Source organism: Mustelus asterias, chromosome 2 (assembly GCF_964213995.1).
Source record: "Mustelus asterias chromosome 2, sMusAst1.hap1.1, whole genome shotgun sequence".
Taxonomy (NCBI): Eukaryota; Metazoa; Chordata; class Chondrichthyes; order Carcharhiniformes; family Triakidae; genus Mustelus; species Mustelus asterias.
This window is the reverse complement of record NC_135802.1, coordinates 57,344,514-57,488,692: the sequence shown is the minus strand read 5'-3', so window position 1 is coordinate 57,488,692 and position 144,179 is coordinate 57,344,514. Positions and strand designations below refer to the sequence as shown.

Genomic DNA, 144,179 nt, shown 5'->3' with positions numbered 1-144,179 from the left:
ATCTCAACATTAAATATTCCATTTAAAGAAAACAAATCAAAATTTAAAAATAGATTTTTGTCACAGAGTTTTAAATGTTGAAGCATTTAATATAATTTAGGCACTTATGAATTATGCAGTATGCTCCAAATAGAGAATAAATTAATTTTCACTAATTTTTTTTTCTCTTTTTTGATCATCTCTTATCCCTTTCTCAAGACAGTAATTTACCACAGGTTGCACAAGTTCTAGCAGTCACTTGGGAGGCAGTGGCACAGTGGTATTGTCACTGGACCAGAGACCCAGGGTAATGCTTTGGGGACCTTGGTTTGAATCCCACCAGATGGTGAAATCTGAATTTAATAAAAATCGGAACTAAAAGTCTAATGAAACCATTGTCCAAAAAATCCATCTGGTTCACTAATGTCCTTTAGGGAAGGAAATGTATCGTCCTTACCTGGTCTGGCCTACATGTGACTCCAGATCCACAGCAATGTGCTTGACTTTTAAATGACCCTCGAGTTGAGCAATAATTACTGGCCTAGCTAGCGATGCCCACATCCCATGAACAAATAGGAAAAAGTCCTCCAGTACCTCACTCAAGCCAATCTTCACTTTAACACTATGGCCTCAATGTTAATCTCCCACACCATCACCCAAACACACCCACAATAGACGGATCAAGATCCCTAGGGATTAAAATATCAGGATCAAGTAACACAACCCCATTCACCTGACTTGTAAGTTTTAATATACTCAAGCCACTCAGGAGGATTCTGCAAAACATTGGCAGTGGTGGGGAAGGTGTACACATGATGACATTATTGGCCTCAGAACTTAAATTTAACTGGAACTGAAAGGGAGCCTGGCAGCTGATCTGAAGTGGGAACTGCCAACTCCTTAAGGTACTAAATGTCTAGTCTTTATTCAGCCATTATGGGTCAGAAATAACAGGTGTGCTTAAAACAGGCAAGCTTCACAAGGAAGCCTTTGGCCTCTCCCAATCCAAGTCACTGCCAGGAGCCTGACTTCGCCATCCCCAGAATCCCTGTGCCTGGATTATTCCCGAAAGCCTCTTTTCACACCCTTTCCTCATCCCAATCAGCTCAATGACTTGGATGAAAGGGCTGAAGGTATAGCTGCTAAATTTGCTATTGATACAAAGATAGGCAAGAATGTATGTTGTGAAGTGAACATAGGAGGCTACAAGGGAATATAGATAGGTTAAGTGACTGAAGTGTAGGAAAATGTGAATTTGTCCATTTTGGCAGGAAGAATAGAAAAGCAACATATCTAAATGGTGCGAGACTGCAGAGCTCTGAGATGCAGAGGGATCTCAAAAGGTATGCAAGTACAACAAGTTATTAGAAAAGCAAATAGAATTATGATTTATTGAGAAGGGAATTGAATTCAGAAGAAGGGAGGCTATACAAGACATTGGTGAGATTACATCTGGAGAACTATGTACAGTATTGTTCTCCTTATGTAAGGAAGGATATAAATGCATTGGAAGCAGATCAGAGAACGTTAACTAGACTAAAACCAGGAATGGGTGGGTTGTCTTATGAGGAAAGTTTGGACAGGTCAGGTTTGTACTTGCTGGAGTTTAAAGGAGTAAGAAGTGACTTGATTGAATAATATAAGATCCTGAGGGGCTTGACAGGATGGATATGGAAAGGATGCTTCCTCTTATGGGAGAATCTAGAATCAGAGGTCACATGAACATTTGAATTAGGACCAGGAATGGGCCACTCGACTCCTCAAGCTTGTGCTGCCATTCAGTAAGATCATGGCTGATCTGGTTGTAACCTCAATGCCACATTTCTGACTACCAATAATCATTCACCCCCTTGTTAATCAAGAATCTATCTAGCTCTGCCTTAAAAATATTCAAAGACTCTGCTACCACTGCCTTTTGACAGTAAGTAGTCTCACAACAGCAGGTTAAAATCGAACAGGTTTATTTGGTGGCACGAGCTTTCGGAGCGTTGCCCCTTCATCAGGTGAGTGAAGAGTTCAGTTCACAAATAGAGCATATATAGACACAAACTCAATTGACAAGATAATGGTTGGAATGCGAGTATTAACAGGTAATCAAGTCTTTACAGATGCAGACAATATGAGTGGAGAGAAGGTTAAGCACAGGTTAAAGAGGTGTGAATTGTCTCCAGTCAGGACAGTTAGTGAGATTTAGTAAACCCAGGCAAGTCGTGGGGGTTACAGATAGTGTGACATAAATCCAAGATCCCGGTTGAGGCCGTCCTCATGTGTGCGGAACTTGGCTATCAGTTTCTGCTCAGCGATTCTGCGTTGTCATGTGTCGTGAAGGCCGCCTTGGAGAACGCTCACCCGAAGATCAGATTCTGAATGCCCTTGACTGCTGAAGTGTTCCCCGACAGGAAGGGAACACCCCTGCCTGGTGATCGTTGAGCGGTGTTCATTCATCCGTTGTCGTAGCGTTTGCATGGTCTCGCCAATGTACCATGCCTCGGGACATCCTTTCCTGAGCATATCAGGTAGATAATGTTGGCCGAGTCGCAAGAGTATGTACTGTGTACCTGGTGGATGGTGTTCTCACGTGAGATGATGGCATCCGTGTCGATGATCCGGCACATCTTGCAGAGGTTGCTGTGGCAGGGTTGTGTGGTGAGGTGATCACTGTTCTTCTGAAGGCTGGGTAGTTTGCTGCGTACAATGGTCTGTTTGAGGTTGCGCAGTTGTTTGAAGGCAAGTAGTGGAGGTGTGGAGATAGCCTAGGCGAGATGTTCGTCTTCATCGATGACATGTTGAAGGCTCCGGAGAAGATGTTGTAGCTTCTCTGCTCCGGGGAAGTACTGGACGACGAAGGGTACTCTGTCCGCCGTGCCCCATGTTTGTCTTCTGAGGAGTATATATATATGCCCTGTTTGTGAACTTCACTCACCTGATGAAGGGGCCACACTCCGAAAGCTCGTGATACTAAATAAACCTGTTGGACTTTAACCTGGTGTTGTGAGACTACTTACTGTGCCTACCCCAGTCCAACGCCGGCAACTCCACATCATGACTGCCTTTTGAGGAAGAGAGTCCCAAAGACTCACGACCCACTGAAAGAAAACGTTTCTCCTCATCTCTGTCTTAAATGAGTGAGCCCTAGTTCTAGATTCTCTGACATGAGGAAACATCCCCTCCACATCCACCCTGGCAGTACCCCTCAGGATCTTAAATGTTTTGATCACTGTTGAAAGAAAAACGTCACCAATTTAAGGCAGAGATGAGAATTTTTTTATCTGAGGGTGTTGAATATTTGAGACTTTTTTCCTCAAAAGGTGAAGGAAATGGAGTCTTTGAACATTTTTAAGGCAGAACTAGATAGATTATTGATTTTAGAAAAGCGGTGAAAATTTATCAGAGATAGATAGGAATGTAGCATTGAGATTACAGTTGGATATGCCATTATCAAATTGACTGGCAGAACAGGCTCGGGGGTGTGAGTAGTCTACCCCTACTCCTAATCTGTAAATCTCTGTTTCTTCCAATCCCCTGCTCCCAATTATGGTCTTGAGCTGACACTGTCTTCTGGATGCTAGCAATTGTCCCCACTGGTCTACAGCTGTGGCCTACTTCCATTGACTTCCCTTCCATCTTGTTGGGAAGATTGTCAATTTGTCTGCAGACAAGTGGAAAGCAGCACAACAATATTAAAATAAAGTCTTCAAGGTCTCGGTTTTGCCAAACTCTTCATCTGATTATGGACTTCCTCTGCACCTTCTCTAGTTTCAGGTTAATACTGTATGTGGGCTATCTTATCAGGAGGGCATTAGTGTCAAATTTGATCTGCAACCAGACACAGCATTTGTCACACATTTCTCAGGATGATTAATGCCCAGCAATAAGCTGTAGAAATGCTGGCTGATTTTATCTTCTCCCTATCGCAGAGAAAGTTAAGTAATTTGTCACATTTTTCCACTGAGCCAGATGCGATCAGTCCACTTAACAAAGAATTGGATTGCATCTGCTGAACCTTTACTGCTCAGTATCACACTATACAGAGTATTTTACCCCAGAGTGTCAGCTAGGGAGTTGGACACAGACCAGGTCTTACAGCAAGACTTACATAAAACAATGTATTTCACAGCAAACAAAGTTTATTTATTCAGCAAACAGAGTCTATTTAAAGAGCACACTACAGCAAACAATCTACAGAATCTATTTAAGAGTCTCTACCAACAATAGCAATAAGAACTCATGCCCAAAACGACAACAATTTTTCCAGACAAACGAACAATGAATGGAGGATAGTCTCATACAAATTATGTGGGAAAAATCCACCCTAGTCACTGACGGCAGTGTGGCCTCCAGGCATGATTGCCAAGGAACTTTCTTCAGATGCACCACTTCTGAAATGGAGGAACTTATGTCATTTCTTCTCTTTTAGGGATTAATTTATTACATCCAGGAAGCAACAATATGAGCACTGTTATGTTGTCAGAAGCTCCTGCTTGTTTAGCAATTTCAACTAATCGTTTGCTGATTGTATTTGCTAGAGTTTCATATTGAATTTCTTGTCGTTCATCGGGTGTTTCCTGACTTGAAACTTCACTGGCTTCGTCCTGATTCATAAGATAAGCTTCTTCATCTAATTTTTCAATGGCAAACTTTTCTGAAGGAGTTGGTTCAATTTGCTCAGGATGCCAGATCACCGATTTCTGCTTCTTTAATTTTTTGGATATATCCTCTTGGCTTAGGTGACCATTTATTCTCTCGGTGTGTGAAGACAACTCAGCCTCAGGAATCACAGATAGTTTGTTATCATTATATTTCTCTTTTGTTAAATGCTCCTTGTGTTCTATGAAAGTCCCGTTGTCCTTACCTTCATTTTCTGGTAGAGACTTCTCAAGAAAATTGTCTGCTTTTGTCTTGTCTTCACTGTTCTTCTCATTTAAAGTATCTTTGGGCACACTTTTCACGAATATACCACTGTCATGTTCCAGCTCTTTTGACACAACTTCTATAATCTTTTCAATTGGTGACTTGGATTTTTCCTGTCTTGGAATGTTCTGAAGTAAATTACGCATGGCTTGCCAAAGAGAATCACGATCTTTCATTAATTTTAAACGCTTGGCTAGAGGTTTCATGGTCTTCCAGCCATGTTTCTTACTTATTAATACCTCCTCAAACAAACGTTTAAGGGACATCAAAGCATCTCTATGTCCCTGCTGTGAAAACTCCTCAAGCAACTGTGCTACAGTGGAACTTTTATCAACAGTGTGTACATCTGGTTCCATAACGTGTAAAGAATGAACTACTGAGCGGATTTCTCTAGATTGTGTGTGAAAAGATCTTAAATAAAAAGAAAGCATTTCCAATGAGATTGAAACTACTTCATGTCTACTTAGCACTTTCCAAAATCCACTTGAAGCTAGAACAAGAAACTGGCATGAGGAATCAATAGGGACAGAGGCAGTATGTGGTATTGGTACAATAGATGTTTTAAGCTTGGGGTCTCCATGGAATCCAAGTCCTCGTGTTGATTGAATGAATCCCTCTACAAGCCCATGTTGTTCATTTTTACTGATTGTTCCACCAGCCAGAAGAATACGTTTACATTCTTTACGGTTTGAGGTGCTGTGGTTTTCAGTTAAACGGTAACCTTTTCCATTTCTACACAAGACAGCATGTACATCACCTGCAGAAAGACATGCTTATAGTTTAAATGATACTAATTTATTGATTATGTACTGAAGGTGGAAATAGTTAGTGACTTTGTAATGCTTACTTATTGTGCGCAGACAACAGCTATGTGTTGGTTTTTTACAGAGACTTTAAAAAGTGCTCAAGATTGTAAACAAATGACAATAATTAATCACATTTCAAGTTCAATTCTGATCATTTTTTAATAAAATCACAATGCCTGTGAACATCGAACAGGAACACCTAGTGGAGATCAGAAACATTTCAATTCAATGTTGATTAAAATTGTGCACTTCATAAAATGAAAATGTGGATTAATTATCGTTAATGGGAAGATCATAAAAATTCCAAGTCATTTCCTCTGAGATAAAGATCACACTGGTAACAATCCCAACTGGGGAGGAACAGACTGGCACACTTGATGCCAGATTCAATGCCCATTTAACAGTTGAAGCTGAGTTTGAATCCAGTCTGTCAGATCACTAATTTCAGCAGTTAAGAATGTGGATACTCCTCAGTCTGTTAAGGAAAGGATTATAATCTTTTGGAAAATGTACCTCTTACTCCTGCAGGAATCATCTCAGACAAGTTAGACAGAATAGTCTCCATGTTGCTCTTGAAACCTTGAGGCCAGATGGAGTTCAACCTCTCCATGTACACATTGTGCACAAACTCTCTGACAGGTTGAAAAGTGCACCTAACATTCCCTGGCAAATGACGATCAGTTCTCTCAAATTCTGTAGCTGAGTCCTCTGTGACAGAACTGGTATGTGACCATGCCCTTCAGGGGTTGGGCTTCAGAAATTAGATTAAAGACCTCAGCTATATGGTGAGGGTAGGGATTGTTCCCCTTAAAGTAGAAAAGTTAGGGAGATGTTTGATAGAGGCGTTCAAAATCATGCTGGGTTTGATAGAGTAAATAGGGAGAAACTATTTCAAGAAGAGTCAGTAACAAGGACACAGATTTAATTGTCAAATGAACAGGAGATGACACGAGGAAAATACATTACACTGTGAGCGGTTATGATTTGCAGTTCATTGCCTGAAATGATGGTGGAAGCAGATTCAGTGATTACTTTCGAAAATAAACTCGATAAATACTTGAGGGGGAAATATTTGCGATGGGATAATAGCAGGGGCATGGAACAATTGGAATGAAAGACTTGCATTTATACAGTGCCTTTTGTCACAAAGTGATTTACAGCCAATTAATTACTTCTAAAGTTTAGTCACAATAGTAATGTAGACCTCTGTAACTCCTGCCAAAGGAGGATGGTCTCCGAGTCTGACAGCATATCTACGCATGCACACTCATCAGCAAATGCACAGAGATTCACCTTTATAAATGCTGATAACTTCTCACTTCATTGTCCAAAATGGCAACAAATGACTTGTGTTTGTGAGGTCCCAGGGCTTTACTTCAACATCTGAGAGTGTAAGATTTTCACTTCAGCCTGTCTCAGTTTATAAGGCTATGATTTGTAGCTAAGTTTGTGGAGACCTGTGTTCACAATTGAAGCTAAGATGCAATTGTAAGGACCATTCTAGATTTGCAAAGAAAATGATGCTTGAAGGTGGGGTGAGCTGTGGGTGGAGGGCATTGTTAAATGTATTAACTTGATGCTGCTGACATTGTAATATTTCCAATTCTAGGATCAGTGATGAGTGTGCCTACACCCTGCTGCACATTGCCCACCCCCAATAAAAATGGCAGCCACATATACAACTGTACATTCACGGCACTGGCAGCAAACGCAGCCAATGTAGAAATCACAGCAGCCAAATTGTTTGCGGCAAGGAAATGGATCTTTCAAAGTGCAGGAAAAGTCATAAAAGGCTGAATGATATCTTTCTGTGCTGCGCATGTTTTGCTTTAAATTATGCAAGAGCTAGAACAAAGGGATAGTAAGCCCAACCCCTGAAGGGCATGGTCACATACCAGTTCTGTCACAGAGGACTCAGCTACAGAATTTGAGAGAACTGATCGTCATTTGCCAGGGAATGTTAGGTGCACTTTTCAACCTGTCAGAGAGTTTGTGCACAATGTGTACATGGAGGGGTTGAACTCCAGATGGCCTCAAGGTTTCAAGAGCAACATGGAGACTATTCTGTCTAACTTGAACCGAGTGATCAAAGCCACCAACACCACATGAAACCCACCATGATGGACTTTGTTACTGTAGCTCTGACAAAGTTCAGATGACTACTATGACAGGTAGCACAGACTGCTGTTCTGGAAGTTCATAAGGCTACAAAAGCAGCTTTCACTGCTGGCGGGGAAGCTCAAACAACTGCTACCTTTGCGTTAGGGAAACATGGTTGCAAGTAGCTTGCAGGGACACTGGTTCCCCTCGTGTTCTTTCTCACAGTGCATGCCTGCTCTGTCACTAGCCACTCTGTCAGTACAGTTAATTTTGCCATACAGCCAGCAGGTCCAAACTAATGCATGCACAACAAGATGTGAAATCTGTAGCCGAGCTCTCTTGGCGAAGCGCTGTTGACAGTCATCCTCCAGTACCATCTGAAGTGTTCTCAATGGAAGTTTAACAGCTTTTAATTATAAGGCTGTAGCCTCAAGGGAAACAATTCATAGAAGCATAAGAATAGCAAAAGAAGCATACACAACAGACATTAAGTGCTTGCCTGGAAAGAAGCCTGGGAGAAGCATGATCAGAATATTTGTTTGATAAATGTAACTTTTGTGCTGGATTTGGTGTTTATGTTTAGCTTTGTAGTGAGTTAAGGCAAGACCCATAAATCTGAACTGAAGGAAAGTGATAAGAATTATGACACTATTGGTGACTGGGGAACAGGAGAAATGATCTAGGTGAAATACTCTTCAATGAGCTGGTCTCTGAGAGCTCCGGCAGCTAGGGGCACTCTTGGTCACACTCCTCTTCCTCTTTGTTCTCCTGCACTTGTTACTACCTACATGGTTGTAAAGGTTGAGTCATCATGACAGTGAAGCAGGAACATAGAAACATAGGAATTAGGAGCAGAAGTAAACAATTCAGCCCATTGACCCTGCTCCACCATTCAATCAGATCTTGACTGACTTCTCCCTGGTCTCAAATCCACCTCCCTACCTGTTCCCCATATCCCTTTAACTCACTTTTTATCAGAAATATATCTATCTCCTTCTTGAAACCATTCAACGATTCAGACTTCACCGCGCTATGGGACAGTGAGTTCCACAAATTCACCACTCTCTGCAAGAAGTAGTTCCTCCTCATCTCAGTTTAAAATCTACCACAACTTATACCTGTGACCTCTTGTTCTAGAAGCCGGCAACATCAAACCCAGATACATGCTCATGAGTGTATTGCAAACCTTGGAAACAATCCGAGCAACAGAAGCTATGCTTGAGTACTCAGACCGGTTGCTCAATAATTTTCCTTGTGGCATTGTGGCATTTGTTGTGGGCATGCTCCACAACTGTGGTGGGTTCCTGACAGAAGCCATGAGACAAGACTGGAGGCATAGCTTTCGTTACCCAGTAGCTGGCCTGTAACGCAGCAGCTTATTTTCAATAAAGGGAACACAGCATACTAATAGAAGATGAGTTAGACATGACTGCAACGGACATAGAACTTGCAAGATATGTACACAGGGAATGGAAAACCTTTTTATTGATGACGTTGTCAGGCTGGAGATGAGGAACAAACATAGCAATGAATGTGCAGTTTATGGCACCCAATTGAGAAGCCTGGCATATAAAGCCAGAACCTAGTGCTCTCTGGAACTGCTTTGCTCTTTCCTTGGGAAATGGATGCTGGTTTAGTGCTGGTTACCTCCCTGATACATCAAATATACAAAATGTTAAAAAATATATTTACAGCACAAAAACAAGAGATTCAACTAAAGCTGTCCAAGCCCATGTTCATGCTGCACTTGAGCTTCCTCCTATCCTTCTGCATCTCACCCCATCAACATTTTCCTCTATCATTACTCCCACATGTGCTTATGAACTTAGCTTCCTCTTAATGCATCTGTGCTGTTCTTTTCAATTATCTATGGCCCTTGTTTTGGCCTCACCCCAAGTAGAAAGATCTCCTTTACACCTACCCTATTAAACACTTTCATAATTTTAATAGCCTTGATCAGATAATCCTTCAGTCTTCTGTTTCTAGAGAAAAAAAAAGCCCAGCCTGATTATCTCTCCTGAAATGTATAACCTCTCAGTTCTGGTTCCATTCTAGTAAATCTTCTTTGTACCTTCTCCAGTGCCTCTTTATCCTTTTAGAATATGGAGCTAAGAATTGTCTATAGTCTGATCAAGATCCAGTACAAGTTTAAAGTAATTTCTTTGTTTTTCAATTCTATCCATATGGAGATGAATTACAAGGCTTTGTTTGCTTTTTTATGGCCTTGTTAACCTCCATTGCTACTTTTAGTGACCTGTAATCTGTATTATAAATTGGGAGTTGTGGCTGATATCACTTGTTGCGTCCTGAAAGGAGCCTACGACATTAAAGCACTTCTGACCAGAAGCTGACCACAAGACTTACATTGGGCTGCAGCTGGTGGTATAGCTTGGTGATAAACTGTTTGATGAAGGAAAGGCACTTCATTAAATGCTCCTCAGTAGAGTAAATTTTGAATTCACCAAGGCCGCTACCATTCAGAAGGACAAGGGCAACAGTGGCATGGAAACGCCACCACCTGGAAGTTTCCCTCCAAGATACACGCCATCCTGACTTGGAACCATATTGTCGTTCCTTCACTGTCACTGGATCAAAATCCTGGAATTCCCTCCCTCACTACGCTGTGGGTGTACCTACACTACATGGACTACAGCGGTTCAAGGAGGCAACTTATCATCACCTTCTCAAGGGCAATTAGGGATGGGTAATAAATGCTGGTCTAGCCAGCGGCACCCACATCCCATGAATGAATTTAAAAAGTGTGTGGATTTGGTTTGCTACACGGTGTCTTCCTCTGTCTCTTCCTCTCTCTGATAGTTACTCTTTCTCTATGATCTCTTCCTTTCTGCTCTGCCTTTGTAATGTGTTAGCATGGATTGAGGATTGGTGAATTGTCAGAAAACAGAGAATAGGAATAAACAACATTTCAGATTGGCAGGCTGTAACTGGCAGAGTACCACAAGGATCAGTACCTCAGCCATTTACAATCTATATTAATGACTTTGATGAGGAGACTAAGAGTAATATATCCTAGTTTGCAGATCATATGAAATCAGGTGGGAAAGTAAGTAGTGAGGAGGAAGCAAATAGACTACAGAGGGACATAGGTAGTAGCTTAGTTGAGTGGTTAGGAACATGGTAGATGGGAGATAATGTGGCAAAACAGGAAAAATAAAAAAAACAATATGTTTTAAATGGTAAAAGACTGGGAAATGTTTGCACTCAGAGAGAGCTGGATGCCCTTCACATGAGTCACAGGAACCAACATGCAGGTACAGTGAGTAATTATGAAAACAAATGGTACTTTATTTTTTGTTACAAAGTTTGGAGACATAGAAGTAAAGGAGACAACTATTTACACAAGGCATTGGTGAAACCACACTTGGAGTAGTGTGCAGTTTTGGTCACCTCATCTAAAGAAGGACAGACATTACCTAGAGGGAGGGCAGCAAAGGATCTCGAGACTGGTTCCTGGGATGAGGGGATTGTTCGCGAAGGAGTAATTGAATAGATTAAGTCTATATTCCCATGAGTTCAGAAGAATTGAAAGCTATAAAATGTTAAGAAGCTCGACAGAGTAGATGCTAAAAAAAAATGTTTCTTCCAGCGAGGGAATCAAGAGAACAAGGTCACAGTTACAGAATAAGGGGTCAGCCATTTGGGACTGAGAGAATTTTCCTCACTCAAAGGCTTTTGAACTTTTGGAGTTCCATACTCCTGAGGGCTGTGGGTGCTCAACCATCAAGCATAATCAAGACAGAGTTCAATGGATCTTCTTTTGGATTTTGGTAAATAAAGATATTATTTTATTCAAGGTTTCATTGTGAATCAAAATTGGACAAAGTCTGGACAATAAAGTGTTTTGCGATGGCAGGTCTTCTTACTCCCCTCTTCAAAAATAAAACTTCATTTGGCTGTCTAGGGATGTTCCGTGGGCATTGTTCCCTGTGCTCCAGCTCTGAGCCAGCAAAATGTAGACAGGGTGTTTGATATTGGATGGGTGAGGGGGCAAGGATTGAGGGTCAGTCTGTGTCTGCTGTGACCACCACCTCTCAGTAGAAACAGGTGAGGAAAGTGGGCTCCAGCTCAGTCAATAGATTTTTGGATACTAAGGCAATTAATGGATATGGGTATAGTGCTGAGTGATTGAGTTGAGGTAGAAGGTCAGCCATGATCATGTTGACTGACAAGTAGGTTCCAAGAACCAGGTGGCCCATCTCCATCTCCTATTCCTTATGTCGTAGGAGTGATAGTGCAAGGTCACTGTTGTTGGAGTGAACTGTTAGTTGGTGGTTTAGACCTCCGTGGTCCAAGTTTGTTGTGCTGGTATTGCATCAGTCGACTGAGCTCTTTGGCATCAGGGTAGGGTATAGTGTAGTGTATAGTGTACAGGGTAGATATAATGTACTGTACAGTGTACAGGGTATAGTGGAGTGTATAGGGTAGAGTGTAGGGTATATTGTAGTGTACAGGGTATGGTATAGTTTAGTATATTGTGTACAGAGTAGGGTATAGTGTGTATAGGGTAGGGTGTAGTGTATAGTATGTAGAGTAGAGTATACTGTATAGTGGACAGAGTAGGCTATAGTGTAGTGCTTAGTGTTCAGAGTAGGGTATAGTATACTGTATAATGTACAGGGTAGGGTATAGTGTAGTGTATAGTGTACAGAGTATGGTATAGTGTACAGAGTAAGGTTTGATATGCTGTATTGTGTACCGGGTATGGTGTAGTGTATAGTGTACAGGGTAAGGTATAGTGTACAGATTAGGGTACAGTGTGGTGTATAGTGTAAAGAGTAGGGTATAGTGTAGTGTAAAGTGTACAGGGTAGGGTACAGTGCTCCTTCAAATGGGATGGGGAGGAGACAGTCACACAGAGGTGTCCTTCTCCAGACCATGCTAGAAGAGGCTCCAATAACAGTGACCTTGCACTATCACTCCTACGACATAAGAAATAGGAGATGGAGATGGGCCACCTGGTTCTTGGAACCTACTTGTCAGTCAACATGATCATGCTGACCTTCTAACTTGGCACCATCTCCATATCCATTAATTGCCGTAGTATCCAAAAATCTATTGACTGAGCTGGAGCCCACTTTCCTCACCTGTTTCTACCGAGAGGTGGTGGCCACAGCAGACAGGGCAGCAAAATCACACTAAACTCCTCATCCTTGGTATTTTGAACATTTAAAAAAAAAATCTTTGGATTAGATTGCCAGCATGGGTATTTGATCTGTTGCAATAGCAATGCTTGGCCGAGATGTCTCCCAAACAGCCTCATCAACTAAAAATGTCTCTCAACACCAGATTAAAGTCATCAGGTGAAGGAGCAGCACTCAGAAAGCTCGTGATTCCAAATAAACCTCATAGAAGCCCTATAGTGCAGAAGGAGACCATTCGGCCCATTGAGTCTGCACCCACCCCAGGCCCCATCCCACAACCCCATACATTTAACCCACTAATCCCTCTAACCTACACATCCCAGGACACTATGGCAATTTAGCATGGCCAGCCAACCTAACCGGCACATCTTTGGATGGTGGGAGGGAACTGGAGCACCCAGAAGAAACTCACGCAGACACGGGGAGAATGTGCAGACTCTGCACAGACAGTGACCCAAGCTGGGAATTGAACCCAGGTTCCTATGAAGTAGCAGTGCTAACTACTGTGCCGTCCTGTTAAGACTTTAATTTGGTGTTGTGAGACTTCTTACTGTGCCCACCCCAGTCCAACGCCGGCAACTCCACATCATAACTAACTAAAGATGTAAAAGGGAGCAGAGCCCGGACTATTTATGTTTTATTTTCAGTGACCAACATTACCTGCGTTAGCAATGTGCAGCGTTCCGATTTCACACACACTCTCCTCTGAGAGGCTCTCAGTGTCGCTGGCACTCCGGGAGCGGGCCACTGCCGGCTCCAGCAGGCAGGCGGCGACTGTACAGCCGCTCCAGCGGACCCTGGAGCGCTCCCTGCGGCCCAGCAGCAAGATCCGGTCCATCTTCCAAAAGGCTTTGGCGAAAGCCACGTGGATGGAGGAGTAAAGGTGCTGCTTGCTGCCCTTCCTCTCGGGTTGGTCGGGGGTGAGGTGGGACGCCTCCGGGCTGCCCCGGGGAAAGAGGGGGTTGTAGCTGCGGAGGTGCGCCCGGTTGTTGCTGGACAAGGTGTAGGGGTGGCCAGCTGTGGCCAGCTGCTCCAGCATCAGGACGGGCAGGTCTCCGGAGGCGAACTGCGCCGCGGACGCGCCGTGGCAGCCGTCAAAGACCCCGATGAACCAGGCGTCGCTGCGACCACCGTAGCAATCCATGAAAACATAAGTGCCTTCCATCTGGGATTTCCGGGCGGTGTTCCGGTCCTGCCAGATGCCCAGAGATTTCACGCAGGAGGTGTCCGGCAGCCTCAGGGGCAGCGGCATTTCCTCTCTGCACATTATGGGACTCTCCAGGAGGAAGGGCCACGTTAGCAAGCGGCTGGACTTGACCATCTCGTAGGCGAAGTCGATCTTCTGCAGCTCCAGCGGGCTGAACTTCTTGGAGCGCATCCTCTTGGCAATGATGCTGCGGCGGCGGAGCCGGAGGGACAGGAGGCTGACCGGCTTGCTGCCCGCCGGGTACTGCAGCAGCTCCAGCATGCGGTGCAGGGTCCGGTGGTGGCGGGCATTCAACGCGTACACCTTCTTGTTGCAGCTCATGCATGGCACTGTCAGCACGTCGCACTGAGACACATCCAGAACTTGTGCGTTCCCCCGGGTCAGAAGCAGGTTCTGGGCTGATTTCGAAGGCATAATGGCATCTCCTGCATGGAAGTATAAGCAGAGATTGGAGAGTCACTGCTAAAGGAAAGTAAGGTGCTGCAAAGGAATCATTGCTACTGTCACATACCGTATACTGGTGCAAACTTGAATGAAATACAAAACGGTGTTGCGGAAGGCGTTAAACGAAACAGTAGTTTATATTTCAGTTAGTTTAAAAACAAGCGCCATCAGCACAATTGGCTTTATGGTTTATTTATTCGTCTCACAAGTAGGCTTACATTAACACTGCAATGAAGTTAATGTGAAAATCCCCTAGTCGCCACACTCAGGCACCTGTTTGGGCACACTGAGGGAGAATTTAGCCAATGCACCTAATCAGCATGTCTTTCAGACTGTGGGAGGAAACCCACACAGACACGGGGAGAACTGCGCACAGACAGTGACTCAAGCCAGGAATTGAACCTGGGTATCTGACGCTGTGAGGCAGCCGTGCTAACCACTGTGTACCATGCAGAGGGTTCAGGAAACCCACCAGTAAACCACTAAGCATTAATCAGATGACAGAATTTTTCAAAAGGGAAGTAACCTGAGTGCCAATTTGGATATTTTTAGAAATATATTTAATCTGACCAAACCAGCACCTTAAAAAAAACATACATTTGCCCATATTTTGAAAAACAAATTATATTTGATTGTTTTTAAGTAGAAGAAATAGAAGCTGGATTAGATCATCCAGCCCAGGAGCCTGCTCTGCCATTTTGTAATATCATGGCTGATCATCGACCTCAGTTCCACTTTCCCATCCAATTCCCATGCCCTTCATTCCTATCTTGTCTCAGCCTTGGATATACACAATATATATTGGTGTTCAAAATGATGAACAATTTTGACAGGGTAAAGAAGAATATTGTGTTTCCACTAGTTGGTATGTCAGTGACTCGGGATCACAATTTCAGGATGATCAGCAAAAGAGCTTGGAGTGGGATGAGGAGAAATTTCTTTACTCAGAGAGTTGTTGGGATTTGGAATACGGTGCCAGGGAGAGTGGTGGAGGCAGATTAGATAGGTTTCAAAAGAGAGCTGAATGCATATTTGAAAGTGATTAATTTAGAGAGTTACGGAGGTAGGGCTGGAGAATGGGACTAGCTGAGAGCTGGTGCAGACACAATGGGCCAAGTGACCTCTTCCTGTGCTGTAAAATCAATGATCCCACAAGGACTAAGCATTCACAGCCCGTTGGAATACATAGTTCCAAAAATTCACAATCTTTAGAAATTTCTCCTTATCTCAGTCCAAAATAACCAACTCCTTATTCTAACTATGACCTCTAGTTCTAGACTCTCCAGCCAGGGGGAAGAACCTCAGTATCTACCCCATTAAGCCCGCAAGGAAATGTGTATAAGAACATAAGAACTAGGAGTAGGAGTAGGCCATCTGGCCCCTCGAGCCTGATCCGCCATTCAATAAGATCATGGCTGATTTTTTTTGTGGACTCAGCTCCACTTACCCTTAATTCCTTTACTGTTCAAAAAGTTATCAATCATTGTTCCACAGGAGCAGGCTGAGGGTAAGGGAGCTTGTTTGTGCACTAATTTATTTAATTATTTTTCAGTTAAATTAGTGAAAAAAATCGGAGGTTTTTTTTCTAAACAGGAAATAGGCCCAGCAGCAGCCTGGGAAGATTTTGGAGGGTTTAAAAGTGCTTAACTTGGAGGTTTCAGCCTCATTGTTCCACAGGAGCAGGCTGAGGGAAATAGGCCCAGCAGCAGCCTGGGAAGATTTTGGAGGGTTTAAAAGTAGGCTGCACCTTTGAGCGGGCAGCGTCGTTAGCGGGCAGTGGAGTGAGCAGGGGACAGAGTGAGAGCTAAAAGGGCTTTGGCTCACAGGGCTTCGGCGAAGGCGAGGAAGGTTGTTTGTTTGTTTTTCTTTGGTTACACCCCCTTTTTGTTTTATCCCCAAAACTAAAAAGGACATGGCTGGTATGAGTGGGAGGCCAGTATACTGCATTCGGTGTGGGATGTGGGAGTTCCTGGAGACAACTTGCCTCCCGGAAGTCCATATCTGTGCCAGATGTGTGGAACTGCATCTCCTGAAGGATCGTGTAAGGGAGCTGGAGCTGAGGCTCGATGAACTCAGTTTAGTTAGGGAAAATGAGAGAGTCATAGATAAAAGTTATAGTCAGGTAGTGACACCAGGGTCTCGGAAGGAAGACACGTGGGTCACGGTTAGGAGGGGTAATAGTCAGAAGGGTGATGTGCCAGAAAGCACCCCAGTGGCAGTCTCCCATAAGAGAAAGGGATGGGCAACAGATGGGAGAAGGGAAGGGAGTGAGCAGTCTGTGGAGGGATCCCCTGTGGTTGTCCCCCTCCACAATAGGTATATTGTTTTGGATTCTGTGGAGGGGGATGACCCTCCAGGGGTAAGCCACGAGGACCAGATCGCCTCCACGGAGACAGGCTCAGGGGTCCGGAAGGGAAAGAAGGGGTTTAGGAGAGCGATAGTTGTGGGGGACGCAATAGTTAGAGGCACGGACAGGCGCTTCTGTGGGACTGAACGAGAATCCAGGATGGTAGTCTGCCTCCCTGGTGCCGGGGTACTGGATGTCTCCGAGAGGGTAGGAAGCATATTTAAAAAGGAAGGTAGTCAAACGGATGTGATTGTACACATTGGGGGAAATGATGTAGGTAGGAAGAGCAGGGGGGTCATACGAGAGAAATTCAGGGAGTTGGGTGCTAGGCTAAAAAGTAAGACCTCCAGTGTAGCAATCTCTGGACTGCTCCCGGTGCCTAGCGCAAGTGAGGCTCGGAACAGGGAGATTCTACAGTTGAACGCGTGGCTAAAGGACTGGTGCAAGAGGGAGGGTTTTAAATTCATAGATAACTGGGAAATCTTCAAGTCAGGATGGCAACTGTACAGAAAGGATGGGTTACACCTTAACTGGAAGGGAGCAAATATCCTGGCTGGGAGTTTTGCTCGAGTGTTTCGGCAGGATTTAAACTAGTGTGGCAGGGGGATGGGGAACAAAACAGGAGGTCAGTAAATACTGAGGCTGGGGGCCAGGGCAAGGCTAGCTAAGAAGAGGAGCACTCTGGAGGAGGAGGACCTGACTGGGCCTGGAGGTCTGGAGTGCATCTGCTTCAATGCGAGGAGTGTAACGGGTAAAACAGACGAACTTAGGGCCTTAATGCTTGTGCGGAATTTGGATGTGGTTGCGGTGACGGAAACTTGGTTAAAAGAAGGACAGGACTGGCAGCTGAATATTCCGGGGTATCAGTGTTTTAGGCGAGACAGAGGAGGGGCTAAAAAAGGTGGGGGAGTAGCGATATTAGTTAAGGAGCATATTACCGCGGTGCAGAGGGTAGACAACTTAGAGGGGTCATGTACTGAGTCGCTGTGGGTGGAACTCAGAAACAGGAAGGGTGCAGTCACTATGCTGGGGGTGTACTACAGACCACCCAACAGCCCACGGGAAGTGGAGGAAAGGATATGTCAGGAGATTCTGGATAGGTGCAGAAAAAATAGGGTTGTTGTAGTGGGGGACTTTAATTTCCCTGGCACAGACTGGAAAGTGCTTAGAGCTGGGGGACCGGACGGGGAGGAATTTGTAAAATGCGTACTGGAAGGTTCTTTGGAACAGTATGTAGATAGCCCGACTAGAGAGGGGGCTATACTGGACCTAGTTCTGGGAAATGAGCCCGGTCAGGTCGTCAAAGTTTCGGTAGGGGAACATGTGGCAAATAGTGACCACAACTCTGTTAACTTTAGGATAGTAATGGACAAGGATGAGTGCTGTCCTACGGGCAGGGTGCTAAATTGGGGGAAGGCTGACTATAGCCGGATTAGGCAGGAATTGGTGGATGTTGATTGGGAGAGGATGTTCGAGGGTAAGTCCGCGTCTGGCATGTGGGAGTCTTTTAAGGAACTATTGATAAGGCTGCAGGATAGGCATGTGCCTGTAAAAAGGAAAGATAGGAAAGGTAGGATTCGAGAGCCGTGGATAACCAGGGAAATTGAGGATCTGATTAAAATGAAAAGGGAGGCGTACGTTAAGTCCAGGCAACTGAAAACAGATGGAGCTCTGGAGGAATACAGAGAGAGTAGGAAAGATCTCAAACGGGGAGTTAGAAGGGCAAAAAGAGGGCACGAGATGTTCTTGGCAGGCAGGATTAAGGAGAATCCTAAGGCATTCTATTCATACGTTAGGAACAAAAGAGTTGTCAGGGAGAAAATCGGACCTCTCAGGGACAAAGGAGGGGAATTATGCTTAGAACCCAAGGGAATAGGGGAGATCCTAAATGAATACTTTGCATCGGTATTCACGAAGGAGAGGGGCGTGTTAACCGGGAGTGTCTCGGAGGGAGGTGTTGACCCGTTAGAGAAAATCTCCATTACGAGAGAGGAAGTGTTAGGTTTTTTAGGGAACATTAAAACTGACAAAGCCCCAGGGCCTGATGGCATCTATCCTCGACTGCTCAGGGAGACGAGAGAGGAAATTGCTGGGCCTCTGACGGAAATCTTTGTCGCTTCTTTGGACACGGGTGAGGTCCCTGAGGATTGGAGGATAGCGAATGTGGTCCCGTTGTTTAAGAAGGGTAGCAGGGATAACCCAGGAAATTATAGGCCGGTGAGCTTGACGTCCGTGGTAGGGAAGTTGTTGGAGAGGATTCTTAGAGACAGGATGTATGTGCATTTAGAACGGAACAATCTCATTAGTGACAGACAGCATGGTTTTGTAAGAGGGAGGTCGTGCCTTACAAATTTGGTGGAGTTTTTTGAGGAAGTGACAAAAACGGTTGATGAAGGAAGGGCCATGGATGTCGTCTATATGGATTTCAGTAAGGCATTTGACAAAGTCCCACATGGCAGGTTGGTTAAGAAGGTTAAGGCTCATGGGATACAAGGAGAAGTGGCTCGATGGGTGGAGAACTGGCTTGGCCATAGGAGACAGAGGGTAGTGGTCGAAGGGTCTTTTTCCGGCTGGAGGTCTGTGACCAGTGGTGTTCCGCAGGGCTCTGTACTGGGACCTCTGCTATTTGTGATATATATAAATGATTTGGAAGAAGGTGTAACTGGTGTAATCAGCAAGTTTGCGGATGACACAAAGATGGCTGGAATTGCGGATAGCGAAGAGCATTGTCGGGCAATACAGCAGGATATAGATAGGCTGGAAAATTGGGCGGAGAGGTGGCAGATGGAATTTAATCCGGATAAATGCGAAGTGATGCATTTTGGAAGAAATAATGTAGGGAGGAGTTATGCAATAAATGGCAGAGTCATCAGGAGTATAGAAACACAGAGGGACCTAGGTGTGCAAGTCCACAAATCCTTGAAGGTGGCAACACAGGTGGAGAAGGTGGTGAAGAAGGCATATGGTATGCTTGCCTTTATAGGACGGGGTATAGAGTATAAAAGCTGGAGTCTGATGATGCAGCTGTATAGAACGCTGGTTAGGCCGCATTTGGAGTACTGCGTCCAGTTCTGGTCGCCGCACTACCAGAAGGACGTGGAGGCATTGGAGAGAGTGCAGAGAAGGTTTACCAGGATGTTGCCTGGTATGGAGGGTCTTAGCTATGAGGAGAGATTGGGTAGACTGGGGTTGTTCTCCTTGGAAAGACGGAGAATGAGGGGAGATCTAATAGAGGTAGACAAGATTATGAAGGGTATAGATAGGGTGAACAGTGGGAAGCTTTTTCCCAGGTCGGAGGTGACGATCACGAGGGGTCACGGGCTCAAGCTGAGAGGGGCGAAGTATAACTCAGACATCAGAGGGACGTTTTTTACACAGAGGGTGGTGGGGGCCTGGAATGCGCTGCCAAGTAGGGTGGTGGAGGCAGGCACGCTGACATCGTTTAAGACTTACCTGGATAGTCACATGAGCAGCCTGGGAATGGAGGGATACAAACGATTGGTCTAGTTGGACCAAGGAGCGGCACAGGCTTGGAGGGCCGAAGGGCCTGTTTCCTGTGCTGTACTGTTCTTTGTTCTTTTGTTCTTGCCTTAAAAACATTCAATGAGGTAGCCTCAACTGCTTCACTGGGCAGGGAATTCCACACATCACAACCCTTTGTTTGAAGAAGTTTCTCCTCAACTCAGTCCTAAATCTGCTTCCCCTTATTTTGAGGCTATGCCCCCAGTTCTAGTTTCACCTGCCAGTGGAAATGACTTCCCTGCTTCTATCTTATCTATTCCCTTCATAATCTTATATGTTTCTATAAGATCTCCCCTTATTCTTCTGAATTCCAATGAGTATAGCCCCAGTCTACTCAGTCTCTCCTCATAAGCCAACCCTCTCAACTCCGGAATCAACCTGGTGAATCTCCTCCGCACCCCCTCCAGTGTCAGTATATCCTTTCTCAAGTAAAGAGACCAAAGCTGTACAGAGTACTCCAGGTGTGGCCTCACCAGCACCTTATACAGCTGCAACATAACCTCGCTGTTTTTAAACTCCATCCCTCTCGCAATGAAGGACAAAATTCCATTTGCCTTCTTAATTACCTGCTGCACCTGCAAACCAACTCCTTGAGATTCCTGCACAACGACACCCAGGTCCCTCTGCACAGCAGCATGCTGCAATTTTTTGCCATTTAAATAATAGTTCATTTTGCTGTTATTCCTACCAAAATGGATGACCTCACATTTACCAAAATTGTACTCCATCTGCCAGACCCTCACCCACTCACTTAGACTATCTATATCCCTTTGCAGACTTTCAGCGTCCTCTGCACACTTTGCTCTTCCACCCATCTTAGTATCATCTGCGAATTTTGACACACTACACTTGGTTCCCAACTCCAAATCATCTATGTGAATTGTAAACAATTGCGGTCCCAACACTGATCCCTGAGGCACACCACTAGTCACTGATCGCCAACCAGAAAAACACCCAACTTACCCCCACTCTTTGCTTTCTGTTAGTTAACCAATCCTCTATCCATGCCAATACATTACCCGTAACACCATGCATCTTTATCTTTTTATGCTTCAATGAAATCATCTCTCACTTTCCAAAGTTTCTCCAACTCAAGGAAATTCTGTTCAAAGTTGTTGGGGTTTTTTTATTGGCTGAAGGTACTGCAGGGCATCAGAAATTGACAGTAAAACAGTCACTTCTCTTCTGCTATTAGACTAATTAACCCTATGCCATCGCACAATATAAAATCTAAAATAGGCTTATTCTTGGTTAGTTCCACATTGTTCGAGGAAACTGTCTCCAATGCATTCTATATCTTCCAAATTACATGGGGGGGAGGTGGGGGGGCGTGAGGGAGACCTGATGATATGTAAAATCATGCTCTCTGTGTCCTCACAGCTTGATGTCCGTTTTGGCTTTGTATCATCAGAAAACTTGGATGCATTACCCTCAGTACCTCCATTCAATCCATTTTGGATTGTAAATAGTTGAAGGCCCAGCTATGATCCTTGTGGCAGCCCACTAGTCACAGATCACCAATTTGAAAATGTCACTTTTTCTCTATTGTTGTTCGACATTTAATTCTACTGAGGTGGGAAGCCATGAAAGGAAGATCACTGGAAGAAATAAGACCAGTTCTGGGAATAATTGACTAATGTTCAATGGTACATTCAAGGTCTGGGGGGAGGTGGAGGAAGGATCAGAGAGTTAGCATTCAGCCTCTTCAAGTTAGAGTTCATCAGACAACACCCTCCTTGTCAGCACATTCGATAACAATGTCAGGGTGCCACTTGAGAGAACAGAGTGCAGCAAGTTCAGGGGAGAGAGGTTAGAGTGAATGAGGGGAGCAGAGAAATTGAGAAGGCTGATGATCATGCTATCAGTTGCCAATGAAAAGATAAGAGTGTAAGAGGCCAGAGGGAGGGCTCCGGGTGCAGTGAGAACACTGGGGATGGGTGAATGGGTCCATTGAGCAGGGCTGGAGGGGGACCCCAGGCCACATAAATGGGAATGGAGGTGAAGGTAACAAGAGAAGCTCAACATCGTACCAAGCTCGAAGCTCACAGAGGTGTGAGTGTAAGGGGATAAAACAAAATCCTTTACTGAGGTGGTTCACCGTCAATGAGGTGATGGTCAGCGGGTATCATAAATACATGGCAAGGGGTCAGGTTAGAAGAGGTGGGGTCAAAGGGGTGTTAAGAGGAAGAGATCTGAAGGGGGCTTTTGTACCACTGGGTTGTTAGAGCTTGTGATCCTTGACTCCTGAGAGAAAGAAGAAATGTTTTTGTTAAAGTATCAGTTGAGTCAGTCAATGAATGAAATTAAACCATAGAGAAGGACAATTTTGAGATTGGTGAGTGGGTGCTGCTAAAGATAGAGGTCAAGATTGTTCATGTGGCGCATGACATTGAGTATGGGGGGATCTGATGGTGTGGGAAAAACAGCTATCTGAGGACTCATTGGTTATCTAGAAAATAGTCCTCATCCTGGGTGGATGCAAACATATGAAGGTGGTGGGGGGAGGGTGGAATTCACTGGAATCTATGCAAAATAAGTTGAAATTGGAGACAGTTGCTGAGGAAGGAAACGTGGTTGTGGATTGTTTTAAAGATTTCTCATCAAACACCATAAGGGAAGTAGCGATGAAGGTGAACAAGGTAAAAGAAACGAAACAGAAACTCCGTCAGAGGACAGCGGAGTTCCTTCAAGGAGGGCATTCCAGAAAGTAGAAGTGGTAATGATTTAGACACTCAAAAGTCAGAATATTGCCAGACGTTGGAAATCTGAAACAAATAAAACCTTGCGAGATACTCAGCAGGACAGACAGAAAAACTGAGTTAGCGTTCAAAGTCCATGACATTTCCCCGGAACTGGGAAAAGTTAAAAATGTTATAGGTTTTGGACAAGGAGTGGGTGGGAAAAGGACAAGAGGAGTAACAAAGTCTTTACAGCCCGTCATTTTGTTCAGTTACCTGGCGATGGGCAACGCTCCGACTTCACACACTCTGAGATACTCTAGCTATCTCCAGACCTTCCTAACACACCTTATCTCAGCGGCAGTAATCTATTATTTTACAAAAGGCTTTATCTCGGATCGATCCATAAAGATGGTCTCGAGTGCCTGTTTGTTCTCTCACATGGGGAGGGATGTGTGTGAGTGCCCGGGGCTTGTGCGGAGAACAGATGGAAGGCGAGGAGATGCTCGGACTTTGCCGGACAATGGGAAGGAATGTCTCCATTATCCGCCCCCTAGAATCAGAACCTGATCGGGCTTCGGCAGCGATACACCCACAGCGAGACCCTCAGGCAGCCCTGGCTCGGGTAGCAGTAAGAAGTTTAACAACACCAGGTTAAAGTCCAACAGGTTTATTTGGTAGCAAAAGCCACCGGGTAGCAGCCCAGACAGAAGCAAAAATAGTCAGGTCTTTTTATTTCTCCCAAAAGAGGCATTTGTGTTTGTGACAAGATGCGGGAGGGTGGGAGTTTCTGCAGGTATTCGCAGACACGGTGCAAAACAGAAAATGCTGGAAAAAGTGGGCAGCTTTCTTTACAGAAAATAAAATGCTGGAAAATGTCAGCAGTTTTCTTTACATAGAAAATAAAATGCTGGAAAATCTCAGCAGCTTTCTTTACAGAAAACAAAATGCTGGAAAATCTCAGCAGCTTTCTTTACAGAAAATAAAATGCTGGAAAATCTCAGCAGTTTTTTTTACACAAAATGGAAAATGCTGGAAAATCTCAGCAATTTCTTCTTACACAATGACAGAAAATGCTGGAAATTTTCAGCAGTTTTTTCTACACAGATAAAGAAAATGCTGGAAAATCTCAGCAACTTTTTTGACACAAAAACAGAAAATGCTGGGAAATCTCAACAACTTTTTTTTTACAGAAACAGAAAATGCTGGAAAATCTCAGCACGCCCTTTTATACGGAAACAGAAAATGCTGGAAAATTTCAGCAACTTTTTTGACACAAACAGAAAATGCTGGGAAATCTCAACAACTCTTTTTTACAGAAACAGAAAATGTTGGAAAATCTCAGGAATTTCTTTTTACACAATAACAGAAAATGCTGGATTTGGTATTATGCAATGTGAAGGGGCTAATTAATAACCTTGCTGCATGGGGTCCTTTAGGGAACAGTGACCATAACATGATAGAATTCTTCATTAGGATGGAAAGTGAAGAAGTCCAATCTGAAACTAGGGTCCTAAATTTAAACAAGCATGAGGCATGAGTTGAGTAGGATAGATTGGGTTACGATCTCAGAATAGAGGATAGGTCATTTAGAACTGAGATGAGGAGAAACATCTTGACTTAAAGGGTATTGAACCAATGGAATTCTCTACTACAGAAGGCTGTGGAGGCCAAGTCGCTGAATATAGGGTTAAGAATTTGTAAAGAAATGAAAAAGTAAAGAATTGGATAAAAAAAGAAACTGATAGTGATTTAGCTGCACTGCGGACTTGTGAAGTGCAGATAAGCCTAGTAGCAGGGTGAAACAGATACTTTGTGGATACTCACAATCTAGAGACCTAGATCATGCCACACCCAGTAGCAAAGCAGCTCTCTCACTGTTGTGGGAAAAATCCACTAGTAGTCAGACTTCGAGATTCAGAAAATACGATTTATTAAACGGAGCTCCGTGGAGACAAGGCACATGTCTGTAGCAAACCTTCTCTCACTAGTATGTCGGGAGCGGTTCATTTTTATACCCTTTACACAATAGGTAAACCGGTGATTCGAACATTATCACATCGTTTAAGTGAGTACAAGCAGGTATAGACATTTAACATTTTATGAATGGGTACATCCCTTCATGTTTAAGCGAGTACAAGCAGGTATAGACATTTAACATAATATGAATGGGTACATTTCCTCATGTCTGTATCTGTCAATGGTCAGTTTCATCTCATTCAGGTGCTAATTGGTTTCCTCGCATTCATATTTTCCCGCGTTTCCCTAACGTTAATCTAAGCTCTTTGTTTCGGGTTTTCCTTATCTTAAAAGATGTTTTGACCCTTGGCTTGGCTTCCTGAGGTGTTTGTTTGCTATGAGTCACTGTCTGTGATTTGGAAATGGCTTGTCTGTTAGGTTTTGATTTAAAGTGATTTCTGAACAGCAGGAGCCTGTGTCTGCTTTTTTAGCTTCTTTCCCAGTTAACCCTTTATGTGCCAGGCAGCCATTTTAAAGTGTGCTCCCTTGTATGTTTCCCTTTACAGTCCCTCTTTTTGGTCGGATTATAGCTTGAACAATCCCCAGACCAACAATCATACATTCACATATACAGGTCTTCGTTCTTCTCTCCTTCTTTGCTTCTTTTGATGTCTTCATTTCTTCCAGTATCTTCATTTCTTCTGACGTCTTCGGGGATCTTCATTAGGCGCTCTTCTTCGATGTACACACTGGCTCCTGGCACAATTCTTGTCAACATTATTTTAAAACAGACTTTAAGGCATCCCACAGTCAGACAACAGACAATTATAATGACCAATCCATGTAACAGGTACGATTCCCAGGATTCTCCCACCAGCCATGCCAGCCAACTACTTCCTCACTTGGGTCCCTGTCTAAAGTTATCAAGTTGCGTCCTGATGTCATTGATGACCTGTGTAATATTGTAAGACTCATCTGTGACATGGGTTATGCATTTGTCGCCTATGATGGCACATACTCCCCCTTGTGCTAACTGGTAGTCCACTGCGTATCGTGTCTGCTGCGCATACAATCTCAGTTCAGACATTTCTTGGTTAACAGCCTCCAATGCTTTTGAAGTGCTGTTTCCCAGGATTGTTAGTCCACAAACAATATGGTTTCTATTCTTTGCTCCAATTACCCCGGCTGACCCCCCTAGAGATAAAGCTCCGAGGAACCCATACCCCAGTGAGGATCCCAGTGTACCCAGGGCTTCCCAGTCAGCACAGAATTCCCTGCTAATAGCCCGGGTTACTATTCTCCTCCGAATGTACCCCTTCTGAGGGCATGGAACAGTCAGTGGCCCGATTGTTCCTACTGCAAAACGGTTTGGGAGGTTTGGTGTTTCTGTCATGTAGGTACCATTGAAGAGGAATACATACCCCTTCTTAGCCCAGTAACATTTAGTGTCCCGATTGTGAGTTTGCTCATACTGCCAATTGTTCAGTTTATTTGGCTTCCCGTTTGATCCCACCACCTGGTAAGTATCAAAGGGGTATGTCCATTTGGCTGAGCTTACGTGAGTTCCATTACATTGCCCGCAAATAAGCTGTCTTCCCGCGGTTATATTTAAACATTTTCGTTCGTCACAAATACAAATAATCTGTCCCTTGTTGATCCGACAATGTTGACGGACACACTGTGTCTGTACACAAGAATCATTCTTAGGGACTAAGGCATAGGCACATCCCCATCCCTGCCCCGTGAAACAAAGCGGATATTTTGCAGTATCTGGGCAAGCTTTTCCTCCCTCCTTTTGGGACCCCCCGCATGTAGGATCTGTGGGGTTTACAAGTCCCACACATCTCCCCTGCAAACCTCTTTTACATTTGCCAATTTGTCCCTTACAGGGTGTCTCTGATGTATCTTCAGTATATAAGTCATGAGGGGTAGACCCAGGGGTGGCTACAAATAGGGCTTCTACAGATTGTGTTAATGGGTAATATACAGTTCGATTCCCATGTAAATGTATGTGAGCTTTGTAAAACAAGTTATCTTCCAGCCCAGTCAGATTTACAGTTGCCACAACGCAAAATAATACAATTACATACGCGATTACATACATATTCGCAACAGTCATAAAACTTAACACTATAATTCAATTTTTTACAAGTTATTTCATTTATTAACCCGCGCACGCCGGCTCTTGCTTGCAGTCTTTGCCTGTGTTGAGGAAAGCAGTTCTGTTAGTTCATCAATTTAGCTACTTATCTCCTTAGTGTAATTTCAGCTGCGTCCAGTGCTCCCAGACACCTTTCCCTCTTATGTCTATACAGGCACAGGTGTCCCCACTAATTATAATTTCATATGGCCCATTCCACTTTGGTGCAAACCCTGGTTTGTCGGGTAGTGTTTTCACTAGGACGCGACTTCCCACTGTTGGGACGTCAGGGAGCATTTCCAGCTCTCTCTCTGCGTCTTTTATTTCCTGATTGTCTTTTACCAATTTGCGCAACCCTTTTAGCTGGGTGCTCAGGTCCAGAACGTATCTCTTGATTTTATCTTTTAGTGGACCGACATCAGTCCCACCTGTTATGATGCCTTCTGGTAATTGCATCGCCCGTCCTGTCATTAGCTCATAAGGGGTTAATTCGGTTGTCCGGTTTGTGGTCGCTCTTAATTTCTTTAAACTAGTGGGCAATACCTCTGTCCACCTTCTCCCTGATGTTCGTATGGCTTTAGCTAGTGCATTATACATTTTAACTATATATCCCCCTTCCATAGAAAGCTTAGTGTGAATTAAATAACACTTTGTACTGGCCTTTTTTGGCTACAATTGGAGATCCATTCATTTGTATGTAATCTTATCAAAAGACATCGCTTTCCCCATTAAAATCACATGCCATACAGTTCCGATCTTTATATGAGTACTCTTACATTATCTCTAATTTGATCATTTGTTTGCGTGCAAGCGCCGCACCACAGTACTTCACAAAATAATTATGTTTTTATCAATACACAATATAGTATATAAATATATCATACAAAGTTGATTAAGGCTTTTCAGGATTTGATGTTATTCTTGTGTCTATATGGCAGTGCTATACTGTATAATATCAATAATCAAGCGGCAGTTGTATCATACCACTTTACACATCGTAACCGTGATATCCAAACCCTTTTAATTCAAGCCGTTTCCATTTTTAAACTGCGCTCCAGATCAAAACCCCCGCACTCTAGGAAAAATAACAGGCGCCGAATCAAAATCAAAGCAGGTACAATACATACCAGTTATTTGATTAGGAACATTTTGGTTTCTTAACTGACTAGATTTTAAACTTTGCAGTGTTTTTATATTTGGCAAACCTTGAACAATAAATGGCACATGAAATTCCAACGGCAGTACATAATTTTAACTAGTTCAGAATATTAAACTATCTGACGTTCGTAAATCGCGATATTCTGCGATTAATACTGTATTTCACTGACTTGATATACTTTAAACTGACTCATAGACAATATATTTACCTCAGTCTTTTGTTCCTGCTTTTCTACCTTTCCACAAAATAACTTATTTTCTTCTCTTAACTCCTCAACTAACTCTTATAATTTCTACTTCAAGACAAAGGAAAGAGCACATGGTTCCTTCCAAGGTTTAAATCCTTTCTTAACATTAAAACATTAAAGCAAACAACAACAAAACATCCACGCAACCACTTTGTTTAAACACACACAGACACACATGGAAGCTTCCAAAAGTCATTCCACAGCACATCCTTTTTCATTCAAATTCATCATTTCAAACTGGGATGAGAGTAAAGCATTCAAAGAGAATACAGAACATTGATTAAGACAGTCGCTTTTATTCTTTCTTCCAAACTGTAATTGACTCAATTGACTGAGTAAAATAAGGGCCCATGGTATTCGAGGCAAGGTACTAACATGGATTGACGATTGGCTGTCAGACAGAAGGCAGAGAGTTGGGATAAAAGGTTCTTTCTCAGAATGGCAACCGGTGACAAGTGGTGTCCCGCAGGGTTCAGTGTTGGGGCCACAGCTGTTCTCTTTATATATTAACGATCTAGATGACGGGACTGGGGGCATTCTGGCCAAGTTTGCCGATGATACAAAGATAGGTGGAGGGGCAGGTAGTATTGAGGAGGTGGGGAGGCTGCAGAAAGATTTAGACAGTTTAGGAGAGTGGTCCAAGAAGTGGCTGATGAAATTCAACGTGGGCAAGTGCGAGGTCATACACTTTGGAAAAAAGAATAGAGGCATGGACTATTTTCTAAACGGTGACAAAATTCATAATGCTAAAGTGCAAAGGGACTTGGGAGTCCTAGTCCAGGATTCTCTAAAGGTAAACTTGCAGGTTGAGTCCGTAATTAAGAAAGCAAATGTAATGTTGTCATTTATCTCAAGAGGCTTGGAATACAAAAGCAGGGATGTACTTCTGAGGCTTTATAAAGCACTGGTTAGGCCCCATTTGGAGTACTGTGAGCAATTTTGGGCCCCACACCTCAGGAAGGACATACTGGCACTGGAGCGGGTCCAGCGGAGATTCACACGGATGATCCCAGGAATGGTAGGCCTGACATACGATGAACGTCTGAGGATCGTGGGATTATATTCATTGGAGTTTAGGAGGTTGAGGGGAGATCTGATAGAAACTTACAAGATAATGAACGGCTTAGATAGGATGGACGTAGGGAAGTTGTTTCCATTAACAGGGGAGACTAGGACGCGGGGGCACAGCCTTAGAATAAAAGGGAGTCACTTTAGAACAGAGATGAGGAGAAATTTCTTCAGCCAGAGAGTGGTAGGTCTGTGGAATTCATTGCCACAGAGGGCTGTGGAGGCCGAGACGTTGAGCGTCTTCAAGACAGAAATTGATAAATTCTTGATTTCTCGAGGAATTAAGGGCTATGGGGAGAGAGCGGGTAAATGGAGTTGAAATCAACCATGATTGAATGGTGGAGTGGACTCGATGGGCCGAATGGCCTTACTTCTTATGTACTTCCGCTCCTATGTCTTATGGTCTTAAAACAGAAGTAAATTCACTTTAATCTTTAACAGTTTTAACACTCCCCCAGCCCCCCTGAGGCTAAACCAAGGTGCAATGCACTGCACCCACTGCCTGCAGCAAACATTCCACAGGAACAAACAGGCTTCTGCAGCTCCCGGCTCTCAATCTAATACAACAACAACCACCTACATTCGACAAGCTACCAGATCTCACAAACACACTGAAATACAAAAACTAAGATCTCCCCTATCCATCTCCAGGTATGCCACTAGCCCATTCTACTAATTCATCGTAATCTTGGGACATAATCACTCCCATTTTTAGGATGACCTGGTGATAACTAGAGAGTCCATCCTTAAAAGCCTGGATGAACACTCGATCTCCTCGCCCTGGATTCCCTTGTCCTGAGCACTCTTGTTCCCCGTACTCAGAGGCTCCTTCTCCTTTTAGCTGCCTTGTGGTGGTAATTCTGCTCCAGTTAGTAGGAGCAATCCCTAAGACCCTCTGAATTTCTTCTTTAAACTGTAAGAAGGGTGCCTGTTGGGCATCTATCTCTGCTGTTAGGGGAATTACATGTGTCCACCGTCCCCCATTATAGTCCTGTGCTATAGGGGCAATGGGTCCCCCTGCTACCTGCCTCCACTTATCCGCTGGACAGGCTGCCCTGACCCAGCCGGTGTACGTCTCTTAGGTGTAATTGATGTCCTACCCAGATTGTGTCTAATTCTTCCCAGAATGTAGTGTTCGTGCTTCTAGTTTGTAATTTGCCCAGGGAAGCCATTATCTGCTGTCTCTCCCCTGGGGTAAAGAGTTTATAATTTGCCTTTGGTCGCGCTGCTGTCCCCCCTCTAGTTATGGGCGCTAAGTTGTGTTCCAGCTGTTCCCATTCTTCTGATGGAGCGGTTGGTCCTTGCTGGGTAGACTCATAAGAAGGTAGAGGATCAGTTTCTCCTCCCCCTTGCCTTTCTAAAACCTGATTTTGTTTTTCCAATTCCCTCACTCGGGATTCTAATTCTCTAATTCTTTCTTTATCCTCCCTCCATTTCCTTGTAGAGGCAACTACCTGTTCTATTAGACCTGCTAACTGATGTGTTAACATTATTCCTATTTTCTTCGTTCTGTTTCTTTTTACTTTATCTATCCACTTTCTCTGCTGCTCTAAGGTTTGAGAAGTATCCCAGCCATTCTTTTGCATTCTCTTTATTAACTCCTTCCTGTCTGTCATGTAGATTTCAATCAGGGAACCTGCAGATCCCCTTTTAACTTCACTATCTGCCATTTCGCAGATTTCACTAACCCCGGCCACGATTATTCTTTAGTAAAGTGTGCTATCTACCGTAGGGACTTCACTCCCCCCGGCCACTATTACTACTATTAGCAAAGTGTGCTCTCTACTGTAGGGACTTCACTACCCCCAGCCACTATTGCTATTCTCACACCGTGTTTCACTGCCGTTACAGGGTTTCAAGTTATACTCACGGCTTCCACGATTACCACTTCGGCAATGTGCTTCTCCACCGGAGTCCGGTTTAGGTCAGAGTTGATCAAACTCCTGTTCCACCTCGCTTTTCACAACATTGACAGTACAGTTCCCAACTTTTCAATACTTTCATGCAATCAGATGGCAACTCTGCGTCCGTTCGCCACTACAGAGTTTGATGTTAAACCGACTTCTGCCCTTTTGTGCTTCACAATCCCTTAGTGCCCTTGGTGTCTCTCACTCACTTCAATTCCTGACCTTCACGTGGCAGATTTCTGCTCTTAATAGCCAGTCTAAGGCAGAGGTTTTGAGACAGGCACTACCTTGTCCTTTTGTCGATCAGCACAAATCACAGTTACTTATTACTATCACCAGTTAGTACTTATTACTATAACAAAATACTATCACAAATACACAGTACAAATATTTCCCCCTTATAAACCGTATTTTCCGATCCAGTCCGACTGTCACAGATTCCGCAATTTCTACCCCGGCTGTGACCGTGGCCAATCGGTCTCACCAGTAATAGGATCCTGCCGACTACGCCATTTGTTGTGGGAAAAATCCACTAGTCGTCAGACTTCGAGATTCAGAAAATACGATTTATTAAACGGAGCTCCGTGGAGACGAGGCACATGTCTGTAGCAAACCTTCTCTCACTAGTATGTTGGGAGCGGTTCATTTTTATACCCTTTACACAATAGGTAAACCGGTGATTCGAACATTATCACATCGTTTAAGTGAGTACAAGCAGGTATAGACATTTAACATTTTATGAATGGGTACATCCCTTCATGTTTAAGCGAGTACAAGCAGGTATAGACATTTAACATAATATGAATGGGTACATTTCCTCATGTCTGTATCTGTCAATGGTCAGTTTCGTCTCACTCAGGTGCTAATTGGTTTCCTCGCATTCATATTTTCCCGCGTTTCCCTAATGTTAATCTAAGCTCTTTGTTTCGGGCTTTCCTTATCTTAAAAGATGTTTTGACCCTTGGCTTGGCTTCCTGAGGTGTTTGTTTGCTATGAGTCACTGTCTGTGATTTGGAAATGGCTTGTCTGTTAGGTTTTGATTTAAAGTGATTTCTGAACAGCAGGAGCCTGTGTCTGCTTTTTTGGCTTCTTTCCCAGTTAACCCTTTATGTGCCAGGCAGCCATTTTAAAGTGTGCTCCCTTGTATTTTTCCCCTTACACTCACAAATCAAACTATTGTGAAGAAAAGAAAGTAGCAGAAGTCTGTATGTGTGACATCCCATGAGTTCTATTCTAAACAAGAAGAAGGGTTCCCAAAAGAAAACTACAGGTCCTGTATGTTAATTATTTGCTGGATTTGGCTCATAGTGTTAAAACCTTTGGGATGTTGTTTTGGGGAAGTTAAATTCTTGGAGTTTAGAAAAGCAGATTGATTTAGATTGGGGGAGGGTGTAATTTAAGCAGCCTGTCTGGATAACCATTATTATAGTTAATTGTAAATGCTGTATTTTACTGTTGCCTTTCTTGTTCTATGTTTTAAAGTTTAATAAATGTTTTGTTACTTAAATAATCTACAGCAAGGCTGTTTCCTCTCCTCACTGGATATCATCTATTTTCTCACATATTTCCCAAATCGCGAAAAGAAATAGTTAAGAACTGGCATTCCAAATTTCCCTTTTGGGATTTTGGATGCCCGTGCACTGAACATCAGCGACGTTCTCAACAGAAAGAAATAGATAGATTTCTAGACTCTAAAATGTTAAAGGGTATGGGGAGAGGGTAGGTGTATGGCATTGAGATAGAGGATCAGCCATGATCATATTGAATAATAGAGCAGGCTCAAAGGGCCAAATGGTCTACTCCTGCTCCTATTTTCTATGTTTCATTGTTAAAGTTGTTAAATCACCTGGACCAGATGAGATATATCGGAAGATACTGATGGAAGTAAGGGTGGAAATTGTGGAGTAACTAGCTGTAATCTTCCAATCCTCCTGAGACACAGGGATAGTGCCAGAGGACCAGAGAATTGCAAATGTTACACCTTGATCAAAAATTGGTGTAAAGATAAGCCCAGCAACTGCAGACCAGTTGGTTAACCTCAGTGGTGGGAAAGCTTTTGAAAATAATAATTCAGGACAAAATTAACAGTCACTTGAATAATTGTGGATTAGTTAAGGAAAGTTAGCATGGACATGTCAAGAGCTAATTATATTTAACTAATTTGCTTGACTATTTTTTTGTTGAGACAACAGAGATGGTTGACGAGAGCAATATTTTCATGTGGTGTACATGGGTTTCCAAAAGGCATTTGATAAAAGTGCCACATCAGAGGTTTGTGAACAGAGCCGAAGCCTTTAGAGTAAAAGGGACGGTGGCAGCATGAGTATAAAATTGGCTGAATGATAGGAATCAGAGAGTGGTGGTGAACAGTTGTTTTTCGACATGGAAGAATATATATACTGTGGTTCCCCAGAGATTGACATTAAGGCCACAGCCTTTCTTGGTCTCCATTAGTTTCAAAATTTGCAGACAATGAAGATAAGTTGAAAGTATAATGAAATACAGTATAAGTAGGATAATCATACATTTCAAAAGGACTTAGATAGGATGGAGGAATGGACAGACAAGTGGCAGATGGCATTTAATGCAGAGAAATGTGAAGTGATTCATTTTGTGGGAAGTGTGATAACTGTCATGAGGTCCATAGCGAATCACAGATTGGTCTCCCTGTAGGGCTCATTGGAATATGAGTTCCCCTGGTAGCAGGCAGTGGCCTGCCCAGTTGGAACTCACTACATAAGCCTTTTATAGGCAGGCCCAGGATTGGACCTACTGAACTGCATTCCCAGGCAGGGACGAGTGTGTGTACACCACAGTAGCGGCTTTATTTTGCATTCTGTAATAAACTAGTTCCTTTCCAGTCGGGATTACAGGATGAATGAGGTGACGCAATGTAAAATATAGCTATATTCAGCTTTAAGTAGCCCAAATAACGTAAAGGCAAAATACTGCGGATGCTAGAATCTGAAACAAAAACAGAAAATGCTGGAACATCTCAGGAGGTCTGACAGCATGTGTGAAGAGAGAATAGAGCCAACGTTTTGAGCGGATGGCTCTTCGTCAGAGCGGGACACACCCCCAATAATATTGTTTAATTATAATGTTGTTGAAAACTTACTACCCATTGTCATGTTCAGGCAGTATGAGGTTATGAACCATAAATATGGACTTATTAAGTTTAAATCCGAAATGTTATGTTCCACCAAATTGAGTTGAGAGGCCTGGTGACCTTACTCTTGCCAACACATGGAACAGAGCTAATTTTCAAGCCTGGACAAGTCTTGGTGAAGAGATTAGAATTCAAATAACTCTCCCTGTGATAATGGCTGCATTTCTGCAACTAAAAACTAAAGAACAGGCTTCATGATACAGTTGCAGCCTCTGCGCCTCCAAACTTGAAATCCTGTAACAATGGGAGTAACAAGCTCTATCAAGATGAGTGACATCTGGACTCCCATTGTCTGACAATGGTCTAACTATCAGAAACTATTCATGAGGTCAATGGAAAGAGAGGCTCTGGTTAAGTGGCAGAGACAAAGTTTCTGAAAAAGTTTTAATAAAGCATACTGATAAAGCATGTTTCTGCTATTAACAGCAGAAACATCTATGTCAACAAAGGGAAAAGACCCAGCCTGAGAACACCTGCTCTTAAGCCACTCGCAGGTGGCCTTGAACTCTACCTGAGGAACCGTACCAGAGCTCTGCTATTGCGTCTTGACTGGAGTATGATAAGAGAAATCTGCTACTGCGAACATAAAAAGTACAGCGAGTCCCTCTCTAAACTACCAGAGCTTTCACTTGATAGACAAAACAGGCCCGCATCATTTCAGGACAAGTGTAACAAAGAGCTCTTGAAATTATAAAATATAAATACATGCTATTTTTGTAATTGTAATAATTTCCTCAGTGTGCATGCATCTGTGTGGCTCTAGCTGTGTATGCTCAGGCATTGAACATGTACCACTCAGAAAATCCATGAGCAATGAAAGATTACAGCAAGGCACATCTTCCTGTGATTTGGAAGTCAGATAAGAAGCTTGGGTGACAATATGTGTGTTTTCGGAGCAGGCTCAGAAAATAATTGCTTATAAAGTTTTGCTACTTCTGAAAACCTGAACAACCTCCCCAAAGAAGTCTGTGTAGAATACAGTACCTCCCTAAAAACACCACCCATCCTTAATCCAACTCACATTCAAGGCTTACTATCTACATGGGACTTTCACACAACTTGTCAAGGAGACCAATAGGAAACGTGAGTTCTAACATGGCTACAACACATTTAGGCCATTAAGATATTGCAAATGCTGGGAGGAGGTAAAGTCGTTCAGAATTTCCACAACCACAATGAGCCAATTGAATCCATTTGTCAAGCCATTGTGGCTTTACGGCAAAGAAAGTAGGAGTTTTTGAAGTGGACAAGACAACATTGAGAAAGTGCTGGAGTCCCACGATGAAGCGCTGACCAGTAAGGAACTGATGCAACTTGAGCAGGAGTGATCCCTCTCAGACGAAGAAGATGAAGGAACATCACAAAGCAAACAACTAACATTGCAACACATATTGGGGTGTTCAAGCTAATTGAGGGAACATTGAAAATCTTCAAAAATAATGATCCGTCTTTGGGAAGAAGTTTAAAAGTTAGTAACAAGATTAAAAGAACCACCAATAGGGAGTTGCACCAAGAAAAACAAAGGCACAAAGTTCAAAAATCTGTTTGCACATTCTTCAATCCAAAAATTGAGACAAAAAAAAACCCTTTGCTTTTGAGCCCCCCGTAACTCCTTCCCACCTCATTGTTCGTGCATGCTAATTTTGTGAATGGTGCATTATGTGTTTTGAGTTTTGTTTATTATCTGAAGTTGAATTCGATGTTGAGTCCGGAAGGCTGTAAAGTGACTATCTACCAATATCCATTGCAAGCCCACTGACTCCCACAGCTATCTGGACTACAGCTCTTCGCACCCTACATCCTGTAAGGACTCCATCCCTTTCTCTCAGCTCCTTCGCCTCCGTCGCATTTGTTCCGATGATGCCACTTTCCAAAGTGGTGCTTCTAATATGTGCTCCTTGTTCCTCAACTGTGGATTCCCACCTACAGTTGTCGACAGGGCCCTCAACAGCGTGCTGTCCATCTCCCGCGCTATGACCCTCACCCCCTCCCCTCCCTCCCAGACAAGGATAGAGTCCCCCTTGTTCTCACATTTCACTCCATCAGCCTCTGCATGCAAAGCATAATCCTCCGCCATTTCTGCCAACTCCAGCGTGATGCCACCACCAAACACATCTTCCCTTCACTCCTTCTGTCAGCATTCTGCAGAGACCGTTCCCTCCGGGATAACCTAGTCCACTCCTCCACTATACCCAACACCTCTCCCGTCACTTATGGCACCTTCCCATGCAATCGCAGAAGGTGTAACACCTGCCCCTTTACCTCTTCCACGCTTATCATCCAAGGCCCAAAACACTCATTCCAGATTAAGCAGCGTTTCACTTGCATCTCTTTCAATTTGGTCTATTGCATTCGCTGCTCCCAATGTGGTCTCCTCTATATCGGAGAGGCCAAGCGTAGACTGGGTGATCGCTTTGCTGAGCATCTTTGGTCTGTGTGCAATCAGGACCCTGACCTTCCCCTTGCTTGTCATTTTAACACACGATCCTGCTCCCATGCCCACATGTCTGTCCTTGGCCTGCTGCAATGTTCCAGTGAAGCTCAACGCAAACTGGAGGAATAGCATCTCATCTGGCTAGGTACTTTACAGCCTTCCCGTCTCAACATCAAATTCAACAACTTCAGATGATTTGCTCTACCCCACCTCGGCCCCCTTTGCTTTCATTCTATTTTATTTAATTTTTTACTGTTCTCTACCTTTCATTTCTTTATTATCTTTCTTCATTTTTCTTCCCCCTCCCACTCTTTCCCCCACTTCATCCCCTTTCCCTTACCTTTTCTCCCCCCGCTTCCCCTTTTCTAGACTCTACCTCTGTCACAATCCCCCCCCCCAACATCTTTATCTGTCACAGCTTACAGCTTCTCTGCCATTTGGCCATTCACACCCTTTATTCTCTCTGTGGACAGCCATTAGCAGTCTTTTCCCCTGGTTTCTATGGCTATGACTCATCTTTCATTCCCTCCCCCTGCAGTATAAATATCTCCCACTTTCTATGCCTTTTAGCTTTGTCAAAGGGTCATCTGGATTCGAAACATCAGCTTGTTTCTCTCCTTACAGATGCTGCCAGACCTGCTGAGATTTTCCAGCGTTTTCTCTTTTGGTTACTGCTGCCAATGTCTCTTTGTCTCTTCCTATAGAGATCCTGCTAATCATGATAAGAGTTTTAACAACACCAGGTTAAAGTCCAACAGGTTTATTTGGTAGCAAATACCAATAGCATACCATGCTACCAAATAAACCTGTTGGACTTTAACCTGGTGTTGTTAAAACTCTTACTGTGTTCACCCCAGTCCAACGCCGGCATCTCCACATCATGACTAATCATGATTCCAGTCACATACAGTCGTGCCTCTGTCAAAGGTCGCAATTTTGTTAGGAACACAACATACAGGAGTTTGTCTCCAATCACTGTTTGTTCAAGGCATAGCGAGAGCCATTGTCCAATCAATTCCCATGTTTGTTCCATAGCTGCACATCCTGTTCTTTGCTCCTCCCACAGTCGTTAGCTTGATACAGAGTTAGCCCTTCTAACCATCAGGCTTTTCTGGTGTCTTTATGAATACCCATCACATTACAAGAAGATTACGAGTAGATTTGATAGAGGTTTGCAAAAGCATGAATGATCAGAATAGGGTAGATAGGGGTTAACTGTTCCCATTGGAGGAAGGGTCAAGAAGACATTATTAGCAAAAGAAGTATAACTGACATGAGGAAAAATATTGTCATTCATTGCTTGGTTAGGATCTGGCATGATCTGCCTGAAAGCTTGTCAGAGGCAAATTCAGTCGAACCTGCAGAAGAAAATTGGATAATTACCTGAAGCAAAAATATTTGAGGGGCTATCGGGAAAAGGCAGAGGAATGGGACTATGGCTCTTCCAGAGGGCCGCTTTGGAATAACAGGCTCCTTCTATGCCGTAACCATTCTATAATCCAAAAATCAATCACCCAGATACAGACAAATGTCTAGCGTGGGAAATATTTCCAACCTTCTGAAGTGACATGAGACACAATGGAATGCTATATTCTATCCAATGACAATTTACAGTAAAATTATTTACCTATGTTCCATTCCATTTCTTGCTCTTTATTAGAGACTTTTAAAATCAATTTTTACCTACTTCCACTGATAACTTTCCACTGCAGGTGGTGAAATGATAGAATTCATTGCTCTTGAACTTGACTTAAAGAAAAATGATGTTTTTGTACTCTTAACAAAAATCAGGTCTGGAGGTGTTACAGCCAAAATGCCAGGACAGACACTGAGGGGCCTTGATAAAGATGTCTGAAAAACGTGCTGGTTAGGTGCGTTGATCCGAACAGGTGCCAGGATGTGGCAACTAGGGAAATTCCACAGTAACTTCATTGCAATGTTAATGTAAGCCTTACTTGTGACTAATAAATAAACTTTAACTTAAAATCTATTGTTCCATTAATATCAAAATGAATACATTGCATACAATTTCGGCAAAATACTGTTCATTGTACATATTGCAAAATTAAATTTTAGCATCAGCTGTTCCATATTTCAGTCAGTCTCAAAATATTCATGCTTGATGACATTAGGATGAAATACTGCTTTACGTATTGATTTTAACTATCAACATTTTAAAGCTAGCAGTCTATTTACAAATACCTTAAGTGCATTTTTCTACTAAAATAGCTTGACTATTTTTTGTGATCTTAAAATTTACATTACTTTTCGAATTGTAATTGAGGCCATAAAAATTGTGTTTCGGAATGGTGTAATTAATGAATGTTGAACAGCCTTGATAATGACAATAGCTATGCTATTACCAAGAATGGATGCACTGCATTTAGCATAATTGTACCTTGTTAATTGAGGTTTTTTCAAACACTGCTACAAGCTTCCTACCCTCTTTAAAGCAATTCCCCTACCTTCTTCTCTCAAGATGTGCAGCTCACAGCTTCTTTTTCCGTCCCCAGGCAGTTTCTGAAGATCATTTTCTCTCTCTCTTACCCTCCTTAACAAGTGTTACTTCTGTTTTCTCCCCCAAGTGCCTCTCTCTATTTTATTTTCCCACATGTTATTCCTCTCTCCTTTATCCTCAAGTGACCCTCTGGAGCTCCAACCTTACGGTAATTCCAGTGTGATTGGCAGCACTGTGGCTAGGAATATTTGATGTTGTTGGAATATCTGCTCTCAGTTCTAAGCAATTATAGTAGGAGCATGAGCAAACTCATGCGCATAAACACAAGTCCAGATAAATCTTCCGCTGCCAATAATAGAAAATAACCTTTTGGCACAAGCACAATTTCATGATCCATGCTTGTAGCAGGCCAGATTCCTCTCCAAAGGTGGGGACATGGAAGATGTCCTCCATTAAACTATAAATATAACTGGACTGTATCTTTTAGACTGTATCAGATTTGCCTATCATTTCTGAGGAGAAAGAAGAAAATGGTAAAAGGTGGGGCCTAAAATTTCTGGAGGTAAACTCTACCAACATAGAGTTGTGGAATGGAACCCCTGCCTGTCCTAACCTAAGCATACAGGATTATGCAAGAGAAATTCTGAGACCGCAGCAGTAGGAAGGTGGAGGACAAGTACAGGTAATGTTGAATTTTGGGGGCACAAAATATCTGAGAAAGAGAATTGTAAAATACTGCTAGATAACAGTAGTCCCCAATATTCCGAAACACTTCTTAGTTGTGCTACATCTCATGGTCTCCCTCCTAAAGTTCCCTTCCCTCTACTCCCAAACCCTGCGATCTCTCAGTGCTCAGGTCACAATCCCAACTCCTCATGAGCATGTCTGAGACATTGGGAGCTCCCTGCCTAATGTCCACCGATCATGATCTGTCTCTCTGAGGTCCCAGACCAAAGGACAACTAGAACTACATATTACGGTTTTGAGCCTGCAGCTGCACTGACAGAGGTGGCTCTCAAATGCACATAGAGGACTGCAAGGTCACCTCAAAATGGAGGAACCCTCTAAAAAATGTGAAAATGTTTAAAAATAAGTGTGGGCTGTAGCTTGTACGCCATCATTGTGCAGGGTAAGCCTCTCCATGGAATGGCATATAGCCTTGCCTGTGGACACGATCCCCCTGACACTGGGAGAAGGCGATATTTAAAGGAAGCCACCAGTGATCAACAGTCAGGCTTCAGCTTCAACAGAAGGTCTGTGCATCATTTAAAAAATTGCAGATGTGAGGAAATAGACATTAGCTGGATTAATAATGGGCTTAATGTCTGTCTGCATCCTGGCAGGTAGCCATCTGCCCTGAGATTCCTGTGTGAAATTGTCAACATACTTCACTCCTACTCGCCTTAAACAATGACTAGGCGAAGTACAGGGAGGAGATAGAGAATCTGGTGAATTGGTGCAATGACAACAATCTCTCCCTCCACGTCAATAAAATGAAGGAAATAGTCATCGACTTCGGGAAGCGTAGTGGAGGACATGCCTACATCAACGGTGATGAAGTGGAAATGGCCGAGAGCTTCAAGTTCCTCAGTGTTCAGATCACCAGCAACTTGTCCTGGTCCCTTCACGCCAACGCTATAGTTAAGAAAGCCCACCAAGGTCTCTACTTTCTCAGGAGGCTAAGGAAATTTGGTATGTCCGCTACGACTCTCACCAATTTTTACAGAAGCACCATAGAAAGCATCCTTTACAGATGTATCACTGCTTGGCATGGCTTCTTCTCTAACCAAGACGGCAAGAAACTACAAAGTGTTGTGAGTGTAGTCCAGTCCATCACACAAATCAGCCTCCAATTCATTGACTCCATCTACACTTCCCGCTGCCTCGGGAAAGCAACCAGCATAATCAAGGACTTCACGCACCCCAGACATACTCTCTGTCACCTTCTTCCATCAGGAAAAAGATACAAAAGTCTGAGGACAGGTACCAACCGACTCAAGAACAGCTTCTTCCCTGCTGCCATCAGACTTTTGAATGGTCCTTTCACATATTAAGCTGATCTTTCTCTTCACCCTATCGGTAACTGCAACACTATATTCTGCACCCTATCCTTTCCTTCTCCCCTATGTACTCTATGAATGGTATGTTTTGTTTGTATAGCTCGCAAGAAACAACACTTTTCATTGTATCCCAATACATGTGACAATGATAAATCAATTCAATTCAGTACACCTCCATGGAATTAGCCAACCCACCCACTAAGAGGGAAGCCTTATCTTGTACTTTACACGGATCTTCAAACCCATTATGTGCAACTGATTTTTAATTGTTTAGACTTATAGAATTCCTACAGTGCATAAGGAGACCATTTCGTCTGTCACATCTGCACCAACCCTTCGACAGAGCATCCCATTCAGGCCCTATCCCTGTAATCCCACATATTTACCCTGCTAATTCCCCTAACCTACACATCTTGGGGCACTAAGGGGCAATTTAGCATCCACCTAACCTGCACATCTTTGGACTGCGGGAGGAAACTGGAGCACTCAGAGGAAATCCACGCAGACATGGTGAGAATGTGCAAAGTCCACACAGTCACCCATGGCCAGAATTGAACCCAGGTGCTGTGAGACAGCAGTGCTAACCACTGTGCACTTCACTTAGTAATAAAAAAATACTGTCACTGAGTTTGGACTCTAAATGTAGATTCATCGGTGTCGCCTATAGAACAACTTTAAAAAATAAGTTATATTGCTGCTCCGTATTATTTGTCCATAAATACATACATTTGGAAGTATACTCAGTGATGTCTAAATATTGATTAACATTTGCTGATAGGCATTTGGTGCTGTCCCAACAAGAAGTTAAAAAGTATAATATTCAGTTCAATTTTGGGATATGTTTAAAATTTCTTTTTGCACTGATTGGGTGGAACCTTCTCGGGATTTCATGGGTCTCACTTGCTGGCTGGAAAGCCAGTGAGAGAGCTTCCTTGCCTCTTTTCAAGAAGGCCTGACGAGCCTGAAAGCCTGACAAGCTAAACAGACAGTGACGAGGTCAGCGGCAGGCCTTCCCCTAGAATCAAGACCCCAGGGTGGAAGTCTCGCCTACCAAGAGGCCCTGACCTTTCAGAGACTGGACCTTGTGTGTACAGCTGCCCCTTTGGGGAGGCCATGGCAGCTGCTGGATGGACAGGCACTGGACTCTCAAGATCAGCAGTGACCCAGGCCATGGGTCAGTTATATGGAGGGACGGGGGGTTCATGGATGGGGCTGCAGGGAGAGGGTGGGGTGGGTGGCTCTCAGTGGCTTCCCCCGTTCTGATGTCCAATCCCTTGATCAGGCACAAAGTGCTTTACTTGGGGTAACCCCCACCCAGGTGATGAGCTGGCCAGCATAGTTTCAGTTGTTATGCATATTGCATTGTGATAGGCCTGCCTCAGATGGTGGGGATGAGATCCTTAAGTGGTTATTAATTTGACTACTTAAGGGTCTCAATTGGAGGAGTGGCGGGGCGGTTAAATTTAATTCTGCCCTTCCTGCCTGCAAGTTCACCACCAGAGAGAGCGAGAGCAGAACAGTCAACCCTGTGTTTGTGTCGATATTACTTCCTTACGCTCACAACGCTTGCTCAAGTTTGATCATTCCTGAGGCCTCAGACCAGATTTTTTTAGAGATAGCATAGATGCCAAGTGAAGCCATTAGCTGAACATGTGTTGTATAAACAGACTGAAGAAGTCTTAGCTAATATAGGAGAACAGCAAAAAAAGCCATCAATGAGATTAAGATTGTGATTTCAGATGCAGCAGAAACATGGGGCAAGATTGTGCAGTGGGTGGTGCAGTGGTTCGCACTGCTGCCTCACAGCAAGAAGTCTCACAACACCAGGTTAAAGTTAACTTTAAAGTTACTTTAACCTGGTGTTGTGAGACTTCTTACGGTGTTTACCCCAGTCCAACGCCGGCATCTCCAAATCATGACAACCATCGGCCTCACAACGCCAGGGACCTAGGTTCGATTCCCGGCTTGGGTGACTGCAGAGTCTGCACGTTCTCCCCGTGTTTATTGAACTACAAGAACTATAGGTTAAAAATGGTGAAATCTGAGTTTTGCGGAAAGGCGTAACCCAGAAAGGCGTAACGCAGCAAGGTTCAACCTCGGAAGGCGCAGCCCAGGAAGGTGTAACCCTGGAAGGCGCAGCCCCAGAAGACGCAACCCCGGAAAGCGCAACACCGGAAGGTGGTTCGATTCCCGGCTTGGGTGACTGCAGAGTCTGCACGTTCTCCTCGTGTTAATTGAACTATAAGAACTATAGGTTAAAAACGGTGAAATCTGAGTTTTGTGGAAAGATGTAACGCAGCAAGGTTCAACCTTGGAAGGCGCAGCCCAGGAAAGCGTAACCCCGGAAGGTGCAGCTCAGAAAGGTGTAACCCTGGAAGACGCAGCCCCAGAAGGTGGTAATCCCGGAAGGCGCAGCCCCGGAAGGTGCAACTCAGAAAGGTGTAACCCCGGAAGGTCTAGCCCTGAGGAATGGAACCTTGGAAGTCACTGGATGAACTGTTTGTAACCCTGAGAGATGAAACCCTGAAGGTGATAACCCCAAAAGGCGAAGCCCTGGAAGATTACAGATAACTTATAATGGACTCCATTCTTTTTGCCACGGAGTTGTTGTTATTGTGTTACTAAGTGTTGGTATTGTGTTTATATTAGGTTGATGTTTAATTTCCTTCTGGGTTACCTCCCACAGTCCCAAAGATGTGCTGATTGGGTGCATTGGCTACGCTAAATTATCCTCAGTGTACCTGAGCAGGCGCCGGAGTGTGGCGACTAGGGGATTTTCACAATAACTTCACTGCAGTGTTAACGTAAGCCTTCTTGTGACACTAATAAACTAAAACAGTGAATGGTTCATTCCTCAAGACTGGTTAATTGCTGCGTGAAGAGAGTGATTAGTTTCTTGTTGATAATTTTTGCCTTTCATTGTGTTTCCATTATGTGGCCATAAATGAATTTGGACAAGGTTGCTTTGTTTTTTTTTCCTTCTCTCTGATTGGAGTGGGAAGAGAAAATGAATGGGGGAAGGAGCTGGTGTGTGTGAGTGCTCCGTACCGCCCCTGGCGGGGTGCTGCTCGATGCTGAGGACTACATACAGGAGACAGACAGGCCAGTCAGTGAGCTGCCTGCCACCAGCCCCGCTCTGGTCACCATTCCAGCCCGGATCACTTCCTTAAAAAAAAGCAACAACACAGCTCCGCACGTACAGAGCAGCTGGGAGCCATGGCGGAGTGCGGCGGAGGAGCGGGAGGAGCGGGCGGGCAGCAGCAGGGATCCCCGCCACCGCCTCCAGCGCCGCCGCTGCCGGCGGCGTGTGTGGGCTCCTCGGAGTCGGTGCCCCCGGTGCCGGTTGTCAGCTCCGCTGCGGAGGGCGGCCGCTCGGCAGCCGCGGGCAGTCAGCAGCAGCAGCGGGAAAGGATCGCGCTGAGGAAGGCGCAGCTCCGCGGCTACCCCCGGACAAAGAAGCTGGAAAAGCTCGGCGTCTATTCCGCTTGCAAGGTAAACCCGAGTGGCGGCTGCTGCCCCCGCCAAGGGGCAATATATATATACACCCCCCCCCTCTCCCCTCCCCCCGGCCCGGGGAGGGGGCACTCACAACAAACAAACTCCACTCACAGCTTCTCCAATGAAGTGACATGTCAGAATTAATTCTGTTTTGACTGTCTTCGTGTCAGGTCGGCTTGTTTTGCAATAGGGGGCGGGTTTGTTTCTGTCTCTGGCGCTTGTGTGTGTTGTAAACAATGTTAGGATCGCTACATGCTGTGTCCTTTTCTAAAAACTCGATGGCAAAGCAAGGCTTTACGGTTGTAACGTTTGGTGTATTTTTCTGGTGTGGCAGACTGGGTTGTAAATAATGCCAGTGAGAAAGTTTTCTTTTTTCAGGTTGACTTTTGGAACTGCCAAAGGAATACATTCCTCAGTTGTAGCAATAATGTTACTTTCCCTTTTGAAAAAAAAGTGGAACTGATCTCTGAGCTGACAAATAAGATGCCATCTCTCTGGCACAGACATTGCAATGCATGATTACCCCGCGCCTGTTTGGAGTAATGCAAACTTTGTGCTCCCCTGCTCATCTCAATGATTGCAGCGTGTAGCCCAGTATTACTGAGTAGCTACTGTACAGCAGGAGGTCCAGGTACCTGCCAAGCCAGAACAAGTTATAGCTGGCCTACATTTTTTTAAAGCCAGCTTGTACCTCATTTAAGTTTTGGGGGTGGGATGTATTGTGGTACAGCTGTACCTGTTTCAGAGTCCCAAAGTAGGAGGCAGGCCAGAGAGTGGGCTTCCAGATTGCGTCAGACAGACAGTATTGTAAGGAGTCTCACAATACCAGGTTAAAATCCAACAGGCTTATTTGAAATTACGAGCTTTCGGAGTGCTGCGCATTCATCAGGTGAGTGAGTGATGAAGGAGCAGTGCTCTGAAAGCTCGTGATTTTGGAATCACCTGTTGGACTTAAACCTGGTGTTGTGAGACTTCTTACTGTGCCCACCCCAGTCCAACGCCGGCATCTCTGCATCATGATCCAGTACTGGCAGCCTTATTCTCAGAATTGGAAAGGAGAAGAGATATAATTTTTCCCCCAGGGGATCAAGAAGCCCAGTAAACATAAAGTGCAAAGGAAATAGGAGAATGGAGTCTTGCCCCGAGGGTCTATCTGTAGTGTCACAAAGAGTTCAATGACCACACATGAATGGTCAAGTTCAGTGAATGCAATTTCAAATGCCATCTCTCATCCACTACCACCAACCTGACATACCGCTCAGTCCACCACACCTTTAATACTCAGCCATCAGCTCTCTGGCAATCAAAGGTCATGCCTGGCATTCATATACTCCACTTCATCCTCGCTCGCACTCTTATCACATCTCGTAACTTCCACATACATCCAACTATTCAGCAATGATGTGCAAATCAGCCATTGCAACACATTCACTGACACTCTTCCTTCTCTCTTGCAGGACAAGGTCACATATGATAGGAGGGAGCAACAGAGAACCAGTGGGGGACAGGCACAGCTTTATCTCCTGAGCCCCTTGGAGGAGAGGGTGCTGCAAATTATTGCAACCAGCGTTGCTGAGAATATTCAGATTGACAGTATGTTCCTATCTTATGCACCTTCCCAAATCCCATTTCTGCTTTTAGACAATCAAGAACTGGGGCCTGGTCTTAGAATGGAGAGTATTAAAGAAGAGCCGATGTCTGATGAGGAAATACTGTCACTTGATCTGACACTTGCAGCTACCAACTCAGATATTGGCACTAAATGTACTTTAGAAAGTAAAAACAGAAGTGAGATTGAGTCACAGGGTAAAAGTGGGTTGCAGCCAGGACAGAGGGAAAGGGTAGTATGTGTCCCAATTTCCCAGAGGGAGTGGTTGCAGACAAATACTGCTGCAGAATACTCAGATGAGGACATTAATAGGATGGTATGCAGGAAAAAAGCTGATGGGCATGTACACAAAGATGCTAGGTGCATTGGTAGGCTTGCGACAAACTATTAGCAATGCCAGGGAGCATGGAGGAGTCAGTCTCCAACTTTGCACAGTGCTTCATGCAGAATATGGAGCCGATCCTTTCCAGTGTGGCCAACTCCATGACAGTATTTATGGGCCAAGCATACAAATTAGGAATAGGCCACTTGGCCCTTCGAGCCTCCTCTGTAATTCAATAAAACCATGGCTGATCTGGTTGTACCCTCAACCCCACATTCCTGCATCCACTTGTTAATCAAGAATCTATCTAGCTCTGCCTTAAGATATTCAAAGACTCTGCTTCCACTGTCTTTTGAGGAAGAGAGTTCCAAAGATTCACAACCCTCGAGGGAAAGGAATTCTCCTCATCTCTATCTTAAATGAGTGACCCCCTACTTTTAAACAGGGACCCCTCTAGTTCTAGATTCTCTGGCGAGGAAACATCTGCTTCACATCCGCCCTGTCAAGATCCCTCAGGATCACGTCACCCCTCACTCTTCTAAACTCTAGTTTTTCTTTTACCCATTCTTGGGATGTGGGTGTCGCTGGCTGGCCAGCATTTATTACCCGTCCCTAGTTTCCTGAGGGCAGTTGAGAGTCAACCACATTGCTGTGGCTCTGGAGTCACATGTAGGTCAGACCAGGTAAGGATGGCAGATTTCCTTCTCTAATGAACATTGGTGAACCAGATGAGTGTTTTGAGAATCGACAATGGTTTCATGGTCATCAGTAGATTCTTAATTCCAGATTTTTTAAATTAAATTCAAATTCCACCATGGCAGGATTTGAACCCGGGTCCCCCAGAATATTAGCTGAGTTTCTGGATTAATAATCTAGCGATAATACCACTAGGCCATCGCCTCCCCTGTGAATACAAACCTAATCTCTCCAACTTTTCCTCATAAGGCAACCAGCCATGACGCACCCTGATGCAGCGTCTGGAAACGGATACCTAAGGTTCCTTTGCAGTATGGATGGAAGCCACCCTGTAATGCTGCAGTGGAAGCTCGGGCTGATGGCACGAGATCCATGCTTGTTGCCATGCAAGCCCAGACCGCACAGTCTCAGTAATCCAGTAAGCTGTACTGAGGCACACTGAGGCAGCGACTCCATGGTGTGAGAGCCTTCTGTGCACTCTCTTTTTCTCAGGAGGACAGCATTTGGACTCCCACTATTGCTCCTTCGCCAGTACTCTTGACTGTTCCCCATAGTCAGCCCAGACTTCTGCCATCCACGCTGAGCTGATGCAGTCTTTAAGGCCCAGAGTTGTTCAAGGTCAGCCTGCAAAGTCATCTGCAGTCTTCCCCTGTGAAAGTCAGCAGTCTTCCACCAGCCATGGAAGACTGCAGGAGCAAGTCTAAGAGAACCAGGCAACGTAAAGGCACCAAAAGAAAGGTATGGTCCACAAAAGAGGGATGAAAAAGTGGGAAATTATAGAGCAATGGTGATGTGCTCAAGGGAACTGCTGTCTGATGAAACACTCGCAGACAGCCTACTTGGAGCATGTAAGGAAGATGCCTCCTTCCTTCTCCTCCTTCCTCCTGAGGTTCTCACAGAAAGCCTGATGGTAAGCACTGTGCCCTTATGATCAGCAGATTGGCTGAATGCAACAGACCAACACAAATTTCAAAATAAACTCCAGTGAAAATTGGAGAACTCCCCTTCCCCCAACTAATGGTCTAGGAAGCACAGCTATTGTTGAGAGTTGTCCTGGTTGCAACATGGCTCTTATTGTGCCAGCAATGTCCATGTGTGGTTGAGTGGCAGGTGACAGTGGGGAGTCATGAACCGTGTGTCCCTGCCTCAAGCAGCCACCCTCTTATTTGAAGATGGCTTAAATGACTGACTGATGCAGGATGGAAGCATTGTGGCTGCCCCCAGGTTTAGCAGCCTTCATCAACATGATACTGTGTGCATGGTTGTGCACCAATTGCATGTTAAAGGAGTGGAACACTTTGTGATTTTCGTACAACTCCTGTTTGGGATGTGGCACCTGCTGAACAACAGGTGTTGCAGTCAATGACCTCACTTGGGTGAGGCTCGTAAAATCTCGCCCAAGGCCAACAAAGAATTCCGTTCTATCGCCTCGCCTGCCCTGATTCCGGGGTGGGCGAGGTGATAAAATTCGGTATAATGTCTTCCTGCACCATTGAGAATCCCTTTATTGAATATCCTGCTTGCTCTTCCTGCTTCTCTCTTCTTAGCCGTTCTCACTGACCTGCCTGATGCAGCGATGCCTGTATTCCCCGTTCAGCAGCCAATGTTGGCTCCAAAGAAGCATTCAGAGACATAGAAATCGAGGGTGATGATGACCTTGCCAGCCTTTGGCAGCATAGTCCTGGCCCTGTTCTGTGGTGACAGGTACAGTTGGAGGAGGTGACATTATTCAGTGACCTCTTCCTTGGTGAATTGTAGCCACTGCAGTCACTGCTTCTCGCTTAACTGGAGATAGGAAAAGTTATTGTTGAATATATAGAGGGTATGACCTACTGTTCAGAGCGTTTCCTGTTCTCCCTCTGTGCAGTTTCTGTGCTATCTGTGCCCCTTCTCCCTTTCATGCAACCCAACAAGGACTGCAATTACAGACCCCATGAGTGGGAGCAAGATTTCTGTTCTGAGCTCTTCAAGCTCCACTCAACTCCATTGCAAAGGTCCAGCATCGCTGCCCCCTTCTGACCTCAACAACTTGCGAAGAGTTCCTCGAACAACCCAGAACACAGTACTTCCACCAACATTGCAGAAGCAACAAAAAAGTCAAAAGCAGCACACGTGAAGGTACCATGCTGACCTTTTTAAAAATGCCAGTGGATCTGGGGTAGGTCCCTCATCGTTCAGAGGTGTATGTTTAAGAGGAAGATGTTAATAGGATCTGCAAGGTCCAAAATAGTAGATCAGACATCAAATCATTATTTAACACTGACTGATGTCATGCTCTGTCCACACTACACACTTGCAATACATGCATGGCACACTCATGTTTTTATCCCTCCAAAGATGGCAATCATCAGAAGCTGCGCTGGAGGTGGCAGGGACTGGATCCACTGCCATTTCTAACGCCTCCAGGCTCCCATGGCACTGAAACCAGCAGTGCTACAGAGTGCCCCGAGCCCAAGTTTGCAGCCAGAGTATCAATTTTGAATAATTAGAGATGGCCCAGAATTTCCAAGCATTGGCACTCATCGCTGGATTGCCACTCCGCTACTTTTTACCTATCCAAGCTGCAGATATCATTTCCAGACTCCCAGCCCAGGCCTAGTGAGAAACATGCAACGCAGCAGTTCCGGAGCAGGGCAGCGCAATAGGGAACCTTTTTTATAACACAGGCTGCCATAAAGCAGTAGGATTAAAGATTCCGGTGTTTAAATGTCACTTTGAAAAGCCAGGGAAAAGGTAAGTGTGTGTAAGGTAGTGTTGGTGGTAGGGGAGAGGGTGTGGTTGGAGGATGTAAGATGGGTTTGGAGGGTGAGGCAGTCAGATGATCAGTCAGAGAGTGGGGCTGCTGGTCAGGCAGTGGGGGACAGAGGGTGGTTTTTTGGGGGTGGGTGGTGGATAGCCAGGTGCTTGGGGTGCAGTAGTCAGGCATTGGTCAGATCATGGGACAGGTGTGTGTGGAGTCAGATGGTGGGTGGGTAGCCGGATAGTCAGGTGATGATTGGGCATGGTGGGGATAGTCAGGGATGCAGTGGAGGGTGGGGGGAACTAATCCTGTGGTGGTCAAGAGCTTGGGGAGATGGCTGTCGGGGTGGGGGGGGGGTGGGGTTGCTAGTTGGCAAGTTAGTTGGGGGTAAGAATAGTCAAGGGTCACAGGTTGATGGGGTGTAGTTGGCAGGTCAGGAGAGTAGTCAGGTGGTCCAGTGGGGGGTCAGGTTATTGGCACAGTACTATAGTTATCCAGGAATTAGGAGTGGTTTTAATCATAACTTTTCCTGGGTAACGTTTCTGCTAAGAGAGTTGGAATTCTCCAAAGTCTCTGTTTAAGTCAGAGTATGGGTGATCCTTAGTGCAGCATTATTGCCCATTGGAAGTTTAAACTTCCCTGGAAATTCATGCACTCGTTGCGTGGGGACTTCCTGGGATACCTGTGTGGTAAGGCCCTTTGAGATCAGAGGTGTGGGCCATGGTCAGTTGAATTAATTTATATATACTCTGCTAGCAATCTTTGGTTTGCTAATTGTTCGAGTTAATCAACTTACAGCAAAGTATTAAGGAAAAACTTGAAGTTGATTCGGAAGGAAGTTGAGCCTGGATGAGTGCTCTGGAGAAGCATTCTGGAGAGAATTTATTTTGTCAAGTGTCTGCATTTAAACAGAATTGAAATCAGGTAGTGTATTACAAAGTCTGAGGTAACAGGATAGTGGTTGGAAAGGGTAATATTATGGAGAAGATGCTTCAATTCTCATCTCTTTCCTTTTATCAGAGAAAAAAATAAGATTCCAAATGCACATATGGAATTTCACCAAACCCTGCCTTTTGGAAGAATGTGTTGATTGCACTGTAAGCGGAATATAGAATTGGGAAGACAGTAACATTTTGTGACCGCCTCTTTGACTGCATGTAGTTATCTAGTTTGTTTAAGTGAAATTATAGAAAGATATGTGCACTTGAGGCTATTGCGTTTTGTAAAACGTACTCTGAATTTTCACCCCCACCAGGAAAGACAATTACTTTTGAAGTACTTGCTCATAATTTGTTTTTTAGTCAGATCTTTTAATCAATGAATTGTAATAATTATTTAAATATAGAAATGATACACTATAGAAGATTTGATATGTATGACATGTGACTGCCATGTTCTCCTAATCCCTTTAGGCTGAAGAATCCTGCAAGTGCAATGGCTGGAAGAATCCAAATCCCCCTCCAACCCCCCCAAGAATAAGCCTCCAGCAGACAGCCATCACTCTTACAGAACCGTGTCGGAGCTGTGGTCATACACTAGGTAAGCAGAGAGTTTTCTCCCATCACTTTCTGGCTAAAGCTGAACAATGCAGTCTAATCTCTTAATTTAAAGTTGTTTAATTCAAATAATGAGAAATTCACTTTATCACTTCTTCGGTTTATCAGTACTAGTAGAAAGCTCTTTGCTACTTGAGCCACTCTTTTTCAGTGGGAAGTCTGTAACACGAGTAGAATAATTTTATTCTGAAAGCAAAGTTGTGCATTATTATTACTTAATGCACTTAATTACCAGTTGCTTAATTACTAATTATTATTACTTAATATGTATTAGTACTTTCTATGCTTGCAAAATTCTTAGATTCAGGTTTCCAAGTATTTATTTGAATATCTATATATTATATATACATATATTTTTAAAGTTAACTCTTTAACACCAAAGTTGCCATATCTAACTTATAGCTGTAAGACCATTGTCCACAGATTTTTTCTGTTTACAATTGTCGCACAAGGCAGAGTGTCAATTGAAATGTGATGTTTCATAATTCTCTGGGCAATACCAACCATCTTATGATTTTATTTGGCATAATAAGGTATAAACTATGAATCAATTATACAAACCAATATTCAGTTGGCTGCAAAAGAGGCAACGTCAAGGGAACAAAGGACTTTAATCTAGTCAGTGGTAGTATTCAGGAAAACCCCAGTTCTGAACAACCTGAAGGTGCCCCGGTTTGAAGATACAAAATGCATACCTACAAAGGGCTCGTAAACCCAACTGTGACCTATGACTGCTCATGAGAAAAATCATAGAGTGAATCATAGAAACACAGTTTAGAAGGAAGCCATTCGGCCCATCGAGCCTGCACCGACAACAATTCCACCCAGGCCCTATCCCTCACATATTTACCCTGCTAATCCCCCTGATAATAAGGGGTAATTTAGCATGGCCAATCAACCTAATCTTTGGACTGTGGGAGGAAACCGGAGCGCCCGGAGGAAACCCATGCAGACATGGGGAGAATGTGCAAACTCCACGCAGACAGTCATCAAAGGCCAGAATTGAACCCGGGTCCCTGGTGCTGTGAGGCAGCAGTGCTAACTACTGTGCCACCCAAAAGGAAAAGGAAAAAATCTATTAATATCCTCAAAAAAGTTTACAATATAAAATTCACATTTTTTGATCCTGAAAATGTAAGAGGTTTATTCATGCACATTACATTTCCACAGTGGCCATCCTTGCTAGGGGGAAAAAAAACAAATTACTGCGGATGCTGGAATCTGAAACCAAAAGAGAAAACGCTGGAAAATCTCAGCAGGTCTGGCAGCACCTGTAAGGAGAGAAAAGAGCTGACGTTTCAAGTCCAGACGATCCTTTGTCAAAGCTAAAAGGCATAAAAAGTGGGAGATATTTATACTGCAGGGGGAGGGAATGAAAGATGAGTCATAGCCATAGAAACCAGGGGGAAAAGACTGCTACTGGCAGTCTATAGAATAAACAGTGTGAATGGCCAAACGGCAGAGAAGCTGTAAGCTGTGACAGATAGGACAAAGTGTAATATGGTCCTCAAGATTTCATCTACATCTATATATTGGAACTATTTTTTTCAAAAGTTCTGTGGATGCCCCTGGAAATTGTAGCTTGTGAGAAGATTATAAATAAGGGCAAAAAATACGAACTGAAATTGGGTGTATATTTGCTGATGGTCTCCTCTTAACTGTGCTCAGCGAATCACTCAGCATAGCAAACTGTTTGAAAGAAGGACCCCATGCTGGCTTCAGTCACTCGGTTCAATTCCACTTGAACCTCATCATTCTGCCACAGCAGGTTCCATCAGAAAAGGAACACAACACTTGTGTCGCTTTGCTTTGTCTTCTTGCAGTAGTTGCTCTAAATGTTTTGAATGCCAAATGACACCCAACATCTGAATTCCGGGAACAACAACCAGAAAGAAGGCGCGAGTAGTATTAACACTATCAAAGCAATAAAATATGTTTTCACTAGTTTAAGATTAATTTGAGGAAACCCAGACAAACACATTGGATAACACATCAGTGATGCATAAGGTTGGAAAGCGGTTTAATGATAAAATGGTTGGTGAGGGAAGGAAAAAGGAAGAATTGGTGTTATTTTTCAATTGAAATTTCAAATGCCTTTAACTTTTCTATCCAATCCTGCTTTTATCATATTTCTGTAAATCTTCCACTTGTTAATATTTTATTTTTCCTTTATCTGTCAACCTTTTTATTTCATTTTATTTTACAATATCAAAACTCATTTGCTTTTATTTTGCAGTGTTACTTGAATAGGGAAAATCTACATCACTACTCAACTGTCTTTGTATCTGTGGACATGTTGCCATGTGGGCAGTTTGCCATTGTACTGTCAATCCCACCCAAAAGCTTGAGATCTAGGTTGAAATTGCTGCTTCCTCTAACATTTCGACACTGAATGAAACTTGATTTTTTTTTATATTTGTTTTTGCACGCCATGTAGTCCTCATGCTAAGATAATGCTTTATCTAGTATGGGAGAAGAAAGGTAGATAAAATTATGAGTAAAATCTACTTCTTTGAGATCCTCCAGAATCTAATAAGCACGCAATCTTCTTGTCTAACCTTGTTTGCATAGCATTCTAAGTACATACTCAGCTCCTTCTACAAAGCCAGGCAACAACATTCGAGCGCAAGTCAAATTTAATGCAAAGAACGAAACAGAGTTTTAGAATCAGGGGTGTGTTAAAATAGATCTCCGCCTAACAGTAACCTTTGCCAATATGTGGGGTTGAGGGATGACAGGTAAGGACATAGACGGGAAATAAACAGGGGCTGCCATGAATATCTTGATGACTGATTGTGGAGCCCAGATGACTGCTGGAATTAAGTTGATGCAACGTCAGATGCTTGCGATGATTTTCCTCTATCACTCACCTGCACCATCTCATAAGTTAGCACAACAGCATACCTGCAAGAATGTTCATTAAATTTACAATTCACGCTGACTACTGACGTATTTGGGCATCTGTAAATTCTGTGCTGCATGATAGCCGTTGGTATCCTCGCAACAAATGCTAGATCTTGGCCTCTTTCCCTTTGCTGATCTTTCGTTGAAAAGGCCCATTCCAGTTAGGCTTGCCAAAACCCACAGAAATGATTAGTGGCATTTGGTAGGTGTGGCCAAACAGACAATTCTGGATCCTACTCGGCCTGGAATGCAGTTGTGATTAGGAGGCTTCTGTAGAGTTTTCAAGCACGAGATTTAGACAGGTATTTGCATCTCAAGGTGTGCCATTAACAAGTCTGCTGCCCCGGCTCACATTGCAAAGAGGAGAGAAACTAGCTGGCAACCTGGCCTGCCAGACGTCCTTTCACATTTCCTCTTTTCCTCCAAACACTTCAATAGATTTGCAATGGCAAGCACTATTGCCAATAAAGATAGCAAGAATAAATGGATAAATAATTGCCTGCGAGTAAGTCTGATGAAAGCCTAACTGCCAGCTGGGAACAAAAAAAAAGGAGGGCCATTAAAAGACCGAATGTGCCTATGTTGAAAATGAGTAGGCCTTTGAAATGTCCCCCCGCCTGCATACCTACCTGAGACCTTATCTTCCATTAGTTTTCCTTGGTGTGCTGGAGACTTGGCATCCAGAGCTTTCGGAAGTTCTCTTTAGTACAATAGTGAAGCTCCCACCTGCTTCCAGTAGGAAATTCAGATATTTATCACAAGTTTGATGCATATTCAGCTTGTGATAACTAGGTGGGAATCTAGTGATACTCAGTCCTGCCAGATTTTTGTTCCTTTTCCATCTTGCTACCAGCCTAAATCAGGGCAGCAAGGAGATGGCAAACATTCGATATCAGTTTCGTAACAAAATTTAATCTGCGTTTTAATTGAATCACTTTCCACCTCTTCCTCTTTTTCAACTTTTGTTGGTAGAACTGTCTAATATTGCTGAATTTTCAGATTTGTCTGGACCTGTCCATTTACATTCGTAAGTCTGCTTGATTGAATGTAATGGAATCATTTAGCAGGAAAATTGAGAGCCCCAGTGTGTTTGCAAAATGTGCTTCCAAATTGTGTAGCCAGGAAACAGTCACCCTGTTCACAGATCTGGTTGGTGCTCTTGTGATTTTTTTTTAATGGGGTTGTGTGGGATTTGTAAAACCAATACTATAATTTCTTTGCTTACCCAGAGGGAAGTGAAATCCTGTTAAAGTTGAAATGCAGAACCAAAAACCAACATTGCACTGTTGTGTTTTTCAGCTGATCACGTTTCCCATTTGGAAAATGTATCGGAAGAAGAAATGAATAGGTTACTTGGAATAGTACTAGATGTGGAGTACTTATTTACCTGTGTCCATAGAGAAGAAGATGCGGACACAAAGCAAGTTTATTTTTATCTGTTCAAAGTAAGTATAAAGATTCGTACTTTTCCATTTTGTCTGTTCATTTGAAGTTTTTGACAATTAAGAAGGCACCTAATTCTATGAAATGTTTGCTCAAATAACAGCAATTGATTTTTTTAATGGTTCTGTAGTAACTATTAAGTACCCACCAATAAATGCAATTCACAGGGCTATTTGGCGCCTAGCAACATCCTTAAGCAACAGTACATATTTGGTGCTATTTTTGTAAGATTTACTGGGGTTGCCACTTTGGCTGCAATCAGTAATCTGGATATGAATTGCATTCAAAATTACACCAGCTTTCTAATTGAATTTCCCTCAAATTAATTTGTATATCAAGAATGTAAAACCTTCCATGGGAACCAGTGCAATCAAGGAGCATTTCAGAGCAAAATGTTGTATTAAAAATTTGCAGGAGAAGATATTTCTTCATATGTTGGGCTGAAGGGGATCAGTGGCAGAAGAAATTGGGCCTGTCACCACTGAACACAAATTTGAGGTGGTTGCAAAGGCTGCTGAGTACCGTGGTGGGTTATTTAAAAGGAAAATTCAGTTCTCTGGTACTTCACCCAAATATTTTATATGATATAAATATCTAAATATGTATTATAGCATTTGCTGCAGTAAAAAATACTCCCATCCATGAAAGCCCATTCAAAACATTTTTAAAAAACTTTCAGCTATTTAATCCCAGACGAAAACAAAGAAACTTGTATTCATAATGCTACATCAAAGACAGCTATTCCTTTAATAACCTCTTTGACCCGTCAATCAAACTGTGATCTGAGGACTCCCCTGCTGGGATAATTGTAGGGTATGGAAAGCAGGCATACATTAATAATGATATTAAAAACAAAAAAACTACAGATGTTGGGGATCTGAAATAAAAACAAAGTGTTGGAAAACATCAGCACATCTGGCAGCAACTGTGCAGACAGAAACAGGGTTAACTCGAGTGCCGAAGAAGTCATTTTGAGCTTGAAACGTTAACTCTGTTTTTCTCTCTACGGATGCTGCCAGAGCTGCTGAGGATTTCCAGCATTTCCTGGTTTATTATTATTAATGATAGCCCTTCGGGTAATGTCAATAGACAGCTATTCTAACTGCTGGACAAACTTTTTTCAACTCTCACTGACAAAGGCAGTGTTTTTTATTTTTAAAGGGCTGGGGATTTAAATAACTTCACAGCTTGACAGTTCTAGAGACTTTCTCGACCCTACACGAGTCTTTACATCACCTCATAAATCCATAACTTCCATATTGCAGGATAAGACTGTTGCTAAAGTGAAAAGGGGACCTATTTGAAATTAGCACTTGAGTTCAAATGGCCCTGCTGAGTTTGTATTTCCCTCATTCTGTGAATTATGCCGTGTCCCTTTTCTCCTGCTGGTGAAAATGCAATCTGTCAGAAGTGGGGGCAAAACTTCCAGATCCAGGTCCCATTCATCATTTTTAAAGATCCATGGAGTTTTCATTGCTCTGCGAACATCCAACCCATTAAGACTGGTAACCTGTTGCAGTTTTATTAATTATACAGCTGAAAAAGATTTTGACACAAAAAATATGTTGTTTCAATCAGAGTCCACCACCAGTGAACAATCCAATTTTAAATAACTTAAAATCATTAAAAGAAACTATACAGGATCATTATTATGTTTGTTGGTGTACAATAGTCAATTCCTTAGCATTTCTACTATATATTTCTAAATGCTTTTAAAAGCGTTCTCATACCTATCTTAGGACCAACTCATAGGCCCACAGATGAATGTAGTTAGTGAAAAGCCACCATAATGATTAATTCACTCTGGGATTGTGGCCAGTTTTCTGGGTGGGACTGGTGTTTGGTGCAAATGGTGATGAAAGCTGTTGGGTAACTGTTAGAAGCTACCAAATAAACCTGTTGGACTTTAACCTGGTGTTGTTAAACTTCTTACTGTGTTTACCCCAGTCCAACGCCGGCATCTCCACATCAGGGTAACTGTTAACCAGTGAAAAAGATTGTGGAAACATAATTTGCATTGGGTGTAATTTACATTTGAAATTCCTGATCCTTTGCTCGAGTTTGGTCAATTAAGGATGACTTATAGGCAGTAAACCAGACAATCTAGCAACAATTCTAGGCCCATGTGTTTAGAGTGCATGTGTTGTGTTTTTATAAATGAGTGTATGCCTATGTATGCCTGACCATGAAGTGTCTTTTACACTTGAATACACAGACTTGTGCATGAGTGCTGTTCTACAGGTTATGTACTCCTGTAAGCTGTTAATTGTATATATTTCCCGGCTTCTTGGCTTCTCGGCCTTTTGGCTAAGATCAAGTGTAGTTATATGGATGCTGCACTTGGTTGAGGTCATTCGGTTACATTGAAGCTTCATATGTTTCATATGAAGCAATTTTTAAAAGCGGCATCTCGGCCTTTTGGCTAAGATGCAAATGAGATCAAGTCTTGGAAGAGGAATTGCTTTCCCTCCTCCAATCAGCTTGGCTCATGTAGATCAGGCCCAGGACTGGGTAAATGGTCACTTGCCCTGTCTTGTCAGCCTGGATCGGAAATGTCTCAACTTGTAGAGACTCTGAATTGGACTTGATTTGATTGAATTGGAAAAGTATAAAAAATAAATATATTTCCTGGCTTCTCGGCCTTTTGGCTAAGATCAAGTGTAGTATGGATAGGATGCTGCGCTTGGTTGAGGTCATTAGGTTTCATTTAAGCTTCATATTCATATGAAGCAATTTTTAAAAGCGGCATCTCGGCCTTTTGGCTCAGATGCAAATGAGATCCAGCCTTGGAGGAGGAACCCTGCCCCTCCTCCAATCAGCTAGGCTCATGTAGATCAGGCCCAAGACAGGTGTGAAGGCCCTGTCTTGTCAGCCTGGATCGGAAATGTCTCAAATTGTTGAGACTCTGAATTGGACTTGATTTGATTGAATTGGAAAAGTATAAAAAATATATATATTTCACCAATGAAAATCAGCAGACTTTAGGAACATTTGGGCAATTGGACTATAGCAAAATTTTGCTCTGTCCACTTCAGTATCTCTGTACACGTACATATCTGCACCAGAGATATATTGATGGTGATCAAATGTGGGAGTCTTCACTGGGGGTAGAAGGTGTTTTTATTTAATTTATCTGCATGTGTTTGTTGACAGAAGCAAGCAGTTCAGTTTGGAAACTGACAGCCAGTGGCAGATATGGTCTAGTGTAGGCTGCAATTTACTGAGTGTGGAGAATCAAAGGATATGAATGCTATCATGCATTTAAGCAGGAGAAAATACTGACTTTATCATTCACCGCACAAGCTCAGTTTGGAACTCACCATGGGAAAGAAGCTGGAAGGCTTGCCAACCTTAAAGTTAGAGGAAGAAATCGACAGTGTTCCTCACAGAACCTTGTAACACACTACAGGCAGTTGAATAGTTAGCTTGGAAAGATATACAGAAGCTGTTGCAGCAGACTGGGAATTAGCAGTTTATGTATCATAGAAATCATAGAAACCCTAAAGTACAGAAAGAGGCATTCGGCCCATCGAGTCTGCACCGACCACAATCCCACCCAGGCCCTACCCCCAGATCCCTACATATTTACCCACTAATCCCTCTAACCTACGCATCTCAGGACACTAAGGGCAATTTTTAGCATGGCCAATCAACCTAACCTGCACATCTTTGGCTGTGGGAGGAAACCGGAGCACCCGGAGGAACCCACGCAGACACGAGGAGAATGTGCAAACTCCATGTAGACAGTGACCCAAGCCTGGAATCGAACCCAGGTCCCTGGAGCTGTGAAGCAGCAGTGCTAACCACTGTGCTATCGTGCCGCGGTATGTATGAAGCAAGAGCAAGGAGCTGAAAAGTCCATAGTAAAGAAATTGGGGGGTAGCCTTGCCTAAAGCTAATGGAAGGAACACAAAAACCTTGTACATTGGAGAAAACTAGAATACTGAGGAGAATTAATGTAAATTCTGGAGGACTGTGGCATGCCTTTGGATTCATGCAAGGAAAGGTGAATGAGCCTTCAAAATTTCATAAGATTAGGAACTTTTGGGAGGAAGTAAAAAGTAGAACAGAGTTTATAGCATAAGTATTATAAACTATAATGTTGAGTTAATCATGCATGCTTTGTTTAATATTTATATACAATGTTTTGTTTTAAAAGAAAGTGAAATCTCGGGGTGTAGTTCTGTCAATTAATTACTGGGTGTTCGGATTTCTCTTTGAAACATTAATGATCTCTAACAGGATCATCAAAAAAGGTTACCATTAAAATTGCACTCCACTCCTCCCGGTGTTAGTTGACACGCTGGGCTGAATAATACAGGGGGGTTGGGTGGCTGGTTTGTCATCCCCCCCCCTCTCCGAAGCATAGTCGGTGTGGAGCCGAATCGCACGAAGCCACCCCACCCCATACTTATGACGTGCTGCCAGCTGGATCAAGAAACGCCAAGTGAGACTTTCACCTTCATTGGGAGGAGGTCCTGCCCTCTGGAGGTACCAGCCAATCCAATTGGCCGGCAGCTCCATCTGTCCCGGTAGCTCCAAAGGCGTATTCATGAACACTGCCAAGACTGCAGGAAGAAGACAAAAGAAGGCCCAATGGACCCCTGGAACAAATAAGTCCAGGCCGAGGACAGGGAAGGTTTTGAGACTGCGGTGGCTTGAAAGAAAGGGGTAGTTTCACTTTGGTGTACCTCCCCCCACCGATCTGCAAAGGACAGACCCTGATGGTCGAAACTCCCTCTTCCTTCCCTCCCTTTGGTGTAGATGAAAACATTGTCATGCCGTCTTCTGCCTAACTGTTGATGCCAAACATTATATTGCCAACAAGCCTAATTAACCCTTGATAAACTGTCTCAATATTGGCTGCCAGTTCCAGTGCCCACCCATCCCCTGTATCATGGGGTTGAGCTCGGGGTGGGTGGGAAGATGGGCTCAGCACCTGACCTATTTTTGTGTGCCCACTGCCAGAAATACACCAGCGGGTGTATATACGATACAGCCAACCGTTGTACCTCCTGTTCTGTCTCCTAGATCTATTGCAGTAGGTGTTACTGCAGTTATTTTAAGTTTTAAATTATTTACGTTCTTTACTGCAGCCTCAAACCAATCCTTATCTATAATTGCTTTATTTTACTTTTGTTAGCTGCCACCTCTGTTGAGGTCTAGTGGGGAACTGGCTGCCAACTGAGAGATGAAGGGAATGGATGTTGCACAAGAGAAAAGACTTGGAATAATGCAGAGTTCCAGAGGGTTGGGGAGCTAGAGAGAGAAGGCTACCAAGATGGAGAGGGCAAGACTATAAAGAAGAAAAATTGAAATTTTGAGATGTTCGAGTCAGTGAACATGGAAATGATGAATGAATAGGACTTGAAGTGAGGACAGCTTTGAATAACCTGGCATTTATGGAGGGTGGAAAAAAGGAAGATGGTTTGAAAAATGTTGGAATAGTTGAGCCTGGAGGTGGAAAAGGATGGGCATTTCAGCTGCATATGAACTAATGCACAGATAGAGACGGGAGAGTAGCCCCAGCCCCTGGTTTTGCTAACTGATCTTTAATTGTTTTTCAACTGGCAATCATGTTTTGAAAGCACTCAGTGCACTTAACGTTATAAACACAATGAGTGTTTTCAGAAATAAAGTGATGATTTTGCTGCTTTGTGTTGGGAAACTGTCCAAGACAAACAGCAGACCTGGGGCAACAATGGGTAGCGACAGAGAAACCGGGAGAAAGGAGAAAATGAATGGTGAAAAAAGGGGGCACAGAAGAACAACAGGAAGGAAAACCGAGAGAGGGGAATGGCCAGGGGCAAAGTAGAGAGTTGTGATAAAGGACAGTTTGAAAGAGGGAAGAGGAGACGTTTTCAAATCAGAAACAAACCATAGCTCAGTAGGGATCAGCAAGCAGACAGCAAAATAAAAATCAGCATTTGTGAATTTTGGAACACCATAATCTAAAAGTGTGTGGTCATTAAAAGTTATATCGCAAAAAATGATTGTCAGCAACAGCTACCAATTAGGGACCAATCTGATCTAAATAAAATACTTTTTTGGAAATCCATTGATTATGTTGTACAAGCAAAAAAAACCGAACACACGAAAGTACAAATTCCACAATGCCAATATCCTCGTAAATTATCTTTTGTGTCTATATTGACAATCTTCCTTGGAGACTTCTTTGATTCCGTGCAGCTTGTACCTATTTTTAAGACTGTGATGTCTTGCAATTGCTATTCCTGGGCCTCATAGCCCAGTTTTTGTTTTCAGCTGTGATTTCTGGCTCATATATAACATGTTACTATATTGTCTGTACTGTATTTAGTTATGGATCCTTTTTAAATCAGCACCTTTCAGTTTAGTTATTTCAAAAGTGATTTTGATTTCAGAGTAGATATCTTGGAAGTAGTTGTGAATCTTCTGTATGGCAGCATTTGTTGCCCACATTTAGTGTTCCACAGATGAGCTTCTTTAAAATACTTCCCTGAAAAGTTTTATTCATTTTTAAACATGTTTTATCTGTGTTGGCATCCTTATTTACTCTTGATCTTTTCCCCTGCTGAGCTGGACCGTGTACTCATGACTGTTGCCACACAGTTTGTACACACATTATTGTCCTCTGGGGAGGTAGAAAGAAAGCCATAGAAACCCTACAGAGCAGAAAGAGAACGTTCGGCCCATCGAGTCTGCACCGACAACAATCCCACCTAAGCCCTATCCCCATAACCCCACATATTTACCCCACTAATCCCTCTAATCTACACAACCTGGGACACTAAAGGACAATTAGATGCCAATGCATCTAACCTGCACATCTTTAGACTGCGGGAGGAATCCTACTGCACCCAGAGGAGACCCACGCAGACACAGGGAGAACGTGCAGACTCCGCACAGACAGTGACCCAAGCCGGAAATCAAACCTGGGTTCGATTGTGAGGCAGCAGTGCTAACCACTGTGCCACCGTGCTGTCCGGGACAACTTTTCCTTTCCTGGTTGATGAGTGAAACTGTACCAAAATTAAAATGTTTCTCTACGTCGCCTGTGAGATAATGCAGGTTGAACAAACCAAGAGGAGATGATTGGGGTTGAAGTAATTGAGGAGTGGGAATGTGGAAATTCAAGAAGTGGGGATAAGCACGTTAGGGAGGAATCATAAAATCCCTACAGTCTGCACCAGCTCTTCGACCTGCTATGCTATCCAGGCCCTATTCCCATAACCCCACGTATTTACCCTGCTAATCCCCCTAACCTACACATTTTGGGGCACTAGGGAGCAATTTAGCATGGCCAATCCACCTAATCTGCACATCTTTGGAGAGTGAGAGGAAACTGGAGCACCCAGAGGAAACCCACGCAGACACAGGGAAAACGAGAAACTCCACACAGATGATCACCCAAGGCCAGAATTGAATCTGGGAACCTGACGCTGTGAGGCACCAGTGCTAACCACTGTGTCATCGTGCCGCAAAGACTGGTGAAAAATGAGTGGGTTAAGGGGTGGAACAGATAATGTTTTTCAACCAGTTTCAGTTATAAATAAGTTTTTGTATAGCTTATTCAATGTATTCAATTCCATTTCTTCTTCAAAATCTGACTAAAAATAATGAAGTTTGAATTGACTCAGCAGTGCATTGCAAGTCTTACAAAGGACCAAAAATGAAGTTTCACACTTCTCTAACATTATAATTAAATGTAGCATGAAATAATAGTCCAGTTCCTATAGGACTGCACATTCCCCTGACATAATGTGAGCAGGCTTACAGAAGATGGGCTAGATTTAAAAAGTACATATAAATTCTACTTCAATACCTGCAAACAGTTTTAGCATTACAATCCTTTTTATTGAAGTATGTTGACAATTTCATGTCGGACTTAATTATGCTGCATAGCCCGAGATAAAACCTTTCTGATCGATGAGGTTCAGTACCATTACTCTCAGTGCATTTATCAACTGAGTGATTAGATATATCTAGAACTGACTGGTTTTAATGAATTATTTCAGTGGAATTTACTATTATATAAGACTCTGTTGAATATTGTTACATCATGTTAAAATCAGCAGTGGTTCCCAATTTATTTGCTTCCCATTCTTGCTGTAACTTGACCTTTGATCATATTTCTCCAGAACATTTGTCATTATCTTGTATGTTAAATGCACCCTCTAAGTTTGAAGACTATCTTCATTCCATTTAATGTTTTCTTTTCCCTCATGGATTCATGATGTGTTTTCGATTCCATTTACAGCTTTTGAGAAAATGTATTTTACAAATGGGTAACCCAGTGGTGGAAGGACCATTAGGAAGTCCACCTTTTGAGAAACCCAGCATTGAACAGGTAAAGTGAGAGAAGTTTGCACACCGCAATCTATAGATTGAGCTTTTAGATGTAAGCATTGTTAAAACAGTTTGGTTCTAAAACAACAGTAGGCCAAAAAACAAAACTGCTGTTGGGTGAGAATTATCTTGCTGAGACTTAGTATAGGAAGATGTAACCGGGAGTGCAGAGTTGGGCCATTTCCTAGCTCTGCAAATCTAATACGGGAGAAAATGGCCTGGAAAGTCAGATTTTTGTTCCAGGGTGTTGGGCTTCCCTGGGAATCGGGCCGGCCACTCTGGAATAAGTGCAAAGGATGTCGGTTATGAAGACAGACTGGCTGGAAGGTCAACTTGCACTCCCACCCACACCCAATGGCCCCTCAGACCCTCCATGCCAACCTTAGACATCCACCCAATCTCATGGCACCTCACACCCTCTTTGTCAATCTATGCCCCTTTGTCCACCTCCATGGCATCTCATACGCTCCTTCCCAATCTATCCCTCTCTGCTCAACCCCCCATGGCATCTCAAACCTGCTAATGCAACTCGTGTATCCCCATCCACTACTCTTTTCCCTTACACCTACTATGCTAGCTCGCCCAGAACCCACCATGAGCAGACCTCAGGACGCATGTTGAGGTTAATTTTTTTAAAAACACTTCCATTCATAAAAACACATTTACTATATTTAACTTCCTTCAATTTCTTTATAATAACAAACATTTCATTCAGTTGCTTAAAAACTTATAAAAACAAGCATTTGAATTCATGGTTCCACTTTCAAGAGTCCATAACCATTTGGAGTTGTCAATCAAAATGTGAAATGATGGACACCCAACCATGATGATTGTTGGTTGTGTAATCAGTCAAGCAACTAATTCAGAAATTGCAACCCTCAGACTTACGTCAACAGACACAGTGAAATAGCAAGCAATCTTTTTTTTTGACATTCCAGACAGTTATTTCAAAGAGTTAAAAGGCAGGAGTTTTAAATGACTTGACAGTTCCCTTTAACAGTATACCTTGACTCTTTTGACAGTTGTTTTAATTATGCCAATGAGCTTCACAGTTCCATTGAGTTTATGCACTTTGTATACACATTCATGCCCAATTTTAGTAATCCGGCAGAGCACCCAACCTCCGGCCACAGGGCACCTTACCTCCCCAATAGAGCACCTGACCGCTCCTGACTTTCCAACAAGTCCACAAAGGTCAGATGTGTTTCTACCAGGTCTAATTTGCACACATTAGGTTTCAGACATCTCTCACACCAAAATCACCATGTGTGAAAGCAGAGGCTGATTTCCATGGGCACTTGTTTCCTCAAAATATGCATGTGTGAATCCCAACTTGGGCCCACTCCTGTCCCCGTGTAAATGGTAAGTGCGGTGTTCGGGAGTGGGACTTGCAGATTTGGGCCTCTTCCACCGTATTCTCAGTGATGGAGAGGCTTTCTGTCATTGCAGAAATCCAGGCCAACGATTCATGTGTCTCTGGGGCCAGAAGGACATATAAGGAAGGGAATGATATTTGACAGGCAGCAAGTCAGAGTTGAATAATGGCAATGGACTGCAAAAATGTTCTTTAATTTGCCCGGGAGTAGGATGTTCATCCTTTTGAATATGTTTCAGTATTTACTTTCATAATGGATCATTTCTATTTGCATCATTTTGCTCCATTTTGCTTCATATCTTTGCCAAACAAAATCCATCAATTCCCATCTTGAAAATGTTAGTTAATCGAGCATCCAGAGACTTTTGAGGAGACTGTTCCAGGTATCCACCGTCAATATGTATAAATAGGCTTCGTTGCGGGGATAGGGTCCCATGTTCCTCGTGGTGGGAGGCAGTGTGCCATGTCTGACTGCGCCCCACCCCACTTGGAAATCTGCGGCGGGGGTGCCCGCCGTCAGCGGGACCAGAAGATCCCACAGCGTGGACAGCTGGAGAATTCTGGCCCTTATTTCAATCCAAAAAGGCCTAGCTGCAATTTTAAAATGATGTCCCTTACTCGAGATTGCCCAACCAGAGGAAATAATTTAGTTGTGAAATCCTTTTTTTCCTATTAAAGTCCTTCTAAATGCAAGAGTTTATTCAGCTTGTTCTTATAATTCAACATTTTAAGCTCTGATGCACAGGCCTCCCTTATCCACCACACTAGTGACTGTCTCAAAAAATTAACCAGACTTGACTTACCATTCACAAGATCATGTTGATGTTCTTTGATCAGCTCATGTTTGTTTGAGGTGCTTAGTCGCTGTGATTACATTTGGGAATGAGGGATTACTTTTGTAGAGCTATTCCTCGGGAGAATAAAAAGGTGGAGAAGAATTCATAATAGGGTAGAATATAAAACATAAAATGCACACAGTATCTACTCGTTTTATAATTGTGAGGCAATGGTATTTATCTCAGAAGGAACAACTGCCTGAGCAGAATTACTTGTCCTTAAAACATGATAAGTTTCTTTTTAAATTAAATCATTCTGCATTTTCCCTCATCTCCCTGTTCCTTTTACCAGGGAATGACACATGAGGTGGAAATTTGAATTAAAAAATTCACATGGGAAATAAATGTTAATAATGTGGTCATAGTGACAGGTGAAAATTCTGGAGTTTCCTTTGGCTGTAGTTGGTGATCAGGGATTATTTATTGCAGAACCTTCCCTCGAGGCTTGTAATTATTCTGCGGGATATTAGCATATAAGCATTAGAGTGTTGGTCTGAAATGTTTCCTCTGCTATTTTAGCCGAGGCATTAACCCATTTATTTTAAGCTGGTTAATACCTAGGCTAAAGCAATGGAGAGATGATTTTCAGATGAATATGTTAACATATGAATGCCCATATTCCAAAAGATCAAATGGATGATTAGTTTTGACATGTTTGGGGAAAGACTGGACTTTCCACATTGATTGCATTCTTCTTTCTGAATGTAAAGTCGTAAAGCTTTCCCATATTGTCCTTTCTTCAATCGACTCCAGCATGCCAAGTTTATGCCGTTCTTCAATGTCAATTGAGAAGTAGAAGCAAACACTGTACCTTTAACTGACATGTTGTTGCATGCTACATGGAGCTGTATGTGTTTTTTTAACATGCTATTTACATTTGCTCCTTTTTTTATTTAGGGAGTTACTAACTTTGTACAGTACAAGTTTAGTCACCTTCCATCAAAGGAAAGGCAAACTATTTGTGAACTGTCCAAAATGTTTTTGAATCGAATCAACTACTGGCAGCTGGAAACTCCCTCACAACGGAGGCTACGGTCACCAAATGATGATGGTGCTGGATACAAGGTTAATTATACAAGGTATTAGATAGACCAAAGTGTGAAGCCCCGAAATGGTGTGAGACTTTGATGTAGACCATGCTTCAACTTTAAAAAAGCTCATTTTTATTTTTGTTGCAATTGTTCTTTGGTTACAACACAATGACATACATTTGCAGTGTGGTGTACATTATCTTTGACATGGAATACCTGAGTTGGATTTGCTGAGTAAAATATGTTGGCGATGAACCAAGGGATTAGCTGAAGTCAGATTATGCAAGGATATGACAAGCTGAATATATCTCCTTACAAATCTCACTTTAACTCAGTTAACAGAAACTGGGATCTCTATGACTTTGATGGTGTGTAGGAAGCGAAACGACTTGAACTGAGTGCAGTGGTGTTAACATTTATTGCTGTGGCTGCTTGGTGATACCACAGCTTTTCAATAAGGGGAGGCTGGGGCATAGCTTGCATAAAGTTCAATATATATTATATAATATGAACAGATAACTATGGGGTTGAGGAACAGAGACACCAAACTTTAAAAATGGAAGGAATGGAATGAAAATTTTCCATGGTTCCTTGTTCGATTATTTATAGCACATAAACACGTGTTGACTTAATTACAATATAACAGACTAAATGACCGTGCAGTATTAGCACTCCCCCATTATAAAACTACTATTGAGCAGGAACATCATTTCTTTTTGACATGGTCCTTTGCTCATCCTTATTTGAAAGTGAAAGCAGATTGCAAGGATGGCAACTCCGAGACCACCAAAATCTTTAGCCTGGCTAACGATACTTAAACATGAGCAATAGACTAAAGCAGAGTGCAGGTCCACAAGGCCCATGTGTGCTGCACTGCTTTCTTTTTCAGGGGAGTGAGCTTTGGAGCATCCTTCAGGTCCAAGCCTCCTTGTAGTTACCGTATGTAATAGCCACACCTCCACTTTAGTTGCTGTAGCCCTTTTAGCAGTGCAGCAGAATGAAGAATTTCATTCTAATTGTATATTCTCCCAGGGCCAGCCCAACACAAAGGATAAATCATTAATCCAAAGCTGGAAAATTCAGTGGAGTTGGTGGATGACCCACATTTATTGTTCCCATTGAGGGTGCATGTAAAATGCCAAATCCATTCATAGCAAGAAAATAAAATCATAGATGATAAATAGTATTTTGTCCACCATAGCTCAGTACTCTATAGCATCACGGTAAGCCCAATATTTTATCTTTACAGCTTTGCCTCTCAGGTTATTCAATATGACTTTTCTAAATTTGCTTCTCAGTGATCTCACGTTTATGTCCTCTTGTCCTGTTGCGCATTTTAAATCAGGAATAGATGAGGATATTGTCTTAGAATAAAGTGCCTTAAAATAATTTGGACTTTTGGCCAAGCTGATATTCATCTGAGGGTCCTTAAAAATATGGTGCAATGTGAGACCTGCTGCCACCTTTAATAGGTCACTGGAGTCAGGGACTGTTCCCTCAGCCTAGAAGCATAACACTGTAGTTCCAATTTATAAAATATGAATGAATATTGGCTCATTACTTCACGTTGGTAATAGTTGAGATGTTCAAAGGTATAACTAGAGATGCTCTGTATGGCCACTTGGATAGAAAAAGCCACATTTGGGAAATGAAACACAGCTTTTGGAAAAAAATGTTGCATCTTATAAATCTGAATATATGTTTTGAGGAAGTCACCATGGATGTGGGTAACTTGGGAGATATTGGATGTAGTTTTCCTAAAATTGTGCTGAGTGTTGAATCTGGCATTAAAAACTGTGAAATTCGCCGGCCTCACAGACACCTATTCTCATATTATTTAACAGCACTGTGTAACTTTAAAGTGCTGGCGAGGGTCACATTGTCTGCTGATGCTTGATCCTGAGCCACTTCCTTGGCTGTTTGTCAGTGGTGGTTTGTCATTGCATTCCAAACTCAGGGGTAGGGCAAGGAGGCAGGGCCCAAGTCTAATTCTGCCGGAATGGGAATTGAAACCATGCTGTTGCCATTATTCTGAACCACACACCAGCTATCCTGTCGGCTGAGCTAATCAGCTGCCTTTTATGTTCATGTGAACCAATTATTTCAGCTGGATAGATTATGGAGAACCAAGGGTCATGCTAAAAATTTACATGAGATTTTGACAGCATGTTAGACATTTTGCAGAGACCAGCGAGCTTGTGAACCAGATTGCTGACTCAAACACAGAATTCACTAAATTACTTCAGGAGGAATCTAAACCTGTTGCTCTGAGGGGCAGTGATCATTGTATGGAAGTAGATGGCCTGGATTAGTTTTAATGACCTCAGATAATTGGAGATGAATTTTCCACATTTTTGGCTCTCATTGACTAGAGATTTTCGTTTTTGGAGAAAAATCTGCTCAAATATTTACTTGGCTCTAGGTGGGTATGGAGTTTCTGCATTATGATGTATAGGGCATCAAAACTATATGGGTTAGATAGACAAGTAGATTTTTTTGCATAAATTAGATTAATCTTATATCTCTGCATCATCCTCACAGCTCACCCTTCCACCCAACTTTGTATTATCTGGAAAATTGAAGATAATACATTTAGTTCCCTCTTCCAAATCATTAGTATATAATGTGAACAGTTGGGGTCCTAGCACAGAGCCCTATGGTACTCCACTAGTCACTGCCTGCTATTCGGAAAAATACCCATTTATGCCAACTCTTTGCTTCCTGTTTACTAACCAGCTTTCTATCCATCTCAAGGCAGTACCCACAATCCCATGCACTTTAACTATTATGAGAGACCTTGTCAAAAGCTTTTTTCGTCAGTATTCACACAGGAAAAAGACAATGTTGTCGAGGAGAATACTGAGATACAGGCTATTAGACTAGACGGGATTGAGGTTCATAAGGAGGAGGTGTTAGCAATTCTGGAAAGTGTGAAAATAGATAAGTCCCCTGGGCCGGATGGGATTTATCCTAGGATTCTCTGGGAGGCTAGGGAGGAGATTGCAGAGCCTTTGGCTTTGACCTTTATGTCGTCATTGTCTACAGGAATAGTGCCAGAAGACTGGAGGATAGCAAATGTTGTCCCCTTGTTCAAGAAGGGGAGTAGAGACAACCCTGGTAATTATAGACCAGTGAACCTTACTTCTGTTGTGGGCAAAGTTTTGGAAAGGATTATAAGAGATAGGATTTATAATCATCTAGAAGGGAATAATTTGATTAGGGATAGTCAACACGGTTTTGTGAAGGGTAGGTCGTGCCTCACAAACCTTATTGAGTTCTTTGAGAAGGTGACCAAAGAGTTGGATAAGGGTAAAGCAGTTGATGTGGTGTATATGGATTTCAGTAAAGCATTTGTTAAGGTTCCCCACGGTAGGTATTGCAGACAATACGGAGGCATGGGATTGAGGGTGATTTAGCGGTTTGGATCAGAAATTGGCTAGCTGTAAGAAGACAGGGTGGTGGTTGATGGGAAATGTTCGTCCTGGAGTTCAGTTACTAGTGGTGTACCACAAGGATCGTTTTGGGGCCACTGCTGTTTGTCATTTTTATAAATGACCTGGATGAGGACGTAGAAGGATGGGTTAGTAAATTTGCAGATGACACTAAAGTCGGTGGAGTTGTGGACAGTGCGGAAGGATGTTGCAGGTTACAGAGGGACATAGATAAGCTGCAGAGCTGGGCTGTGAGGTGGCAAATGGAGTTTAATGCGGAAAAGTCTGAGGTGATTCACTTTGGAAGGAGTAACAGGAATACAGAGTACTGGGCTAATGATAAGATACTTGGTAGTGTGGATGAGCAGAGAGATCTCGATGTCCACGTGCATAGATCCCTGAAAGTTGGCACCCAGGTTGATAGGGTTGTTAAGAAGGTGTATGGTGTGTTAGCTTTTATTGGTAGAGGGATTGAGTTTCGAAGCCGTGAGGCCATGTTGCAGCTGTACAAAACTCTGGTGCGGCCGCACTTGGAGTATTGCGTACAGTTCTGGTCACCGCATTATAGGAAGGATGTAGAAGCATTGGAAAGGGTGCAGAGGAGATTTATCAGGATGTTGCCTGGTATGGTGGGACGGTCTTATGAGGAAAGGCTGAGGGACTTGAGGCTGTTTTCGTTAGAGAGAAGAAGGTTAAGAGGTGACTTAATAGAGGCATACAAGATGATCAGAGGATTAGATAAGGTGGACAGTGAGAGCCTTTTTCGTCGGATGGTGTTGGCTAGCACGAGGGGTCATAGCTTTAAATTGAGGGATGATAGATATAGGACAGATGTTAAAGGTAGGTTCTTTACTCAGAGAGTAGTAAGGGCGTGGAATGCCCTGCCTGCAACAGTAGTGGACTCGCCAATATTAAGGGCATTTAAATGGTCATTGGATAAACATATGGATGATATTGGAATAGTGTAGGTTAGATGGGCTTTAGATTGGTTTCACAGGTCGGCGCAACATCGAGGGCCGAAGGGCCTGTACTGCGCTGTAATGTTCTATGTTCTATGAAAGTCTAAAAAGACCACATTTAGCTATTCTCCTTGATCAACCCTACTAGTTGCATACTCAAAGAATTCTAATAGATTCGTTAAGCAAGATTTCCTCTTTGTAAATCCATGTTAACTTTGTCTGATTTTACCACTGCTTTCCAAATGCTGAGCTTTGAAATCCTTGATAATTGACTCTAGCAACTTCCCCAGTACTGATGTTAGGCTCACTGGTCTATAGTTCCCTATTTTCCCTCCACCTCTCTTTCTGAATAGCAGGCTTACATTTAGCTACCCTCCAAAGAATTTTGGAAAATGACTACCAATGCATCTATTATTTCCAGGTCCACTTAAGTATTCTAGGATGAAGATTATCGAGTCCTAGAGATTTATCCACCTTTAATCCCATCAATTTCCCCCAAACCATTTCTCTACTAATACTGATTTCATTAAGCTCCTCGCTACATTTTTTTTCTCTTAGAACTTCTGGAACATTATTCATGTCTTACTTTGTGAAGACAGAAGCAAAGTATGGATTTAGTTCCTCAGCCATTTCTTTGTTCCTCGTTATGAATTCTCCCATTTCTGACTGTAAGGGGCCTACATTTGTTTTGTCAATCTTTTTCTCTTTACTTATCTATAGAAACTTTTATAGTCAGTTTTTAAGTTCCCTGCTATCTAACTTTCATACTCTATTTTCCTCACCTTAAACAATCCCTTAGTCCTCCTTTGCTGAATTTTAAACTGGTCCTAAACCTCAGGTCTGTTGCTTTCACTTGCCAATTTGTATGTTTCGTCTGTTAATTGAACATTATTTCTAATTTCCCTTGTAAGGCATTCGCCGGAATTCTACTGCCCTGCCTGCCACAGGAATCAGAGTGGGCAAGGGGCAGACAATGGGACTTGGGCGGCACTTTTGGGTCTCTGGTTGAGCGAGGTTGTAAAATCCTGCCCATTAAATTCATTATGCAGTAACCTTATAGGTCAGGAAGGGATGATTAATGCCATAATGGCTGCAGCTGTACTATTATTTGAATGAACTATTGCACTTGAGATAAAGGGATTTGTGGTGTTATTTCTACATAGGGTTCTTCCTCATTATTAAGCCATTCATGCGCACTCTTCCATCCCCATAACAGCTAATCTTGTCTGTGTAAGTATAAGGATGATCTTCCCTCAGGCTGTCTACTTTGCATTTCTCTTCTATGTCATGCATCTTCTACACGTCTCTTTCAATGTAGGTGCCACATATCATGGTATCATGCTTGCTTTCTCCATTCTCTGCACAGAGAGCTCTTTTCCTGTTTTATTACCATCTTTAGAAGAATACAGAGGGTGTAATTTATTAACTGAAATTATTTCCATTACTCAGGATTCGTTATAGAAATTGCTGACCTAAAAAAACTCCAATACTTTTACTGATCACTAAGCACAATTTCAACCTCTTATTCTATTGTGTTCAATTTTGCCATAATCTCGAAGAAAACATGTGCTTACAATGAGAAGCGTACAAAGATAATTATGTTTATTCAAATTGTGCTGGGCTGAGCTAAGGAAAGGATTAGAAAAGCTTTTTCTTTGTGGTCTATCAAAAAGGAAAGTTAAGGGGTGACCTCATCATAGAACCCCTACAGTGCAGAAGGAGGCCATTCAGCCCATCGAGTCTGCACTGACTCTCTCTGAGAGAGTCTCTTACGCAAGCCCTCTCTCCCACTCTATCATCGTAACCTCACATATTTCCCATGGCTAATCCACCTAATTTGCACATCTTTGACACTAAGGAGCAAATTAGCATGGCCAAACCACCTAATCTGCACATTTTTGGATTGTGGGAGGAAACCAAAGCACCCTAAGGAAATCCATGCAGACTTGGGGAGAACGTGCAAACTCCACACAGTCATCCAAGGCCAGAATTAAACCCAGGTTGCTGGCATTGTGAGGCAGCAAGGCTAACCACTTTGCCAGCATGCTGATTCCGCTGACTGATTCCACATCGAGATTTTCTGAGTCAATATCCTCTCTCACTATTGCACTGATTTCATTTTTAACTAACAATGCCATCCCACCTCCTTTTCCTTTTTTCCTGTCCTTACTAAATATTGAGTACTCTTGGATATTCAGTTCGCAGCCATGGTCACCCTGCAGTTATATCTCCGTAATCGCAATCATGTCATACCCATCTATCTCAATTACGCTGTTAATTTGTTACCTTATTGCAAATGCTCCATGCATTCAGATACAGTCCTTTAGACTTGTCTTTTTAACATTTTTATACATAGTTTTTAATAGTATGGCCCTATTTGCTGCCATTTCTTGTTTCCTCTGCTTTCTACTTTGGCTTTCTAATTTTCTGTCTTTCGTTTCTAATTTTGATTCCCTCTCTTCTGTCTCCTCACTCAGGTTCCCCTCTCCCTACCTATCTAGTTTAAAACCTCTCCAACAGCGCGAGCAAAATACCCTGTGAGGATATTGGTCCTCGTTCTGCTGGGGTGCAACCCGCCCAGCTTGTACAGGTCCCAGCATCTTCTTCTTGTGTATAGTGTCAGTTTTTTTTATTCCTCGAAGGCAATGTGTAAGCCTCTCAAAAATGGAAGAGGTTACCCACTTTGTATTCTGGACTCTAAGTCTGCGGCCTGAATATCCATGGGGTATGTCCCAAGGATCCCTGGCATGGTGAGAAATTTGCTGCAGATATCCCTGAAATTCAAATATGGACAGCAGTGATGCAGAATTGTCATGCAAGGATGCTCACGTGCAACTATTAGACCACCCCAACTGAGTTCCCATCAATGTCATAGTCTCTAATGTCTTTGAGAATACTCAGTTCTCAGAAAGCGTTCTTCTAAGTATGTTAAATAGTAAAGAAAAACTGGGTACAGTTTACAACTATTTTAGAGTTAACTAATTAGGTGGGACCAGAGAAACATATATAAATTCATAAATTTAAAATGGGCATCGGAAAGGGCAGCCAGAATTTCCCCCAAGTGTCATTTTGGATGAGAAAACAGGTGCAATCCACAACTGTCCTCCACTTAGTCATTTTTCATTAGAGTGGTAAGTTTTGTGCCGGGCCGGGTGGTAGGGGGTTGCTAAACACACTGGTGAGCTGCAAAGCAATTGGGTGCCACTTTAAAAGGGCACTGGGGGTCCCTCCCTCCCCCCACTCATTCTGCCATCAAGTGCTTTGCAACCCTACAAAGAATATCCATGTGAGGGCTTTGTACATTCCATCCTTCGCCTGGAAGAGTTTCAATACGCAACATTGTACATGCATTTAACGCGAAAAAACATTGCCATTAACTGTAGCTGAGTGTTACATCATACCTAACGTGGTCTACTTCCTGACACGGATATTATTTCATATCGTCTTATCAATGGGAATGTTTCATTTCTTTTACTCTGTTTGCAGGAGAAAACAATCCATAACAGTTGAGTGAAAGCAGGTACAGATGGTGGATCCCCTAACTTTAAATCTCAAATCTCATATGAGGAAGAAACTCTTGAAATTCTATGAAGGGAAGCCATAGAAGGTGATGGGATAGGAAATAGGAGGTTTAACATAAACATAGAACATTACAGCGCAGTACAGGCCCTTTGGCCCTCGATGTTGCGCCGACCAGTGAAACTAATCTAAAGCCCCTCTAATCTACACTATTCCAATATCAACCATATGTTTATCCAATAACCATTTGAATGCTCTTAACGATGACGAGTCCACTACTGCTGCAGGCAGGGCATTCCACGTCCTTGCTACTCTCTGAGTAAAGAACCTACCTCTAACATCTGTCCTATATCTCTCACCCCTCAATTTAAAGCTATGTCCCCTCATGTTAGCCATCACCATCCGAGGAAAAAGGCCCTCACTATCCACCCTATCTAATCCTCTGATCATCTTGTATGCCTCTATTAATTGCTGCATCTTTGGGTTTGTTCTAATATTCTTCTTCCCTCTTATTCTTTAATTCACTTGCATCTGTCATTCATGTCATTCCTACCAAAAGCTAAATGTGAAGGCAATTCATCAAGATCCAATAGCATTCCCACCCACTCCCACCCTCTTTCTCTAGGTGCATCACTGAAAGCAGCATCAGATACCTCTACATGAAGGCAGTGCCAGTACTTCACAGAACATACCATTACTCCCTCTATCCCTCTAAAGGACCAGCTCAGATCCAGGGAATTTAGAGAATGAGCTGGAGGCAATGCACTGCATGAGACATCACAAGTGAGCTGGAGCCAGTAATATTGGTAGCAAAGACGGAGGAAAGTGCAGTCCAGAGGGCCAAACAGTGTCTGTCTCAGCTGCTGAGCCTGGCAATTTCAAGGGGGCAGTTTTAGAAGAAGAATGCTTTCTGAGAATTTGAGTGTTGCAACAGATATTAGGGACCATGACAAGCAACATCTTACTGATGGTAACTCAGTTGGGGTGGTCTTATAGTTGCATGTGTGCAGCCTTGCACGACAATTTTGCATCACTGCTGTCCATCTTTGAATTCCAGGGATATTGACAGCAGATTTCTCACCGTGCCAGACATCCTTGGTGCTTCTCCCATGGATACTCAGGCCTCAGACCAAGAGTCTACGATACAAAGTGGGCAGTCTCTTCCATTTTTGAGAGGCTTGCAAATTGTCTAAGGAACCAAGGCAGGGCTTCCTGATTTAATTTGTGTTATTAGGTCTATCAGTAGCCTTGGTGATACAATATTCAGTAATAAGAGCATGCCTGCCACAAATTATGGTGCTGTTTCTCAGGATGCCTTATCCATCCTTCCAGCCCACTCTGATACTTGAACAGGTGCCAGAAACACTTAGGCACTGGCTGCTGAATGAAGCAATGATGTGGTGCTTATGTTGCTAAACTAGTAATGCAGTGCCCTGAACTATTATTACAGAGAACTTTGACTTCAGTTCCTATCATGATAGTATGAGCATTTGAATTCAGTTTTAAAAATCTGGAAATGAAAGGCTTTTAAGGCTTAACCTAGAAGCTGCTTAATTGTTGTAAAAATGTAACTGCTCATTAATGTATTTGAAGGAATAAAAGAGACCCTCTTATCCGGTCTTCCTGTGTGACTCCAGTCTCACACCAACGTGGTAAATGTTTAAGTGCCATCTCAGAAGCTACTCTGTTATATCAAAACCGCTTAAAAGCAAACCACCACCTTCAGGCAACTGGGGCTGGTCAATAAATGCTGGCAACAATCTCAACCAGTGAATTAAAATTAGTAATTGAAGTGTTGCAGTATGCAGCTTGTGCATCTCAGATCTTAGCTAATGGGATGTGAGGGTTGCCACAATCTTAAGTGTCTCCATACACATAACAGCCAACCAACTCAAATATATACTGCCACTGAGGTTTAAGAGCACATATATTATGGACTGTCACAGAGAGGAAGTGAACACTTGCACAACATGTTCAGCTGTATTTGCCTAGTTCGATCCAAGTATTTGAAGTGCTGCTTCAACATGCAAATTGTGTGCTTGATGATGACTCTGGTCCATGCCAGCTCTTTATTTTACCTTGTGCACGAATGATGCCTGAGATACTGCAGAATTTCCATCAGCTAGGATCCACCCTGAAATCGTTTTTTTATGGATCAAATATTGATGAGGTGATGGATTCCCTTAAAATTCTGACAGCTGCCTGGAAAGTGAGCGTTAACTTGCATAATCCAGTGTAATGGTTGCAAATGAGCAGAGAGTGGAATCCTTTCTACTTGTTCAGGTAATTGTCTGTGCTGAGGGTTAGGAGGGTCACACACGCGCAATCTGCAATCCATGAATCTTTAGGAATCTTTCCCCTCTTGTCTTGGTCCTATCATACTACTATTAGTTGTTTTGAAGGAGATGAACTTGCTCATTCACGCAAACCAAACACTGGTCACTTGTTTTACACATTTACACATCTTGGACAGTTAATTGCCTCATTACCAATGTTTGCATTTGCAAGTCTGAAATGATCCTTATAAAGACTAAGGCTGTGGAGGAACTTTGCAGCAGATATGATTAAAGAATTCATTGCTGGCTATAGGGACTAGCTTAGTGGTAAAAACTGGGTGGCATGGACAAGTTGAGCCGAAGAGCTTGTTCCCATGCTGTAAACCTCTATGACTCTGTGACTAAGTCTGCCCTGAATGTAGTCCCTGCCCCTCTTGGACAAATGGAGGAATGTCCACCCCTGCCCATAGATCCTGTAATGTGGCGAGCAGTTGTTAAATGCCATACTTTTATTGGATCCTCATCTATGCCTCCCAAAAAATACAGATAAAGGGGATTTCCTGGGAAGAGACATGGGATGGTTGCAACTGTTGAAGAAAAACAGCAGCCAGCACACTAATGTAGCATTTTCAGGTTCTAAAGGAGATGTCCGTGAGGCAGTCTTATGAAGGTATATAAGTTAGTTAACAGATTGGAAAAGGAAAACAAAATGTCAGTTTAAATTAAATTGCAAGCTTTGGATAAAGGACATAGATTCAAACTAATAAAAGGTAAATTCAGGACTGCTATCAGAAATTTATTCTTCAACTAAGGAGTGATATGTCCATAGAATAATGTTGCCAAGACAAACACCTTAAAATCTTTTGAAAAACAATTAGATATTGAAAAGATGGCAGTCTGGATGGATATGTTACAATGGACGAAGTGGCCTTTCTCATCCACAGCAGGTCTTGTAAATCACTCCAGTAGCTCTGTTGGGGCAGGGGTGGGGCTAGAAAATGCTGCAAGCATTTTAAAAGTCCATTGACTTTGGCAGGACCAGAGTATCACACTGGTGGTAGGAGCTGGAAAATATAGCACCTTAAGAATATCAGTGACAACAGAAAAAAATAATAGGCCAGAAATGAACTTCCATATGCAGCACATTCCCCAGGGAACCTGAAGCCTCATATATTATATTGCGGCACGGTAGCACAATGGTTAGCACTGATGCCTCACAGTGCCAGGAACCCGGGTTCAGCCTAGGTCATTGTCTGTGCAGAGTTTACATATTCTCCCCGAATCTGCGTGGGTTTCCTCCGGGTGCTCTGGTTTCCTTCCACAGCCCAAAAAGATGTGCAGGTTAGGTGCATTGGCCATGCTAAATTCACCCTCAATGTACCCAAACAGGTGCCGGAATGTGGCGACTAAAGGATTTTCACAGTTACTTCATTGCCCGGAAACAGGCCGTTCAACCCAACCATTCCATACATGTATTTGTGCTCTACCCGAGTCATTAAAGCTCCAGAAATGCACAAAATAGGCTGAGATCCAGAGTCATTGACAATTTATAAATCAACAATATTGAATTCTAACACTGGTTCAGGTATATAACCACCAAGAATGACTTTGCTTGGAACAAATCATGCTTTAACTATTTATACATTGGAAGATAAAAATTGTTTCTCCATTACGCACTGACTTGAAGTCAACTGTAAGTCTGTTGATGCTTTTCAGATGGCTTTGCTACTGTAATGTTCCTCAGTTCTGTGACAGTCTCCCGCGGCATGAAACCACTCAGGTTTTTGGCAGGACGTTGCTTCGCTCTGTTTTTACAGTCATGAGGCGCCAGTTATTGGAGAAGTCCAGGCTGGAGAAAGATAAGCTACCTCTGGAAAAACAAACATTGATCCTTACCCATTTTCCAAAGTAAGTACATATTCGAAAGCCTGTACAGTCTCATTTCTTGAATGTTCTTCCATCCAACTGTTTAATGTAGTCTGTGTGAATTTGATTTCTAATCCATACTAAAGCTCTTGTTAAATAAAGTGTTCCATTTAAATGATTGCCTGAAGCAAATTTATCATATTAGCTTTGTCTATTTGATTTAGATAGTTTTCAATTTTATAAGCATAAAAAGTGAAGAAAAACTATTATTTGTAGAGCATTGTTCTTGATCTTCAGATGCCCCAAGCCCTTCAAATACAATGAGGTACTTAGTGAAATGTAATTATTGTGGTAAAGTGGGGGGTGAGTGAATGGGAGGAGAGAAAATGAACTAACATAGCCCCAACATTTCTGGACCTGGGAGGATTTAAATAAAACTTAATTTGGCAGGGAGATAGGATTTGCAAATGAACTCATTTCTACTGAAAACATTCCAAACAGTGGGGTGCATGTGTCTATTTTATGCCACTCAAAAGAGATGAGATTAGCAGCATAACAACTCCTGGCATGCCAGAGGAGTGTGAGGGAGAGACAGAGAGAATAAGTAATGCAGGAGAAAGCTCTTTATCCAGAGAGCAAGGAGAATATGGAAGTCGCTCTCACGGGGAGTGGTGGAGGTGAATGGTGTCGATAGTTTTGTGGGAAAGTGGTTTAAACACACTGGGGAGGATGGAAGGGGAGGATATTCCTGGGATGGAGAACTTCTGTTCACATGGGGAGAGGGGAGAATTTGGGATTGCAGAGGGTGGTGAGTGTCTGGAACAAGCTCCCAGAGGTAGTAGTAGAGGCGGATACAATTTTGTCTTTTAAAAAGCATTTAGACAGTTACATGGGTAAGATGGGTATAGAGGGATATGGGCCAAATGTGGGCAATTGGGACTAGCTTAATGATAAAAACTGGCAGCATGGACAAGTTGGGCCGAAGGGCCTGTTTCCTTGCTGTAAACCTCTATGACCCGATGATCCACAAGTTCCACCTTTACTAAGACCAAGAGGAAGTACAATTGCATGAAAACAGACTTATTTAACCGGAGGTGGTAGTTGACTCAAAAGCGATTTTATTTCCATGTGAATGCCATTAGGGATATGGCAATGAACATTTGCAGCTACAGAAAAATTGTGTTGTTTAGGGAGGGAATTCCAGATCTTTCTGAAACCAGTAGGCAGTAACGGGTCAATGAATGGTGAGTGGGCATTGTAAGCCTAGAGATGACAGGAATCGAGAGGAGTGATTTAATTTTTTTTAAAAAAGGAATTTGAACACAAGGATGAGGAGGTTAAGCCTGAAGCTTTAGGGGACCAAGAACCAGCAGCGAAGGGATATTTCATTATATGATATCAGAGGAGGAGTTGAGGATAAACTGGGGTTAATGGGAGATGGAGGATAAAGGATGGGAACTGGTCCACCCAGCATTGTATCTGGAGGTGAGAAAGGCACCTGGGGTGGCATGGTGCACAGAGGTTAACACTGCTGCCTCACAGCGCCAGAGACCCGAGTTCAATTCTGACCTTGGGTGACCATCTGTGTGGAATTTGCACATTCTCCCCGTGTCTGCAAGGGTTTTCTCCGGGTGCTCTGGTTTTCTCCCACAGTCCAAAGATGTGCAGGGTAGGTGGATTAGCCATGGTAAATGCTCAGGGTTACGGGGATAAGGCAGAGGGGAGGGCCTGGATGGGATACCCGTTCAGAGAGTCAGTGCAGACTCAATGGGCCATTCTGCACTGTAGGGATTCTATGGTTCTATAGATTTGAGTATGAGGAGCATCATTTCAAAGTTTGCAGATGACACAAAAGCTTGGAAATGTTTTAAACAATGAGGATAATCGTAGCAGTCTTTCGGAGGGCACAGACTGGTGAACTGAGCAGACATATGACAGATGACATTTAGTGTAGAGAAGTGTGATGTGATACGTCTTGGTAGGAGAAACGACGAGAGTTTGTGTAAACTAAATTATACCATTTATATAGAATGCAGGAACAGAGAGACCAACTTTAAAAAAATATTTCAATGCTTTGGATATTGAAAACTGTGAATGTTGTAATCATTTCCCAAATAATATGTGACCACAGTGTGCACAGAAAATAGTACTGCATTTTTTTACATTATAGATTCCTTTCTATGTTAGAGGAAGAAGTGTACAGCCACAACTCTCCTATATGGGACTTAGACTTCTTGGTGTCTTCTGGTAACATCCAACTAGGGATACACGCAGGTAACTAACGTCAGCATTTTTGAATTTTCCTGCAGGATTGGGAACCTCAGAAAATGTTTACAAAAAGTGGATATTAAAATTAAAAACATTTTTTGAGAGACTTTTTTTTTGACTCGTAATGTTTTCTAGTTCTTCTATAATAAATGTAATGAAGTTGTACATTATATAACAGCTCAGCTAAACTTAATTCTTTAAGATCATTCTTTCATTATTTTGACTTCTTTATGTCTTTGGAATGTTAGTTGTCAACCCTCCTGCGGTGTCTGGGCTCCTGCCAAACATGAAGCCATTTGGGTACGGATCGAGCCCAGCTTCTGGCAGCATTGATCAAACCAACAGTGGAAGTTTGAGTCCTGTCTGGAGGAACAAAGTGGCTTCTGGCTCAGAGCAAATATTGGGTATGACGGACTGGTCAATTGTAATAATTAGGAGGTTATTGTTGAAACCTGGCAGAAGCTCTTAATTATGTAAAACCTATTGGTCCATATCCTCACAGTAGGAAAGGGAAATCTTACACAAGTCACTGTAGAACACCTTGGCAGGAACTTTATGCTCTCTTGCTGTTGGGTTTTGAGGCTGTGGGGATGGTTGGATCTTAGGGGGGAGTGGGTGCCTCCATCAGCACCCCTTAAAGCCGTGACCTCTTGCCCCCCCTCCCTCTCCCTTGGTCTATACCCTGAAACCTCTCAGCAGTGGGTGATGCCTGATCACAGAAGGAAAACAAGAAGAGAGAAAATAAATATTGCCAGGGAAGAATGTATTTTTAATGTAATGCGAAGTTCATTCTATATTTTTCAGTGTTTTATATACCCGCACTGCAAATTAATTTCTAGGTATTTTGTAACGATGCCTGCTCAAAATTGTGCAAGGTATAGCTTTGATTTAGTTGCCGATCTCAGCTGTGCTTCTGCAGGGAGGGATTATTAGGAAAAATTTACTTTTCAATTGCTCATATAGGGTAGTGCTGTATTCATAGCACCACAAAAGAAGTTTCAGCATTCCGTTCGTTGTTAGTCATCTGGTCATTTGTCGCCTTAATTATTTCATCACTTTTTATTGCAAAAATTCTGACAGATTGTTTATTTGTTAAGGAGAGAAAAGGAAACCCACAGAATCTTTTAATACAGAAGATGCCAAGAGACAGCGAGTTTTGGGGGACATCCCTATGGAACTAGTGAATGAAGTAATGTCAACTATCACAGATCCAGCTGCAATGTTGGGTCCAGAGGTACGTGCACCACGTCCTATTCTGTATTGAACTCTTCTTGCTAGGAACTACATAGAATGTAGATCAGTTTTGTTACTGAGGTGTTATGTGTTAAGCCAGATTTAAACAAAGAAAGTAATTCAGCCCATTATCCTTTTTTAAGTTTCTCACTTGGCTTTTATAAGACTGCTCTGTCCCCCTGTTCCTTCAGCTCCCCTCCAAAGTTTATTGGATGTCAAGGATTTCAACATCCAAATTACAGACTTGTAATCCTCTGGTAGCTAATTTACAATACCCTTGAGATATATTCTGTAGTATTGAACCTAGATTCCCCATTTTGATTTTAATATATTCCTAGTGGTAAATAACTCAGTATTTGGCATTAAGTAGTAACCAAATAGCTACTAAATCAATGTGAAACATTTATAGCATGTGTTTCAAAATGGGTTAGTTATCATAATATACAAATAACGTCAACCTTTAGAATTGCAACTTTTACTTAAAGTACTAATTAAATCTTGGGTTTCAGATAACATGAATACACTATCTATAATATCAAGTTCCTGATTTAATTATAACTTCCTCTTTGCTCCATGTATGGCATTTTGCAATGATCCTATATTTTATTGCCGTTTGTGCATGCAGAGAAAATGGAGCTTTTGGTCATCTTTTTAAATTGATTTATGTAGCTCAGATATTCATGGTATTGATTGCAATCTGTTGAAAGTTTACAAATTATAATGGGAAAATGTTAATAATCCTGTCCTTTACAAGACTAGCTTACTATCTGCACATGCAGCCAGAGATGAGGCAGCAAGGCTTGAAGAAAGAAGGGGTGTAATTGAGTTCCATGTCGTGGGAAACTCGCTGAGCCAAAAACCAAACAAGAAAATGATGATGTGGCTGGTCGGATTACAGAATGTTTTCTCCCATCAATTGCCCAGAATGCCGAAGGAATACATCACTCGGCTAGTCTTTGACCCGTGAGTGCATGGCTTATAACTGGTATTAATATGGTATCTCAATTCAACCAACCTCCCATATTTGAAACCTCCCATATCAGCTTTGACAAAGGGTCATCTGGACTCGAAACGTCAGCTCTTTTCTCTCCTTACAGATGCTGCCAGACCTGCTGAGATTTTCTAGAGTTTTCTCTTTTGGTTTCATCCTCCCATATTACTTTGTTTGTTGAATTGAAAAACATGTATTTGTCATATGGTAAGGCTCAAATCTTTAACCATGGTGAAGGATAAATTGGTCTTGGGTGGTAGGTGAATTGCCAATCCAGTTTACACCCAATTTTCTTTTCCATTGATGCCAAAGATCAGTTTCACCCTGATTATATTTACTTCATGTAATTCTTAAGCAGCTCTCATTTTCAACTAATGACAATAGCTACAAATTTGGTAGCTTTCTGTTTCATCTGCTTTTAAGGTTGGTAGATCCTAATTTACTGGGTGGGTTTGGCTAGAGTATTCTCAGGCTTATTCTGTAGAAGTACACTCAATACAGTAGAACACAAGCTGACTGTGCACAGCATGATCCAGCGCAGAGATTAGCTTTTGGAATCCTGTTTCACAGACCTCAAGAGATCATAGGCATCTCTCTTCAGCGTTGCTTGGTGATGACTTACCACTCTTGGAGATGTGTGGCAATAAAAGGAAGACATTGTTCAAAGAAACAATTGAACATTTTATGCCTGATGAATAGATAAGGCCAACAGACCAAGAGGTTGTATGATGCCTGGTTCATTTTTGTTCAAATTAATGGATATATAATAGACACAGAACATAAAAAAGATTGGAAAGCGACTCATTTACTTACTTTAGATGAAAATGGACAATTGTTTTAATCATTAGCAAGGCCAGTTTAAATAAATTCCCAACTAAAGCAAATATTCAAAATATTTAGGAACTATTTAATATGCTAAGTGCTTTTGCGTTTTTGGGAGAGCACCTTTTTAAGGATGGCGGTCTGAGCCCTATGTGCTTATCACCATCGCTGAAGGTAACACTTTTATCATCTTTGATCAGCACCTAGATCTTTCAGCATAAATATCAGTGCACAAGACCAACCTTTTATAGCTCAATCATTTACCACATGAAGCATTTGCTACATGTGGTACATAAATAGAGGCTACAAAAAGATTAGATGACTACTTTTCAATTTTGAAGTCGTTTTGTTTGGTTAAATCTTAGTAAACACAAGACCCTTGCTTTGATCAAAGATGGCCGTGTGATTGGCGGTATCTGCTTCCGGATGTTTCCAACACAAGGTTTTACAGAGATTGTATTTTGTGCTGTAACTTCGAACGAACAAGTGAAGGTAAGTGTGAACTTAAAAATAAATAATTTGTATCCATCAACAAGCAATGCATTAAATCTTAAATATTCTCTTATGTGTTTAAAGTTCCAATTTAATCACAATTTATGGTGGCAGTAGAGGTTGACCCAAATAATTCCGAAGTCTTTAGACTAGTGTTCATAATAAAATTGATGGGTTGAACTTTGCACTCAGTGCACAAGTGCTGTCTGAGGTGAGAAAACTGGCATGTATTTGTCCAACTGCACAGCCGGATTTCCTCTCCAGATTGTATGTGAGGGCCTGCTCCAACAGGGGCCCGCCCCCTAACAGTGCCAGAGATATGCCAGGGTACTGCCTGGGCATGTCACCCTCTTTATATTAGCGCTGCTCCTTCTAACTGGCTGTCCTGTCTGGAGACAATACACATCTCTTTAACCTGTGCTTAATGCTCCCTCCACTCACATTGTCTGTATCTTTAAGACCTGGTTGGCTGTAGAGATTCGCATTTTAATCAGTAATCTGTAACTTGATTTTGTGTCTCTGTATGCCCTGTTTGAGAGCAGATATCCACTCCATCTGACGAAGGAGCAGTGCTCCGAAAGCTAATGGCATTTGCTACCAAATAAACCTGTTGGACTTTAACCTGGTGTTGTTAAAACTCTTACTGGGATTTTCCAGCCAGCGAGATCTTCTGGTCCCACCGAAGGCGACCCCATGTCCCCACGGCAGGTTTCCCGGCAGCGTGGCTGGCAAGCAACACAAATGGTCATCGACTTCAGCGGGACTGGAAGATCCCGTTGGCAGCCACCTCCGCTACCGGAAACCCCGCTACGTGGGGCCGGAAAATCATGGATTCTGTCTTCTGCCACTCTACCAATTTCCTAACCAAATCAATAATCTGCTTTCAACCTATGGTCACACAGGTGAACTTTCCAGAAGCCATTGGTTAGAAGTTGGGAGAAGGCAGCCTAACCTCCCAAAGCAAATAATGATGAGGTTAACATAATGCCATGTACCAGAGATCAACTAACGAAACATGGTCTAGGAATTGAGTCTGGATTTGCATGGCTGATTTAAGAGCCAGCTTTACCAATTGGGAAGCAGCAGATAAATGTGTAAGCCATAGGCAGCCAGTGTTGTTGAATTCATGAGCCGTGGTCTTCACTGTTCAATACTATTACACCAAGGCTTCGAAAAATAAATTATGGAAGTATTAAAATATTTCTCCTGTAAAAGTTCTTGGAGACCTGCTTCAGTACATGAGCAGTGCTATAGAAATGTGAATTTCTGTTTTAATAAAAAATATTAAATGGTAAAGGCAAATCGAACTGAATTTTGTTCTTTACCAAATGGTCAAATGCTTTTTTCTTTAGGGCTATGGAACTCATCTAATGAATCATCTGAAGGAATATCACATCAAACATAACATTCTGAACTTCCTCACTTACGCTGATGAATATGCAATTGGCTACTTCAAAAAGCAGGTATGTCATTTTGTGCTCTTGCTTTCTGTGCTCCTCAAAGCGTATGTTGTTTACCACAGTGGATAGGTTTGTATAAAATTACTGATGAGAAATCTAAATAATGACTTAAGATGATTTTCATACGATCTACTCCTATGCCTTTCCACGTATATATTGCCATATCAATCAAAGTAATTAATTACCTATGGTTGTGCTTGTTAGAACCATAGAAAATTACAGCTCAGAAACAGGCCTTTTGGCCCTTCTTATCTGTGGCGAAGCATTTTTTGCCTAGTCCCACTGACCTGCACTTGGACCATATCCCTCCACACCCCTCTCATCCATGAACCCGTCCAAGTTTTTCTTAAATGTTAAAAGTGACCCCGCATTCACCACTTTATCCGGCAGCTCATTCCACACTCCCACCACTCTCTGCGTGAAGAAGCCCCCCCTAATATTCCCTTTAAACTTTTCTCCTTTCACCCTTAACCCATGCCCTCTGGTTTTTTTCTCCCCTAGCCTCAGCGGAAAAAGCCTGCTTGCATTCACTCTATCTATACCCATCAAAATCTTATACACCTCTATCAAATCTCCCCTCAATCTTCTACGCTCTAGGGAATAAAGTCCCAACCTATTCAATCTCTCTCTGTAACTCAGCTTCTCAAGTCCTGGCAACATCCTTGTGAACCTTCTCTGCACTCTTTCAACCTTATTTACATCCTTCCTGTAACGAGGTGACCAAAAGTGTCCACAATACTCCAAATTCGGCCTCACCAATGCCTTATATAACCTTACCATAACACTCCAACTTTTATACTCGATAGTCCGATTTATAAAGGCCAATGTACCAAAGGCACTCTTTACGACCCTATCCACCTGTGATGTCACTTTTAGGGAATTCTGTACCTGTATTCCCAGATCCCTCTGTTCAACTGCACTCTTCAGAGTCCTACCATTTACCTTGTACGTTCTACTTTGGTTTGTCCTTCCAATGTGCAATATCTCACACTTGTCTGCGTTAAATTCCATTTGCCATTTTCCAGCCCATTTTTCTAGTTGGTCCAAATCCCTCTGCAAGCTTTGAAAACCTTCCTCACTGTCCACTACACCTCCAATCTTTGTATCATCAGCAAACTTGCTGATCCAATTGACCACATTATCATCCAGATCATTGATATAGATGACAAACAACAATGGACCCAACACCGATCCCTGCGGCACACCACTAGTCACAGGCCTCCACTCAGAGAAGCAATCCTCCACAACCACTCTCTGGCTTCTTCCATTGAGCCAGTGTCTAATCCAATTTAGTACCTCCCCATGTATACCTAGCGACTGAACCTTCCTAACTAACCTCCCATGAGGGACCTTGTCAAAGGCCTTGCTGAAATTCAGGTAGACAACATCCACCGCCTTTCCTTCATCCACTTTCCTGGTAACCTCCTCGAAAAACTCTAATAGATTGGTCAAACATGACCTACCACGCACAAAGCCATGTTGACTCTCCATAATATGTCCCTGTCTATCCAAATATTTGTAGATCCTATCCCTTATCACACCTTCCAATAACTTGCCCACCACCGACGTCAAACTTACTGGCCTATAATTTCCCGGATTTCTTTTGGAACCTTTTTTAAACAACGGAACAACATGAGCCACCCTCCAATCATCCGGCACCTCCCCCGTGAAAACTGACATTTTAAATATGTCTGCCAGGGCCCCTGCAAGTTCAACACTAGCTTCCCTCAAGGTCCGTGGGAATACCCTGTCCGGTCCTGGGGATTTATCCCCTCTGATTTGCCTCAAGACAGCGAGCACCTCCTCCCCTTTAATCTGTAAAGGTTCCATGACCTCCCTACCTGTTTGCCCTATTTCCGTAGACTCCATGCCCGTTTCCTCAGTAAATAGTTGTTGAAGGTCTTTCATCTAAATCCCAGGACACCACTACAGGAGTCTCCCAGGGTAGTGTACTCAGCCCAACCTTCTTCAGCTGTTTCATCAATGACCTTCTTTCCATCAAATCAAATCAAAAAAATCATAAGGTCAGACATGGAGATATTTGCCGATAATTGCACAGATGTTCAGCACCAATCATGACTCCTCAGTGTCTGAAGCAGTTGTGTCCAAATGAAGCAAGACCTGGGCAACTTTCAGGCTTGGGCTCATAAGTGAAAAATGCCAGACAATCACCACTTCCAACAATGAGAGAATCTAACCATCTGACATTCAATGGCATTAGCATTGCTGAATCCCCGGCAGTCAACATCCAGGGATTACATTGATCAGAAACTGAACTGGATTGGCCTTCTAAATACTACGAATACAAGAGCAGGTCAAGAGGCTGGGAATTCTGTGGCGAGTAACTCACCTTTGACTCCCCAAAGCCTGTCCACTGCCTACCCTGGGCACAAGTCGGGGAGGAATACCCTCCATTAGCCTGGATGAGTGCAGCTCCAAAAACACTCAAGAAGCTCAAAGCAGCCCTCTTGATTAGCACTCCATCCACCATCTTCAATGTTCACTCCCTCCACCACTGACACAGTGGCACCAGTGTGTTCCATCTGCAAGATGCACTGTAGTAACTTTCCATGGCTTCTTTGACAGTACCTTCCAAGCCCTCACCCTCGACAGTCTAGAAGGACAAGGGCAGCATGACAATTGCAAAGTCCCTCCAAGTTACTCACCACCCTGACTTAGAAATATATTGCCGTTCCTTCATTGTCACAGGGTCAATTTCCAGGAACTCCCTGTCAACACTGTGGGTATACCTACATCAAATGGACTGCAACTGTACAGAAGGCAGCTCACTACCACCTTCTCGAGGGCAAATAGAGATGGACAATAAATGCTGGCCTAGCCACACCTTGTGAATGATTAAAAGCGACAGGTTCACAGCACATTGAATATAACTGCATCCAAAGATACTAAGAAAATTTGCACTCACTATCCCATTCCCACTGTGATTCTGTCTATCCTCGTATTCCTCAGGATCTTCAGGTGGAAAACAGGTGCTCCATGCTGAATTATTTTTGTGACCCAGGAGAAGTAGATAAGCTCACTCAGCTCCCACAGGAATATTGCAGGCTGCAGCCATTCAGGGCTTTCCACAATCACTTGTCCAACACGTGGTCCAGGGGCTCCTACCCGGCTTGCTGGGCCTTCCTATCCAGCCCACAGAGCCATGTTCACAATTAGTCCTTCCAAAGGCCGCTTCTTTCTCGCAACATGGCTGCCGAGTGGGAGGAAAGTGGCTCCCGAGATGGAGAAAGGAAGCGACTCTCCAACATGTGGAGAGGCTCTGGCTGCTGGTGTGTGAGAGTGTGTGTCTGTGTGTTGTGAGCGAGAAAGAGTGTGTGTGTTGTGAGCGAGAAAGAGTGTGTGTGTTGTGAGCGAGGGAGTGTGTGTGTGTTCTAAGTGAGTGAGGGAGAGTGTTCGAGTGTCTTGTGAGGGAGAGTGCGTGCGTGTGTCTTGTGAGGGAGAGTGCGTGCATGTGTCTTGTGAGGGAGAGTGCGTGCGTGTGTCTTGTGAGGGAGAGTGCGTGCGTGTGTCTTGTGAGGGAGAGTGCGTGCGTGTGTCTTGTGAGGGAGAGTGCGTGCGTGTGTCTTGTGAGGGAGAGTGCGTGCGTGTGTCTTGTGAGGGAGGGTGCGTGCGTGTGTCTTGTGAGGGAGGGTGCGTGCGTGTGTCTTGTGAGGGAGGGTGCGTGCGTGTGTCTTGTGAGGGAGAGTGCGTGCGTGTGTCTTGTGAGGGAGAGTGCGTGCGTGTGTCTTGTGAGGGAGAGTGCGTGCGTGTGTCTTGTGAGGGAGAGTGCGTGCGTGTGTCTTGTGAGGGAGAGTGCGTGCGTGTGTCTTGTGAGGGAGAGTGCGTGCGTGTGTCTTGTGAGGGAGAGTGCGTGCGTGTGTCTTGTGAGGGAGAGTGCGTGCGTGTGTCTTGTGAGGGAGAGTGCGTGCGTGTGTCTTGTGAGGGAGAGTGCGTGCATGTGTCTTGTGAGGGAGAGTGCGTGCGTGTGTATTGTGAGGGAGAGTGCGTGCGTGTGTATTGTGAGGGAGAGTGCGTGCGTGTGCATTGTGAGGGAGAGTGCGTGCGTGTGTATTGTGAGGGAGAGTGCGTGCGTGTGTATTGTGAGGGAGAGTGCGTGCGTGTGCATTGTGAGGGAGAGCGCGTGCGTGTGTATTGTGAGGGAGAGTGTGTATGTGTGTGTGTGTATTGTGAGGGAGAGTGTGTGTGTGTGTGTGTGTGTATTGTGAGGCAGAGTGTGTGTGTGTGTATATTGTGAGGGAGAGTGTGTATGCGTATTGTGAATGAGGGAGAATCTGGCTCACCCTCACCCCCATATACCGACACCGTCACCCATTGTCTGGACTATTGAGAGTAAGTGAATAAATACCCTGAGAGTGAGTTGGAAAAGCACAATTTGACCATTTTCATACTTCAATGGTTATCTTCATGAATTGCTCAATATTTTAAATGATCAACTTATTGCTTTGACAATGTTTTATATTTGCTCAGAAAGTTGTTTCTTTTCTTTATACCTCTACATTTTATTGAAATTCATGTTTGCTGTTGCACCAAACCTTATCTTTTCAAAATTTGCTCATCAGCACCTGGAGTGAGAAAAAAATTGAAATGTGGCCCCTCGTACGAAAAGGTTGGACAAGCCTGATTTACCCCTTAGTCTCGTGTTCCAGATCTTGTACTTAGGATATAAAATACCATAACACATCTACACTGTATTCCCATTAACAGTGGGGAGAAGGTTAAAAGAGTGACATTTGGAAATTTTTCCATGGTTGTCCCAGCACTTCTGCTGAGTTTAAGGCAGTCAAGCTGGAGGGCCCTGTGGAAATTGATGCCCAGGAGTTTAGTATCACAGGAAAACATTGTGTATCCTGGTAGAATGAGGTATTTGTGGGTAGTGATGTATTGGCATCTTTAGCGTAGAAAGAAAATTCACGCATAACTGTCTGCATCACCTAATCAAGGATAATAGTTTAGTTGCTTACTGTATGCTATCCATTTTCGGATATTTTACACATTTAAATATTGTAACTTCACTACCTTTGCAGTGAAGAAAAATTTATATTCCAATTTCAAACAGTATTTTTTCTAAATGGGCTGAGTGATTAATAGCAGTACACTGCACAATTAAGTCAATTAGTATTGTGCACAATTTGCATTCATCTAAACGTAGTGGTAGTCTGTGTAAGTGAACTGAGATACAGTTGCAACCATCACTGTGTCCTACAGTCTCTCAGGGTATGTAAATATTGCCAGCTGAAACTATTCAGTAAAATAGCTGGACCTAAAATCCAACCAATTTAATTATTTTACATTTTTGAGAGATCAGTGCTTACTGTTAAGTTGCTGTAGAGTGTATCAATTTTATCAACAAGCTTCATAAAAGTTTAAAATGATTACAAAGTGTTGTGGGAAAAATCCACTAGTAGTCAGACTTCGAGATTCAGAAAATACGATTTATTAAACGGATCCGTGGAGACAAGGCACATGGTCTGTAGCAAACCTTCTCTCAATAGTATGTCAGGAGCGATTCATTTTTATACTCTATACACAATGGGCATACCGGTGATTCGAACATTATCACATTGTTTAAGTGAGTACAAGTATTTAACATTTCATGAATGGGTACATTTCCCCATGTTTACAAGAGTACAAACAGGTATAGACATTTAACATTTTATGAATGGGTACATTTCCTTGTGTCTGTGTCTATCAATGGCTAATTTCGTCTTGTGCAGGTGCTAATCGGTTCCCTCGCATTTATATTTCCCGCGTTCCTGTAACGTTAAGCTAGGCTCTTTGTTTAGGGGTTTCCTTATCTTAAAAGATGTTTGACCCTTGGCTTTGGCTTCCTGAGGTGTTTGTTTGCAATGAGTCACTGTCTGTGATTTGGAAATGGCTTGTCTGTTAGGTTTTTCTGAACAGCAGGAGCCTGTGTCTGCTCTTTTGGCTTTCCCAGTTAACCCTTTATGTGCCAGGCAGCCATTTTAGAGTGTGCTTTCTTGTATTGCCATTTTAGAGTGTGCCCCCCTTGTATTTTCCCCTTTACACAAAGTAATTCTCAACATAATTGTTTTTTGAGCAAATTGCCATTTTGTAGTTACATACATTGAATGGTAAAAAGAAAAATATTGTGACATTGTGTATTGCTTCAGGGATTCTCCAAGGATATAAAAGTTCCGAAAGTCAAGTATGTTGGTTACATTAAAGACTATGAAGGTGCCACTCTGATGGGCTGTGAACTGAATCCACGGATTCCATACACTGAATTCTCCGTGATCATAAAGAAACAGAAAGAGGTGACTGCTGACACTTTAAATCGGATTAGTTAGTAAAAAAAAGGTGGTTTTCCCCATCTCCTTATAAGGTGGGCAGACAAATGATCGACTTTCAAGGACAAAAATGTGAAATAATGTTGCTTGTACATTAAGTACATAAAATACAAATAATTAAGGAAATATATTTATCAGATAAAAGCAATTTCTTTACATTTTGTCATTATCAAAGAAAGAAAAACTTGCATTTATATAGCACTTTTCACCATCACCAAACGTCGCAAAATGCTTTATAGCCTCTGAAGTACTTTTTGAAATGCAGGAAATTTTTGCAAAACTTAACTTCTCCTTCCTAAAATGTTTAAAGTGCTGACAATGGATTATACAGATTTTATTTCCCAGTAATTTACTACTAGTCATTACCCAGTGCACTGCCACTGATTATGCCATGCTTTTTTTTTATTCATTCGTGGGACATGGGCATCATTGGCTAGCCAGCATTTATTTCCCATCTCTAATTGCCCTTTTTCAGAGACAACCACACTGCTGTGGCTCTGAAGTTACATGTAGGCCAGAGCAGGTAAGGATGGCAGATTTCCTTCCCTAAAGGATGTTAGTGAACCGGATGGGATTTTCCGACAATGGTTTCATGGTCATCAGTAGATTCTTAATTCCAGATATTTTTTATTGGATTCAAATTCCACCATCTGCCGTGGCGGGATTCGAACCCTGGTCTCCAGAACATTAGCTGGGTTTCTGGATTAATAGTCTAGCGATGAGATTCTGCAGAAGGACAACACCATAATATTAACTGGTCTTTGCTCTGTATAGATGTTGATAAACCTGCCAACATTTCCCCTTTATTATGTCATTGTTACTGACTGTGGTCTACAGATAAAGAAACTGTTCAAGCTATTTCCTAACCCTAATTATAGTGTTGCTTCTCTTTTTTTAAGATCATAAAAAAGTTGATAGAAAGAAAGCAAGCACAAATTCGAAAGGTGTATCCAGGTCTGTCCTGCTTTAAAGAAGGAGTTCGACAGATTCCCATTGAAAGTATACCTGGAATAAGTAAGCAACCCAGCACAGGTTTGAAGTATTTTCACTCCTCTATATAACAATGGCTCCAAATGTTACCTAATGCCAGTCTTTTAAAATTAAAGATGATTTTAATGGATTTGAGCTGACTGACTGATTTAATTTATCTACAGGAGAATCTGGTTGGAAACCGAGTGGAAAAGAAAGAGGGTAAGTCTGTTTTGAAAAATAGGTGTTGCCATACAGCAAACTGACTTTTAAGTATATGGTGCAGTATTGTACTGAAATGAGATTGTATATGCTAAATGGATTTAAGGATAGATTAGTTTTGGATGACTCTAAACTGTCCTCCAGTTGACCACAAAGAGCAAAGACAACATTTTTGGTTCTGTGCATAAACTCTGCTCATCCCACTACGTGGAGATGCCGGCGTTGAACTGGGGGAAACACAGTAAGAGTTTTAACAACACCAGGTTAAAGTCCAACAGGTTTATTTGGTAGCAAATGACATTGGCTTTCGGAGCGCTTGCTGCTCCTTCATCAGATGGAGTGGATATCTGCTCTCAAACAGTGCACAGAGACACAAAATCAAGTTACAGAATACTGATTAGAATCTCGACAGCCAACCAGGTTTTAAAGATACAGACAATGTGAGTGAAGGGAGCATTAAGCACAGGTTAAAGAGATGTGTATTGTCTCCAGACAGGACAGCCAGTGAGACTCTGCAAGTCCAGGAGGCAAGCTGTGGGGGTTATTGATAGTGTGACATAAACCCAAGATCCCGGTTTAGGACGTCCTCGTGTGCGGAACTTGGCTATCGTTTCTGCTCAGCGACTCTGCGCTGTTGTGTGTCGTGAAGGCCGCCTTGGAGAATGCTTACCCGAAGATCAGAGGCTGAATGTCCATGACCGCTGAAGTGCTCCCCCACAGGAAGAGAACAGTCTTGCCTGGTGATTGTCGAGCGGTGTTCATTCATCTGTTGTCGTAGCGTCTGCATGGTTTCCCCAATGTACCATGTCTCAGGACATCCTTTCCTGCAGCGTATCAGGTAGACAACGTTGGCCTAGTTGCAAGAGTAGGTACCGTGTACCTGGTAGATTGTGTTCTCACATGAGATGATGGCATCCGTGTCGATGATCCGGCACGTCTTGCAGAGGTTGCTGTGGCAGGGTTGTGTGGTGTCGTGGTCACTGTTCTCCTGAAGGTTGGGTAGTTTGCTGCGGAAAATGGTCTGTTTGAGGTTGTGCGGTTGTTTGAAGGCAAGAAGTGGGGGTGTGGGGATAGCCTTGGATGCTATACCCCCACTTCTTGCCTTCAAACAACCGCACAACCTCAAACAGACATGCCGGATCATCGACACAGATGCCATCATCTCACGTGAGAACACCATCTACCAGGTACACGGTACTCCCACTCGATTTGCAATCATAGAAACCCTACAGTGCAGAAGGAGGCCATTCGGCCCATCGAGTCTGCACCAACCACAATCCCACCCAGGCCCTACCCCCACATATTTTACCCGCTAATCCCTCTAACCTACACATCTCAGGAGTCTAAGGGGCAATTTTTTAACCTGGCCAATCAACCTAACCTGCACATCTTTGGACTGTGGGAAGAAACCGGAGCACCCGGAGGAAACCCACGCAGACACGAGGAGAATGTGCAAACTCCACACAGACAGTGACCCGAGCCGGGAATCGAACCCGGGACCCTGGAGCTGTGAAGCAGCAGTGCTAACCACTGTGCTACCGTGTCCTTGTTAGGCAGCATTGATGACGTTCTAAGGTCAAGGATATAGTATCTATAAGTTGTCCAAACTTCAGCACCATAGAGAAGTGTAGGAAGAACCACTGCCTGATAAACTTTGTTTCGTGTCGGTTTTGCGATCACCATCTCAAACCCTGGAGTATGTAATTTACTATAGGCTGAGCTAGAGCTTTGGATTCAGTAGGGTACGTCTTCATCAATGTCAGCTTTTTGGGAAGCATCGTTTCCAGGAAACGGGAAGTGAGGAATATTTTCCAAACTTCACCATGAATCTTAGTTGAAGTCTTTGATACAGTTGCTCCAAACGCTATAGAAAACAAGCTCACCCATCGGACTGCCAAAGCTGAAATTCAAAAAGGAACTCACAATTTGAAGAACAAAAGTTGGACAGAGAAGGCTGAAGGAATGCAACTAACAAATGTGACATGTGCTTTTTCAAGACGACGAAAGTGCCCTATGGACCCTCAACACACTAACCATCACCAGTAAGATCCATAGATGGCAGGACTCTCCTCAGCCACCTTGATAGTGTCAACACTAACTGGAAAAAGCACTTTATAAAACAAATTATTCAGAACTCCATGGTGGACAGGCACCTGCTCGAGAACCTCCCAGAACTTGGAATCCAAGAATCTTCTACAAAAGACAATATGAGGAGTATTGAGGCCAATTAGGGACCAAAAGGGTGATTTTTGCATGAATTGAGGGAGCATGGCTAAGGCGTTAAATGAATACCTTGCATCTGTCTTTATCAAGGGAGAAGATTTTCCCAGGTCATTGTGGTCGAGAGGAGGTAGGTCAGGCACTTAAAGGGTTCAAAATTGATAAAGAGGAAGTATCAGATAGTCTGTAATTAAATTATAGAATCCCTACAGTGCAGAAGGAGGCCATTTGGCCCATCGACAACAATCCCACCCAGGCCCTACCACCGTAACGCCGCATATTTACCCTACTAATCTCCCTGACATCCCCGTAACACAAAGGAGCAATTTAGCACATCATCCCACAGATCTTTGGACTGCGGGAAGAAACCGGAGCACCTGGAGGAAACCCACACAGACACGGGGAGAATGTGCAAACTCCACACAGACAGTCACCCAAGCCGCGAACCGAACCCGGGTCCCTGGCGCTGTGAGACAGCAGTGCTAACCACTGTGCCACCGTGCCATCCTAAAGTCGATAAAGTACCAGGACAGAATTAAATACATTCACGGATACTGAAGAAAGTAAGCAGGAAATTGCGGAGGCACTGATCATCATTTTCCAATCTTCCTTAGACTCGGGTGGTCCCAGAGGACTGGAGAATTGTATTTATACCTTTATTCAAAAATCAGGTTTAAAGATAAACACAGCAAGTACAAGCCAATCACTTGAACCTCGGTGATGGAGAAACTGAGGATGAATAATTCAGGATACAATTAATGCTCACTTGGGCAAATGTGAATTAATTAAGGAAAGCAAGCATGGGTTTGTTAAGGGCAGATCAAATTTACCTAACTTGCTTGAGTTTTTTGATGAGGTAACAGAGAGTTTCATGCTGTTGATGTGGTGTACATGGACTTCCAAAAAGCATTTGATTCAGCGCCACAAAACAGACTTATGTGCAAAGTTAGAGCTCACAGAATAAATTACCAAACTTTTCCACCACTGGAAGATACCAGTTTGCTGTGCTTTAGCAGCATCCAGTGTTGGCGACATAAATGAATATCGCCGATCAATGTCAGTGTCTGCATTTCACTTTGGAGACTAGCTTATTTTGCAGTGAGAAGCAGCCATTACTAAAAACAACATATATTATCTTTTAATACAACATCCAGATAAGTTACACCCAGTGATGAGGACAAGGGAACAGAAGAGGTGCAAAATTGCCTGAGTATTTATCCTGATCTACACTATCAGAGTGCCATTTACAGCACATGCTGCAATGTGTGTTGACACAAAATGGGATCTGCTGTGACACTTGTCAATCACTGGCTGGGACATTCTCCAGTCATTACTGGCTGATGCTGAACTGCCTGTTCCATAGTAATGGGATTAGATGTGTTGATCACTATTGTTCCAATTCCATATTTGGTTCAGAGATGGCCCAATACATCATGCATATTAACAACAGAAACATGTTATCTGGATGTTGTATTAAAAGATAATATATGTTGTTTTTAGTAATGGCTGCTTCTCACTGCAAAATGAGCTAATCTCTCCAAAGTGAAATGCAGACACTGCATATACTATCACTGTAATAAAAGTAAAATACTGCAGATGCTGGAAATCTGAAATACAAACAGAAAATGCAGGATAAACTCAGTAGGTCTGGCAGCATCTGTGGAGAGAAAAATGCAGTTAACGTTTTCGATTTTGTATGACCCTTCTACAGAACTATATACTATTATTGCCTTTGTGTCTGCATTTACAGATCAAGAATTTTAGAGCTTGTTATATGTTCAAAATATTAGACTTACTACTGTCATAAGATTTAAGTTTTCATTGCCAATAGTCCAGTCCAAAGATGTGTGGGTTACAGAATCACAGAAACCCTACAGTGCAGAAGGAGGCCATTCGGCCCATCAAGTCTGCACCGACCACAATCCCACCCAGGCCCTACCCCCACATATTTTTACCCGCTAATCCCTCTAACCTACGCATCTCAGGACTCTAAGGGCAATTTTTTTTTTAACCTGGCCAATCAACCTAACCCGCACATCTTTGGACTGTGGGAGGAAACCCACAGATTAGGTTGATTGGCCATGCTAAAATTGCCCCTTAGTGTCCTGAGATGCATAGGTTAGAGGGATTAGTGGGTAAAACATGTAGGGATATGGGGGTAGGGTCTGGGTGGGATTGTGGTCGGTGCAGACTCGATGGGCCGAATGGCCTCTTTCTGTACTGTAGGGTTTCTATGATTTCTATGATTTCTAATAGGCTAAATGTTGCACATGGAGTTATAAATATCATTAAATAAATATTTTCAGCAAAATCAGTGTGTGTTTCAGGTATGATGGTGATTTTTTTAGGAAGGTTGTACGGTAAAAACGAAATGAATAAATTTCAAAAGCATAAAATGTGTTGTTTTAAACATGTTACAATCATTTTTATTTTTTATTTGCTGCAGAAAATATGAACATTTGAATTAGGAGATTCCACTGCAGGTTATTTTAAAATTGACTACTTTGTTTCAGGAAAGATTCCAGAGACCCTGACCAGCTCTACAATATCCTAAAGAACATCCTACAACAAGTAAAGGTAGACACCAAATCTGATCTTGACGTTTACAGCTGCTTACTTATTTTCCATCCATTTTTGCCACTTGAAACTAAAAATCTGAATTGTCCTTAATTAACAGAGTCACCAAAGTGCTTGGCCATTTATGGAACCAGTAAAGAAAACCGAGGCCCCTGGTTATTACGAAGTCATTCGCTTTCCAATGGGTATGTGAGAATTATTTTCTAAAGCTTCAATGAGTAGTGTATAGGGTCCTAATTGATCCGTTTTAAAATCATACTTTAGAATCTGACCTAAAAGCGATCTTCATTTTATATTGCTGAAATGTTACCGATTTGCCCTGACAACTGTTCAAGGGTTTTTTTTTTAATGAATGTACAAAAAAGAACAGAGCTTATCCATCCAGACTCAGTGGACCCTGGCCATGATTCTCCCATCCCGCTGCGCTACGTTTTTAGCGCAGCAGGTCGGGAGAATTGCGGCAGTGGCCAATTCGCAGGATTCCCGCGAGCGTTTGCACTGCGCTTCCGTCTCCCAGGCCCATATTTCCGGCGGCATTTTCGTGACGCCGGAAATCAGCTGGGAGGCGGGGCTAGTATTTAAATAGCATTTAACATACTATTTAAATGCTGTTAGCGGGCCTGGGACTGAATTCTCCGAGTCTGCTAGCATTTCCCACCCCGCCAGAGTGTTCCACTCCAGTGGGGATTCCAGTAGCTCCCCACTTTAAGGGAGCTGGTGGCATGACCCCCCCCCCCCCCCCCCCCCCGGAATGAAGGGGGGGGGGCAATCAGGGGCCCCCTAGAGGATCGGGCAGCAGGGGGTTGGTGCCTCCTGCGCATGGGCACCCTGGCAGAGCAGCCTATGCCCCTGGTACTTCTGAAGGGGCAAAGTGCCCATGCCCAGAGGGCATCTTGGCACTGTCCACCAGGCATGGGGCAGTGGCAAGGGGGCGGGGCAGTCGTGGGGGTTGGGGTCCCACTGCCACTCTGCATAGGGACCGGTGGGGGCTGGAGGGAGGCCAGCAATCAGGGCGGGCTGGAGGTGGGGGGGGGGGGGGTGGTAGTCGTCAACGGGGGGGGTCTGCTGGAGTGTGGAGGGTTGTCTGCCAGGGGTGGGTCTGCCTGCGGGGGTTGGGGGGGATCGTCACTGCTGGGAGGGTGGGGGTGGGGGGGAATGGAGATCAGGGCAGGCTAGGATGGGGGAGGGTTGGGGCTGGGTACGGGAATGGTCAGGGGGATGGCGATCGAGCTGTGTGGGGGTTGGGGGGGGGCAGCACTGCCGAGGTCCCGGGTTGGCCAGCGATTGAACTGGCCAGCAAACCAGAGGCTGACACTTTGGGCCACTGTATCTGCGCAGAGGCCCACTTATTTCAGCCTCTCCAGCGTGAATAGGCCCCGCCCCTGAAATTTAATGATATTTGCGCTGGTGACCTCTGCAGTGCACAGAGTGTGGGAGATTCTGGTGTGAGCTCCCACCGAAAAAAACAGCGTGAATTACTCCAATTTTCATGCGGATTCGACACGTAGAATCTTTTGGGGACAATGCCCCCCACACACACACACACACACACACACACACACACACATGTGCGTCATGGCCCTCCAAAGTCACCCAGTCTTCTGGCGAGGTAGCATAAAAACATAGGCCAGTTTTTGGATGAAAACACTGGGTTATCCTAGCTCCACAAAAGGAGGAAATTATCTTTGGAATCCTCTTCACCAACTGATACTAAGCGATGGTGAGTGCATGGTGCGTACTCCGGCCAGTTTTTTCAAAAATGTCTGCCTAGTGATAAGCCTAGTCAGTATTGTTATGCTATAGCGGTGGTGGCATTGGTGTATTGTCCTAAACCTAACTATCTTCAGCTGCTTCATCAATGAACTTTCCTCCATCATAAGGACAAAAGTGGGGTTTGCTGATGACCTATGCCAAACATCATCGTGATGTTAGTATGGGTCTGCTGGGAACATGCTCTAGAACTCTGCGATGTATGTAGATTGAGACGTTAGTCAATGCGATCCCCTGATTTGACACCAGCACTGCTCTCAGGTTAGCTGCTCTTTAATTTACATTGGCTCTGTTTGAGTTTGTACAGGTGTTCGGTGGTTTATAGAGTTGGTTAAAGTTTATGAGGTTGACAGGGAGTGGTGCTGCATGTGGAGAAAGCCTCAGTTTTGATGCCAAGAATTCTGGTCGGACCATTTGCTTCCATTCATGGTTGCCCTTTGTTTCTGGCTCGGGCTGCTGACCAAGTGAAAGCAAAGAAGAGTAAAGCTGCTCTCCCAAAAAACAAGAGGCAAGGGAGAAGGATTGTCAGTGAGAAGCCTTATCTACCTGGGGCTTTCCAAAAAATACTTCAACTCAAACCAGGACAGTATGTGCAAAGCCCTGTGCAGCCAGATGACTCTATGTTCCTAACATGGCTTTCTGCTAGGCCTGCAGATGCAGCAAGGGTTCTTGTGTACATCCCCATCTGCCTTTTTCTGTAGGCCACACCATTGAAGTTCTCATTTGTGTCCAATGCCGTAGAATACATGTGCAGCCCCATTGTCTGGGCATGAGTGACCTTAGCACCACAGTAAGGGAAAGGCATCCTGCTACAGTGTATGTACAGATCCTTCCTTTAAGCTACCCTCTAAATTATGTAAGGTTCAGTAACTGAGCTGTTGGCTGTGAGTATGAATTCGAGTGACAACATTTCTTCTTCTTCAGTGTCCTGTTCAACATGGGGAAGGACTGATTCATCAGCTGAGGAAGAGCAGTAGGTGGTAACCAACAGGAGGTTTCCTTACCCAGGCTTGACCTGACACAATGAACGCTCATGGGATCCAGAATTGATGTTCAGGAATCCCAAGGCACTGTATACCACTGTGCCACCACCTCTCCTGGGTCTGTTCTGCCGGTGAGATTGGACATACCCAGGAATTATGATGGTGGTGTCTGGGACATTATCTGTAAGGTATGATTCTGTGAGTGTGACTAGGTCTGGCTGTTGCTTGTCTAGTCTTTGGGATAGCTCTCCCAATTTTGGCACAACCTCCCAGATGTTAGTAAGGAGGACTTTGCAGAGTCAATAAGGCTAAGTTTGCTGTTGTTGTATCCGGTGCCTAAGTCAATGCCAAGTGATCCGTCCAGTTTCATTCTTTTTTGGCATTTTGTTACAACTGAACGGTTTGCTTGGCCATTTCAGAGGGCATTTAACAGTTAACAGCTGGTCTGAAAGCAAATGTAGACCAAACCATGCAAGGGTAGCAGATTTCCTTTTCTAAAGGACATTAGTGAACCAGTGAATCTTGTGATTAGTGAACCCTGTTCCTTATGTTCTTAATATAGGTAACAATCATCAAATTCGGACATTTCACATGTATCTTTTTAACAAGAATGTCTTTCCTTAACATTTACTTTGATACAATTGCTTCACAGATCTGAAAACAATGAGTGAACGTGTCAAAAACCGCTATTATGTGACCAAGAAGTTGTTCATGGCAGACATGCAACGTATCTTCACCAACTGTCGAGAATATAATCCTCCAGAAAGCGAATACTTCAAGTGTGCCAACATCTTAGAAAAAAACTTTTACAGTAAAATTAAAGAAGCTGGACTGATAGACAAGTAAATTGAGAATTTAATTTTTTTTTGTGGTGCTCTGACTAGTTGATGCTAGTTTAATGTACTGTAGAATATATAGGTCTATTACAATGCTTACCAGTAGCTTTAGAAACTGGCTGCTATAGATTTTGTGGGAAATTTTTTATGCAGCCAGTTGCAATTTGAGACAGGTTGGATCAGTTTTGCACACTGAGCTCTTCCACATAATGAGAATGCGTTGAGATCTGGGACACTACTTAGTGAATAGGCAGTACTTGGAGCACTGGCATGTGAACAAATGCCCGTATATCCATAGTTCAGTGAGTACTTTGATTCCATTGCTGAAGTTTCACATGCGCAGCAGTGGTGTAGGGTATGGTGTGTTTCCATACAGAATTAAGAAGCTGACAGCAATGTGCTCACAAATGTTTGAGTAAGCAGTGCCACGTTGCTTGTGAGCTCAAACCCACTCTTCAGTTATTTAACAATCAATTGACTATCCTGCTTTTGGGAGGAGGTTGTAACCCACTGCAGTGGTGAGAGATGAGAAACAAGTCTCTCTCTGGCAGATTCAGTGAGGCAATACCAGGCCAGGGGAAAGGGCAGGAAAGTGAACGTGAGGAATGTTGGATCAGCCTTGATCCTATTGAATGGCAGAGCAGGCTTGAGGGGCTGAACAGCCTGCTCCTGTTCCTATTTCTTATGCTCAGACAGGTCTGTCCTTCTTACATGCTCTTAATGTGGATGAATCTTCTATTCAGAGCTGGGGATTCTTCCCAATGAACTCTATATCACTATAAGCCAGTCCTTCACAGTTAGGATTGCATCGACTGGATAAACTGCAGGGAGTTTCCTAGTGCTGACATGTCACCAAGTTTTACCTAGTTAAATTTAATCTGGCTTCTTAGGTGTGGCACTGAAGTCAAACGGGACAATATGCAATGGCCCTCCCAAAATAGGCACAGGGATCATGATGCAACTTGTACCTTCTGATGCAGGCAGGTCTCAAACTGCATGCTGTCTGGTCATGCAAATGATAAAAACTTTCAGCCCAGCACTAAACACAGTGCTGATTGACTGCCTGTCTAAACAGGGGGCCAAAAGTTCTGTAAGGTCAGTATCACCTAAAGCCTGCCTACACCTTTTTAAAGGGGAGATGCCTTCTGGCTGCAGCTGGCACTGTTAAGGGGCTGGGGAAGATCATCTGATCTGCAAGATGAATGAATCTGGCAAAACAGGACATAGAATGTGCTGCATCTATCACCAACACCACTCTGGAGGCCTTGGTATGTGAGGTAAACTGATGAAGCCAGGAGACCCCCCCACACAAGTTTTATGAAGGCAGTGGGTGCAGATAGTCAATGTTGTAAATATAAGCAATGTAGCCTGTATGTTCATACCAAATCCTCCTCCTTTTAACACCTCACAATCTCTTCTGATCTACTAGCTTCAGATGGTTTAAGGGTGGACACCCCCCTCCCCTTGCAATCCTACCCTTGTGCCTTTCTGCTAGCAGATACTAAAGAACAGCAGCATGAAGTTGTCAAGGGAAAGGTGATTGATGATGAACAGTCATCTGAACTATAACTCAGGCACCTGCTCAGATTCTGAACACTGTCCATCTTGGAGGCTATCTTCAAAATGGAATCCGTACATGGTGATAAATGGATACAAGTGTCCCTAAAGCCAGGCTGGAGAAGAGAAGCACAGGTACCAGCACTCCAGAGGGCAAAGGCTATTGCAGAGGATTCAGAGGAGAACTTTAATGGGGTGGCGGAGAGAAAAAAGCTGATGGATATGGATACAGAAATGCTTTGTGTATTAGCAGGCCTGCCAGAAAGCCTGATGTCATTGTCAGGGAGCATGGAGTCTGACACAAACCTTTCACAGGATCCCATCCTTTGCAGCATAGAAGTGATGGTCAAGCGAGAGCACTTGAAGAATCAGCCCATGATGCAGCTGTAAGCCATCTCAGCTTCCAGTACAGCAGAAGTTGAAGTCACGCAACTTCTGAGTGTTGCAGTGGAAGCTCAGACTAAGTCCCACAAGCTCAGCTCACTTATGCAAGCACAGACTGCTGTCATCATGGCTGTGGCTAACAGTGCTCAGCAGCTTGCAGTCTGTTCCAGCAGATTAATAATATTACTGAGGTACTGTCCTATGAGAGATGCCGTGCTTCTGTGGAGCACAAACCTGCTGTCATCTCAGGATGACTGCATTTGTACTCCCAGCACTGCTACTCTATGCTGTTACTTATCAGCCCAGACTACTGCTGCCTATGCCAGGATGGAAGTTGGAAGCCAGGCCTTCAAGGGCCAGACTTGTGCATGGCAATACAGCATGGCCATCTGCAGTCTCCTCCAATAAAAGTCTTCTGCCAGCCACGCTGCAGCTACTGGTATAGCATACCACAGGAACACTAGACCAGGCAATAGCACAAGGACAACAGGCACTAAGCAATGCACAAGGTTGATTAGTTAATTTTGTATGGAATATTGGATGGTTTGTTTTGGAAATCTGCTATCCGAGCAAAGCTGTGTTCATGCTCCCCCTGCTTCTCTCTGCAAAGAGACAAGGCAATATATTCCTGTCTCAACATACAAAGGTGGCAGTCACCTCCCTTATCCAACAGTGCACAGCAAAGATGTTGGCAATGTCCCCTGCTCCAGTATGACGGGAGACTCATAAAAAAATTCACGACTACAACCATCTTTACAGTCACTGGCAGTGCTGTCCTCATCTTGCCCTGAGGCTGCAGGTCCATCTGCAATAAGCAATAGATTTCAATGAGCATCTCTTTAGGGAAACAGAAATGTCACATGCACTATTCCTGGATTAGGTTGAGGTAGGAGAATTAATCTCGGAAATACCTGGGTGCATACGACCTCCTGCTCCTTACTGGTTAACCGGATTGCCCTCATCTGTGTTCTCCTGCAGCAAAAGGGGGTTAGAAACTAGTTACCGTGCCTGGAAGCAAGCAGAACCCTTGAAGTGAGAACCAAGGACTTCAGCACCAGTACATCAAGCCCTATAGTTTCTACCAAATTTAAATCAAGTACAAATCAACAAATACTTCTACTAGCCGAGCAACAACCAGTGGAATTCAATCAAGCAACAACTAACTTGAAAGTGCATTCAGTAGTGTCCTTGCTCTTGATAAACACAAGTTCAGCTGTGCAAGATTAAGAGGGAATTAACTGGAACATTCAGGTGGAAAATGGCATGACTGGACTCAAATCAGAGTTATGTGCTGAGATCAAGATCTACCTACACTGCACACTTCTGGAACACACTCCAACTCGTACACTAACTTCATCAATGGTGTCCAGTGAAGACCACCAGAGAAGGGAGTGTATGCAGGTGCAAATGCCATTTTGGATCCAAAACAGCACCCATAGCACAAAAAATGTGGGTGCCACACTGAATTTTGCAGTCCATGTATCTACTCCATATCCATAAACAAAAGCTGTGAAATTCTGAATAAGTTGGTTTGAAAACTGTGAAGGGTTTCTAAATATCATATCCTGGTGCTTTAAGACTATCTGTGCAATGCGAGTTTTGCATTTAAAATTTTTTACAAATGTTTTTACAAAACATTTTAAAATAGGTCGAGTTATTTAATATCCAACTACATTGGGGGAAGAAACCTATGGGATGAGACTCTCTTGCAATGTAGACAGCATTTTGTATTTCTAATGGTCTAACTATTCAGCCTCCTTTTCAGGAATGAGATTAATTGATTTCAGGAGTTTTTTGTGCAGTTAAGATTGGAGCTGCCTAATCCTGCTAGTGGGCTTTGCACCTTAGATTCATCTGTGCACTAAGGGGTAAGCATAAAACTGGCTCGAATTTTAAGAACATTATTTTCTTCTAATTAGTATGTGATCAGCAGTGTTTAGAGGTGCATGCAACCAATTGCATATATTACCAATGTTTGCCTACCAGACTGTATCTCCTGATAAGATGGTGATATTTTATCCAGGAACCTTAGTGTATCTGCATCTAAAACAAATCATTGACTGCAGAGTTAACTCTCTCATGACACATTGGCAGTTTGATTTCCCCAACTAGTCTTCACCTAATTTGAACACTTCCAGCAACGAGGTATTCTAAAATCTTAAATTGAAGACCACAATTATAACACATTATATTCTTCAACAGCAAAACAACTAAGACTTTCATATACCTTTAAAAGGAATTTCCGCCTTGTTAATTTGTGAACATAAGTGAATGTAAGATCTTGTGTTACTGTATAAATGGAGGAAAATTTTCAACAATTGAAGGGGAATCTTGATATATTAAACTAAGCTACTTACAAAATTCAAGAGTGGAAGGGATTTTGAGGTCCTTCACCCAGTGGGAATAAGATGGTGGCACCCCAAAAACGATGGGAAATGCCTTACCACCCATATACTTATGCACACCAGTATATTTTGTAATAATTGGTTGAAAAAATATTTTAAAGTTACATCCGCGTGAATTCCTAACATTTTGACATTGGCTTCCTAAATTGACTATCATTATGATCACTGAGATTTCCCCCATGAATATCAATAAATGATCAGAACACCCACAGTAGTTATATTTAAAATGCAAATTGGGATCCTATGAACAACATATAGGACTCCTTATGTCATTTTAGGGCAGTACTGGGGAAAGTTTGCATTGCATCTACTTTGTTCAGAATAAGCTGGCAGTCTAGCCAAAGATAAGCACAAAACTAACTTTTCCTACAGTTTTGTGGGCCAGAAGAGCAGAGTGTGCTCACCCAAGCTCCACAAAATCAGACAGACTTCTGAACGGAATGAGATACTGCAGTGGTCCAGAGATGTCAGTTTGTCCCAGCATGCTCAGTCTCTGTCACAGTCTGGCAACTTAAATTTAAATGAGGATAGGCCTTTAAAATGGACCATGCCTTCCACTGGGACCACTGAGTGGCTGAAATCAAGACTAAGGGGATATCTAACATATTTAGTTTCAGTGAATGGATGAATTTCTTCTGACCCTGTCCCCATTTTTCTGTTTCCAAATGCAGTATATTTTGTAATAATTAGTTGAGAAAATATTAAATTACATCCCCGAGTGAATTCCTAACATTTTGACATTGGCTTCCTAAAGTAACTTTTTATGGTTGAAATGCTTTACTTCAGAGAAGTTTGGCCTCAATCTAGGATTAAAATTAAGTTTTTTAGTCAGAATTGATTTAAGATAGTCCTTTTTACATTTTTGATCCTCATTAAACCTAGAGTATTATGTAATCAAATACAGTTACTGTAGCTAAGCCATTCAATTATTTTTCACCTCAAAAATAAATTTGTTAGAAATTTTGAATCTTTTCTAGAAACAGAATATCCCAAACAATAACAATTCCATGAAGAGGAAACCAATGTCTGTGATTTAAATCATTATAATAAACTAAAGTAATTTGCATTATTATTAGCCAGTAACTTATTGGTGACTTTAAACTGGACTCATCTCAAATGACTTAAATTCCTGCTGCATTCCCCATTATGCAATTAATTTTACATCAGGCTTTTTGCATTTGTCAGTTAGCTCCCTTATTTATATTGATGTCTATTGTAATCATGGTTGAAAAGGAAACAAACATCTCAAGAGCTCTACATTACTATCCAAAAGAACAAAGTTGCCCAAATATTTATACTTTTGGGCCAAATAATTGACAGCCCTGGGGATCATATATAAAGTCTATTTCTATATTCCCATTCATGTGTAGAGTGTTGGTATTTGTACACTATGCAAGTCTTGTCAGATTGACTTTTCTAAGTTTCAAGGGCTGGTTTACTAGGACTCTGAGGGCGTAAAGCATGCAAGTTGAACACCCCTGTAATTTAACACTTCACAAGTTCAGATTGTTATTCTGTCGCAATTCAATGAAAGGTATACAGCTGGCACAGGTATATTGCATGGTTTATGCATGACAGGAAGCAGGCAAAATGCTAATAATGCTAGGCAATACCAAAATCCATTTTCCTTGGGAAATATACAAGCATAATTGTTTTCCCCTCACAGCTTAAGTAGCAAATATTGTAAATGACTAAATAATGTGTGAAAAATAGATGAATATAAGTGGCCATTAGCACCAGGCTTCACATTCTTTTTTGGAAGAGTATTTTAAGTTATGAGAACATATATGAAGTTTAACTATTTACAGCAATTTATTTGATGGAACATGCATATCCTTAATAGTGATTGAGTTGGGATAGGGTATGCTGTCTGCATATTTAATATAGCAGACGATAACAAAACCTTTAATGCGTATTTGAATAATTATCTTTGTTAGCAATGATATAACTTCCTGACTGAAATTGTGCTCATCTTCATTTAGAATAATTCATTCTAAAGGTAAAGATATCGCAATGCCTACAAAAAAAACCCCTCAAGTTTCATTGGGTCTTATTTTCTTAAACTTAAATATTGCACTATAGCAGTAACTACTGATGTATTGTAGTTTAAATACTGTGATCTAATTTTATCTACATGTAATCCTATTTGTTAAACCTGTTCAATTTTATACCATTTCTATAAAACTCTTTATTCCTTCCCAAGTTTAGTTTGCAAAATTTAATTTAGAAATGTAAAACTCTAACCTGAAGTGCTTTTGTTTTGTAAAAGAGATCCTTATCATAAGATGTACCTAAAGTTATGTCCTGTTTCATCATACTGTGCTATGTACCATAAATGTGCTTTCCACTTTAAATCCAAAAACATTTTAATTTGTTCTTAAGTGGAAGAGTTATTACTCTGGAGAAATTGTGCAAATGTGAGTTGTGGTTAAAACCTAAAACCATTTCCCCTTTACATGGAGATTTCCATGAACGTGGAAATAATCACATGCAAATCTTGAAAAATACAATTCTCAACTGGTGATTACATTTGTGGAACACCCGTAAGTGTTGCAGTATGCTTGGTAAAAATAATTCTCACTTTCTGAAAGCACTTTGATATTAAAATGGATGTTGCATCATGTTGTTAAAGTGAGAATGAATGTTCCAGCATTGTAGGTTGGATTCATCATTGGGTCAGGGGTTCCAAACATTTCATATTCGTTTGAGAGCTGGTGTTAATGCTCACATAACTTGAATGTAATACAGTCAAAGAACGATTCCAAAGCAAATTAAGACTTTAAAAATATGATCCAAGCCTGCATGGCTTGTGTTTTCTACCAATAATCTGAATGCCAGCCTTAACTGTTGGAACATAGTCTAGGTTGAAGATCAAAGTTTTCATTTAGTAGCTGAGACAAAGTAATTTAAAATGTTTGTTTCCTTTCCAAAAATCTCTCATCCAGTGCTGCAAAATTAGAATGTAAAAATTGAAAGACTAACTTAGAGGTTTTTAAAATCTTTCCTTTATTTGTTTTTAGAGGGAAATAGTAGATTTTGTGCAATACTGTAAACTTCACTTTTGTGATTTTTTTGTAAACTTTTGTATTTGCTATCTATACAATAAATGTTCTTTGTAAAATTAATATATGGTACCAAGTTAAAAATAAATGGTGTAATTTTCAAATTATATACTTGAGTATAGTACTATATTTAATTTCCAATGTTGGTTATCTTAAGTCCCTAAACTAGATGATTTGACAAGAGTGCATCGTATTTTCCTAGTTTGAACTTTTACATTGCCATTATAGAACATTAACTCAATAGATTTATTTTCCACAATCATAAATCCTTCAATTCAAAGATTATTTCAGAAACTTGACAAAATATTGGGTCAGCTGTTTCAGGACAGGGCACCAGCCTGAGAATAAAATAAAGTAGCAAGTTAATAAAGGTGGGGATAAAAATAGGGAAGCTTCACAAAGTTAAACACAGATTTTCACCCTTCCCTGCAACTATCCAAAGCTCAAATGATAATGCAAAATATTGAGTTCATCTTTACAGATAAACCCCTGGGTGATAGAAGTGTAGCCTTAATCAGCTGAACGGGTACACAGAACTCAATACCAAGGCAAATTTCCTGTTGGCACTATGTCAATGGGTTCCACATCCACACCCTCCACTACTTGCACATGTGGCTGCAAACATACAACTTGTAGCATGCATTGTACACTTCCCTCCCCTGAAACACCTAATGTTAAGCAGTAATATCATGGAAGCACCAAAACCTCCAAGACATACACCATCTAACGTGGAAGATGCTGCTGTTGAAGTCATAGTGAAAGAGGAAGTAGTTGAAACACTGGATGGGCTAAAAAAAAAATTGAGGTATTGGATAGGTTGGCTGTACTTTGAAGTTATGTCACCTGAAAAGATGAGACACGTGCAAGGATAGCAAGAGGTTAGAGTGAAAATTGTAGATGCACCGGCCATACAATTCCAATCCTTTCAGATACAGGGGTGAGGCCAACAGACTGAGTTGCAAATTTATACCCTTGTTCAAGAAAGAGTGCAAGGATAAATCCAATAACCACAAGCCAGACTGTTTAGCTTGATGGAAGCAAAGGTTTTAGAAATGATATTTGGGGACAAAATTAGCAGTCAATGAACAGATGTGGATTAATTAAAGAAAGCTAGAACTGATTTGTTTTAAGGCTTGACAGATTTTTTTTAAAGAAGGTAAGGAGGATGGTCGGGGCGGGGGCGGAGTGATATGGATAAATGACATCTAACTGTAAAAGCTGATGATTTTATTTGATTGCCACCCTGCCAACTCCAATTGTTGGAAGTATGATACATCTGACCCGACTGGTGGCTGGACCGCCAATCACTACACATCATTGCTGACAGTCCATCCAAAATTAAAAGTATTGATGAAAGGAAAAAACCGTATAAAAAGGTGAAACAAAAAAAATTATGTATGGTGATGACAATTTATTCAGATTTTTCACAATCTGTTTGATGATGCTCAAGGTAATTCTAAACAGAGGGTTATGTACCTACATGAACTGTTTAGTCCATTCGGATAAAGAAACTTGATATTGTTATAGTAATAAAACCAATTAAATATACTTGTAAAGAAGATGTTTATTAGATTTTCTTAAGCATTTAAAATACAATTGGTGAAAACAACACCTCAAACAAGTTTGAAATTAAAAACAAAATCAATCCATACAGTAAGTTATCAAACTTCAATTTATCATGATCTCAGTATAGTTGATATTTAGTAAAAGATTATCGACAGCCAACAAATGCCTCATTATACCTACTAAGTGGAAATGTTTTTTCCCCAGGTTTACGCAGAGAAGCATTGTTCTTTTTCTGTTTGAATATTGGTGAACGCAAAAATTGCGTGTCAGTGTATCTGTCTCCTCTCCGCAATTTCCTGTAGAGTAGATTAAAATTTTTAATTAAATTAACATTTACGTTAGATAAAGCTTTGTTTTAAATGGTGAATTTCTTCTTTACCAGGTTTCTTGTGAGCTGCGACTGAAAGTATTATTCACTTCTATTAACTGGCTTTGAATCTACACCAGATTGTGGAGATGCAATGTTATAGCACACAAGCATGCATGTAATACCATTACAAACATGGATAAATATAGCATACTTGTAATATCTTATGTAGAAAGCAGGCGTGTTTTAAAATTGGGATTAAGGGAATTATTAAGGTAAAGCAATGGATGGGCAAGTGTTCTATTTTCCAGCACAAACAAGGGAAGTGAATTCATTCAAGGTATCAGCAACTGCTTAACAGAACATTTATCATTAACAGTATGCACCAATGCAATTCATAGGAGCTTTATCAAGCAACATTTGACATTAAGCTACATAAACAAATTACCCACATACATGGCGAAGAGGTAGGTTTTAAGGACCATCTTAAAAGGAGAGATTGGAACATAAATAGGAGGTGGCTATTCTGCTCTTAAAACTCTTGCCATTCAATGAAAGCATAGCCTTTGAATGAATTCCAGTGTTAAAGATCTCAGCAACTGAAAGTATGGTTGCCAATGCATAATTAAGGACCCCACGCACCCCGGACATTCTCTCTTCCACCTTCTTACATCGGGAAAACGATACAAAAGTCTGAGGTCATGTACCAACCAATTCAAGTACAGCTTCTTCCCTGCTGCTGTCAGACTTTTGAATGGACCCACCTTGCATTAAGTTGATCTTTGTCTATATCCTAACTATGACTGTAACGCTACATTCTGCACTCTCTTGTTTCCTTCTCTATGAACGGTAAGCTTTGACTGTATAGCACGCAAGAAACAATACTTTTCACTATATGCTAATACACATGACAATAATAAATCAAATCAATGGTGGTGCAATAATACACACACCTACACAAGAGGCCAGAATTAGAGGAATGCAGATTACTGGAGGGTTGTAGGTAATTACAGAGACAGGAAGGGGGAAGGCCATGGTGGGATTTAAAAAAACAAGCATGAGAATTTTAAAATCAAGACTTTGCTCAGCTGAAGCCAATGTAGGTCAGCAAACAGTCTCATTCTGTCATCACCGCTAAGATGCAAGATAGGATACAGGGATTTGGGATGAGTTTAAAATTATGCAACAAGAAAGATGGGAGGCTGACCAGGAGCTGGAATAGTCAAATGAACAATAGTCAAGGTAACAGAGACAATTAAGTGAAAGAACCCCTGTGCTGTATTTTGGGTCTTAAGGTATTCCAAATGGCCAGCTAGTGCTGAAAATGAGGAAATCTGAAATCAGATTTACCTTGGACAGCACTTGTATCCCCACATCAAATCTTTCAAATACTGCAGTCTATAAAGATAAATGGAGGACAGCGTACAAGGAAGGGTAGATGAAACGATTTTATAATTTTGTGGAAAAGCTTAAAAATAGAGGTGTTTTTCGCTGGGTGGTCAGGGAATGAAAAAAATGATTCCATAAGTTACTGAATCATTAAAAAAGGGCAAATTTATCACTAGAAGGATAAGAGGTAAAACAGAATTATTAGATGATCGACTTTATCACAAGTAACTACTGCAGCTTTAATATGATAGAATGGGTTGAGTAAAGGGTAACGGGAAAGGACAGCAAAATGGGAAATTAAGTAGATAATTCCAGATGAAGATCTTGGACTGACGCATGTACGATGATCTATCCTAAATGATTTATATGCAGGAACAAGTATAACTTACGCAAGGAGACTGGGTTCCTTGTAATTTATAGCCATGGTGCACCTACGTTTACCAACAGCGATTGGAGAAATCTTGTTCATTCTTTCTAACAAAGCAGGACAGGACATTTTCTTTTCCTTGTTTTCAGTGGGTAATTTTGAATAATTGGTCACATCACTCAGACTGAAGCGAGGTCCAAAGTTCTTCCCTATTTCAATGATAAGAAAAAATTAAGAGATGCCTGTGTGAAATGCAATATCTTTCCTTTGAAAATGAAACAAAGGTAAAGAACCATAAGTCAATTGGTTGACATGCCAGCTGACTCCGCACACCTTCCGAATGGACATTTATAAAAATCATAACACATAAAATAACCTAATTAATATTTTACAAACACTATGCTCCATTTCATTTTAAATTATAATTCAATGTATCTGAAGCATACAGACAAGCAAGAAACTATTTTTAACAAGATGTTAATAAATTAATCCTCCGAGATTGGCTTCAAATTTCAAAATACATTCATCATACAACACATTTATATTAAAGATTGAACTATTTACACTTCCACCTAAAACGTACACAAAATAAATTTAAAAGGTTCAAGATTGGGCAAAAACTGGAAATTGGAAATGACAGAAAATGCCAGAAATGTTAACACTTGAAAGGTGTTATGACCACAACAAATGTTAATTGCTGAGCAAACCAAACCCCAGAGTGAAACTTGGCTCACAGGCCATATCTTTTTGTATTCTGAAAGCAAGAATAAAATGTACTGATCTCAACAGCAAAAGTCCTGTAACACTACCTGAATTTTAAAAATTAAAAGTAAAAGATTTATTAACAAGGAGGAAACGTAAGCACACAAGATTATAGTTAAACAGCTAAACATAGTCTTGCAAAATATTCCTCCCTGAAGGGGTTATACGCCTAACAGTGCTGTTGTAGATCAGCAGCCAATGAAAAGAACGGACGGGAGCTAAGAGTAGACCAAATGAAGGGAAGGGGAATTGAATTGCATATTAGCTGAATAGCTGTGAAGTTAACCTCAAGGAGGATGCTGCGAGTGCAACCATGGGAGTCAAGTACTTACATGTACGGGAGAAAACAATGCAATAAACTTGACACACAGCAGTAGAGTTATTATGTGGGGCAGCAAATGCCTTGGCAATCTCAGCCTCAAGGTAGGGAAACCAATGTTAAATGATTAATTTTAGTTAACACAATAAAAGCCAACATAATGTGACTTTATATTGAATTCTGGGACACAAGCTCATCACATGACTTGGTCTTAGAATCATACTCAAAATTGACATGGGAGAAAGAACATTATAGCCTTAAGGCAGTGATGCAAGACGTCAAAGTTGAAAAATTACCAGCACAAACTATCCACCTCCCTCATTATTAAAATGATTGGTTCTGTTCTCGAAATTCAAAGCCCTTTGTGCAAAGAAAAGCAAGTATTAAAACAATCAGCCATGTTCATTAAATTAGTGCAGTTTGACTTGATGTTTAAGAGAAGTCACTTTACCATCTTTGATCTTATAAGTTTAGAATTAAGTTTCCTGTCATTAGCTTTTGTAACTTTAGTTCTTTTATATTTTAATATCTGTAGTTGAGTGTACGGTGTTAAGTGGACTGATCAATTTCAAGCATTGATATGTATTTTAAAGTTATAAGCTACACTATCCGTTGTTTTAAAAGTAAAGTAACTCATTCCAAGTACAGAAAATAACAGCAACCTTCAAATAACTTTTCCAAAACATAGACAGCATATCTCCCCCATCCTGAACAATGGAGATATTAAAGTATTATTTTATCTTAGCAGGTAGTAATAGAAACAAATTTTAATGAGGGGGGATGATTCCACAAGTAATTGATACCTTAGAGGACCAGTCGAGAGACTATGGGATCACTGAGTTTATTTAATTTAGGTAACTTGGTTATGCACAAAATAGGGGACTATGGAAAATGATATCAATAAATAATGATCACCCTTGAGAAACCAATTAGACCAATCACAGATTGATCATGCACTCAAGTCAATTAAGAATTAATCTCCTCATTTAGAATGTAGTAACATCATTGATCACACTGTGGGTTGTGGCTTGAGGCTTGAAATTAGTTAGAAGGAACAGGTTAGGGGAAAAGAACTGTCAACTGCTAATTTGGCCCTTTTGGGTAAAGCAAAGGGGAGACTGAAGGAGTTGAAATCACAGTGCAGCAGAGTGTCCCTGTGAATTGAATACAACAAGGGTCCCCTGGGAAGCTGCTGTAAAATTTCTGTGAAATTCCCACAGCTGCAGATAAGCTGCACAAACAAGATGAACAATGGACAAAAAGAATGAAAACTTTGATAAACCACAAGGAGATAACAAGCCATGGCTCAAGTTAAGGTCACAGATGTGGAAGCCTGGATGGTGTAGTCATGTTTTGTTAGTAACTGTTTATTTAACTAGGCAAGCATATGGAGTCTGTAACTGGTTAACTGTATTCACCTGACAGAAATCAAACCAGAACCATTAGCTGTAATTGGATATCGATGCCCAAAGAACAAATATATACTTGTGATTGCTAAATTATCTAACTTATAAGATAACGAATGGTATAATTACTGATACAATGTATCATTCAATAAGTCTGTATGCCACTTTGTGGAGATGCCGGCGTTGGACTGGGGTGAACACAGTAAGAGTTTTAACAACACCAGGTTAAAGTCCAACAAGTTTATTTGGTAGCAAATGGTATTTGCTAATGGTATTTGCTACCAAATAAACCTGTTGGACTTTAACCTGGTGTTGTTAAAACTCTTACTGTGCCACTTTGTTGAGGCAGACGTCCCTGCCATAGCTTGAATAAAAACTGAGTAAAATTCTGAAAGTTTTGCCTGGTCCCTCGAGTGAAGCAAAGTATGTGGTAGCTAGATAACTGAAGCTCCCCAAAAAACTCCCTACTTGGTCAGACCCACAAGTAAACATCTTCCAGGCAACACTCCCTTACAGATGTTTAACTATAACAATCCAGCAATATTACCAGAGGCAAAACTGCTGCCATGATAATAAAGGCATACAACACAACCTCTCAAACTCATTTCCACTCTGCCGTGGAAATCCAAGAAATTTAAGAATGAGACTTCTTTTTGCTGCCAAAAACATTTCTGGCTTGACTGGATGACTGATTCAAAAAACCTTCACTCAACACAGAGCTGTTCCAGGAGGTCTTCCTCTCTCAGCCAACACAAAATCAACTCAATATCTCTCATTACATATTCTTTTTATTTTCTTTGTGATTCGTAGCACTGTTTTGAATTCAGCTTTTCCAAAATATGAAAATCATTCATGTCTTTCCTGCTGCTCCACTTTTGGGATCAGATAATAAACTTTCCTTGTTTACTTGTAAAACAGTTGCAAGCTGTGACAGCGTCTTACCCCTTTTGGCAATTTGGCTGAAGAAATTCCAAGCCCTTCTCTATCTCCTAATGCAAATTTCTAAATTTTACTTGTTTACTTATAAAGCAGTTTCATTACAAGTGCGTGTATTTAGCACCTTCACCCCTTTCATCCCTCAACTCATCCAGACAAATGGTTTCCATTAACCATTCATCAGTTTAATTAATTTGCCCACACACACATTCTTTTTACAGAACACATTGCCCAAAAATATTTTTAAAATTAACATCCATTCTCACAAAGGGGTCATAACTCTACTAACAAACCGCACTATATCTGAAACATCAATCAAGTGTGTTTGGATACCGACGGACAATTTTCAATTTTGATGTTCAAATTGTAAACACTCTGATGTTCAAAGTTCAGTAACAAATGACCCAACAATAAACTGAAACAATATTAACCACCTCCAAAACAAATCTGTGACATTTTTTACTCTTTCACAAGGATGAGGGCACCAAGGCTAGTGCAGAATTCACTGTCCATTTTTAAGTATCCCAGTGAAGATTGACATCAATTATTTTTATTTGAACTAGCATGATGTAGCATAGGGTAACGTCTATACCTTTTGCTTTAAAGTTATCATTCTTTATTGTTGCATTGCTTCCTGCATTTTCTTCTCCATGTTCTTGCTGCAGTAGCATACATTTCTTCAGTTGTGGTTTGAGATATTTATTATCTCTAGAACTTTGAAAATTCTTCCTGTTTTTATGTTTGATGGTAAAAATATTTTCTGGCTCATTGCCCGACTCGGTAAGGAACTGGATATCCTCTGCAGTTGTTTTTACATGTTCACACACATCGATTTTATCTAATGGACAAATAAGATCCATTAATATATTAAGCACCAGGAAGTTGAGATCTATAAATACCTTGTGGAGTTTTTAAAAAATACCTTAATATCAGGCATATCAATAAAACTTTAGCTTTCTTTAATACTTGAAAACAAAAAAACTTTTAAAATACTTATATAGAAACCATGACAAATCAGCTAATGTGAAACAGGAAAGAGCAGGAATGTTTCCGTGGGGTACCATGCAATGTGCCATTAGAGCACATGCTTGGAATGAAAAGTCTAAATTTACAAAAAATACAGATTACCAGATCTGCCTTTACTAGGAAGAGATCAGCAGCAGAATCCTCCCAGAGGGTGGGGGGGCCTGGAATTCTATGTACCAGAGGGAGAAACTAAGGAGAATTGGACTGTATCCCTGGGAGCTATTAGTCTTTTTCAATTCTCCTGGAACTAAACCAATGTAAAAATGTGTCCTCAGTTGAAATTAAAAGTAAAACAGGGAGAATTCAGTTCAAATTTTTAGTTTAAAATATAATTGCTTTCAAGGTATAATATTAATTTAACTGTGCTCGTTTCCACCACCCCCATTTGTCAGTAAAAGTTTTTCTCTTGTATTGTGAAAACTTATTGCATGGTCTTTTCAGTTATGACATCATCGCATTTCCTTATTAATTTCAACACTTACACTTGTTGTAGATGCAACTACTCAGCACTCCTAACCCATGGAAACCCTGGAGTTGTATAATGCAAAGAAGGCAGGTGCCTCATGGATCTCCATCCTTTTTTCATATGCTTTGCACCCAGGAACTAGCAGAAGAGAACTGAACCTCGCTCTTCAAAACACTAAACTGAACGACTGACCAGATAGTACAACCAGAACAAATTTACATGTACTTACCATACTCTGATGTTTTCAACAAGAAAGTCGCTCTTTTATTTTGAGTGGTTTCTTTGTCATCACATCTTTCAGGTCCCTTCTTGTGAGGCATGTCTTTTTGGAGAATTACTGCCCTTCTGCTCAACCTTCGTCTACTAGTTACAGCTTGCCCTTCATTTTTAACTGGAGTCAATGATGTCCTACATCTTTTACCAGCAGGTGGTACATAAAGACTATCATCCAAATCATCGTCTGAAGTACTCTCTGAATCAATACTGCTTTTGGTATTGTTTATATTCTCGCATGCACTTGGTTCATCTTTCCTACGGAAAGGTGTGAGATGAGTACTTTCTTCATAATCAAAATTGTAAGTATCACTACAATCAAGAGACTTTTCTTTTCCTTTGGCAGTACTAATATTGCTTTGACATCGATCTCTACTCTTTGATCTGGCAGGTTCCAAATGTTTCTTTAATAGCAAGCTTTTATTTCTTTCCAATACCTTCCCTCTTCTTCCCCTCTGCTCTACGTCCAATTGGATATCCAGTTCTTTTTTTGAAACCATTTCTGCATTTACATTGATCTTGAACTTTGTTTCAACTTTCTCAGGATTCCAATTTTCTGTCATTTGCACCTGCTCTAGCTCAGTGCTTTCTTGATTAGAATGTAGAGATGTAGGTCCATTATCAACAGCTTTGAAATTTACATTAAACATTTGTTCTTCACTTGCCCAGGACACCTCTGAAAAATTTTCACAAGTGTTGAACAAATCAAACACACCAATTTGGCCACTGAAAGAGGGGCTTTTCCTCCCACTTCGTCGCCTAACAGAAACCCCTTTTGGCATCTCATCCATTCTCTCCAAAGGTGCACCATCCAATGAAGCTACTGAATTGGCATCGGAGTCTTGACTTTGAATAAATGTAGATCTTCGCCCTTTTTGAAAATAGAAACCAAATAAAACTTCAGTGGCTATCCGCTTTCTACATCAAAAGGTTTTAAAGATAGATATATAATCTTTGAAATGACTTCATTTGCGCCACAACACTAGGGAAGCACTTCCTGCACATTCACAGATGCAGTTGTAGTGGAAGGAGTTAAGTGTTGCATCTACCATTTCAGTAGTTCTTTACGGTCTTTGGAGTTTTTGAAAACAACATTTTAAAGCTTCACTGATGCTCCTGCCGCCCACTGACTGGAAAGGCTGGAACAGCTGCACATGCACCATTGCCCACAGTGCAGGCCAAGTGCACAGGTGCTCCAGGTTCCGATGCAGCTCTTGCTCACCAGAAAGGCAAGCACTTTCCTATGAAAGTTTTAACAATGATAAAATTATTTTAAAAATTTCCAGACATATATATTTCTCATTATGATAGGATAAATTAAGAGTTTGTGTGGAAATTCAACTTCAGGCAAAATAATGAATATTGTACAGATAGTAAGTAATCTGCTTTTCCCATTCCTTATAGCTGTAAATACAATGAGGCAGTTTGCTACAATGATTTAATACGTGCAAGATCAGACTTGTTTGAATTACAGTAGCATCAAAATGCTTGAGCCATCGTCATGCATTAAAATGTCTAGCAGCTGTCGTCACAAATAGCAATCATTACACAAGTAGAACTAACTGTTTTGTGGATCCTGTCCTTTTAAGGGGAGCACAAATCCCCGTGCACTAAGAGGTTTCCTTTGTTTCCAAAGAGGAGATGCGACCTACATATCAAAAATTGAATATTTAGTGCTGTCCTACTGGAACAAAAAAAGGAATGGAACCAGACAGACCACTGGCATTGACCCAAGCCCGGAAACAAGAACGGCAAACCCAACCTGTCAACCTTGCAAGTTCCTCCTTACTAACATCTGGGGACTTGTTCCAAAATTGGGAGAACCGTCTCACAGACTAGTCAAGCAACAGCCTGGCATAGTCAAACTCACGGAATCATACCTTACAAATAATGTCTCAGACACCACCATCATCATTCCTAGGTGTGTCCTGTGTCACCAACTGGACAGACCCAGCAGCAGTAATGGCACAGTGGTATACAGTTGGGAGGGAATCCTGAATATCAACACTGGACCCCATGAAGTTTCATGGCACCAGGTCAAACATGGGCAAGGAAACCTCCTGCTGATTACCATTTACTGTCCCCACTCAGCTGCTGAATTAGTACTCCCCCATGTTGAACACCACTTGGAGGGTGGCAAGGGTGCAAAATGTTGGCTGAATGGGGGACTTAAATGTCCATCGCAAAGAGTGGCTCTGTAGTACCACGATAGATGGAGCTGGCCGGGTCCTAAAGGACATAGCTGTTAGACTGGGACTGCAGCATATGGTGAGGGAACAAACATGAGGGACAAACATACTTGACCTCATCCTCACCATCTTGCCTGCTGCAGACCTTTCTGTCCATGACAGTATTGGTAGGTGTGACCACTGCACAATCCTTGTGGAGACCAAGTCCCGTTTTCACATTGAGAATGCCCTCAATCGCGTTGTGTGGCACTACCACCGTGCTAAATGGAATAGACTTTGAACAGATCTAGCAGTTCAAAACTGGGCATCCATGAGGTGCTATGTGCAACAGAATTGTACTCAACCGCAATCGTTAACCTCATGGCCCAACCTATTTCCCCACTCTACCATTACCACGAAGCCAGGGGATCAACCCTGGTTCAATGTAGAGGAGATGCCGGCGTTGGACTGGGGTAAACACAGTAAGAAGTTTAACAACACCAGGTTAAAGTCCAACAGGTTTATTTGGTAGCAAAAGCCACACAAGCTTTCGGAGCTCCAAGCCCCTTCTTCAGGTGAGTGGGAATTCTGTTCACAAACAGGGCATATAATGTAGAGTGCAGGAGGGCGTGCCAGGAATAACACCAAGCATAGCTGACAAATTTTTAGCTCAGTGAAGCTACAAAACAGGGCCACCTGTGTGCCAAACAAAATAAGCAGCAAGTAATAGACAGAACTAAGTGATCTCACAATCAACATTGGCTGTACTGGAAAAATCTGATTCACTTAAATGTTGTTTCATTTAAAGTTGCACTGTACGAAAATGCAACAACATTAGCATGGGGTTACATTAATCTTATATTGCCTTTTTCCTACTGACTTCCCTTTCAACCTTCCCCCTCAAAATAGGACTACATTTTTCATTAAGACAGAACAATTGTTCTTTGCAAGGAGACATTTTTTAATGTTGTCTTACTTGCAAAGGTGGAGGTGGGTAAATGGTTAGTTTAAAATTCTTTTACCACCAAGAATTAATGCAGATCGTCTTACCTCTGGATATCTTTTTTAATGTAGGCTGTGTGTCCACCATATTGGTTAGCAGTGCTCTGCTCTCTTCAGCTATGGTGCATTCAGCATTTTTAGATGAATAAATTCTGGGACTCTCCAAGGGAACATGTTTCACAACATCCCTGCGAAAGTCAATATTTTAAATAAATTACAAGGAAATTGTGCTTTATACAGCAAACTGTTTTTATTTAATCTCTCTAATTCCTCTTCATGCCCAAGTTTCAAATTCTATATTATATACTCAATCTTTTGATGATTTACAGTTTTGCTCAATGGTTGCGATCATATGATTTCTCATTTTGTCTTCACAATATCGAGTCTTGTACCTTTGCTATTTTTGATACTTCGGCTCATTATCAGAATTTATATGGAATTCAATTTTTAAAAATCTGGAAGAAAGAATTGACAGATGACCATGAAACATTGTTGATTGTTGGAAAAACCCATCTCGTTCACTGTCCTTTAGGTAAGGAAATCTGCCGTTCTTGCCTGGTCTGGTCTACCCTACATGTGACTCCAGAGCCACAGCAATGTTGACGACTCTCAACTGCCCTCGGGCAATAGGGATGCGCAATAAATGCTGGCCAGCGACACCCATATACCACAAATGAATAAAATAAATAACGATCACAAACAAGTGCTCCTCAAACTCAAGCTTTCATTAACTGGTTCAAATATTCTAATTTAATAGATCACGAAACAAATTTCAAATACAGTCGAAGTTGTTTACTCTGGACAGACAGTTAAATCAGTCATTTTTTAAAAAACAGATGTCCATATTTTCTACATTTTTGCAGGAACAGTGTGATTCTACCCTCAAAACATTTTGCTGCTTTACAGTGCTTACCTGGGCTGAAGGTCTTATTGGGAAAGGCCCAAAGAAGCAGATGGATCTTATCCACATCATGGATATTTCTTATTTAAGTTAGCTGATTAGCATCTGACAAGCGCTGTCAGCACCAGTAGGAAACTCTGGTCTTACTTGCAAAGGTGGAGGTGGGTAAATGGTTAGTTTAAAATTCTTTTATCACCAAGAATTAATGCAGATCGTCTTACCTCTGGATATCTTTTTTAATGTAGGCTTTGTGTCCACCATATTGGTTAGCAGTGCTCTGCTCTCTTCAGCTGTGGTGCATTCAGCATTTTTAGATGAATAAATTCTGGGACTCTCCAAGGGAACATGTTTCACAACATCACTGAACAAGAGAATCGTGCCCACTATTTTAAGTCACCAAGAATGGTAACAGTGAAGGCACTCTCATCCAATATGACTTGGAAAGAAATTAAGAGATGGTTTCAGAATGACTCCAGCCATTCGTCAAAGTGCCTTAAAAACGTGCTGATAACATTGGGACTGAGCATATTAGAAGCCTTTTTTCCCCAATAGTAATGAACTGGGGATGAGGATGGATTGTGGCCAATAATGCTATAACCACACTTACAACTTTGGAGTTCACCATGTGAGCTGGGAAAACTGGAGTCAATGAGAATCAGGGGGAAAATTCTCCATTTGGAGACATAAGGAGCAAAGGAAGACAGTCATAGTTGTTGGAGGTCAATTATTTCACTCCTAGGACTGAGATATTGCAGACCCAACCATCTTCAGCTGCTTCATCAATGACCTAGCCTCCATCCTAAAGTCAGAAGTGGGGATGCTTATGGATGACTGCACAATATTCAATACCATTCGCAACTCCTCAAATACCGAAGCAGTTTGTGTCCATATGCAGCAATTTTCAGGCTCAATACAATCAAATAGCCTGCTTAATTGGAATGGCACCCCATCCACCATCTTAAACACTCCTCCACCACTGTGCAGTGGCACCAGTGCATACTGTATGCATTCTTTCACAATACTGGTATACAATAACATTACAAAGATGATAAAAATTCAAATTCATTAAATTAAACAGACCTTATTTGATTCTTCAAAATCCCAACTAACAGGAAATAGCAAAAATATGTTTTTCAATGACAAGTTTACAAAAACAGCATTGTAACAGGCCCTGCGTTAAGTAATATTCATCACCGGGTGTCCACCAGTGACCTTAGAAGCACATCCCTCGAGAAAAAAAATGAAGGACTTCTACCAACAGAAGCATGAAACCTGAATGACATTGCAGACATAGTAATTGGGAATGCAGCCTGTGCATAAAAAGTATCTGTCCTTACAGCTGTTGTGAAGTCAAAACATTTTATTCCAGTCCTGGGAAAGCAAAGATCATTTGTGACATAGTGCACGATAACAATAGACCAAATCTACAGACAGAAATAGCAAGAAAGATTCAGTCTATCTAAAATCTAGTGACATTATTCTAATGAAACGGTCATCTCCTGCCAGCCCATGTATTAACACTAAATTTACATATTTTTCTGTAAGACATGGAGCTATTACATTCATTAAAACCTTCACTGTGAATATTCTAATTCTTCAAAGACTAGAATTTCAAAACATACTCACTGAATAAAGGGCTCAACAAGTGAGGAACATTCTCTTTCTGGTATGCATTGTGGCAAATCATCCCGAAAGTTGCCCAAATCCTCTTCTATGGAATCAGAAATAAGACTCAAATTCTGCAAAAGAGACAAGTAGTACTACATATTTTGTATTCTTCACATTGTAGATTAACTCCCTGTTGACTGTCACTTATAAAAATCATTCATGATTTTAATACAATTCAGTCAGTACATAGTTAAGTTTTTAAAGAGGAAAATATGGACATCTCTCAACAAGTTTGAGCTATGTTCATAATCCATAAAAAGGATTAGATTCAATTAAGACTGAAGAATTAGTCTTAAGTTCTAAGATTCTGAGACCCTGCGTCTCATACATAAAACTAGAAAATAGCAATTTCATACATCTGCCCACCACACTCCTGTACATATCACAAATACAATGCAAAATGTTTGTGAATCGTTTGCAAACATAGCTTAAAAAAACATCTGAAAAAGTTAAATTGTACAGAATCGTGAAGTTGCAATTTGATGCTGCAGTCTATTTTTTAATAACAAATGTTTATTCCAATGGCACATTACTTCTTGAATTAAATTCTTAAAAATCCTAAAAACACAACTTCTACATATATCTGGAAATAAAATTCCTGAAAACCAAGGTGTATAAAGACAGCTTTGTTGCTTTCTCAGACTAACTCTTACTAAATCACACTTTTCAGGTTTAAGATACATATAGATAAGCATTATAATTATTCCTGCATTCATATAAACTATCACCGAAAAAGAGAAATGAATGAAGCAGAAAGAAACTATTAAAACATCCAAGCTGTAAAATGCTCATGTACCTGCATCAATGTAGCTTTTCTGTGATTACCAATAACTTTGAAAGTATCCATCTCCTAACTAGCTCCCTAGCATTCTATCAAAATACAAATTTAACAAGCAATCTCAATTTTATAATCTGAAAGCACACTCCTTTGCAGTCTCTAGAATCGAGCCCAGGTTGACAGCATCGCACAGAGGGCAGAGCCATTTCAAAATGTTTGACAGCATTAAGAGCCAGAACACGTTCATGTGATCTTCCTTCCCTGATTATAAAAAGAATATTTCCACAAGCTAATATTTATATATTCCAATTCCTCTATAAATTACTAGTAAACAAACAGCTATTCACGCAATTCCCCAAGAACTGATTAGGGAACAACTGCAGAAATCTTTTTCAGACAAAGCAAACACCAAGTTTTCTTTGGCTGACAATTTCAAGCTTTATTGCATACCAAAAACTTGTGCTTTCATATGTGATTCTAATCCAATCAGGTTTTATTGACATGTAACTTGGGAATAGCAAAATGAAAGGTGTTTTGCACTTTATTTAATCAAGTGCTTTTTATGTACATCCACAATTACATGCACAGCAACATATAGCAGATGAATTTGATCTTAGACAAAGCTACTACAGCTACAGGGATCTATGTCCAAAAGTGAAAGATTAAACACACTAATACTGTGCATTTCAGTATTCTCTCTTATACGGTTAAGTGATAAAATGATATCAAACATTTCTCAGTGAGCTGGCAATCTCAACAGTCCACTTGCAGAAAACAAGCACCAGAGACTAAAGAGGGAAACAAAAACTGCTGTTGTTTTGTGCATTTTTGTGCTGGAAGCAGCACAAAAGTAGCAGACACCCAAGAAAAGATCAATTTTCCCTTTTCTTGTTCGAAAGGCTCAGGAAGGAAGGGAGTAAGAAAATGCATTACCTATGAATATTGAAAAATTGTAACTAATATCAGTCTACATATAAATGTTTTATTTACTAGTTCAACTTTCCCAAAGATCCTTAGCTGTATAGTAATCAGGTACATTGAAAAAATTACAATCAATGCATATAAATCTTGCTTCCTTAAGTTAATTCTAAGATTTCTTTTAAATATTAAAAAAGCAGTACAAGAATACAGACAAGGCAGCAGCCTGATCTACTACTTCATAAAGAACTTCCCATCAAATTAGGGCAGCACACAGTCAATATTCCTTCCACTCAAGAGATTTCTCACACCAAAAATTGCATTATATTAAAAAATGCATGTGGCAAATCCATCATTGGGAAAATGCTAGAATCCATTATTAAAGAGGTAATAACAGGACATTCAGAAAATCATAATACTATCAGGCAGAGTTAACAGTTTTGTGAAAGATAAATAGCATTTGACAAATTTATTAGAGTTCTTTGATGATGTAACAAACAAGTAGGGTGGATAAAGGGGAAGCAGTAGATGTAGTGTATTTAAATTTTCAAAAAGCATTTAATAAGGTGACTGTGACTATGCTTTTAGAAATTATTCTGGGAAGGCCACAGCCCAATTTCTTTTGCAGTAACAAAAGCCAGTAATTTCATGCTACATCTTAATTTCCTTTCAATTTATAAACATCTTTAACTACTGAGAAATACACATTTGGAAGAGTTTTATAAATATTTCACGTGAAATTGTACCAATTTAAGACATTTGCTATTTTGTATTACTACAAAAAAGTCAAAATAAAATTCAATAGGTTTGGATTTGCTCATGTACCTCAAATTGCTCTGGGAAACATTCAAGTTTTCTTTTAAGCATGAGAATGTAGAACATCATAGCTTGCCGTTCTTTTTTCAAGGACAGTATGACATCATATGCTACTCTCAGTTTCTTCTTTTCTCCTTCCAGGGAGAGAGCAAGGTTCTGATTGTTTGCTTGGATATTTTTTAGAAAAGCGCTCTTGCCTGTTAAATTAAAAAGCAAAAAAATGAAAAAGGGCTGTTAAAAGTTGAAAATTATAGTTCAACAGAAATAAAACTGCATACTTACTCAATGCTTTTGTTTTAGTTTTAGAAGTCAAGGTTTGCTTAGCCCTGTTAATTTTAGTTTGATTCTGATTCCGTTTCTCTTTCATTCGTTCCTTGATAGCTTCCAAACTTTCCTGGAAAGAAATCTTTTGACATCGTTCAAAAGCCATTTTCTTTCTTCATCCTTAAATAGCTGATAAAATAATAAAATTGTGAATATTAAGGCATCAGAATATGGGAAAATATTAAATGAGAACATCACATTCTTTGTTTCTTTTTTTAGACCAGATCCATCGTTCTTGCTGCACTAAAAACAGAAACCCTTTCACCGTATTACCCAATAACTATCCTGAGTCTAATTTTGGAGTGGGTCAGAGGAATGGGAGGTGCAAAAGAAGTCTGAGACAGAGGAACCGAGATTTTTGCTTCAATGCGAGATAGTTGTAGGGATAGAGGTGGTACAGGACGCTTTTAGCTTCCTCTTTAACTACTTTGATATGATTAGTTGAGTGTGCTCTTCTCTATTTTGCATTCCCAGGTCTAGCACTTTATACCTGTTTGCATTAAATTTCATACGACATTGCTCTTCCCACTTACATAAGCGACAAAACTCATTCTGTAATCAGAGCAGTCTCTTCCAATTTTATTCTCTCATTAAGTTGGATTTACAAATTTGACCACTTTGGATACAAGTCCTCCTTTAAAGTTGTGGCCACATTCCTGGAAAGTGCAAATTTAAGTGAAACAACGTAAGTGAATCAGATTTTGCCATTAAAACCCATCGTAAAAGTTCCATAGAACCTCTTAGAAAAAAAATCAAAATGGTACACTGGACAAGTTGAAATACTTCACACTGCTAAATTCCCATATTGATAAATGAAATAACTTAAAAGAAATGCTAACTTTCTACTTTTTTCCTTGTGGCAGTGAACCTCTCGCTCACTACATATCCTGTTCCCCAAACCCTCTGATTGGCCTCTGCTGTTCCCTGCTGCGCTGCCATCCCCCCCCCCTCCCCAAAATAATGTTCCTTATCTCTTCCGAACCCTCACTAAGTCATCGTTCCCCCCCCCATCCCCATTGTTCCTTATCTCTTCCGAACCCTCACTAAGTCATCGTTCCCCACCCCCATCGTTCCTTGTCTCTTCCGAGCCCTCACTAAGTGAGGGCTCTGGAGGTAAGTGAAAAGAGGCAGAGTAAAGCAACTTTGACTTGAAGGGTGTGCTCAAAGCTGGAAAGACAGCATGAAGGTGGGTTAGAAGGCAGCAGAGGCCACTCTGTTCATGCAGTGCAACGCAGCAAAATTTCTTTAAAACAAAACTTCTAATGCCAAATGGGAATATGGGCACAATTAACTAACCAATATTAAAGCAGAACTTCAAATGGGCAACTTAAAATGGGGATTTACTGTACAAGCCATTTATGTTGATTACAAACAGTTGTTCAACTCTGACATAAAAGCAAATATTCATTAGAAAAGTTAAGTCTTATCATTTTGCAAGTTTTTACCCTGAAATCCATGCAGTTTTGAGTTCAACTGCTTTTCGACTGGAACTTTTAACAAGTCTTTGAGGTTAAGACAAACCTCATTGTAGCACTTAGCACACGCCACCTGGGAGACAGGAAGCAGCTCACTGAAAGAAGAGCTCATATCCTACCAAAAGGTACATAGTACAGATGATCAATGACTGTACATCAGGAACTGCTAGGTCCATTGAATTGCTGGTCAGTGCACCTCTGCACAATGACATAGTGAATAGCGAAGTCCAACTCCAACTTCTTGTAATATAGGGCTATGGAACAGAAAAGGAGTTGAGGCCGGCACAGATCGGCCATGATCGTATTGAATGGTGGGGCAGGTTTGAAGGGCCTGGTAGCCTAGTCCTGCTTTTATTTTTTGTGTGTACGAGGGCTATTTGGTGCAGTCAATCACAAGGAAAGTGGTCATCACTATGAACACTGCAGAGCTCATAGCTTTGAACGTCTGACATTATTCCTACCAACAGCAACTCTAGTCAATTCAATATAAACTGGGAGAATCCAAAGGCAACTTTCCTTTTCTCACAGCTAGCCACTTGCTAGTACAGAATTGGAGTATTGCTGAACAAAAGAGACATGCTGTTGAAGCTGTGTGTCTTGCATTCATCAGAACAGATGCAAGAACACTAAATTTCAAAGTGTACAACAACTTATACTGCATGAGAAAAGGGTGCCAATTGGTAGGCAAGTGGACCATGGTTTAGGCTTCGCAATGGGGAATACATGTTGCTTTTCTTTAATTGAAAAAGGACTGTGTGTGGACATTTTTTGTTTGCGGAGGATAGAGTCCTAATGTACGAATATATTCAGCTTCTAGCAAGTTCCAGTGAGCCACATTGCAAACTCAACTTGATAACTTTTAAATTAGCGTAATTCTTTCTGCAACCTGGATTGTTCGGTAAGTGCCACCCAATCATGGAATCCCATCCAACATTAGACACTATTTTCTGAATTTTGCAAGCACAGTTGGTTGAGTAGTCAATTCTGCCTGTTGGAAACAGCTCAAGCGACACACTATTTGATACAATTTTGGTATGTATAGCCTATATACCTGCATCATACAAGCAAATTCATATACCACATTACTCATTTGTTGCATATTGTCTTTCTGGCTCCCCTGAAGAGAACATGGCAAGCTAGAAGAGGTCCTAAAAAGATTTCAAGTGGGGATCCATTTAAAGATAAGTTCACTTTCCAAGCAGATGAAGTTATAAACCTGGGTTTCAGAGTAGATGCAAAAGGCCTATACCCTTGGGAGGATAAAGTCATAAAGGAAGTGCCACAGCTTAGAAAATGTATCAGAGTTAAAATCGCTCCTAGGAATGGTGATTTATTACAACAGATTCTTACAAAACACGTCTCCAAATTTTTGAAGAAGCATCAGCGATGGAAATGGGGAGAAGCACAAAAAGAGGGTTTTGCGAAAGTAAAGCACGCCTTACGGTCATCAACACTGCTTGTATATTTTGACCCAATACCACCATTGGTAGTTACCCATCATTAAATGCAGTGGGTGCAGTCCTGTCCGACAAGATGTCAGACGGAATAAAGAGGCCAATTTGTGTCAAGAACCTCACAGATGCTGAGAAAAAGTACTCTAAGATAGACAAAGAGTTTGGCAGTAATTTATACGATGAAGAAGTTTCAATATATATGGTAAACATTTCACCATAGTATCAGATCACAAGCCGTTGTTGGGTTTATTCCAAGAGGATAAGTCAGTGCCACCAATCGCCTCTACAAGGATGCAAAGGTGTGCTCTGTTAGCTGCATACAGCTACTCGTTCCAGCACAGACCAGGGATGCAAATATCAAATGAGTATCCACTTAACTGCCTCTCTGTCGCAGACAGTACCATCACCGCCTGTGCCACAAGGAAGAGTGTTGATTTTGCACCTGAGACAGTTTGCCAGTCTCACCTACTCAAACTTGGACCGAAAGGGGCCCAGTGCTATCCAAATACCACGTCGAATACAACCACAGCTTACGCTAGCTGAATTATTAATGGGATGCCACCTACAAACTCGTTTGGATTTGGTATTTCCAGATTTGGTGGGAAGGTATTATATGAAAACAAATGTAAAGGCAGTAACCTGTGAACTTGCTTTATCATCAACGATTTGAATGTTTGTATGGCTTGTTCTGCTAAACCATTGGAAACTGGGTGGCAAGGGGCTGGTCGAATGTGGCAAATACTAATATTTGACTTAAATTTTTGAAACTCCTCAGCTAGGCAAGCCTCCCAGAAAGAAAACTATGACTCAAGAAAATGCTGATTTAGTTATGCCAGAAACCTTGGAGAACCAACACTAGTAGCAGGCAAAACTGTGGAAAGAACAGGGACCAATTTCATATGTTGTAGAAGTACAAGATCACCATGTAAAAACACGCGTGGATCATTTGAGAAACAGAGCTGAACCTGATACAGGGGACAAACAGGTATGCCCTGTGGTGGACTTGGGCAGACCAGCTACTGATCCTGCAGTTGATGTGGAGCTGAGACATCCCCCGGTTTCTGAAGTCAAGGAAGTTGAAGCTACAGAGGAGGATGTTAACACTGGATTGATGGGTTTACCTTTTGCATATTCATTGAAGGACCCAGCTTATTATTGTGATGTTCCTCAGAGTCCGGACGTTTCCAGACCAACTGACTTTGTTAATGAACTTTTTCTTTTGGGTGCTCCTGACGTGTTGTTGTGCCATTTGTGCTCATGTATAATGATTTTCCTTTGTTTTCATTCATAGGTGGACTCTGGAGCGGAGGGAAAAGAAGGGTGATCCTTTGAGGGCCATGTGATCAAGCCAGACCCTATGGAGAGGCTGTACAGGAAGACGTGTCAATCGGGAGCAAAAGTGCACATCCTGGGACGGGAAGGGGACTAGTTGGAGCCAGGTAGCAAAGGAGTAGAATTGTGTGTTAGTTCTGTCAAACCCTTACCTTGAAACCACAATGAGCCACTTTCAACTTTCCTACAAAAAATCTATTATCTTCCTACCTAAATTAGGGCTGTGCATCATGAGACCATAGACTGTGTGCCACAGATGTAAACGAGAAAATAGACCGTATTTTATGCATACAAGTTCACCCCATTCTATGTCTACTGAGCTGTTGCAATTGTAATGATCTTTGAATGTCACTCTACATTCCATCAAACTCTGATTCAGGTCAGCTACACTTGAAGAAATAAATCATTAGTAAGTATATACCATCCATCTAACACACATCAGGACCAATTTTTATTTTTAAACCTTGATTGAACAATCATATAGCTGGAGAATTCAGATGCAAGGATAAATATGTAATAAAATCATATTCACCTAACTTTAATTAGAAGAAGAAAGGTCACACAGTTCATGGAAGTGCTGTGCATGAAAGTTGAAAATAGCAGTGGATTGTCATTTAACTTAGCATGGATTTTTCATTTTATTAAGTCTTGACTTTTTTGGAAGCGATCTTTAAAATAAATTCTGACTTATTTGAATTTAGCATGGTTTGAGATATCCAACTATTCTCCTTGATGCACTCATGGCTTTTGAGGCAAAAGAATAAAAAAAACACCAGTTAATTAGCAATAAGTGAATTTAAATAATCCATCAACATTAGTAACCAAACTGAATTCTGATTCAGCTGGTCTCTCCATAAAGAGATTACCAAAGGATATATATATATTTTGGGCAATTTCTAATGAATATGAAATTCCCCTGTTACATGGGATTTCTGATGTGGAGATGCCGGTGTTGGACTGGGGTAAACACAGTAAGAAGTCTCACAACACCAGGTTAAAATCCAACCTTGAATTTGGACGTTAAAGTTGGACTCTAACCTGGTGTTGTGAGACTTCATCAGTGTTTTGGGGAACTAAATTCCAAAATGATATCTGTCTTCTATTAAAAGCAACAATTAAGAGCTTTACAGCGGATATATTTATCTAACATTGCATGCCAAACTTTACATAACTGTTAGTTTTCTCCCACAATTAGTGATTAAATGATTAACTAATTAATTTATTTTGGCATTGTTGGTTGAAGGAAGACACCTGATCAACAATCACACCAGAACTTCAATCTTGCTAACTAGTGGCTGTATTGATATGAAATTGTTAAGGGACGGAAAACAGAATAATGGTGAAGAGTTCTTTGGACTGGCGTAAGCATCCAGTGGTGTCCCTCAGGAATCAGTGTTGGGACAACTGTTATTTTTGATAATCACTTTGCTAATAGACATAATTTCAAAGTTTGCAGAGGATGAAAAACTCTGAAATGTAGTCAATTGCAACACGCATAGCAGTCAAATAGGAAGACAAGTGGCAGATGAAATTTTATGTAGTAAAAAAATAAATTTAGATTGTAAACAGAAGTAAAAACAATGTAAAATAAATAATACCACTATAATGGGGAACAGAGATATCTACATCTGTATATATGTTAGTCTTTGAAGCTGACAGAGCATACTGAGAAGACTGTTAAAAGGGTATGCAGGATCCTTGGCTTGGCACTGAGAATAGAAGGAAATTATGTCAAATCTTCATGAAACACTGAAGCAGTCCATGCCTGTATGCAGCAAGACCAGAACGTTCAGGCCTGGGTTAACAAGTGACAAGTTAAAGTTGAATCACAAGTGCCAGGCAAAGACCATTGCCAACAAGAGATTCTAACCATCCCATCTTGATATTCCATGTCATTACCGACACTGAATCACCCAACAACGCTTCGAGTCGGGGGCTACCATTGATGAGGAACTTAACCGTGCCATGCAAACAAATATCATGGCTACAAAAGTCAGAGGCTGGGAATTTTGCAGCAAGTAACTCATCCCCCGATTCCCAATGTCACTGAACCAACTACAAGGCGCAAGACTGAAATGTGACGAACACTTTCCAGTTGCCTGGATGAGTGTGGTGCCAACAACACCCAAGAATCTTAACACCATCCAGGACAAAGCAACTCTCTTGACTGACATCCCATCCACTACCTAAATATTCACTAATTTGACCACCACACAGTGGCAACGACGACAAGCTGCACTGCAGCATCTCGTTGAATCTTCGATAGCACCATCCAAACCCCTCTACCACCTAGAAGGACAAGGGCAGCAGATGCATGGAAAGACCTGCAAGTTCTCCTCCAAGCCACACATCAGGCTCACTTGGAATCACATTGTCTTTCTTTCGCTGTCACTTGGTCAAAAGCCTGGAACTCCCTTCCGAGCAGCACCATGGATGCACCTACATCAGATGGACTGCAATGGGAAACACTAGTTAGGTCAAAGCCTGCAATCCAGATTCCATAGGACAGCCTGCCCTCATGATATGCAGGTCAAGAATCAGACTGTTTAGACACATGATGGTGGCAAAAACACACAGCCCTGAGTTGACATCATCCTCGAATCAAGGGACAGCAGACGATGACATGGCCTTTGCAAGAGTACAGAAGGAACGAAGGATTACTTCAGTCAGTTAAGAGAAAGAGGGGTTATTCTCCTAATGGTAAGCAAGATTTAATAGATCTGTGCAAAATTTTAATGAGTTTCCCTTTCCTGCATTTACTCGTTCAGAGGCAGAAGGATCAGATATCAGAGGACACAAATGCAAAGGTAATTTGGCAAAAGAACCAGAGGTAATATGAGGGAAAAAATAAATCACAACAAATTTTGGTAATCTGGAGTGCGCCACCTGAAAGGGCAGTAGAAGCAAATTCCATAACTTTGAAAAAGGAATTGGATGTTTACTTTCAATATAAAAATGTGCTGGGTTGTAGGAAATAAAGCAGTCCCGGTGCCCCCTCTCCCTTGGTCCCAGTGCCCGCTCCCCCCCCCCCTCTTCCCCAGTCCCCCCCCCCCTCTCCCTGGTCCCCCCCCTTCCCCCGGTCCCCACCATCCACCCCCGCTCCTCCCCTCCCATTCCCCCCCCCTCCCTCTCTCCCCAGTCCACCCCCCCCCCTCTCCCCGGTTCCCCCCCCCTCCCTCCCTCTCCCCCAGTCCCCCCCCCCCCTCTCCCCCAGTCCCCCCCCCCCTCTCCCCCACCCCCCATCTCTCTCCCCCAGTCCCCCCCCCCTCTTTCCCCCAGTCCCCCATCCACTCTCTCTCCCCGGTCCCCCCCCATCTCTCTCCCCCAGTCCCCCCCCCCCCATCTCTCTCCCCCGGTCCCCCCCTACTCTCTCTCCCCGGTCCCCCCCCCCATCTCTCTCCCCCAGTTCCCCCCCCCCCCCCATCTCTCTCCCCTGGTCCCCCCCCTACTCTCTCTCCCCCAGTTCCCCCCCCCCCCTCTCCCTCGGTGCCCCCCCTCTCTCCCTCGGTGCCCCCCTCTCTCCCTCGGTGCCCCCCCCCCCTCTCTCTCTCGGTGCCCCCCCCCTCTCTCCCTCGGTGCCCCCCCCCCTCTCTCCCTCGGTGCCCCCCCCCCCTCTCTCCCTCGGTGCCCCCCCCCCCCTCTCCCTCGGTGCCCCCCCCCCCCCTCTCCCTCGGTGCCCCCCCCCCCCTCTCCCTCGGTGCCCCCCCCCCTCTCCCTCGGTGCCCCCCCCTCTCCCTCGGTGCCCCCCTCTCTCTCCCACGGTGCCCCCCCCCTCTCCCCCCCGGTGCCCCCCCCCTCTCCCCCTCGGTGCCCCCCCTCTCTCCCTCGGTGCCCCCCCCCTCTCCCCCCCGGTGCCCCCCTCCCTCAGTGCCCGCCCCTCTCCCCCGGTGCCCCCCCTCTCCCCCGGTGCCCCCCTCTCCCCCGGTGCCCCCCCCTCTCCCCCGGTGCCCCCCCCCCTCTCTCTCTCCCCGGTGCCCCCCCCCCCTCTCTCTCCCCTGGTGCCCCCCCCCCCTCTCTCTCTCTCTCTCCCCCGGTGCCCCCCCCCTCTCTCTCTCCCCCGGTGCCCCCCCCCCCTCTCTCTCTCCCCCGGTGCCCCCCCCCTCTCTCTCCCCCGGTGCCCCCCCCCCTCTCTCTCTCCCCCGGTGCCCCCCCCCTCTCTCTCTCCCCCGGTGCCCCCCCCCTCTCTCTCTCCCCCGGTGCCCCCCCCCCTCTCTCTCTCCCCCGGTGCCCCCCCCCCTCTCTCTCTCTCCCCGGTGCCCGCCCCCCCCTCTCTCTCTCTCCCCCGGTGCCCCCCCCTCTCTCTCTCCCCCGGTGCCGCCCCCCCCTCTCTCTCTCCCCCGGTGCCCCCCCCTCTCTCTCTCCCCCCCGGTGCCCCCCCCCCTCTCTCTCTCCCCCGGTGCCCCCCCCCCTCTCTCTCTCCCCCGGTGCCCCCCCCCCTCTCTCTCTCCCCCGGTGCCCCCCCCCCTCTCTCTCTCTCTCCCCCGGTGCCCCCCCCCCTCTCTCTCTCCCCCGGTGCCACCCCCCCTCTCTCTCTCCCCCCCCGGTGCCCCCCCCTCTCTCTCTCTCTCCCCCGGTGCCCCCCCCCCTCTCTCTCTCTCCCCCGGTGCCCCCCCTCTCTCTCTCTCCCCCGGTGCCGCCCCCCCCTCTCTCTCTCTCCCCCGGTGCCCCCCCTCTCTCTCTCTCCCCCGGTGCCGCCCCCCCCCCTCTCTCTCTCTCCCCCCCGGTGCCCCCCCCCCTCTCTCTCTCCCCCGGTGCCACCCCCCCCCCTCTCTCTCTCCCCCGGTGCCCCCCCTCTCTCTCTCCCCCAGTGCCCCCCTCTCTCTCTCCCCCGGTGCCCCCCCACCCCCTCTCTCTCTCCCCCAGTGCCCCCCCCCTCTCTCTCTCTCCCCAGTGCCCCCCCCCCCTCTCTCTCTCTCCCCCGGTGCCCCCCCCTCTCTCTCTCTCCCCCGGTGCCCCCCCCCTCTCTCTCTCTCCCCGGTGCCCCCCCCCTCTCTCTCTCCCCCGGTGCCCCCCCCCTCTCTCTCTCCCCCGGTGCCCCCCCCCTCTCTCTCTCCCCCGGTGCCGCCCCCCCCTCTCTCTCTCTCTCCCCCGGTGCCCCCCCCTCTCTCTCTCCCCCGGTGCCGCCCCCCCCTCTCTCTCTCCCCGGTGCCCCCCCCCTCTCTCTCTCCCCCGGTGCCCCCCCCCCCTCTCTCTCTCCCCCGGTGCCCCCCCCTCTCTCTCTCTCCCCCGGTGCCCCCCCCCCCTCTCTCTCTCTCCCCCGGTGCCCCCCCCCTCTCTCTCTCTCCCCCGGTGCCCCCCCCCCTCTCTCTCTCTCCCCCGGTGCCCCCCCCCCTCTCTCTCTCTCCCCCGGTGCCCCCCCCCTCTCTCTCTCTCCCCCGGTGCCCCCCCCCTCTCTCTCTCCCCCGGTGCCCCCCCCCTCTCTCTCTCTCCCCCGGTGCCCCCCCCCCTCTCTCTCTCCCCCGGTGCCCCCCCCCCTCTCTCTCTCCCTCCCCCGGTGCCCCCCCCCTCTCTCTCCCCCGGTGCCCCGCCCCCCCTCGGGCCCGGTGGTCCCAGTGCCAGTGCCCCCGGTGCCAGTGCCCCCTCTCCCTCGGGCCCGGTGCCCCCGCCCCTCGGGCCCGGTCCCTGTGCCCCCTCTCCCCCGGTGCCGGTGGTCCCGGTGCCAGTGCCCCCTCTCCCCCGGTGCCGGTGGTCCCGGTGCCAGTGCCCCCTCTCCCCCGGTGCCGGTGGTGCCAGTGCCCCCTCTCCCCCGGTGCCGGTGGTCCCGGTGCCAGTGCCCCCTCTCCCCCGGTGCCGGTGGTGCCAGTGCCCCCTGTCCCTCGGGCCCGGTGCCGGTGGTCCCGGTGCCCCCTGTCCCTCGGGCCCGGTGCCGGTGGTCCCGGTGCCCTCGGGCCCGGTGCCGGTGGTCCCGGTGCCCCCTGTCCCTCGGGCCCGGTGCCGGTGGTCCCGGTGCCCCCTGTCCCTCGGGCCTACCTGCTGCGGGCTCGCGCTGTCTGATCGCACATTCTAAACAACCCGATTCAAACTTACCCACCGCCGAAACTGATTGGTTGCTTGTGAATCCAGCACGTGACCACCAACGGCCCGAGCTCGTGACGTCATGCAGCGCCGCAGCCGCCGCGAGCGGGGGAGGGGGGATTTGTAAACATTCTGGGATGGCCACTCAGAGCACAGCTGGGCGGTTAGCTCAGACTGATACAGCGAGCTGCTCAGAGCGTCAAGGGCCTGGGTCCCAGCCCCATACTGGGCAGATGTAATCACCTGCCTGATATGTTCAGTGAAAACAGCATTCAAACCAAGCAGAGGTTGAATCAAAATAGGGAGGGAGCAGAGGCAGACCATTCGATCCTTCCATCCTGGTGGATTTTACAGTCCATCATTGTAATGTCAAATAGTTTTGCCTCTACACTACTGTCCTGTCCAGTGTCAGCAGTTGGTAGGTGCTGGCGTTTGTTTGTGCCATCAAACCAAGCTTGCTCTCAGTTATTGTCAGATGCCATTTCAAAGAAGTCTTATCTTCGAAAGTAGCAGAATTTGTGAACTACCATTAAGAAGTTTACACTGAGCCAGCCAAGTGCGAGCAGGGGAATTGTCTTTGGTGGCCTATCCCCCAATCAATATCACAAGATGATCTCATCATTAATCACATCGCTGTTTGTGGGTGCTTGCTGTGTACAAATTCCCTGCCATGTTTCCTACATTACAACAATATTCCATTGGCTGTAAAGTACTTTGGGATGGCCTGAGGCTGTGCAAAGTGCTATTATTTACTTGGAAGTTTATTCCACATGTAAAAGAACACCACGGTATCAATTCTAAAATTATCTCTTACTAATTGTGTTATCCTTCTGCCTCTATATGTTATTGCCCTCTGGTGGCTGGGAGCCTGTTTCCATGTGGGTGTGGCCATTTAGTCTTGTTTATTGTACAGCTCAATTTCATGGTTGCATTAAAGCTCAGTATTGTCAGCTAAACATTGTTGATATTATGAGCCAACTCATCTGCCAACCTTAAGGTAGTCATGATGTGGAGATGCCGGCGTTGGACTGGGGTAAACACAGTAAGGATTTTAACAACACCAGGTTAAAGTCCAACAGGTTAATTTGGTAGCAAATGCCATTAGCTTTCAGAGCGCTGCTCCTTCGTCAGATGGAATGGATATCTGCTCATAAACCAGGCATTCAGAGATACAAACTCAAGTTACAGAATACTGATTAGAATACAAATCTTTACAGCTAATCAAGTCTTAAAGATACAGACAATGTGAGTGGAGGGAGCATTAGGCACAGGTTAAAGAAATGTGTATTGTCTCCAGACAGGACAGCCAGTGAGATTCTGCAGGTCCAGGCAAGCTGTGGGGGTTACCGATAGTGTGACATGAACCCAAGATCCCGGTTCAGGCCGTCCTCATGTGTGCGGAACTTGGCTATCAGTTTCTGCTCAGCGACCCTGCGCTGTCGTGTGTCGTGAAGGCCGCCTTGGAGAACGCTCTCCAAGGCGGCCTTCACGACAGTGCAGGGTCGCTGAGCAGAAACTAATAGCCAAGCTCCACACACATGAGGACGGCCTGAACCGGGATCTTGGGTTCATGTCACACTATCGTTAACCCCCACAGCTTGCCTGGACCTGCAGAATCTCACTGGTTGTCCTGTCTGGAGACAATGCACATTTCTTTAACCTGTGCCTAATACTCTCTCCACTCACATTGTATCTTTAAGACTTGATTAGCTGTAAAGATTCACATTCTAATCAGTATTCTGGAACTTGAGTTTGTATCTCTGTATGCCTTGTTTATGTTGTTTGTTTCTTAAAGACTTGATTAGCTGTAAGTATTTGCATTCCAACCATTATTCATGTAAATTGAGTCTGTGTCTTTATATGCCCTGTTTGTGAACAGAATTCCCACTCACCTGAAGAAGGGGCTTGGAGCTCCGAAAGCTTGTGTGGCTTTTGCTACCAAATAAACCTGTTGGACTTTAACCTAGTGTTGTTAAACTTCTTACTGTGTTTACCCCAGTCCAACGCCGGCATCTCCACATCATGCCTTGTTTATGAGCAGATATCCATTCCATCTGACGAAGGAGCAGCGCTCCGAAAGCTAATGGCATTTGCTACCAAATAAACCTGTTGGACTTTAACCATGTGACTCTAGACTCACAGCAATGTGGTTGACTCTCAACTGCCCTCCAAGGGGCAACTAGTGACGGGCAATAAATGCTGGCCAGCCATCTCCCATGAATGAATTTTTAAAAATGACACTAGGATACCTTGCAAACTGCAACATTTGCAGTTTAGCAGTCCACTTTTCCTCCATACCAACCACCCAACACTTGACCTTCACCACATATTTTTGACCAGTGCTAGTGACAAGTTTCACATCACAAACCTCTCCCATGAAACACAAATTGTGTCTTGCAATGAGCATTTGCTCCGATTTGACCTGTCTTCACCCCCGGCAATGAAGATTATCAACTTTCTCAGGATGACGTGACAAAGTCATTTACAAAGCTTTGCAAGCATCAGCACCATCAGTTGTTTTCAGAGTATGGACGCAGGGTTCTGGCTCAACCACAAACTTGTTTACTAAAAGACTCCTAATGTCGTAATACAAGAGCTCTAAACTAGTGTAAATGACACTGCACAACACTTGACTCGTCAGCACGATTTAAGTCCCCTCACGCTTCAATCTCAGCTTCCCATGAATAAATGAGAAAAATCACGGCTTATTCATTAAGTAAGCATCAGATTCCACTGTTCACTGGATATCATTGATGACATTTTGCCAGGCTCAACAAGACTCCCCTTCACTAGCAGACCAGCATGACTAACTATCCAGTCTGAATATTCCCTCCTTAATCATATGCATACATGTTTCCCAACCTCTCATCCATCCATCTGGCTGCATGCAAACCAAGCTTTCCCACAAAAGAGGGAGAGATCTCAGAATGGAGGAGGGAGGGCTGACATACTGGAGCTCTCCAACCTGAAGGAGGATGCTGCAAAGTTGACGGGGGAGGACAGAGATCGCTCCTGCAGGGAAGATGAGATCAGCTTCTCCCAGTTAGCCATATGGGTGAGTTAATTGCATGCTAACATTTACAGTGAGTGATATGCAATGATGTAATCAGCCTGCTCATGAACAAAATCGATCTCTCTTACAAACACCAGCAGGTCCAGACAGACCAGCATAGGCAACATAAACCACAGCCTCAGCCTACCTTAGAAGAGGATGTTTTAAGAATGTATTTACGGGATGTCGGCGTTGCTGTCTAGACCAGCATTTATTTCCCATCTCTAATTGCCCTTGAAAAGATAATGATGAACTACCTTCTTGTCCCTGTGGTGTAAGTATACCCACAGTACTGTTAGGCAAAGAGTACCAGGATTTTGACCAGGTGATTTGAAGGAATAGTGATATATTTCCAAGTCAAGATGGTGTGTGGCTTGGAGGGTAACTTCTAGGTGGTGACGTTGCCATCTACCTGCAGCCCTTATCCTTCTAGATGCTAGTGATCATGGGTTTGGAAGGTGCTGCCTAAAGAGCCTTGATAAATTCTTGCAGCGCATTTTTTAGATGGTACACACTGCTGCCACTGTATGTCGGTGGTGGAGGGAGTGAATGTGGAAGAGCTGTCAATCAACTGGGCTACTTTGTCCTGGGTGGTGTTGAGCTTCCTGAGTGTCATTGGAGCTGCACTCATCCAGGCAAGTTAAGAGTATTCCATCATGTCTTAATTTGTGCCTTGTAGATGGAGGACAGGCTTTTAGGGGTCAGGAGTAAGTTACTTGCTGCAGGAAATCCTAGCCCCTGACCTACTCTTGTAGCCATGATATTTATATAGCTAGTCCAGTTCAGTTTCTGGTCAATGGTAACCCCCAGGATGTTAATAATGGGGGAGTCAGCGATGTTAAAGCCATTGAGCATCAAGGGGCAATGGTTAGATTCTCTCTTGTTAGAGATGGTCTTTCCCCCTCCCTCACACTTGCAATGCTGGCCTCTGTCTCAGAGTGCAACCTTGCCTGAGCCCTGCACAACACACCTTCCCTGGGTATGGAGGAAGCGAGAGAACAGACAAACCCTACATCCCTACCTGTGTGGCGTCATTGTAATTGGTGAGAATCTGGAGCAGCACTGCTGCGGGTAGGCTTTGTGTGTTGCACATACCCCAAAGTCACAAGCCAAGTGAGGGCCGACTCTGCACATCACTCAACTCCAAATATGATTTAGACCAGTCTAATATCCCACAGACAGGACGCAAGTTTGGGAGGTGGAACATGATTCTGGCGAGTAGCGTTTTTAATGATCATCCGTGCCATGGGTCAGTGGGTAAACCAACTGCAGGCTGGGCTAGAAAATTCCACTCATTCTGGGAGATATCATTATGTGACCTCCTACCTTCAACTAACCCTCCCCCAAACTCTAGCCATTGGTCACCCAACATGTCAGTTGTCATGGAGACACACTTTCCCAAAGCTTTTCAATGTGTCCGGTTTTGAAAATCTGGTCACCCTATAGTTAATATAAGGAGACAATAAGGTACAGGGCAAAGAAAAAGAAATAGGTCACACCACTGTATGTTAGAACATAGAACATAGAACATAGAACATTACAGCGCAGAACAGGCCCTTCGGCCCACGATGTTGCACCGACCAGTTAAAAAAAAAACTGTGACCCTCCAACCTAAACCAATTTCTTTTCGTCCATGAACCTATCTACGGATCTCTTAAACGCCCCCAAACTAGGCGCATTTACTACTGATGCTGGCAGGGCATTCCAATCCCTCACCACCCTCTGGGTAAAGAACCTACCCCTGACATCGGTTCTATAACTACCCCCCCTCAATTTAAAGCCATGCCCCCTCGTGCTGGATTTCTCCATCAGAGGAAAAAGGCTATCACTATCCACCCTATCTAAACCTCTAATCATCTTATATGTTTCAATAAGATCCCCTCTTAGCCGCCGCCTTTCCAGCGAAAACAATCCCAAATCCCTCAGCCTCTCCTCATAGGATCTCCCCTCCATACCAGGCAACATCCTGGTAAACCTCCTCTGCACCCTCTCCAAAGCCTCCACATCCTTCCTGTAATGTGGGGACCAGAACTGCACACAGTACTCCAAGTGCGGCCGCACCAGAGTTGTGTACAGTTGCAACATAACGCTACGACTCCTAAATTCAATCCCCCTACCAATAAACGCCAAGACACCATATGCCTTCTTAACAACCTTATCTACTTGATTCCCAACTTTCAGGGATCTATGCACACATACACCTAGATCCCTCTGCTCCTCCACACTATTCAAAGTCCTCCCGTTAGCCCTATACTCAACACATCTGTTATTCCTACCAAAGTGAATTACCTCACACTTCTCCGCATTAAACTCCATCCGCCACCTCTCGGCCCAACTTTGCAACCTGTCTAAGTCTTCCTGCAAACTACGACACCCTTCCTCACTGTCTACCACACCACCGACTTTGGTGTCATCAGCAAATTTGCTAATCCACCCAACTATACCCTCATCCAGATCATTAATAAATATTACAAACAGCAGTGGCCCCAAAACAGATCCCTGAGGTACACCACTTGTAACCGCACTCCATGATGAATATTTACTATCAACCACCACCCTCTGTTTCCTATCCGCTAGCCAATTCCTGATCCAATTTCCTAGATCACCCCCAATCCCATACATCTGCATTTTCTGCAGAAGCCTACCATGGTGAACCTTATCAAACGCCTTACTAAAATCCATATATACCACGTCCACTGCCTTGCCCCCATCCACCTCCTTGGTCACTTTCTC

The 144,179-nt window shown here is 42.8% G+C and overlaps 3 protein-coding genes, 1 non-coding gene and 1 pseudogene across 9 annotated transcripts; 3 read left to right on the top strand and 2 right to left on the bottom strand.

Moving 5' to 3' along the window:
- Positions 1–4,091: 4,091 nt before the first annotated feature.
- Positions 4,092–14,123, bottom strand: LOC144480782 (uncharacterized). The gene is made up of 2 exons (XM_078200373.1): positions 13,619–14,123; positions 4,092–5,647 (listed from the first exon to the last, which is right to left on the bottom strand). Exons 1-2 carry the CDS (start codon positions 14,121–14,123, stop codon positions 4,374–4,376), a joined length of 1,779 nt encoding a protein of 592 aa, XP_078056499.1. The 3' UTR covers positions 4,092–4,373.
- A 30,702-nt stretch (positions 14,124–44,825) lies between these two features.
- Positions 44,826–103,465, top strand: kat2b (K(lysine) acetyltransferase 2B). 6 transcript variants are annotated; one of them, XM_078235848.1, is made up of 18 exons: positions 44,826–45,249; positions 52,035–52,161; positions 56,382–56,527; positions 64,765–64,854; positions 67,962–68,143; positions 79,997–80,188; positions 82,317–82,420; positions 82,663–82,818; positions 83,512–83,648; positions 84,402–84,610; positions 85,826–85,952; positions 87,305–87,415; positions 93,565–93,708; positions 94,641–94,755; positions 94,896–94,932; positions 99,666–99,729; positions 99,830–99,914; positions 103,135–103,465. In XM_078235848.1, exons 1-18 carry the CDS (start codon positions 44,974–44,976, stop codon positions 103,326–103,328), a joined length of 2,496 nt encoding a protein of 831 aa, XP_078091974.1. In that variant the 5' UTR covers positions 44,826–44,973; the 3' UTR covers positions 103,329–103,465. The 6 variants fall into 6 exon arrangements, with proteins under 6 accessions (XP_078091974.1, XP_078091964.1, XP_078091992.1 ...); XM_078235838.1 differs by having other exon boundaries at positions 44,828–45,249; positions 94,641–94,773; XM_078235889.1 differs by lacking the exon at positions 44,826–45,249 and adding an exon at positions 46,713–46,848.
- Positions 58,813–59,014, top strand: LOC144481808 (U2 spliceosomal RNA; annotated as a pseudogene).
- On the top strand, positions 59,154–59,353 carry LOC144481665 (U2 spliceosomal RNA). Its single transcript, XR_013495753.1, has one exon. It is a non-coding gene; the product is annotated as a U2 spliceosomal RNA (small nuclear RNA).
- Positions 103,466–112,271: 8,806 nt separating the features above from the next.
- On the bottom strand, positions 112,272–138,406 carry LOC144508044 (shugoshin 1-like). Its single transcript, XM_078235791.1, has 9 exons — positions 138,350–138,406; positions 128,077–128,247; positions 127,804–127,991; positions 125,241–125,353; positions 122,762–122,901; positions 119,500–120,414; positions 118,371–118,616; positions 114,378–114,564; positions 112,272–112,588 (listed from the first exon to the last, which is right to left on the bottom strand). The coding sequence occupies exons 2-9, from the start codon at positions 128,222–128,224 to the stop codon at positions 112,438–112,440; spliced, it is 2,088 nt and encodes a 695-aa protein (XP_078091917.1). The 5' UTR covers positions 128,225–128,247; positions 138,350–138,406; the 3' UTR covers positions 112,272–112,437.
- Between the last annotated feature and the right edge of the window lie 5,773 nt (positions 138,407–144,179).

Excerpts from the sequence above, each read along its gene's own strand:
- LOC144480782 (XM_078200373.1), bottom strand. The coding sequence starts at position 14,123 with ATGGAAGGCACTTATGTTTTCATGGATTGCTACGGTGGTCGCAGCGAC. Across the intron at positions 5,648-13,618 it reads GCTGCACATTGCTAACGCAG|GTGATGTACATGCTGTCTTG; the intron begins GTAATGTTGGTC and ends GTCTTTCTGCAG.
- kat2b (XM_078235838.1), top strand. The coding sequence starts at position 44,974 with ATGGCGGAGTGCGGCGGAGGAGCGGGAGGAGCGGGCGGGCAGCAGCAG. Across the intron at positions 80,189-82,316 it reads ATCCTTACCCATTTTCCAAA|ATTCCTTTCTATGTTAGAGG; the intron begins GTAAGTACATAT and ends TTTACATTATAG. Across the intron at positions 83,649-84,401 it reads CTGCAATGTTGGGTCCAGAG|ACTAGCTTACTATCTGCACA; the intron begins GTACGTGCACCA and ends GTCCTTTACAAG.
- LOC144508044 (XM_078235791.1), bottom strand. The coding sequence starts at position 128,224 with ATGGCTTTTGAACGATGTCAAAAGATTTCTTTCCAGGAAAGTTTGGAA. Across the intron at positions 120,415-122,761 it reads ATTAAAAAAGATATCCAGAG|GGCGAAGATCTACATTTATT; the intron begins GTAAGACGATCT and ends ATTTTCAAAAAG. Across the intron at positions 112,589-114,377 it reads AAGGAACCCAGTCTCCTTGC|GAAATTGCGGAGAGGAGACA; the intron begins GTAAGTTATACT and ends TCTACTCTACAG.